This window comes from Monocercomonoides exilis (genome assembly GCF_001643675.1).
Source record: "Monocercomonoides exilis strain PA203 chromosome Unknown scaffold38-1042076, whole genome shotgun sequence".
Taxonomy (NCBI): domain Eukaryota; phylum Preaxostyla; order Oxymonadida; family Polymastigidae; genus Monocercomonoides; species Monocercomonoides exilis.
Window position 1 is genome coordinate 57,989 of NW_027150583.1, and position 117,327 is coordinate 175,315.

At 35.6% G+C, this 117,327-nt stretch overlaps 28 protein-coding genes across 28 annotated transcripts; 13 read left to right on the forward strand and 15 right to left on the reverse strand.

Annotated features, from left to right (window-relative positions):
• Positions 1-3,346: 3,346 nt before the first annotated feature.
• On the reverse strand, positions 3,347-4,936 carry MONOS_16270 (uncharacterized protein; the record flags this gene model as incomplete). The annotated part of the gene is made up of 4 exons (XM_067869183.1): positions 4,874-4,936; positions 4,728-4,826; positions 4,175-4,665; positions 3,347-4,111 (listed from the first exon to the last, which is right to left on the reverse strand). Exons 2-4 carry the CDS (start codon positions 4,795-4,797, stop codon positions 3,347-3,349), a joined length of 1,326 nt encoding a protein of 441 aa, XP_067723112.1. The 5' UTR covers positions 4,798-4,826; positions 4,874-4,936.
• A 2,763-nt stretch (positions 4,937-7,699) lies between these two features.
• Positions 7,700-9,234, forward strand: MONOS_2888 (uncharacterized protein). The gene has a single exon (XM_067872841.1). It carries the CDS (start codon positions 7,772-7,774, stop codon positions 8,318-8,320), a length of 549 nt encoding a protein of 182 aa, XP_067723113.1. The 5' UTR covers positions 7,700-7,771; the 3' UTR covers positions 8,321-9,234.
• Positions 9,235-13,364: 4,130 nt separating this feature from the next.
• Positions 13,365-14,236, reverse strand: MONOS_2887 (uncharacterized protein; the record flags this gene model as incomplete). Its single annotated transcript, XM_067872840.1, has 2 exons — positions 13,365-13,964; positions 14,018-14,236. 2 exons carry the CDS (start codon positions 14,234-14,236, stop codon positions 13,557-13,559), a joined length of 627 nt encoding a protein of 208 aa, XP_067723114.1. The 3' UTR covers positions 13,365-13,556.
• Positions 14,237-17,065: 2,829 nt separating this feature from the next.
• On the forward strand, positions 17,066-17,914 carry MONOS_2886 (uncharacterized protein; the record flags this gene model as incomplete). Its single annotated transcript, XM_067872839.1, has 2 exons — positions 17,066-17,293; positions 17,600-17,914. The coding sequence occupies 2 exons, from the start codon at positions 17,066-17,068 to the stop codon at positions 17,912-17,914; spliced, it is 543 nt and encodes a 180-aa protein (XP_067723115.1).
• Positions 17,915-20,165: 2,251 nt separating this feature from the next.
• Positions 20,166-21,183, forward strand: MONOS_2885 (uncharacterized protein; the record flags this gene model as incomplete). Its single annotated transcript, XM_067872838.1, has 1 exon — positions 20,166-21,183. One exon carries the CDS (start codon positions 20,166-20,168, stop codon positions 20,712-20,714), a length of 549 nt encoding a protein of 182 aa, XP_067723116.1. The 3' UTR covers positions 20,715-21,183.
• A 1,636-nt stretch (positions 21,184-22,819) lies between these two features.
• Positions 22,820-23,996, reverse strand: MONOS_2884 (uncharacterized protein; the record flags this gene model as incomplete). The annotated part of the gene is made up of 3 exons (XM_067872837.1): positions 22,820-22,835; positions 23,017-23,684; positions 23,745-23,996. The coding sequence occupies 3 exons, from the start codon at positions 23,994-23,996 to the stop codon at positions 22,820-22,822; spliced, it is 936 nt and encodes a 311-aa protein (XP_067723117.1).
• A 1,010-nt stretch (positions 23,997-25,006) lies between these two features.
• Positions 25,007-26,154, reverse strand: MONOS_2883 (uncharacterized protein; the record flags this gene model as incomplete). Its single annotated transcript, XM_067872836.1, has 2 exons — positions 25,007-25,890; positions 25,972-26,154. 2 exons carry the CDS (start codon positions 26,152-26,154, stop codon positions 25,414-25,416), a joined length of 660 nt encoding a protein of 219 aa, XP_067723118.1. The 3' UTR covers positions 25,007-25,413.
• A 1,591-nt stretch (positions 26,155-27,745) lies between these two features.
• MONOS_2882 (putative Peptidase family S41 member) lies at positions 27,746-30,625 on the forward strand. Its single transcript, XM_067872835.1, has 2 exons — positions 27,746-27,883; positions 27,955-30,625. Exons 1-2 carry the CDS (start codon positions 27,770-27,772, stop codon positions 30,355-30,357), a joined length of 2,517 nt encoding a protein of 838 aa, XP_067723119.1. The 5' UTR covers positions 27,746-27,769; the 3' UTR covers positions 30,358-30,625.
• A 3,029-nt stretch (positions 30,626-33,654) lies between these two features.
• On the reverse strand, positions 33,655-34,159 carry MONOS_2881 (uncharacterized protein; the record flags this gene model as incomplete). The annotated part of the gene is made up of 2 exons (XM_067872834.1): positions 33,655-33,938; positions 34,138-34,159. 2 exons carry the CDS (start codon positions 34,157-34,159, stop codon positions 33,655-33,657), a joined length of 306 nt encoding a protein of 101 aa, XP_067723120.1.
• Positions 34,160-34,183: 24 nt separating this feature from the next.
• MONOS_2880 (Vacuolar protein sorting 4D (Vps4D)) lies at positions 34,184-37,026 on the reverse strand. Its single transcript, XM_067872833.1, has 7 exons — positions 36,985-37,026; positions 36,768-36,876; positions 36,553-36,697; positions 36,281-36,488; positions 35,694-36,172; positions 35,339-35,558; positions 34,184-35,279 (listed from the first exon to the last, which is right to left on the reverse strand). Exons 1-7 carry the CDS (start codon positions 37,012-37,014, stop codon positions 35,178-35,180), a joined length of 1,293 nt encoding a protein of 430 aa, XP_067723121.1. The 5' UTR covers positions 37,015-37,026; the 3' UTR covers positions 34,184-35,177.
• A 3,196-nt stretch (positions 37,027-40,222) lies between these two features.
• On the reverse strand, positions 40,223-40,867 carry MONOS_2879 (putative Uncharacterized transposase-like protein; the record flags this gene model as incomplete). Its single annotated transcript, XM_067872831.1, has 1 exon — positions 40,223-40,867. The coding sequence occupies one exon, from the start codon at positions 40,865-40,867 to the stop codon at positions 40,223-40,225; it is 645 nt and encodes a 214-aa protein (XP_067723122.1).
• A 565-nt stretch (positions 40,868-41,432) lies between these two features.
• On the reverse strand, positions 41,433-42,543 carry MONOS_2878 (uncharacterized protein; the record flags this gene model as incomplete). Its single annotated transcript, XM_067872830.1, has 1 exon — positions 41,433-42,543. One exon carries the CDS (start codon positions 42,541-42,543, stop codon positions 41,788-41,790), a length of 756 nt encoding a protein of 251 aa, XP_067723123.1. The 3' UTR covers positions 41,433-41,787.
• Positions 42,544-42,722: 179 nt separating this feature from the next.
• MONOS_2877 (uncharacterized protein) lies at positions 42,723-43,298 on the forward strand (the record flags this gene model as incomplete). The annotated part of the gene is made up of 1 exon (XM_067872829.1): positions 42,723-43,298. One exon carries the CDS (start codon positions 42,723-42,725, stop codon positions 43,296-43,298), a length of 576 nt encoding a protein of 191 aa, XP_067723124.1.
• A 1,436-nt stretch (positions 43,299-44,734) lies between these two features.
• MONOS_2876 (uncharacterized protein) lies at positions 44,735-46,176 on the forward strand (the record flags this gene model as incomplete). Its single annotated transcript, XM_067872828.1, has 3 exons — positions 44,735-44,804; positions 44,868-45,361; positions 45,421-46,176. The coding sequence occupies 3 exons, from the start codon at positions 44,735-44,737 to the stop codon at positions 46,174-46,176; spliced, it is 1,320 nt and encodes a 439-aa protein (XP_067723125.1).
• A 5,015-nt stretch (positions 46,177-51,191) lies between these two features.
• On the forward strand, positions 51,192-54,763 carry MONOS_2875 (uncharacterized protein; the record flags this gene model as incomplete). The annotated part of the gene is made up of 2 exons (XM_067872827.1): positions 51,192-51,428; positions 51,537-54,763. The coding sequence occupies 2 exons, from the start codon at positions 51,192-51,194 to the stop codon at positions 54,579-54,581; spliced, it is 3,282 nt and encodes a 1,093-aa protein (XP_067723126.1). The 3' UTR covers positions 54,582-54,763.
• A 497-nt stretch (positions 54,764-55,260) lies between these two features.
• MONOS_2874 (uncharacterized protein) lies at positions 55,261-57,898 on the forward strand (the record flags this gene model as incomplete). The annotated part of the gene is made up of 5 exons (XM_067872826.1): positions 55,261-55,269; positions 55,335-55,416; positions 55,681-56,672; positions 56,817-57,527; positions 57,779-57,898. The coding sequence occupies 5 exons, from the start codon at positions 55,261-55,263 to the stop codon at positions 57,896-57,898; spliced, it is 1,914 nt and encodes a 637-aa protein (XP_067723127.1).
• Positions 57,899-59,623: 1,725 nt separating this feature from the next.
• Positions 59,624-60,609, reverse strand: MONOS_2873 (uncharacterized protein; the record flags this gene model as incomplete). Its single annotated transcript, XM_067872825.1, has 2 exons — positions 59,624-60,104; positions 60,254-60,609. 2 exons carry the CDS (start codon positions 60,607-60,609, stop codon positions 59,624-59,626), a joined length of 837 nt encoding a protein of 278 aa, XP_067723128.1.
• A 3,222-nt stretch (positions 60,610-63,831) lies between these two features.
• Positions 63,832-65,803, forward strand: MONOS_17939 (uncharacterized protein). Its single transcript, XM_067870909.1, has 4 exons — positions 63,832-63,943; positions 64,009-64,124; positions 64,179-64,672; positions 64,729-65,803. Exons 2-4 carry the CDS (start codon positions 64,046-64,048, stop codon positions 65,482-65,484), a joined length of 1,329 nt encoding a protein of 442 aa, XP_067723129.1. The 5' UTR covers positions 63,832-63,943; positions 64,009-64,045; the 3' UTR covers positions 65,485-65,803.
• Positions 65,804-71,352: 5,549 nt separating this feature from the next.
• MONOS_2872 (uncharacterized protein) lies at positions 71,353-75,632 on the forward strand (the record flags this gene model as incomplete). Its single annotated transcript, XM_067872824.1, has 1 exon — positions 71,353-75,632. The coding sequence occupies one exon, from the start codon at positions 71,353-71,355 to the stop codon at positions 75,355-75,357; it is 4,005 nt and encodes a 1,334-aa protein (XP_067723130.1). The 3' UTR covers positions 75,358-75,632.
• A 2,687-nt stretch (positions 75,633-78,319) lies between these two features.
• On the reverse strand, positions 78,320-86,910 carry MONOS_2871 (uncharacterized protein; the record flags this gene model as incomplete). The annotated part of the gene is made up of 1 exon (XM_067872823.1): positions 78,320-86,910. One exon carries the CDS (start codon positions 86,908-86,910, stop codon positions 78,733-78,735), a length of 8,178 nt encoding a protein of 2,725 aa, XP_067723131.1. The 3' UTR covers positions 78,320-78,732.
• A 271-nt stretch (positions 86,911-87,181) lies between these two features.
• Positions 87,182-89,202, reverse strand: MONOS_2870 (putative autotransporter beta-domain protein). Its single transcript, XM_067872822.1, has one exon. It carries the CDS (start codon positions 88,774-88,776, stop codon positions 87,808-87,810), a length of 969 nt encoding a protein of 322 aa, XP_067723132.1. The 5' UTR covers positions 88,777-89,202; the 3' UTR covers positions 87,182-87,807.
• Positions 89,203-93,068: 3,866 nt separating this feature from the next.
• Positions 93,069-94,113, reverse strand: MONOS_2868 (putative 40S ribosomal protein S15a). The gene is made up of 2 exons (XM_067872820.1): positions 93,897-94,113; positions 93,069-93,661 (listed from the first exon to the last, which is right to left on the reverse strand). Exons 1-2 carry the CDS (start codon positions 94,027-94,029, stop codon positions 93,402-93,404), a joined length of 393 nt encoding a protein of 130 aa, XP_067723133.1. The 5' UTR covers positions 94,030-94,113; the 3' UTR covers positions 93,069-93,401.
• Positions 94,114-94,159: 46 nt separating this feature from the next.
• Positions 94,160-95,375, forward strand: MONOS_17940 (uncharacterized protein). Its single transcript, XM_067870911.1, has 5 exons — positions 94,160-94,260; positions 94,341-94,550; positions 94,605-94,731; positions 94,787-94,879; positions 94,982-95,375. Exons 1-5 carry the CDS (start codon positions 94,183-94,185, stop codon positions 94,990-94,992), a joined length of 519 nt encoding a protein of 172 aa, XP_067723134.1. The 5' UTR covers positions 94,160-94,182; the 3' UTR covers positions 94,993-95,375.
• A 462-nt stretch (positions 95,376-95,837) lies between these two features.
• Positions 95,838-96,996, reverse strand: MONOS_2867 (putative proteasome activator subunit 3 (PA28 gamma); the record flags this gene model as incomplete). The annotated part of the gene is made up of 7 exons (XM_067872819.1): positions 95,838-96,049; positions 96,129-96,226; positions 96,305-96,369; positions 96,433-96,469; positions 96,521-96,655; positions 96,707-96,783; positions 96,840-96,996. 7 exons carry the CDS (start codon positions 96,994-96,996, stop codon positions 95,953-95,955), a joined length of 666 nt encoding a protein of 221 aa, XP_067723135.1. The 3' UTR covers positions 95,838-95,952.
• Positions 96,997-98,168: 1,172 nt separating this feature from the next.
• MONOS_2866 (uncharacterized protein) lies at positions 98,169-99,397 on the reverse strand (the record flags this gene model as incomplete). The annotated part of the gene is made up of 3 exons (XM_067872818.1): positions 98,169-99,151; positions 99,205-99,361; positions 99,392-99,397. The coding sequence occupies 3 exons, from the start codon at positions 99,395-99,397 to the stop codon at positions 98,169-98,171; spliced, it is 1,146 nt and encodes a 381-aa protein (XP_067723136.1).
• A 5,251-nt stretch (positions 99,398-104,648) lies between these two features.
• On the forward strand, positions 104,649-106,530 carry MONOS_2865 (putative RING finger protein; the record flags this gene model as incomplete). Its single annotated transcript, XM_067872817.1, has 1 exon — positions 104,649-106,530. One exon carries the CDS (start codon positions 104,649-104,651, stop codon positions 106,350-106,352), a length of 1,704 nt encoding a protein of 567 aa, XP_067723137.1. The 3' UTR covers positions 106,353-106,530.
• Positions 106,531-107,831: 1,301 nt separating this feature from the next.
• On the reverse strand, positions 107,832-114,837 carry MONOS_2864 (putative zinc finger domain containing protein; the record flags this gene model as incomplete). Its single annotated transcript, XM_067872816.1, has 7 exons — positions 107,832-108,374; positions 108,592-109,187; positions 109,436-109,765; positions 110,201-112,565; positions 112,707-114,211; positions 114,306-114,477; positions 114,568-114,837. 7 exons carry the CDS (start codon positions 114,835-114,837, stop codon positions 108,012-108,014), a joined length of 5,601 nt encoding a protein of 1,866 aa, XP_067723138.1. The 3' UTR covers positions 107,832-108,011.
• Positions 114,838-115,140: 303 nt separating this feature from the next.
• On the forward strand, positions 115,141-116,915 carry MONOS_2863 (uncharacterized protein). The gene is made up of 5 exons (XM_067872815.1): positions 115,141-115,284; positions 115,338-115,444; positions 115,502-115,540; positions 115,594-115,965; positions 116,063-116,915. The coding sequence occupies exons 1-5, from the start codon at positions 115,194-115,196 to the stop codon at positions 116,204-116,206; spliced, it is 753 nt and encodes a 250-aa protein (XP_067723139.1). The 5' UTR covers positions 115,141-115,193; the 3' UTR covers positions 116,207-116,915.
• Positions 116,916-117,327: the final 412 nt, after the last annotated feature.

The window sequence follows — 117,327 nt, forward strand, 5'->3', positions numbered from 1 at the left end:
TAAATTTTTTTGGATATCGAACCTGTAAATTTTTTTTGACAACGTTCTTTATCCTTTGATAGATCAATAATATAACTATCAATTTCATTTTCACAAATTTGAATATTATCAATTTTGGAAACAAATAATTATTTAAGTTTGTTTTTGTTTATAGATGAATACATATTATTTTTAGAAGTAAAATTGTGAAATGAAAAAAACCTTTCATTGTAGGAAACTAGTTCTTTATTGAAACTGTTTAATGAAGAAGAAGAAGAAGAAGAAGAAGAAGGAAGAAGGAAGATGGAAGATGGAAGATGGAAGAAGGAAGATGGAAGAATGAAGAATAAATAGAAGTTGTTTCAAATGAAGAAAAAGATTTAAGTAATTGATTTGAAGGAAGTTGAAGATGGTTATATTTTTTTGGATTTATTTGAAACAAAATATTTATTAATAGAATAGCCTTCAGAACTTAAAGTATTTTTCATTTTTCGGAGTTTGTGATTAATAATATCATTCTGGGCAACATTCACTTCATTTTTGGCAACATTCATTTCATTATATATGCTTGTGGTTCCAATTCCATCATTGATCATTAATGTTGTTTGCTCGCAAGGAAAAAACAGCAATGAAAAAGATGGTTAATTTCTATTAGTTCCTTCACTAGAATAAGCATGCGCCACTACAGAATACAGCTCTCCAACTTTTGATAACATTTTATTTTGTTTCAAATAAAAATCACCAAAAAAAATGCGATCTATTAATATAATGATGTAAAAAAATTTATTAGAAATTCGATTTTTTTATTTAAATTCAAAATAAATTCATATTTGAAACTTTCAACACAAAATATGAACAATATGATTATTATGATTTGAAAAATAAAAGGAAGAAATAACAAAATATAAAAACATTTCTTGCGAAGCATTTGGCAGAGAACACAAGTCGAATAGAAAATGAGCTAAGCGAATTTTCAACGAGACTTATGATCGCATTCCAAAAGTGAAAGATGATGTTGAATAGCTTGCAATCACACTGCTATTACATATTTTTCCCCAAAGAAAAAGTACAACTGACCCATCCAAATTTCTGATTTTAATGTATTATTCTCATTCTCCACTCAAAAAAATCATGTTTTTTCAAAAAAACGACCTTCTTTTTTCTTCATCATTTTTTTTCAACTTATTTTTGTTTTAAAGCTATTTCCACCCTCTATCCATCCCACCATGTCTCAACAGTCGCACACATCCCATTCTCAAGTTATGATTTTTTTTTTTTTTTTTGATTTCTCCTCTCTCTGGCACATTCAAAACTCCTCTTTTTTTTTGAACCTGAGTTTTTGTCTCAGGCAAAAACCGAGCGAATAAGTTGGAATTGACTAAATGACATTATTAAATATTTAGTCTGGAAAAATATTTTTCCAAAATATTTATCGATTATTATGTTATTGTGATTCATTTAAAGATCTGATTTTAAAAAAATGAACATTATTTTTCCATTTGCACTTTCCTGTAACGTCTCCACTATCCCTCCAGCCCCGCACATCAATCGCAGAATAAAAGCGAGTGGCGGGGTGGAAGGTATGATGGTGGAGTTAAACATAGTTAAAAAGAAAGGGGATCGTACCAGAGAACCCAGAGATTTTCTTTTTTTATTTTCATTTTTCTATGAAAAACATCTCATTTTTGACTTTTTTTCCAATAAACACGAAACACCAAGTTTTTGTTTTTTTTTCATTTTTTCTAAAAAATTTTGGTTAATGCGTGGTGGGGTGCTGGTCACATCCCCACCATTTGCTAAGATCACTTTTTCTTTATTCGCTCAAAAAAAAAATTAAAATATTTATCATATTCACATCACAATCAATAATGACTTACTCTCATGCTTGTCTTATTTGTTCATTAAAACGTAAAACAATTGAAATGTTGAATAACACACGTTTCAAAGATTCAGAAGGGAATAAATGTGTTCAAAAAATATCAAAATTGAAAAAAAGAAACGTTATGAATTTTTATCACCTAACATTTTTACAGAAAAAATTTTGAAGAAAATGAAACTCGTTTTCAAATAATAAATAAGATCTGTTGAATTTCCCTATTATTATAATTCCATAATCAGAATCTCAACATCGATAATTTTATAACTGACATATATTTTGTTGGAATTTCTAATCAATTTGATAACTGTTTTTATTTGAAGTCTTCTAAATAAAAAGTTTAGTGATAATTTCAAAAGAACATTATCTTTAAAGAGAACCAATTCATGTAATGTTTTTCTTTGAATAAAGAAATAAATGAAAAGAAACAAAAGTTGAATAATAACCACTAATTTTTGTCAATTTTGAAAGAATTCTGATTCATTTCAAAAAAACAATCACAAAATCTAGTGAAATTATTTGAAATTGAGTTATCTTATTCAAAAAATCATTCTTCATTTTATTATAATGAGTTTTTTTCTGTTAAATATATATCTTCATCAACAACCATTTTCTTGAAATAATAGAGCCCATTACCACTTTGAAAAAGTTTAAATTTTGATCAAGAAAAACCAAAATCATTTATGAATAATTAAAACTTTTTAAAAACTATTACCGGTTCTGATTTTTTTATAAAAAAAGTGGAAAATTGATGAATGAGCTTTCAACGATAAAGAAAATAAATTACAAAGATTGTAGACGAAAAAAGAAATTAAAAATAAAAGAAAAAGAAAAAGAAGAAAAAGATAAAGAAGAGGAAGAAGAAGAAGAAAAAGAGGAAGAGGTTGAAGAAGGAAAAGGAGGAAGAAGAAGAAGAAGAGGAAGAAAAAGAAGAAAAAGAAAAAGAAGAAAAAGAAAAAGAAGAAAAAGAAAAAGAAAAAGAGGAAGAGGAAGAGGAAGAGGAAGAGGAAGAGGAAGAGGAAGAGGAAGAGGAAGAGGAAGAGGAAAAGGAAGAAGAAGAAGAAGAGGAGGAGGAGGAAGAGGAAGAGGAAGAAGAAGAAGAAGAAGAAGAGGAAGAAGAGGAAGAAGAGGAAGAAGAGGAAGAAGAGGAAGAAGAGGAAGAAGAGGAAGAAGAGGAAGAAGAGGAAGAAGAGGAAGAAGAGGAAGAAGAGGAAGAAGAAGAAGAAGAGGAAGAAGAAGAAGAAGAGGAAGAAGAAGAAGAAGAGGAAGAGGAAGGTGAAGGAAAAAGAGTAATTGTTGTTGATGATGATGAAATTGTTGAAGGAGATAGATGAAGAATGAATTGTCATTGTCCGTACCTATAAAAAAGACTCTTTTCTGCTTGTTATCAAATTCCTCCTCTCTTCTTCTTCTTCTTTTTCTTCTTCCTTCTTTTTCTAACTCAACAAAAACAATATCCGAAAAGTCAGAAATATAAAAAGCTCTTTTGATTCAAACATTTACAAAATAATCTGAAATATTCAACGATAAATCATGATTATAATTATGCAGAAGAAAATCAGAATTTTCATGAAAGCTTATGATGATATCTTCGTATCCTTCTTCTTCCATCTTTTCAAACATTTTCCTTTTCATTGCCTTCCTTTCCTCTTCTTCCATTTCATTATCCGTTTTTTCTTTCAATCGATTTGAAACATTCACAAGGAATTGCAAGCCATTATTCATAATATCTTTATTCAACGTTGGCCGGTTCAACTCCTCCAAAACAGCATCAACTGCTCCTCCTTTCAACAAGTCTTCAACTTTCACAACTCTCCTTTCTGCTGCACTTCTCAAGGAATAAATGCAGAGATTGCTAATAACGCTGTAATAATCCTTCTCTGCTCGATGAACCTGAACAATGTTTTTGAGCAGCCCAACATTTTCTTCATTCTTCAATCGACAAATTTGAAAATAAATCGAGAATGTTTGCAGCCATCTCACCAATGCAAATTCTTCTTTCGCTTCCTTTCCTCCTTCCTCTCCTTTTTTCCTGTTCCAATCTACATTTCTTGTCAGCTCTTCCAATTCTCTTGCTGCTTCTCTTCCAAAATGCAGCTCATTCACAATCATATCTTCCAAATTTCTATCTTTGATAAATCTTTTAATTAAAAACTCCCAAGCAGACTGATAGGCAAGTTTTGTAAGATTTCTGTGGTTTTGCTGATGTTCGATGATTTCTGTAATTTTCTTCAAATATGCTTCTTTTTCAATTTCCTATTGAACGCATTTAAATGGGAAAGAAATCATTAAATAAACAAAAACGAAGCGGCTTCAAACAGTATAAAAGCTAATGTTGCTCAACGCCAGCAATGCCATTTCCACTTCTGTTTGATTCTCCTCGCTTTCCTCTTTGACAGATGCAACTTTCAGGAGGCAAGGCACGCATACGCAAAGCATTTTCGAATTTATGCAACCATTCAGAAAAACAAAACATTCGCAAAGGTCAGAAAAAAGCTTTTCATTCTTTTCTTCTTTTTTTTCTTCATCAATAATCATCTTTTTAAATCTTTCACCTAGCGAAGACGAATCAAAGCATAAATTCCAAACATTTTTCAGCACATTGCAATATCCAACATGCTTCAGCAGCAAAATTGCATTCTCCATTGACATTTTCTTTTCTTCAATCATTTTGTTCATTTTGTTGAATATTTCTTCGTTGATAATGGATTTTAATTCTTCTATATTCATTTCTTCAATTAATCTATTCATTCCCTCTATTTTCTGTTTCTGCTCTTCCTCATTGCAATCTTCAAGCTCAGAAAACAATTCTCAAAAATTAATTAATGAGGGAAAGCGCTGAACATTCAAAAAATAGAAAATATGAACAAACTTGAAAACTTATCTGCAAGAGACGGCTCTTGAGCATCATCATTGGATTTGTCTTCATTACACATTTCCATTCTGTCTATTATTAGCAAAGATCAATTTGCTGCAAAATTTCAAATGAAAAACAGAAAAACAAACAGAAAAACAAACATTGTTATTGATTGACACAACAAAGATAAAGTCCAAGCTCAATTCCTTTGGCTAGTTGAAAAAAAATTATGTAAAAAAAGAAATCGCAAAGAAGCTGCAATGTTTGTCGTATTTTGTCAAATACGAAAGAGTTTTATTTCGATCTGATCGAACCAACAATAATTTATGCCTAAGATCTGGATTGAATTTCGATGAAATTTTTGAACATATTGGGATATGTACCACATATAGTCGACATTAAATATCAAATTTTTTCTATTTTAATACTCTGAGTGGAACAAAGAAGGGGAAATTTGGTGCTTTTTTGAACTTTTCGAAGAAGAGACAAAAAAGCAACAATTTGCACATTAAACTGTGCATTTAAACGTTGTTGCAGATTAAAATTCAAACATAAATATTACACTTATTTCTCTCACATTTAGAGTTATCTGGAAGTTTTTGATCATCGAAATGATTTTTTCTGTTATTTCGGAGTGTTTACTAGTTTCTGTGCATATTTCAAATTTAATGTGCCTGAGTAAAGTTCTTGGATATCTGGATAATTTTGTTATTAGTATTTTCTTGGGTGGGTCACTTTGGCTAAAGGAAGATTGATGGAGGGAATCAAGCTTTCATCAATTAACATTTTGTTGATGTTTGGGCGAATGATTACTAAACGCCTTTGGGGCCTAATCAAGGCAACAATGGACGGCATTGTTAATTGTGCATTGAAAGTGGTTCTATTCCAAAATGCTTTGATGCAAATTGAAGATGAAATAACTCGAAAAGGCGAAGGAAGATTGATGCAATATTGGAATCAAATTTCAATGAAAGTTTTCAAGTTCATTTCAATACATCAATCGATGAATGGTGTTACCGCTGATGTGTATTTTTCCGAAAAGGCGCTTTCTGCGTTTTTTGGAAAATCATCATTTTGGGTTGTTTTGATGGCTGTTGTTGATTCACCGTTTTCGGCGTGGATTTCGAGGTAAAGGCGGTAACAATACGTGCGATACTGGAACGAATCTGACAAGACAGAACAGACTGCGATTGAGGTATTTGATGAAATTGAGGTGTGTTATCCAATTCATGAAACATTTACACAATTTTTATTAAAATAAGAAAGAAAGAAATCATGAAAAATTAAAATAATTCATACTTTCTCTGCAATTTTATTTCTAATTTTTTCCTTTCTCTTTTAGTGTTGCACGGATGTTCTTTTGACTTTTGCTAATAAAAAATAAATTGCTGGGAAGAAATGATAATAGACAAACTTCTTCAGTCAGAGAGGCGAGAAGACGAGTTTTCTTATGAATAGGTATTGTCTCATTTTTGAATTGCATTATATCGTTGGATTTCTTATTTTTCTTTTTCTTTTTCTTTTTTTAATTAACTGACTTTTGCAAATTTTTTTTAGTTTTTTCACTCAAAACTAATTCTTGAAACAAATCCTCATCAATTCCATTCACGAAAGCTTCCAGTTACTTGTGAAAGCACTCACACACAATTTATTTATTTCCCTGAACTTCTGGCAGCCTCTTCATTTGAAGGAATCTTTTCCTCCTTTCCTTCAACCAGCACAGTCTAGTCGCTTGAATAACGTTAAATAACATTCGATTGATGTTGAAAAGCTTTTGGATGAAGAAAAGTAACATTAAGCAGAATGGAATGACTGCTTCAGTGAGGAGAGCTTGCTGACAGATGCGAAGAGGAAAGAAGGAGAAGGAGAAGGAGAAGATGGGAAAGAAGGGAAGAAAGAGAAGAAAGGGAAGAGAAAGGGAAGAAAGAGAAAGAAGAAGAAGAAGGAGAAGGAGAAGGAGAAGGAGAAGAGGAAGAGAAAGAAGAAGAATAAGAAGAAGGTGAAGAAGAAGAAGAAGGAGGAGGAGGAGGAGGAGGAGGAGGAGGAGGAGAAGAAGAAGAAGAAGAAGAAGAAGAAGAAGAAGATAAAGCAGAACTATTTCTCCGATGCCGATGATGATGCTGAGGTTCATTCATTTGTCTTTCTCTTTTCTCCGAAGTTGAATGTTTTGACATGCCTTTTTTGAATACTATGAAATTTCTTCTTCTTTCTCTCCTCCTCCTCCTCCTCCTCTTTCATCTTCTTCTAACACTTCATCAATATTTCTTTCCTCTTCCTTCTTTTCTCTTTCTCTTTTTATTTCTCTTTCTCTTTCTCTTTCTTTTTCTCTTTCTCTTTCTCTTTCTCCCCTTTTTCTTTTTCTTCTTTCTCCTTCTCTTCCTTCTCTTTCTCTTTCTCTTTCTCTTTCTCTTTCTCTTTCTCTTTCTCTTTCTCTTTCTCTTTCTCCTTCTCCTTCTCCTTCTCCTTCTCCTTCTTCTTTCTCTTCTTTCTCTTTCTCTTTTACTCTCTCTTTCTCTCTTTCTCTCTTTCTCTTTCTCTACACATCTATTTGTGCGTGTGTATATATCTGTCGTCCGTCTGTGTCTGTGTGTGTTGATTAGATGTATTGTTCAAGCACATGGCATCTTCTGACTCTTTTGTGAAGTTCCTGCCTTTTTGGCGCACTGGAAGTGAATGGGTGAATCAGTCAGACAGACAACAGATGAAATTTAACAGAGAAAATTAATGTTGCGAATGTTAGAGGTAATGATGTTGCAGAGAGTAGCTAATACAAAACAAAATACACAACCGCACAAGAAGAAAATAAAACTTACGTAATTATTCACAATTTTGTTATTTTTCAAAATTACGCTTTTCATTTTGATTCATAAATTATTTTTGGAATGACTAACAAATGATATGATAAAAATATATTTTTTTTAAATTTTTCAGATAAAAAAAACCATCTTCAAAAAAATATTATTCTATTATGATCGAATACATAATATATTCTGAAAACATCATTTTCCAACAATTTTAATTTTCTCGGCTTCTGTTGCAGATAGAATTCATTAATTGAAATGTCTGGGGATAATAAACAACATATCCACTATAGTCTTAGTTTACAGCGATTTGCATTGAAAAAGGACGCGATCGGAAGAACGAAAGCAATGAGATGGATTTCTGAGAAGAAATCAGTTCCATCATGGGAAATAAGACATGAAGCTTCGATCTCGGATTATGACGGATGCACAATGGCGATGCTGTGGATTATAAATGTGAAGACAGAACCACCAAAGTGGATGAGGCACGATATGACACTGAAAGATAAGTACGGATGGACGATGGCTATGTTCTGGATTGCGCTTGTGAAGACAGAGCCACCAAGATGGATGAGGCACAGTAATATTCTTGCAGATATTCTTGGAAAAACAATGGCCATGTTGTGGATTGAGAAAGTGAAAACAGAACCACCAGAATGGATGAGACACGATATTACGATTAATGACAAGGAAGGGAGAACAATGGCCATGCTATGGATTGCGAATATGAAGACAGAACCACCAGAATGGATGAGGCATAGCAACGAATTTGGTAATAAGGAAGGGAAAACAACAGCGATTCTGTGAATAGATAATGTTCGAGCAAAACCTCCATTGTGGATGTTAGTGGATAACGCGGAAGGCAACAAGGATGGAGGACACTTGCGATGAAGTGGATTTCTGAGAAAAAGACAAAGCCGCCTGAGTGGATGAAGCATGAAATTACAATTACAGATAAAAACGGATGAACAATGGCTATGTATTGGATTTTCTTTATCAATACGAAACCACCTGAATGGATGAGGCACAACAATAAATTTAAAGATAAGGATGAGAAAACGATTGCAGATTATTGGAAAATATATGTTGGAAGTGAAGCACCAGAGTGGATGAAGTGTGACGAATCAGTTGCCTCAATAAAATTGATAATGAAGCCAATGATACAGCAGATGACGATGAAGAAATGATAGAGACAAAGAATTTGATCATTGAAATATTACAGAAGCATCAAAGCAGAACTGGAAAGAAAATACACTTAACGATGAGGATAGAATAGGGAGGGAATAATGAGAGTTATTGAATGAAATGAGATCAATTGCTATCACCAATGAAAAGATGCATTGCAGTTAAACATTGATGCGAAATGGTGAGCGTTGAAGTTGTTGCGCCAGAAATGGAAGAAGACTGATAATTCCGCAAGAGTGATTGAATCATTTGCATTGAAGATATTATTTGTGAAACATTAAACAAACGAACCAACAAATTTGCATGTGTGTAAATAAAGGCTGTTTAGCAACATTTCTTAATTCATGGCATATCTTTCTTTCCTTCTCTGAAGCTGGTTTTGCTCTATTGGCAGATGGTTGGACATGCTTCAAAGATATCTCATTTTGATCTCCTTTCGATTTGCTTTCGATTGTTTTTTCATTTCAGCAGAACAATTGAAGCTGTTCATTTCAAAGTTTTTATTTTTGCTTATTTTACAAAATAATTCACCAATTTTTGCTTGATTCTTTTTATCATCAAAGATAAACCCAATTAGCATTTCTTTTTTTCTTTTTTTTCTATTGCAAATGTGACTGAAAATGAAATGAGCATTTTTGTGATTCGGAGGAAAGAGAGCTGATGTTATTGATAATTGTGCTTTGAACACTGGCAGTTTCATTCTCATTTTCATCTTGCTGTTGTCTTTTGGTTGACAATTGATTCATGTTTATTTGTTTTGAAGCTTTGAAAAATTGTCTTTTCACAAAAAATATGGGTTAATTGTTTTCTATTTTGTGAAATGATGAAAAATGAAAATCCTAACTTTTGAGAAACAAAATACAATGAATTTTCTCAAACATCCACACGAAAATCAGAAATATTCAACAGCGCTTCGTCATTATATTTTTTGCACAGAAAATCAAATATTTCATGAAAGTTTGTGATGATATCTTCGTATCCTTCTTCTTCCATCTTTTCAAAAACCTTCCTTTTCGTTGCCTTCCTTTCCTCTTCTTCCTTTTCATCTACCTTCTTTTCTTTCAATTTCCTTGAAATATTCGTGAAGAATTGTAAGCATTCATTTGTCACTCCTTCATTAAATGTTTGTCTCTGCATCCCCTCCAAAAAAACATCAACTGCTCCTCCTTTTAACAAGTCCTCAACCCTCACATCTCTATTTTCTGCTGCAATTTCCAATATATGAATGCATCGACTGCTTATTTTTTCGTAATTGTCCCTTGATATTTGACATACCTGAACAATGCTGCTAAAAAGCTCAATATATTCTTCATTCCTTAATCCGCAGAAGCGAAAGAAAAACTCAAATATTTGCAGCCATCTTGTAATCGCAAGCTCTTCTTTAATAGCTTTTCTTTTTCTCTCTCCTTCTTTTTTCTTCCAATCCACACATCTTGTCAGCTCTTCTAATTCTCTTGCTGCTTCTCTCTTCAAATGCAGCTTATTCACAACAACACTTTCCAAACTCATATTATAGAACAATCTGTGAATCAAAAATTGCATTGCAGACTGATAAGCAAGTCGTGTCAAGTTGCGATGCTCCTGGTGATATTTGATGATCTCTCTGATTTCATTCAAATACAGTTTTTGTTCAACATACTAAAAATAAAAACGATAAAGAAATTAATAAATCCACTAAAATGATATAATTTCTTACTGCAAAATAGCTAATATTGCGCAAAGCCAATAATGTCATTTCCACTTCTTTCTGAGTCTCCTTGTTTTCCTCTTTCTTCAACGCAATTTTCAGGAGACAAGGCACACAAATCGAAAGTAATTCGGGTGGGAAACCAGATCTTAGAGAAATATAGCATTCACAAAGATCAGCAAGAAGCTTTTTGTTCTTTTCTTCTTTTTTCTTCTCATTTTCTTCAAATATCATCTCTTCAAATCTTTCGTTCAACGAAGATTCTTCAAAAGAGAGGTTCCATATATTTTTCAGTGCTCTGCAATATCCAATATGCTTCAGCAATAAGCATGAATTTTCCATTGATATTTTCTTTTCTTCAATCATTACATCGATTTTGTTGAAGGGTTCTTCTGTGAAAATTGATTCAAATTCTTTTTGGTGCATTTTATCAATTAATTCATTCATTTCTTCAATTTTCTGTTTCTGTTCTGCTTCAGTGAATTGTTCCAATTGTGAAAGTTTCTCTAAAAAAGGTTTAAAAATCAAAAGAGAAAAAAGAAGCATTTATTTTTAAAACCAACAATTTCTTATAACATTTTGCAAACTAAGAAATATTTGTCTTTTTGAAGGTGACTGTGGAATCGCAAAATGATTTCAAAACAAATTAATAAATTCGTTTTCGAAATATTCGTTGAATATTCGAATCAAAATAATTTGAAAAAACCAAATCAAATTTTTTAAAATAATATAGGATCGAAACCTCTTTTGCCATCAATGATTTTTGCCTCAAAGAAAGAAAATCAATTAAACAAAATAATCTTGTTTTTTAGCAAATAAATAAGGGTTCACAACCTATAATTTTATAAATGAAGTATTTTTATTGGTGATTGTCTGAAATAAGGGCATGTTTGAGATGCTTGTGCGCACGACCACAGATGCGCCCACGCGAGCTATAGCACTGCAGAAGAACAGGTTCTTTTCTTGCAGACGGAGGAGCGGGTGGCTGTTTGCGTCGATTGTTTGCGGAAAGTGAATTGGTGGAGAAAACCAGCATGAAATTTAAACTTGGTAATAAATTACAAAACATATAGCATAACGCTGGCTGTGATAATTTGAATGAAAAATAGCTTTAGGAAGATGCTTAAAAAAGTGAGGGAAATGTTAGAAAAGTTGAAATGAACAGCTTGTTCATTTCGAGGGAAGTGCAGCGTACTTGGCATATCATTTGAGCAGGATTTGTTCTACATGGTTTTTGGGGGGAAGATTTTATTTGTGGAAAAGGAAAGGGAATTGGGGATTGGACAATGAAGGAAGCGAGCAAAGCGAAACACTCAGCATGCCTTAACAACAAACGCATTTGCATTTTGCGCGAAGCAAGTTGAAAAGCTATCAACAAAGACATGGCGTTGAATTGGGTTTTGAAAAGGAGTTTATTTGGAGAATATGTGTTTTCATCAGATATCACAGTCAACTTCACAATGGATTCTAAGAACAAGAAAACCAGTTTGGCAGACAATTACCAATCCATTGGAGATGAGAAAATAATTCAAGACCAAAAAGATGGTTTGATTTTTTTTTATTGCATTCATGTTTCTTTTAAGGTGTTCTTTCAATGAATACAAATTGATCATGCACAGAAATACCACAACGAGAGAGAAGCCATTTTATCCTTTTTCAAAAGATTCAGAAGTTTTGAGATTAAAATTGTTTGCATTGCATTCAACGATGATATTCGTGACTTCTGCCATCTGTTTTGCATGCTGTATAACATAAAAATGCTTAACATGAGCTTGAAAGAGAAAAGCAGTTTCTTTGGCATATTTGTTGAGGGTATTTGGCAGAAACGACTCGTTTATCGAGGCAAATGATCTGGCAGGGCATTCGCGTATTGAACACATTCAGTTTTTTCTATTGAACAACCTGACTTTGAAAAGCTGATATTTTTTATTTTTCTTCATTTTCTTCGCCTTTCTTATCTTTCTCAACAGTCTCACTTCAATAAAAGATGTTCAACTACAGAATCGACACACCAATCACATTATCATAAAATTCTTCTTTCACTTTTCCTTGTCTTTGAAAATTTTTCAATTGACGTCAACTTCTTCAATCGTCGACGCCTTCTTCGATTTCGAATTCTTCTCTGCCAATATCCTCATCATACATGAAGTTCATTTGAATTATTATCTCCAACGGACAAACATAATTTTCTTTTTCTGAGGGAAAAGCAGTTCAACCACACAAAGGCAGTCAATTATTTGTGGACTTCCATGTTCATCTGTTTGAATCTCTCTCTCTTTCACATATTTTGTGATAAAGATTGTTTATTTCATCTGAAATCAACTCAGCGAATGAAATATTTTTGTCAATCGGATCACTCAAGTCATCATCATCACCTTCTTCTTCTTCTTCTTCTTCTTCTTCTTCTTCTTCTTCTTCTTCTTCTTCTTTGTTTATTTGACATGTTTCATGACATTATGATTTGACATGTCTGTTTTCAACCGAGTTGCGGAATTATCTTCAAAAAATATTGAACGGACATGAACGGGGGAATTTATTTTCGGTGATTTTTTATTTTTTTGAAATGTTTGAAGAAGAAGAAGAAGAAAAGTTTTGGTCTTTTGGTTCTTCGCGAAAGGAAGATGAGGAAGAAGATGAAAATGTGTTTGAAAGGAAAGGAAAAACTCAACATGCAGAAGAAGAGAAAGAAGAAAGAAGAAAGAAGAAAGAAGAAAGAAGAAAGAAGAAAGAAGAAAGAAGAAAGAAGAAAGAAGAAAGAAAAAGAAAAAGAATTGATTTTCTGTGTAACTTTATTCACAGCACTCCATTTTCTCAAATATTAACAGAATAATCCGAGATATTCAACGATAATTCGTCTCCATAAAAATATTTTCTTTTTAGTGTATTCAATCTTTCATGAAGGCTGATGATTATCTCTTCGTATCCTTCTTCTTCTATCTTTTCAAGCACCTTCCTTTTCAACTCTTTTCTTTTCGCTTCTTCCATTTCATTGTACGTTTTTTCTTTCAACCGCCTTGAAATATTCTCAAAAAATGTCAAGCTATGGTGTGTTATTTCGTCAATCAATGTTGGCTTCCGAATATCCTCCAAAACGCAACCGACAGCTCCACTTTTCAGCAAGTCATCAACTGGTACAAATCCGTTACCTGCGGCATTTCTCAAGGAAAAAACTCACCAGTATCTAATTTCTTCGTAATTATCCTTCGCTGTTCGATATATCTGAACAACGCTTCCTATCAGCTCAACATATTCTTCATTCCACAATTTGCATGAGTCAAAATAGAACTTTATTGTTCTCATCCATCCCGTGATTACAAGAACTTCTTTTGTTTCTTTTCCTCTTTCATCTTCTTTTCTCGTCCAGTCAACATTTTTTCTCAGTTCTTCTAGTTCTCTTGCAGCCTCTTTCCCAAAATGCAGCTCATTCACAATCACTTCTTCCAAACTTTCATCTCTGTGTAATCGGTTTATCAGAAACCTCCAAGCATATTGATAGGCCAGATGCGTAAGATTGTGATGCTCTTGATGATATTTGATGATCTCTCTGATTTCATTTAAATACATGTTTCTTTCTATATTCTATTTGAAAACAAAAGAAAAAAGTTTCAAAAATGAAACAGAAGCGCTCATACATAATATTTAACAATGCTTAATGCAAGTAAATCCACTTCAACTTCTTCTTGAGCTTCTTCGCTTTCCTCTTTTTTCAACGCCACTTTCAGAAGGCAAGGCACACAAATTGAAATCATTTCAGACGAGAGGAGATAATTAAGTGAAATATAGCATTCGCAAAGATCAGCAAGAAGCTTTTCATTTTTCCCTTCTTTTTTCTGTTCTTCTTCAGAAATCATCTTCTTTAATCTTTCATTCAGCGAACATCCTTCAAAGAATCGGATATATATATATTCGAGTGCTTTGTAATATCCAATATGCTTCAGCAATAAGCATGCATTTTCCATTGATATTTTCTTTTCTTCAATCATTTTGTTTATTTGATTGAAGAATTTAATGGAAAAAGCGGATCAAAATTGCCCTTCATTCATTTTATCAATAACTTCATTCATTTCAATGATTTTCTGTTTCTGCTCATCTTCGCTGCAATGCTCCAGTTTTGAATATAATTCTTCAAAGAAAGAAATTCAATAGATAAGAATTAAAATGCAAAAATGGATGCAGACTATAGAACTTTTTTGTGGCGCCAGTTGCCTGCATTTTTGAAAATATATTGCAGCCGGAAAACAGTAACATTTTTCACATTCAAATTGATAGTTCGTATATGTTTGGATTGAAGAAGTTAATGAAAAACAAATACTAAAAATATTTATAAAATATATTCTTCCACACTTTTTTGCGTTTTATTGACATTTTTAACAAAGGATAATGAGTGGAAACAATAAAAAATAATTAATCTTTATTTGTAATGGACTAAATGATCATTAGATTTGAAAAAACGGAATTATCCATTCACTGATTGAGAATTCCGTGAGTGAACAAAACATGTAGGACTTGGAATATTATTTCTTGAGGAGATAACAAGAAACGAGGCAATGCAATATTTTTGAAATTCTGCCTGATGATTTTTGTCAATTGGATGGCCAAAAGGGATACAACAATTTCATCAATTACACAAAAAGACGTAATGTATGTAATTTTTATTGTTCTATTGTTTGTGAAGATATTTCCGTCTGTATCCTCTCCAAAGTATAGGAATGTGAGTTATTGTTGAAATGGTCAATCTCTGCTTTGTGGAGCAATTCGATGAGAATGGAGCTGATTATTATATAGCCATTTGGAAATAAATGGAGTTACGCAATATACATGAATTTCATAATTTTTATTTGGTGCAAGAGATGAAAACAAATTCAACTGATGTTTTATTGAATGAAAACAAGAAGATGGAGTTCAATGAAAAAGATGGATTTTTAAAAGTTATATAGAATTTAGTAACACATGGCAATGGAACAGTTTGTGGTATTTTTGGGAATGGAAAGTGGCTAGAGATATCGAGAGAAGGACATTTATCACATAAAAGGAATGGAAATATTGCAATAAAAAAAAGGAGAACTCCGAAATATCTGTTTTATATATTAGGTTTTCCTGTTTCTCGGACTGCGCTAGGCAGACATGGAAAAAGACGAATTTCTATTTTTGATTCCGCTTTTGCTTCAAAAGAGTGGAGAAACGCCAACTACGAGACATCCAATTATCAAATATTTATTGGCAGTCGAACAACATTCTGCCCAACTGCAACTGGATTTTACTGCTGAAAGATCTTGTAATTTTTGCAAACAGCAAACTTTGCATTGACAATTTGGTGTTTCTGTTTGTGCAGTACGCATATGGTTGTCAAACACATCTTCTCTTTCAATTCCTCCTCCTCCTCTTCTTTTTGAATATCTGCATCTTCTCTGTTATATACTCATCTCTTCAATTGCAATCTTGAACTGAACAACTTGGCGAATTAGATACCTCCTTTCTTTTCATTTGCAACTGCTGCATGCGATCAGAGCACGTTCAGCATGTTTCTCTTCTGTCATCGCTCCTCATTCATCCTTCCTTCTCCCTTCCTTCTCCCTTCCTTCTCCCTTCCTTCTCCCTTCCTTCTCCCTTCCTTCTCCCTTCCTTCTCCCTTCCTTCTCTCATTTTTCCGCTCATTGATTGAATGTTCTTCCACTTTATATTCTAACAGCTTTCCTCGATGCAGCTGTTTCCTCTTCGTTTTGCAAGTGTTTTAACAGGCAAAGAATTGTCGGAGCTTATTGAGAAGAGTGAGAGGAGTGAGAAGGGTGAATGAGAGAGAGAGGGAGGGAGGGAGGGAAAAGAATGAAGGAAGGAAGTTGATCAGGGAGGTGGTCTTTGGATTTGATAATTAGGATGCTACCGTAGAAGAAGAGGAAGAGAAGAAAGAAAATTGAATCGATGATGATTAATTTGTTTCAATTCAAAACGTTGGCTCTGAAGCATTCAAAGGCATGAATTAATATATTTTCAATATTTTTTTTAGTATTTTCTTTTGATTTTTATGTGAAATTATGCATCTTCTTTTTTTTTTTAGTCTTAATCGAAGCCCGCTGAATAGAGATATTTGCGCACACTTCCGCCTTTTCTTTGACTTCTTCGTTTGTGTTCTCTACAGGGATAGTCATTGGGACAGACGACACGGTACTGTTAAAGGCACTACAGCAGGCAGACGTGCTGATTGAGGTTGGGCTGCAGACGTGTGGGATCGTGCCGCGGAGTCTGTGTGCGTACCTGGTTGTGAAGCATGTGTTCCAGCCCTGTCAATTCTGCTGGCTTTTCCTGCGGGTGTGGTGATGCCTTCGCTTGCTACATGTGCGCTGATGGAGCGCGTGTGTGGAGAGGCGCTGCACTCTGCAGCACCTGGAGTATGACATTGCGCCTGTATCTATGGAGCGTGTGTGGCAACAGAGTATCTGGCGGAGGAGGCATGTTCATTGTCCCCTGCGCTGGTGGTGGTTGAGGCGACGCAGATACCGAATGTTGTGCTGCCATGTGTTCTGTTGGCGCTGGCAGCGTATTTCATGGTGGGGTGGGGGGAATTTGCTTTGCGAGATGCTGATGAAGTTCAGGGGCATTCTGTCGATCAAGTTGCAACAGCAGAAAAGAGCATATTGTGGAGATGATGATAAAGAAGATGGAAGAGAGATGAAGAGGAGGCAATGGAAGGGCTGATTGTAATGAAGATTCCAGAGAAGAGCGAGAAGAAGGGATGTTGTGGCAGCAGCGCACGAAAGAGTGTAGGAGAGGGGAAAATTGAAGAAGAAGGGGAGGAAGAAAGTTGCCCACCAGAGATTGTTGAAAAAAAACAGGAGACAGCAAGGAAGATGGAGCGGGTGATCGCAGCAGCCGAAGGAGTGGAGTGCAAATGTGATCGTGTTGTATTGTCTGTTTGTGATCCATTTTTAAGAGGGGCCGCTGCAGTGGCATCGCTGAAGCATCAAGTGGAAAACAAAGAGCTAAGTGAAGAGTAAGTCATTTTGAGCCTGGAGAAGGAAGTGCTGGTGGAAGAGGGGTTTTGGAGGAGGCGTGCGTGCAGAGAGAAGGGAAGTGATGGAAATAAAGATGGAGATAAGTTGAAGAAGGGGGAGAGAAAGAGGAAGGAGAGAGAAAGTGAAAGAGAAGAAGAATTATTAATGTTATCTTCCACTTCCTCTGATACAACACATTTTCATTGTGCATCTCACAATAAACAGGTTGTATCTTCTTCTTCGTCGTTGTCTTGGGATTCTTCTTATTCTTCAGATGATGCAGCAGTTTTCACATCATTGAGCAGTGAAAGTGTAAGTGAATGGGGTAACCAGAAGCATTTGCCATCTGTTGTCATCTGGCCAACTGTTGCTGCGATTAGGAGAAAGATCAGAAAGGAGAAAGACATCCAAAATATATCTTCAAAGCAACAGACAGTTGTGCTGACTCCAGCAAAGACAGTTTTTGCGAGAGGAATGGAATGCATTCAGACAGCTGTGCAGGCAGAGAGAGAAGTCATACAAGAACACTACACAATTTGAAAGGAGAAGCACATCCATCCTTTCCTTCTGATGCATTTCCTGACCTCCTTCTCCTCCTCTTTCTTCTTCTTCTTCTCCTTCTCCTTCTCCTTCTCCTTCTCCTTCTCCTTCTCCTTCTCCTTCTCCTTCTCCTTCATCTGCAACTACTCCAACTTCGACTTCTTCTTCTTCCAGCGCCGTTCTTCCTTCTCTTTATGAAGCCGCAACAACACACAGCTGCCGAATAATGTCCTCGTTGGGTTCTCTTTGCCCAAACACGTTCCTTTCTCCCCTCTTCTCATGACATACAAAGCGATTTAATACCGAAAATAGCTCAAAGCCCAAAAATAAATACTTTTTCCAATTCTTTTTCTTCACCTTCACACCCTCATCACCTTCGCCTTCTTCATCTTCCTCGGCTTCTTCAGCAACTTCTTCGAATTCTTCTTCGAATTCTTTTTTGCCAATATCCTTGAAAGATATTCATTATGTTTGTAATATTAGCTCCAACAGAACGGTGTAATTATCTATTTCTTAAGCAAAGACGAGATATCAACTCAGAGACAGTCGCTGATGTTCCTATTTCAGTCTTTATCAATTAATTTCTGTCAGCCTGCCAGAAACGTTGTGCTCATTATTATTAAGTCTATCTTTAATCAACTTACAGAATATCAAATAATATCACATCGACATCACACAAGTCAAATTCAACTTCTTTGTTAATAACCTTGGATTCATTTCATAATTCATTGTAATCTCATCTTCTTCACTTTGTTCGCCTTCTTCTTTGCTGCTCATTTCACTTAAAGTTGGAACGGGGCATCAGAAGGCTGATGCATTAATACAGCTCAATCAGAAGTGCCACGATATTGAACCGAAAATTGTTTGTTTCGCTTTTTATAGTCTCAGCTTATCAATCAATAAATGAGACTTCTTTTCATTTTTCATTCACGATTCTCGTGATGGAAAAAAAAAAACGTCAAGATGAATTTATCTGATTTCATTTTCATAGTATTCTTCTTCAACGCCTTCTTTGATGATGGACAAAAATTGTGATAATTATTTTATTTCATTCCACTCCGCACGAATTCAACACCATGCCTCATCATCGATGTCAATTTGGAAACACAAAAAGAAACATTTATTTTTTCACAGAATATCAGCTGAAGTCATATGATAATAGAAGAGACACTCAATTTAACACGAAAAGCCAATCAGAAGGCGTGCAATCAAAAGGGGAGGACGACTTTGCCTTTTTTGCTTGGAAGCTGAAAGAGGCTCAGATGAAAAGTTCATATTATCGAAGCAATTCTGGAACGTAATAAATGATTGAAATGATATTCTTCAGATCACACAATTGGATGGATACAAGCCACTTAAAAAATAATTCGATTAAAGATCATTTCATCATCATCATTATCTTCTTCTTATTCTTCTACTTCTCCAACTTTTTTGATGATTCAACCCATTTCGAGTTGAATCAGAGCTTCGATCTTCATATCCATTGATGCGAATCGATCAGCGGAAACGCCGTATGAGCCAAAAATTGCTTCATTTGCATTTCTTCTTCTCGACAAATCATAGACTGAATGATTTGTTTTTCCATTCAAGTTATTTGTGGTGAAAAGTCTATTTGGGCCAATATCAGTTTTTTCATTCTTGTAATGCTATTCTTCAATGCCTTCTTCAATGAAAAACAAAAATGTTTTAATTTTCTTCTGATGCATCTCCCGTGGAATTCAAAGTTTAGCTTTGTCATCAATTTTCTATTCATAGTCGCAAAATGAAAATTCATTCTTGTATAGTATTACAGCCAGGCCGAACATAGCAACGAAATGATTCTTTATTTATCCAAGAAAAAGTCTATCAGTTGGCGTTCAATAAAAAAGGAGAACTATTTTGCCATATTGGATGTTCTTCTTCAGATTTTTTCAATGTTACGAGCCTTCAATAAGCAATCAAAGATGAGACGATGATGAAAAGCGATTTAGAGGAAAATTCATTTTTAAAAAGGAATTTCTATGAAACAGCCAAATATACAGCAGACATGTGTGATTAATCCATCAAAAGTGTTTTTGAGTCAATTTCTTATATTTTGTGTTTGTGCCTTCTCTTCAAATATCTTCTTATTTGCCTTCATTTGCATATATATTCACCGCAAGTCAGCTGATGAAATGATTTCTGCCTTATGATCTGCACCTTCTTCAGAAGCCCCGTCGCGTTGTGCGTACTCTTGTAGGGCATCTTTGATAGCCAACAATGCATTGCTCTGATGCCAAGTATGCTTTCAATGTATTCATCGTCAACTGTATGCCCGTTGAGAAATATAAATAAATCGACATCCCAATCGCCAAATGCTTCTGTTCTGTCATGTTCAACAGCCGAGTTGTCTTTTGAAGAGATGCTTCTCATGAAAGTGAACAAGGGCTCCTTCACAGAAGCGACAAATGATTCGCACACAAAATACATATCTCTTCCGACACTGGCCTTGTTGGCTGAAAACACGATATTGGTGATGGAAAAGGAAGATTCTGACACTTGTGAGCCTTCATTGAACTCGATCATGAGAGCACCGCCTCTTCCTCCAGAACTTGTATCCTCGCTCACTGAGCAGCTGGAGAAGGTGGAATCACTCACTGAAAACGAGTTGGCAGAAACGGATGAGGTGAATGAGATGCATCCGCCATCTGTGGCGGTCTGTTGGTTTTGTGGAGCTGAGTTGATGTTGGTGATGGTGCAGTTGGCGAGGGAGATGGAGAGGGCAGGGGAGGTGGCAATTAATGAAGAAATAAAAGAAGAAAGAAGAGAAAGCGCAGGATAAGTGGAATGAATTCATTTTGCATTAAAGGAGCGATAGAGGGCGTATGCAGAACGAGTATGTGAAAGAAACAATAATGGAAAATTTTGGACGAACAAATGATATAGAAAAGAAAGTTTGAACTCCAAATAATCAGGAGAATAGAGAGAAACGACGAATTTGAATCAGTTGTTATTCTTGGAAATATTTCCTTTTCCACAGTTCTATCTTTTGTTTTGCTGTTGAAGCTGAAACACTAAACTGGAATGATGATTTTGTGATGCAAAAGCCAAAGAAACTAAAGATGACAAACTATTGTCATTTTTAGAATGTCAAAAAAAATATTTTTTTTTTCAAATTTCAAACTTTTCAGATGTTTTTTGTTTTTATTTTCCAATTATCCGTATTGTTAAGTTAGTCTTGAAACTTCTATTTCTTTCTGAAGTTTTATTTATTTGTTTTTTGTTAATTTTAAAAAACTTGATCATAAAAATTCTTTTTCTCAAAATTTATAAATAAATGGGTAATTCTTTTTGAAAGTCACAAATGTTAAATTTTCAAATAAACCAAAATTTTCATATTTTACTCAAATTTCTGTAAACATTCACGTAACAACACTCGAACGCATGACATAGCATAATCCAATAATGGATTCCAAATTTGGTAAGTTTGGCGCATGTTAACAGAAATTTGAAAAAAATGTGAAATTTTTGATTTATTTGAAAATTAAACATTTGCGACTTTTCAAAAAGAATTACCCAAATGTGTGTTTTTTTCAATAGAAAAATAAAACAAATATAAAACACAGAAATAAAAGCTTAATACTTGTAAAATATTAATTAAAATCTTTGATCAATGATTAACACAATAGATTTTATTTTTTCGATAATTGACCTTTTATTGTGATATCAAAAAAAAAATCATATTTCAAACTTAATCAGATTTCAAAATAAACTGGATATTTTTATTGGAGAACAGGAATCATAGAATTAATGATGAAGTGCTTTTTAACATCATACGTATTCAAACAATGAACCCATTTTATTGGAGTTTTTCGAACTATAAAAGTCATATTAAAATGCATAATTTTTCAATAAAACTGCTAAAAGTGTGATATTTTGATAAATAAAACATTTTGCGTGGTGTTTTTTTCTTCTGAAACTTCCAGCAAGTGTTCTATCAAAAGCAATCGGACAAAATATTTCTCTTCAGGCATTTTCATTGATAAAATACTCTCTTTTCATTGACTGAAAGAGATCAAAAAACGCCATAAGAATGGGTCAATTTTTTGACATTTGAAAAAATGTTGGAAAACTTTTTGTTTTGATTTCTATGATGCCTGTTAACGGATGAAAAATTCAAATTTATTTTGAAATCCGAGAAAGCGATATAAAGTTGTGAGTGAAGAAATATTTCAAAACCTAGTGCAAAAAAAGAATGAAAGTCCGTATTTTCCCCCAAATATCCAAATGTTAATCTATCATCCGCTCCAATAACTCAATATTTAACACGATGGATTTTGCTTTAAAATGCAATAATGGGTTCATAATTGTCATTCTTGTGAAATTCTGATTTATTAACCGCAAATTTGTCAATATGGGTGATTTTTTATGAAATCATAACTTTTTTCGGTGTGTTAGAAATTCTAATATTTTGTTTCTTGGAAGAGGAATTGTTATTTTGAAGGAAAAAAAACATAATAATTGTTTGAAAAAACGATATTCGAGAACGTATTAAAAGAAAACTCTTTTAAGCAGCTATAACTTTGCAGTATCGATTAATCTCCATTTAAAGTGAAAACTCAGACCGAAATTTTTGATTGAAAAAATATGGATTCAAAAATAAATACCCATATATGAATTTTTAATTTTTTCATGTGAATTCAACAAATCAACTTGAAAATAAAAAGATAACGATTTTTATTATTTATTATTTATTATTTTATTTTATTTTATTTTGTTTTATTTTTTTGAACTTTTCAAAAAAAGGAATATAAAATAATATGCGAAAGAAAAAAAAATCGATAGAAAAAGAATCAATCTTGTTAAATTATTCTATTTACTTTGCGAAAAAAAAATACAACTTCAAAAAAACATTCTAATATTCTTAAAACTCATTAAATAAAAAATTTAAAGGCTTTCAAATCTGAAATTTCCAAAATAAAATAGCAGATGATAATGAAAAAGTGTCAGTTATTTCATGGTTCATCTGATTTTTGAGTTTTAAAGTGAAGTGAATCTCATTTCCTCAAGCATTCACAAAATAATCAGAAATGTCCAACGATATTTTACCATTATAATTTTTTTTTCCGTTAAGAAAATCAAACATTTCATGAATGCTTGTGATGGTGTCTTCGTATCCTTCTTCTTCCATCTTTTCAAACACTTTCTTTTTCATATCCTTTCTTTCCTCTTTTTTACATCGAATTGAAATTTCTTTAAAAAACATTGAAATATGATGAACCATTTCGTCGTCCATTGTTGGCCTCTGAATCTCCTCCAAAAAAGCTTCAACTGCTCCGCCTTTCAGCAAGCCATCAACCCCCGCAGTTCTGTATCCTACTGCCCTTCGCAATATGTTAACGCATTGGCTGCCAATTTCCCTGTGATTATCCTTTGCTGCTCGAAATATCTGAACTATGCTATTGATAAGCCCCACAAATTCTTCTTTCCTAATTGTGCAGAGGGAAAAATAAAATTCAAATATTCCCAACAAGCTCAATATAGTAAACGCTTCTTTCGTTTCTGTTACTCTTTTTTCTTCTTTTCCTCTTCCCCAATCAATGCATTTCATCAACTCTTCCAATTCCCTTCTTGCTTCTCTCGCTAAATGCAGCTCATTCACAATCACTTCTTCCAAGCTTTTGTCGTTGAAAAATCTGCAAATCAAAAACTGCCAAGTACATTGATACGCAAGTCGCGTGAGATTGCGATGCTCCTGATGATTTTTCATGATCTCTTTCAGTTCATTCATATAAGGTTCTTGCTCGATTTGCTGATAAAAAATGTGTTAAAAAAATCAATAAAATCATAAAGAAAATAGAAATGCTCATACCACATATATATCTATGCGATTCAAAGCCAATAATGCCATTTCCACATCTTTTTGAGTCTCCTCGTTTTCCTTCCTGTTCATCGCAACTTTCAGAAGACGAGGCACACAAATTGAAATCAATTCCGATGAAGCATTGTTTCTCAGCATAAGATAGCATTCGCAAAGGTCAACAAGAAGCTTTTCATTTTCCCCTTCTTTCTTCTTCTCTTCTTCAGCAATCATCTTTTCAATTCTTAAATGAAGCGAAGACATTTGGAAATCAAATTTAAAGGAATTGACGATGACATTGTGATATCCGATGTTCTTCGTCAACAAAATAGCATTTTCCAAAGACAATTTCTTTTCTTCAATCAATTTATTAATTTTGTTGTATGTTTGTCTCGTGAAAATAGATTCAAATTCTTTCTTATTCATTCCATTAATTATTTCATTCATTTCTTCAATTTTCTGCTTCTGCGCATTTTTGTTGCATCTTTCAAGCTCAGAAAATAATTCTTCAAAAGCAAAATTATCACTATAATCGATGATTTGAATGAATGTTTTCAAACCAAAATACTTCTCTGTTCTGGACATCTCCAGAATTGCCCCAGTGCACTCATCAGCATTATATGAGCTCATATTATTCATAGCAATAATTTCTCAAATTTTTAGATATTATTCGTCACTTAATGAAATAAAAGGTAAATAGAAACATTTTGATAGCTTTGTAAAATGAAAACATTACAAACACAAAATCAATTGCTTCGCTTTATAAAAATAAGTGTGAAAAAAAAAAATGTTCACCAAAGCCAATGATCTTTCCTGAAAAGGACAGAAAAGCAAACGTTTTTGTTTCTCTTTGATCAAACCAACAATAATTTTTAATTGAGATGTTTTAATCATAATGAAAACAGAAATTAATATTGTTTATCCCCATGTCTATTGATAATAGTAATAAATATTTTTTATAAATTCAAAAAGACAAGGATGCTTTATTATCAAAGAAGTAATTTATTTTGAAAATTATTCTGTGGTTTTTCCATATTTGAATTAAAAATTTTTCGATCTTGTAACATGCAAAAATTTATCAAAAATTCAAAAACAAAGTTGAATTGCAAGAAAAAGAATGCTTCTTTTTTCATTTTTGATTCTGATACATAAAAAAGGATTTTAAATTAAATGAAATAAGTCATATAAAGAGACTGTTTTATTTCATCTTAACTCTTACAACAATACCTAAACTTGACCAACAAAATTTAAAATAATAAAAAAAAAAATTATTCCAATTAACAAAAGTTTTTAAAAATCCAATTTATTTAAAAAAGTAAAGAAAAGAAATTCCACAAACTCATAAAAATCACTTTGAAAACTAACAAAATTCACAAACATTTGCTTCTGCCAAGTGAAGACAATACTTAAACGTCCAAATGAAAAGGTGAAAAAGCAATGAAAAAAAGAAGTATACAAAAGCATTTCCTTCTCTTTTTCAAAATTAATAAATATGTACACATATTTTTAAATGAATAAATATATAAACAAACAATAAAAATAAAAATAAAAATACAAAACTTAATTTATTTTTTATTTTTATTTTTATTTGTTATTTTTTTTTTTTTTTTTGAAAAAAGAAGAGGAAATTTGATTATTTCTCACAAAATCCAAGAAAAGATCCTCGTTGAAGAATCTGCTGTCAAATCTCGTGAATAGCAGAATTAACACTTGGCTCTTTAAATAAATCGTCGTCTGAGTTTCGATTTGCCCTTTCTTCTTCTTCTTTCCTCTTTTTTGCTTCTATTTCTTCTCTTTCCTCTCTCTCATAATGATCATTGATCTCATCCATTGCTGCACTAAGCTCTTCCGGTTTTAGTCCTTTCAATGCCATCTCAGCAAGCCTCTGATCTTTCTCTTCCTCTCTCGTTTTTCTCAATGCCTCTTTCTTTGCTTCTTTAACTTTCTTTTCCTCTTCCTTTTGCTTTTCCCGCATCTTCTCCATTCTCCTCCTCTTCCACTCTCTTGCCCTTCTCTCCTGCTCTTCTCTGCTCCTTTTCCGCGCTGCATCCTGCCACACAAACAGCCCTTTCCTCACCTCTACATTCCGCTCTATCCACTTCACATCTCCTGTCAGCAAATACAGCACTGCACAGAATGCAGCCAGCACAACCACAAACTACACCACCATTGGCACCAGCGACAGCGCCATGTTCCTCTCCATTTTGTGCGCCCGCTCTATCAGCTCGTCTGTCACCACCACCACAGCTGACATGAACCGCTCTGCCCCTTTCCACGCCTCTCCATTCGAAGCAGGAGGATCAAACACCCCAATTTCATCCAAACACAGAAGAGGGATCAGAACAATGGCAATTCCGGCAATGCGAATGCTTTTGCTGCACAATGCAGAATATTCATGGAGTGATGGACTTATATCAAACATGAACACATTAATTACAACAATTGTTGGGAAAATTGGAAGAAATGCAACAGTCCAGGAGTTTGTGATGTTGACTGGTTGTTGTGTGTTTGAATGTCAATAAAAATTTCCAAATGGCAAATTAAAAATTAAATGGATTACAAAGACAAAAATTAAAATGCAACAAGAAAAGTTAAAAATATAAATATAAATATAAACAGAATAAATAAAAGCATACAGCATATTTGGAGAAATAGCAACGAATAAGTCAACATTACACCACACATTGCCAGCCCTAAAAATATAAAATCGATGCGCACATTGCCAGGACACATAACCCAGTTTTCGACTGTGGATATGAAAAAAATTTCTCCAAGCAAAGCGAATGACAACACCATCACTCAAACAAACAATGTTGAGTTTAATCCACATTTCAGAACTGTATCTCTTTCATATTTCTCATTTATTTCCGATTGGCTGAAAACTCCTCTGCTTTCTTCTTCACATCTTTTGAAATCAACACTTGAATGTGACTTAGTTATCGATCCATCAACCAATCTGTTGCGAATATTGGATGTGTACTTCTCGTCATTCACAAAATCGTCCAATTCAGAAGACATCCAATAATTGAGAAAGGAAAATAATATCACTTGGAGACAAGAAAAAATTAACTTGCACCGAATTCTCTCTCGCTTCGTTAAATACAGAGACAAAATACCAAAAGACAATGGAAGCATTGTCATAGAAACTCTGAACAGTAATTTTGATTGAGATAAACTGAATGACAACACCGATCTTGTAACTTTGTTTGTAACCAAATTTGAAACATTCGGATCATCAGACAATTTGTCGAAAACAGGACCCCGAATAAAATTTGTTGAAAAAAAATATCGCAAAGAAGAAGAGGAACAAAAAAGATGTTAATAATACCAACGCAAGTGTGAATAAAAGAAGTCTTATTTTTGGATGTGTTATAGATTTTTGTAAATGATAAACATCACTCCAAATCCTTCGCCTGGTGTCAAAAAACACCTCCGAAAAAGTCCCGTACATTTTTATCGTATCTTTCCATCCTTTTGGACTCAGACCATATTTTGTTCTGTTTGCTTTATCCTATGACAAAAATTATTTGTATTTCTTCTCATCTCGACCTCTTCAAAATTGCTCAATATTCAAACCATTTCATTGCCTTGGTCAAGTGTTTCAATGTCTTGAAACTCGTTCTGATTCAGATAAATGTTGTTCTTCAATCGAGGAAGCTCTTCAACAACGATTTCGCGCCAGAACCTAACAATCATCAGATATCAATAAAAATGGAGAAGATGAAAATAAAAATTGATGAACAAACTCTTCCTTATTCTATATAAAACGAAAATGCTTCGATGTTTCCATTAGACTCATTCATGTTTTCTTTTCAAGTTATTTTTATTCAAAAATCAATAATAATAATAATAATAATAATAAAACATTTAATAAATGATGCACTTTATCTACAATATTTATTTTTGCATTTTTGAAAAGAATTTGTTAAAAAAAAAAGTCTTCACATTATTTTTATGAATGATCATTTTTCTTAACCTTATTAAGGTTGAAAATTGTGATCTTTTTTGTGAGATCGAGAAATTTTATATTTTTTGAAATGTCCTTAATTTGCTTGCTTTTCATTACACAGCTATTTGCTGAAGATTGTAGGTTTAGAGCACATTCTCTTGTTACAGTTGAAAGTGCGGTCAACTGCTTGCGTCATCTTCCGGTAAACTTTGAATTATTCGATTCATTTTAACTTTTATTGCATTGTTCATTAACTTTTATTCTTACAATTAGTACAAAAACTTTCCCAAAGAAGTGAATCAAACACTTGAAGCATTGGAATCATTTTTTGATCAGTATGCCTACAGAGATACAACAGCAGATATTCCTGATCCCTTCAAAAAAGACAAATTCGACATTGTCAAAGCTTTAAATGAAATTAAAGGAACAACGTTTAATGATGGATTCGAGTTTCACCAATCAATCGCAAATGCTGTAACAAAGTTGAATGATGCTCACACTGCGTATCATTATCCATGCTCTAATGCATTTGCATATGTTTTCCCATACAATTTCGAATTGCAAGCTCCAAATCCTTCAAATCCAAACAATGTCAATGTTGTTGTGAAGAAATCAGTTGTCGGAGGTGTTACAGAAGCTTTCATAAGTGGTGGTGGACCAGATATCGTTGGGAAAACAGTCACAACTTTAATTCTTCCTGATATTAGTGCAAACGCATCAGAAACGCCAGCTAATACAATTGCCAGATGGAGCCGCGAACATGTTTCACTTTCTAGAACTCCTGCAGCCAAGTTAAATTATGCATTGGACGGTCAATTTGCATTAAGAATGCCATCATTGAGCCCACCACCGGAACCAGTATCCATGCGAGTGATGAATGGATCGAAGCAACTAACTTTGAAAATACCATTTTTTGCCTTGCCTTTGGTTGATTCAACGAATGTGACGGATTTCTTTAACAAAGTCTGCCCTTCCAGATCTTCGAAAATTGAAGACGAAAAAGATTTATTTACGCTTGATGTTAAAGAGCCCGAAGAAGAATTCGATCAAATTATGAAGGAGCATTCCGAAGATGAAGCGTTTACAATGGTGTATGACAGGTTGAAGCACGATGATGAACTAAAACGAATGATTGAGGCACAAAGAAGGATGTCATTCGAACTCGAGAGAGATGTTCTTAAGCAAATTCATCATCTGAAAAAATTAGGAAAAATCAGAAGCGAAGCGGATGATACCAGGGATCTATTAGAAATTGCACGAAAGGCTACTGGTCAAAGCAGTGATGGAGACATGCTGCCAAGCATGGAAGTTCTTTCAACTGACGAAAATCTTTGTACTGGACTTATTCACGATTGGAAGTTAGGGGTTTGCCATATAAAATCGTTTTCTCCAGAATCAGATTATCTTCTGACCAATTGGGTTAAAGGCATTGTCAATGTTTTGGTGAAAGCGAAAAAAGCCGGTTACAAAATGATCTTTGATGTAAGAGGAAACGGAGGAGGAATTGTATTTCTTGGAGCGCAGTTGTATCATCTGTTGTTCCCGAACATGTTTCCAATTATTCCGAAGTATTCCTTTGTGGAAGGGCCAGCCAACAATATGCTATTTAGGTCAATGCATGGAGACGATTCATATACAGTGATAACAGAATACACCACATTGAAGCCAATTCCTGATTTGCTCAAACTTCCAGCGCGGAAAATTAGAAGAAATACATTAACTGGACAGCGTGAACAGAACTGGACTCAGCAGTACGCAATGAACTCAGACAGATACTTCGATATTCTCTTTTCGCCTTTTCTGCCAGCTGAATACAGAAACAAGCAAATGTTTGATGCAAATGACCTTTTGTTCATTACTGACGGTGAATGTGGATCAACATGCTCTCAATTCTTGAAACATGTTAAGGAAACACAGCAAGCTAAAGTGATTGGATTAGGAGGAGCATTGAATCAGCAGACAATGCCATATGATATTGCCTCTTTTGCAGCAGGAAATGTGATCAGCTCAAGTACATTTGATGGTTATAACATTCAAGGCGTCAAAAAGTTCCCTCGCTATGGCACTTCTCTCTCTTATGTTATGAACACTGGATATTCATTTGATTGGAAAACACCTGATGAAGAGCTTGAATACAAGATTATTCAGCCTGATGAAGTTTATCCGTTGTATCCAAAAGTTGAGACGCAATTCACAGAAGAGGGATATGTGTCTGTGGCACAAGCTGTGAAGTATATGTTTGAAAAGTGCTTCTCATTCCAGGTTGCAGAAAACGATAACTGCACTGCTCCATCTGGCCAGCACAAGATATATGGAAGTCCTTGTGTTAATGGAGCTTTCGATTACAGCAAATGTGTGTTCCGAAGATGTGAAGATGGATACTATCTTGATGCAAATAATGCTTGTGTCAAAACACCAAAGATATCTCCGAAAAGCTCATTTTCAGATGAATCATTGGATGGCGCCCAGAATACAAAGGAGAAAAGCGAGCAAAAACAAAATCAAAAGCAAAGCGAAGGAAAGGAATTGCATTTTGGTGTAATTGGAGCAATTTCAGTTGGATGTGTTTGTGGAACGCTTGCCATCATTGGAGCTGCTGTTGTTGTGGCTGTGATGGTTAAGAAGAGAAGGACTCAAAAGAAAGTCCTTCCAGAAGAGCAGCCATTGAATCCTTAAAAATTATATTCATTCGTTTTTCGTTTTTATTTGAAGAATAAGTTTTTGTTTTTTTTCTTATATTTGGAGCAAAGTTTTGGTTCTTTTTAATTTAAATTTTGAACCTTTAAAAGCTTCAGATGAGTGAACTCTTATAACTTTTATTTTATTTTTCGTTACAAATATTTTGTGATAATTTTTTATGTGAATAAATTATTTGATAATCATAATTTTTCATAATTCTTTTTTTGATAGCCATTTGCGAAAAACAAATGCGATACCCTTAACCATTTATTTTGGCTCTAAAAAACTATGATAATCAAAAATGAGTTGAACAAAAATGAGTGAAAAGAAAATCGATAACATAAAAGAAAGAAGAAAAATTCGAAGACAAAGTTTTATGCAAACTTTATAGAATATTGTTTTACTCAAAAAAATCAATAGGGTCATAATTTTATTAGTACCCCGTTTTTTATTAGATCCTAAAATTTTTTTTCTCATATTGCTTTATATAGAAGCTTATACGCAATGAGAATAATTTTAAAACAAATAATATATTATTATAAGGTTGTATACCAAATATTTTTGAAAATCATTTCTTTTAAAAAAAGATCTGAATTTTTTTAGTTTTATTTTTTGATCAATGTTTTGCTCGTGTTTCCACGAGTTTTTGAAACCAAGCATTTTCCTTGTTAGCATTGTTTTTAAACTTTTCTTTTTAACATTTTTGGTTATTTTATAACTATAGAAACTCTTTTTTTTCACTAGTTTTCACACCTCACCTTTTTTTCGTAAAACTGAAATATAAACAAAGAGAATATTATTTACACCTTTTTCTTATGTTCAAATAATGTATTATTGTTTGTTACAAATATGTGATATGGAAAAAATATTTTACAAAAAACATTTGGCACACAAAATGAAAAAGACGATATTTTGTTTTTCGTGTTAAACTCGCCATTCTCAAATATTTATATATTATAGCTTAATTTTATGATATTATACTAAATAGTGCATAATACGAACATAAGAAAAAGGTGTAAATAATATTCTCTTTGTTTATATTTCAGTTTTACGAAAAAAAGGTGAGGTGTGAAAACTAGTGAAAAAAAAGAGTTTCTATAGTTATAAAATAACCAAAAATGTTAAAAAGAAAAGTTTAAAAACAATGCTAACAAGGAAAATGCTTGGTTTCAAAAACTCGTGGAAACACGAGCAAAACATTGATCAAAAAATAAAACTAAAAAAATTCAGATCTTTTTTTAAAAGAAATGATTTTCAAAAATATTTGGTATACAACCTTATAATAATATATTATTTGTTTTAAAATTATTCTCATTGCGTATAAGCTTCTATATGAAGCAATATGAGAAAAAAAATTTTAGGATCTAATAAAAAACGGGGTACTAATAAAATTATGACCCTAATTATAGCAAAATAACTTTGATTTGGGATGAGATATGGGATAGAATTTTTAGCAACATGAGATATAATGCAGATTGAATCAAGTTAATCAGATTAAAAAAATAATTAAAAATTGTGGGGGTTATTTAAAAAAACACCTGATTATTTGCATTGACTTGTTTATTTTCCAAAAAACACATCAGATTTTGCATTGAATGTTCAAAACTTGAAAAAGAATAATATCAAATGATAAATAGAAAAGATTTATATAAAATACTGAAGTTATTTTTGATTTTCTTTTTTGCGAAAAATTTGATCTTTAAATAATCTTCTTCGAAAAAATGGAATAATTCGATAATTCGTTAAAAACGTTATTCAAACTAATGCAATCGAATATATGAGCTTCATAACGAGAGTTTGAATGATTGTTGTAATTAGAAATTCATTTTTCCCAATATACAAATCATAAAAGCTTCTGAAAACTTTTAGTTTATTTCTTCGCAATTGAGGGCTGTTACTGAAAACTGTTTGACCAATTGCAACTTCAATGCGATGCCTATCTATTCCCTTTTGATCACTTTGCTTTTTAAGTTTTGTGCAAAGGAAATTTTCAAATGATATTGTTTTTCATTTTTCGCTTTGTTGTTAAACAATATTATGAAATATAAACAAGAAATATATAAAACACTGAACGTTAAAATGTATATGTGGTTATTTTTCGAGATTTCGTTTTGAGTATTAAACATTTCTATTTTTAATAAATTTTACTTTTTCGATATTTATCTTCTTATTTAACCGATTATACGATTTTCTAACATGTTCCAAATTCTATAAACATTTTGTCTATTAATGCTCCATATTTTTAACTCTCTTCATCCCCAGGGTTACTCGCAAACAGATATTTTATTTCTATGATCACATCTATTTATTCTCTCGCATCCCCGTCAACAGCTTTTTTTTTTTCAGCACACTCAAAACTCTATCAACAGATCTATCATATCTTCCGTCAACTACTCAGATAATTCACTCTCTGCCTTCAACGCTTCCTTTTTCCATCAAACTCGATCTTCATCAAATGCTGCTGTGGTGCATGTTGGAAATGAATCTCAAAGAAAAACACCTGGAAGATTGGATTCGTTTGATGTTAACAGCCATAAATTTGAATGGTGCGAAGGAATTATTCAAATGGGGGAACTGGCCATGGGGGTGCGCTTTATGTTTCTTGTACAAACGCAAATCTCACGATCACTTCTTGTTTATTTACAAAATGCGCAAGCAATGACCACGGTGGAGCGTTATATTGCGATAGATTGTTGAAAATTGACATCACCAAATCCAATTTCACAAGCTGTTCAGCTGCTCATGGAGGAGCAGTTCACGCAAGGAATCCACAATCAAATTCTGTTTGGGCATTATCAGAAAACAAAGTTGAAAGTTGTTCAATAACGGGCAATTATGGAACTGTTGTGAAATCGTGCTCGACAACATTCCATCAAATCCAAAATTCTTGTTCAAAAATTGTGTCTGTATCGCAAATACTGGTGGAAATGCGACTGGCGCAGTCACGTTTCATTACCTCCACCAGTAATACCTCTTCAATATTTGCTCCAAGAATGCCAGTTCATCAACAATAAAGTCGAAAATCCAACTTCCTATGGTAGTGCTGGTATTCATTGCACCAGAACAATTGATTGGATGAGCGGAATAAAATTCATCACATTTTGCTTCTTCGATGGAAATACTGCAACTAATAGCAGGGGGAATGATGTGTTCTTTTACGGAAGTGATATCACCCAATCCCCATTCCAGCAATGTGGATCAACAATCCCAGCTAAAAGAGTCTGGAATGCTAAAACTCCTGCAAAGGAGACTGTCACACTTTGCTCCCTTTCATCACTTCTCCCCTTTATTCCTTCAATGAAATTCCACCTGCAATTTTCCTTCTCCTTCTTCTTCTTCTTCTTCCTCCTCTTCCTCTTCCTCTTCCTCTACCTCTTCCTCTTCTTCTTCTTCTTCCTCTTCCTCTTCCTCTACCTCTTCCTCTTCCTCTTCCTCTTCCTCTTCCTCTTCCTCTTCCTCTTCCTCTTCCTCTTCCTCTTCCTCTTCCTCTTCCTCTTCCTCTTCCTCTTCCTCTTCCTCTTCCTCTTCCTCTTCCTCTTCCTCTTCCTCTTCCTCTTCCTCTTCCTCTTCCTCTTCCTCTTCCTCTTCCTCTTCCTCTTCCTCTTCCTCTTCCTCTTCCTCTTCCTCTTCCTCTTCCTCTTCCTCTTCCTCTTCCTCTTTTTCTTTTTCTTTTTCTTCTTTTTCTTTTTCTTCTTTTTCTTCCTCTTCTTCTTCTTCTTATTTTTCTTCATCCCGTTCTTCCTCTCCATCTGCCAACTGCATCAAAGACAACGATACTTCCCCAGTCACTTCGACACATCCATTTCTTCTGAAGAGCATGACAAAAACTTTCCTTCTGATGACTCTTCTTTTTCATCCTCACCTGAACTCAACCCAGCCCAATCTGTATCTCAATCTGCCACTCCTTCTCCCTCTGCATCTTCCCTCTCTTCGCTCACTGATCGGACCCCGTCTGAGAAGCTTGCATTTAATCCATATAAAGTCTCTTTCTCTGCGATGGCTGTTGGCAGGGAGCAAGTGGAAGGACAGAGTTTGCTGCTCAGAAGCCGAAATCGAAGCTCAGCCAGAAGAAGCGGCAATCAAAGCGGCAACATGAAAACCTGTTGAATGGGCAGTGGTGATTGAGAAGTTTTAGAAGCTTCAATAACAGGCTAACTCCGATTCACCACAAAAGCTAAGGAACAAGAAAGGGAAGAAGAATTTGGAAATAAAAAAGCAAAAATGAGAAATTTTAAGGAGAAATGAAATTGTAAGAAATGTTCGGTATTTGTTAATTGTTGTAATCTTCAAGTCACTTCACCCAGTCCATAAGGATTGGCTGGTTTTTCTTTTTATAGCTTTTGTGAAAAAATTCTGTCCGTTTAAATATTTTCTGCTAAAATGGTCATAAAACACTTACATCTTCTTTTGTAACAAAAATCAATAAAAAAGTCAAAGAGAAAAATGTTAAAAATCGAAAACACATCAAACGTGCTTGAACTGAAATGAGAAAAGTTTCAAAATGACTTCAAAATGATTCCAAAATGGATGAAAATAACTTAAAAATAACCTAAAAATTAATATAAAATGGCTTAAAATCGCTTAATAATGAATTCAAAATGTCTTCAAAATGAATAACAGAAAAAAAAAAAAAAATGGAAAAGTGATGATTTCAAAAATTTTTCTCGTTATCTTTTCTGCAGCTTTCATTCAAACAGAAAAAAAAACCGAACAAGCAAAAGAAAGATGTTATTAATAAATTATTATTTTTTTTAAAACTTGAACAGTTCAATACACTTGTCAACTCAAAGTGATAACTCTGTTGTGAGTAAATGGCTCTACCTTAACATTCCGAACTTTTTCGCCCATCTCTCGCAGCGCTCAGCATCAATAGGCTTAACGGAAGGTCCGGTGTGCATAAGAGATGAAAGCATGTCCTCCTAATAAAGAATTACACAACGCAAAAAGAAAATAAATAAATAAATAAATAAATAAAAACCAGTGTGACAGGAGGAGCGCATAGCTCTTTCGACGGTATGCTCATGAAATTCATTGCCACTGCGCCTGGCTCAGATGGCGACACACCCACCCATTTCTCTTTCATAGTGCCATCAGCGTCTCTGACACGGTACTTTTTGAAGTGTGTGATTGACTCAAGCCGCCGAATTGGCTGCATCAGCGCATCACGCACAACAATATAAATGTCATGCCCAGAATATCTGAAAAGGAAAACAATTCATTTTTTATTTTTTCAAATAAAAGGAATTATTGCAATAATATTTACAGAAAGAGAAAAAAAACAGCAAATGAAATTAATACGATATTCTCCATTTAATAAAAATTACATAGCAAACCCTTCGGTCTTTTCTCCTAAAAGCCTAAAGTCTTCTGATGTTAAAGTGTTTCGTGTGTTTCCCAAATGAATGCGGAACATTTTTTCTCTTGCGCTTGACTCCGGAAGAGGTATCAAAATTTTCTTTTCAAACCCACTGATAACTGCCGAATCCAAACTCCATGGCTTGTTGGTTGCACCCAATAACAGGATCCCGTCGTTCTGAATGTCGAAGCCTTGCATCTGCACCAGTAGTTCCCTCATGACTTTTCTTGCCGTTTCTGACTCTGCGTCTCCTCCCTTTCCGGAAATTGAATCGATTTCATCGATAAACACAATTGACGGCTTGCTCTCTCGTGCCAATTCAAGTAGAGAGTTTGCAAACCGTTCGCTCTGCCCAACCCATTTCGACATCAGATCTGAAGAAGAAACAGAAAAGAATGTAGCATCAGCTTCTGTCGCAACAGCTTTGGCCAAATATGATTTTCCTGTACCGGTTGGCTTTTAAAAATACAGAATCAAATAAATTTCATTAAAGATATTTATTTTAAAAAAGATACATAAATTTTTTTGTTTTATCGTTTGAAAAAAATTTTTTTCTCCTCAAACCCCATAGAGCAAAATTCCTTTCCATGGCCTTCGCTTTTCATCAAATAAGTCTGGAAACTTTATTGGGAGAACGACTGCTTCTTTCAAAAATTGCTTTGCTTGTTCTAATCCAGCCACGTCACTCCATTTAACATTCGGCTTTTCTCTAACAATTGCACCTTCCAGAGCATCTTTCAAACCCTTGTCATCATCGTCTCCAGAACCTTTTCTATAATAAATGTGTGAAGTGGATCAGTAATATGTGAACAAAAAAGATCAATTTATTGATATACGGTTTAGATTTTTGCCCATCTGTTGTTGGAGGTTCTTCTTTGGCTTTCTCGAGTTGAGAAAGTGCTTTTTGAATATCTTCAGCTCTTTTTAACATATCTATCAGAATCTCTTTTATTTTTTCCTTGAATTCATGATTGTTTTCATCTTTAGGAAATAAGTAATTTTTTATAAAAAGATTGTGTGTACTTTTCTTCATAAAAGAGCAAGAACAAACACTTAATTGCAAAAGACAATGCTTGGCTTCCTCTTTTATAATGTTCCAATGCTGATCGATAATCTTTGGCATTTTCAGCTGAAACAGCTAACTTATTACACTCCTGTGCCTGGAAATTATAAAAAAATGCAGAATCAATATTATTTTAAATCAATTCATAAAATAGATATATATTTCATGTGTTAATCAATTTTTTCGTGCATCCTACAATTCAAACCTGCTTGAAAAAGTTGTTTGGAATTGACATTTTTGATCGTTTAACCATAATCATATGCGTTTTCAATTTGCATTCAAATATCGCATTATTCTTGCAAATATGAAAAAAACTGGGATTTGTCCCAAACTTTTTCTACAATCATATTGTTAAAAATCAACAGTTTCAATGCAAATAAAAACAAAAAAAATACAAAAATGAGAAAAAGACTTGAAAAAACTGAGTGGAACAAAATACACAAAGCAAAACATTACGTCCAAAATTTTGACACATAATGAAAATGAAACAAACTTCTTCAAATATCAGAGATGAGATATTTTCCTGATGTTTAAAAGGAATTTGAACGAAGAAAAAAATGAATCAGTCGAATTCAATTCTTATAGAGAAAGGAATTGAAAAAAAAAATTATAATATAAAGCAAAAATCGAAAAACAGAAGATGAAAAAGCAAAATGACTTTTCAACGAAACGTATAAATAATGAAAATTCTTGATGGTTTATCTTCAACATCAAGGATGTCAGGACATACGAATGATGAAGACATTTTTCTTCAGTTTTCATCAAATGCTTTGAGAAATCAGAAATCCATATGACTTGGATTGAATGACGATCAGATGAGAAATGTCGCGAATGCAGCTGTTCCATGAGAAGCATCCAGGAAGCACAACAATTCAACAACACCTTCAATTGTTCATCAAAAACAAAATAGAAAGGAATCAGAGAATTCTGTTGCTCAGCCTTAAGAATGATAAGAGCGGAAGGAAATTCGTATTCATTGTCAGAATGCTTCCTTTTGCACACATTTTTCTCTTTTTTTAGAGCAAACCAGATTCTCTTCGTTGGGATTCAATGGCTGCCACATCATATACAAATGGCTAATGAGAATGAATGGCTATTTCTTTTTGAATCTCTCTTCAACCCTGCCTTTTTCTTTTTCCTCAGCAAACAGCATACTCAGCAAAAGAAGAAGCACCTGTCTTTTCACTCATTTCTCATCTGGCACTCTCAGGATGTTTCATCTTCTTTATTGGTTTCTCCGCAAAGAACATCTCTCGTCAAATTATCATCCTCTTTTGTGGTTGCTGAACATGCTGAAATGACACGATAAACAACAACAGCTTCTTCAATGGTGATTGAAAGCAAGTTAAACATGCTTTGGGTGATGCAAAAGAAAAAAGTCTTATTTAATGTGTTTCTTGAATTATGTTTGAATTGATGGTGATTGTCTGAAGGATTTCTCCTCATCATCAACTTCCTTCTTTTCTTCCTCTGCTTTCCAGACAATCTTCCTCATCTCTTTCTCTTTCTTCACTTGCATTTCGTGAAACATATTTGCTGATTTGTTTTTTGGATTCTGTTGCCTTCCTCGTTTGATCCTTCAAATAAGTTGGAGAAGAAGAAGAAAAAGAAGGAGAAGAACCTTTCAAAGAAATCGTTGTTGATGAAGAAGGAGAAAAGAAATATGAATTTCATCTGTTTTCAATGATCGGCTTGAATGAAAAAGAAGAAACAGAAGAGGCTTTTTTTTCCTTTTCACTTTATTCTTCATTGCTTCCTTTCAAACAGAAGGATATAATTCCTTTTGAAGATTTTGGAAAGAATAACATTGCTCCCCCAAATTTCAGAGGAAGAAGATGTTTTGATTGAAATCTTTGAACTTTGTTTGATGAAGACAGTTACGAAAAAGAAGAGGAAGAAGTTAATGTTGATGCTGAAGCATATGCCTGTCTGTCTGAATGATGTGCAAAGATGACATTATTTTCGAATCAATTCCTTCACTCAAAATAATCTTAATTATTTTCTCCCTCTCTCCCAGTTCGATTTTGCCTTTATCTCATGTTTTCCCTTTCTCTTTGATTCATTCATAACAACCATCTCCATTCATTCAACATCCAATTTTCCCTTTTCTTCAATTCAATCCATAACATCTCCCATTTTTTCATCTCATCATCAAATTTGTCTTTCCTCTTTAAAATGAGCAATCGCACATTCAACGTCCGACATCACATCCATTTTGTGTGCTCTTGAGGCAGTGTTCTGTACCATTTTGTTTGAAATATGGCTATCATCTGTTGACTGATTATGACTCACCCATGGTTTGGTTCTGTTGATTTTGCACTTTCTTTCTTTGAGTATGCTCAGATGAAATGATTGAAGCCATTTCTTCGAAGAAGCAAGAAACATCATTGAAGATGGTTGTGTGTTGTATGATCATGGGCAAATTGTTTTGCTTGATGAAGTGTATCAATGTACCAAAATGAACAGAAATGTGAAAGAAGAAGATGCTTGAAGCAAATGAAATGAAATGAGCCAGATGAACTCTTCAGAGGAAGATGAATGGCAAAGGAGAGGAAGAGGTTTTATTGTGAACAAATGGTCTTTCATTTGACAACGTTGCTTATCGAAATAGCAACGAGTGAAAGAACTAAAGATGATGAAGAAGAAGAAATTGGCTTTCTTTCCAGAAGGTGAGTCAAAAGAGGGAGAGTTGGATTTCTGCGCGATTGAAAATAAGAAGCACTTCTTCATTTCAAAAAAATGCACAATCCAATCAATCGAATTGAACAAAAAAGGGAAATGAGAAACTTTTCTTAACAATAAACACGTCATTTGAACCCCAATTAACAACAAAAAACTTGTCAAACTCACTCCATGTTGAACATACAAAAATATGATGGCGATTTCATTCGGACTTTTTGTTTAACAATTCCCTTTCACGAAGCAATTGTTCTTCCCTTCTGCCAAACAAAAAATATCGTCAATGAAGAGATCGAAGGAGAAGAGGAAGAAAATTTATTGTTCAAGCAAATTCAACTTGAAATGGAGGCATTAAGGAACAATATGGTCATGTGAGTTTTTGATATTTTTTGTGGAATAGATGCATTGGAAATATCAAACAAAGCATGAGTATGTTGTTTGTTCTGAACAGAAACTTGTTTATGAACAAAAAAACAAAAAATAATTTTTCGAAAATTTTTATTCACCATGAAATCTTTGATATGAAAAAAATATTTTCGAAAATTTAATGGGAAAATAAATGGATTTTTCTTTATGCAGAATATTCGGAAGCAATATCTCCATCGCCAGCACCATCTGAATAATCTTCTTCCGTTTTTTATCAGTCTCATTTTCATCATTTCACAGTATATCTTCAATAAAAGAACATCTTCATCAATTTCATCATCATCATCTTCTTCTTCTTCATTATGTTCCTTTTTCTCTGTTTCTTTTTCTGGTTTATATTATGAAAAACGCTGCATGAGATTAAAAACGCCCAATTTAATTGAGGATTTCACCAAATACATTGCTATATGATCAGAAATATACTTTTTTCTGGTTGCAAAACGTGGAAAAGATGCTCTTAAATGTGACCATAGGCCATCAATCGTGTTTGTGCATGCATGAGTCTCTTTGTTCACATATTCTTTCCTATGACAGACGGTTTGATACCCGTATCCAATCGTTTCCAAACACGAGTACGCTCTCCATTTGTCTGAAATGATCATTGTTTTCGGCAGAATGTATTTTTGGATTATAGGGATAAATGTATTTCTTTTTCTATTCGGCACAATGGTCATAAAGCGAGATCCTGCCCCTCCGCCTTCGAGCCTTTCAACGCCACCAAAAATCCATATCTGATCCTTCTTTCTCCCTCTTCCATATTTTCGCTTTCTCCATATCGCCTCGTCGATTTCAACTATCTTTCCTTCTCCGCCAACAACTTGCTGTGTAGAATTCCATAATTTTGAACAGCACACACGAATGACGCTCCCCCAAAATCCCACTGTCTTTTTACCAACGCCAAGGATAGTTGAAATCGTTGTAATTGGTATTTTTTGCCAGAAGCACAAACAAATTAAGAATGTTGTTCCTAATGGAGTCTTCATATTTTCAAAAAAAGTATTGTTGTTGACTGATGTTTTTTCTGTGCATTTCGGGCACTTCCAAAATCTGTAGTTAGATACTGTCTTATTTCAATTCTTTTGGATTCGATGTTTTGGGCATATTGGGACTTTATTTTCCCGAATATGAGTGAGAAACCAAGTCCACGTTGAATACTCATTATAGAATACCTTATTTTGATCAGATATGCTTTCGGTTCCAAAATTAATAGGAACAAGTTCCATTTTTTTGTTTCGATTAAGCCCATAAATATTTGAAAAAGAGAGATTTTTCAAAAAACTATATTATTGTTGTAAACAATTTCCGTTGAAAAAAAAACATCGTGCAACAACAGTATAATTAATGAGAATTGTCTTTATGATGAAAAAATGAAAAATCTCATATGACCATGTTGTACCCTTATTCCATTTCTTGCTCAACGGAATGTCAACACCAGGTCAATTCCTGTTTTCGAAATGCAAGTGCATCTCAAACTCTAGTTGTGATTCCGCTGGTTCTCTCACATTTTGTAATCCTCCACAAAATAAACCAATTCAGTTTTTGGTTGATGATTGCCAATTTGTAAATAATGAATTGACATCAAATTCAACTTCCTATGGTGGTGCTGCGCTGTGCTGCACAAAAACATATGATTGGATGAGCGGGTTCAAATTCATCACATTCTGTTTCTTCGATGGCAATACTACAACAAATGGCAGGGGGAATGATGTGTTCTTCAATGGCATCAGCATCACTCAATCTCCATTCCAGCAATGTGGATCAACAACTCCAACTAAAAGAGTGTGGAATCAAGGAACTGCTAATAACGCTGAATACGACAGTTCGCTTTCAATCATCTTATCTCCTTTTTTTCAGATGAAAATTCATAAGAAATTTCATTTATTCATTTTCTTCATTCTCTTCCTCACCCTCTCTTCCTATTCCTTCCGCTTCGACTATGTTTGTGAAAATATGCCTTTTTTATGTGAAGCAGAAGCAATAGCTTCTGTGTCCACTTCTCCAAAACCTCATGTATTATTTCATCTTTCTGCTTTTGTTCTTTATATTTCTTTAAAATAAGCTTCATGTCTCCATCAACTTTCTCTTCTTCCTCCTCTTCATCTTCCTTCTCCAAATCAATGGAACCACACTCTCTCCCTGACTCCTCATTCATCCCTAATTCATTCATTGACATTTTCACCTGTTCCTCATCTTTTCCCACTCCATCTGAACTTCCATATGAAGTTATACCCAAAGATCCATCTGCTGAGTCTTCTTCTGCTCTTGAAATCTCCTGTTGAATGTCATCTCTTTGCGAAGTTCTGCAAACTTCTGGTTTTAAAGAATGCTGCTTGTCTGAATCCGCCTCAGCCTCTGCCTTCACAAACCTCAGCCGACACAGCCCAAGCGCCTCCACAACCAACAGTACCATTGCACTTTCCAACTTCCCCTGCTTCTCTTTGATTCTCTCCACAAAGTATCTGTGCGCTGTCGAATACCCGTTTTTCTCCTCGTTCCCATCACCTCCCTCTATCCCTCTATCTTTGCCTCCATCTTCTTCTCCCATTTCTTCTCCCTCTTTGTCTCCCTCTTTGCATCCCCTTTCTCCTTCCTCTTCCTCTTCTCGCTCCTCCACTTCCGCTGGCGCAATTGCTGCTGGAGACAGAACCACATCCTCCATCCTCAGCCCCACCACGTACAGCTACTTCTCCACAATCTTCCCCACTTCACACGCTGCAACCCCTTGCCCCATCACTTAGTCGTCCTGCTTCACCATCACACGCCTCGACTGCGGCGATCGCAACACCAGCCGCGCTATCGCCGACGGCAGCAGCGACGGGTCAAACAGGTCGTATATCGATGGGAATGCATTCGCATCTGCCGCTGCAAAGATCCGCTTGCTCTTCTTTTTCTTTCTCCACCAATTCAGCAAGCAACGGAAGCTGCACCACCAGCGGAAGCGAAAGCATCGCCGAAAGCGCCACATCGTATGCACACGTAACACACCCATATAACACAGCCAGCCGCACCACAACATATCCACACAGCGTCTGCAACGCACGTGGCATGTGCAGTGCATGCACCGCAGCCGCCTCTCGATGTAGTCCATCGCTGCTACAGATGTGTATGAAGCAGCCACCGCAGAAGCATCCGAAAGGTCAATCGCAGGAGCTAATGATGAAGATGAAGATGAAGATGGCTGATCATCCCCCACCGCCTTCTTCTCTTTGCTTCTCCGCCTCCGGAATGGGAAAGTTGATAAAGAATACCAAAGACGCTGAGCAAAGAGACAACTGCCAAGCTGCCCCTGCCACAAGAAGCTTTTTCAGATACTCCACAGCTTCTGCCGATAACTCTGCACGTGACAAAGCACAACAACATACTGATCACGAAAGCAAATCAACCGCGAAAGATCGCCACCATCAAGCGATATAAGGCAATAGGTTATTATCATTTTATTTGTTGATCATGCATTGAAGGTCAGAGTGGAAGAAGAAGAAGAAAAATAAGATGATGATGATGATGATGATGAAATTGAATGCAAATCCTTCAAATGATTATCATCGATGCATACAGAATTAGCAACAGCTGCGACTGCAAGTTGTTTCTTTTCAGCAGATTTAACAGCTTCAAAAGTTGAATGATATGAGGGGCAGATAATGGATCGAATATAAAGATACCACTAATGAAACACATTGACAGAATCAAATGAATTTTGAGTGAAATGGAGGGCGTTTTCTCTGATGATTGTGAGGCTTTTACGGGGAAAATGGAGGATTGAAAAGTCCATTGATTTGAATTTGAATTCACATTTATTATCCATTGTGACAAGATATGGCAACAAAGCCCTGCGAAGAGATTCTGATTGACTGAATGAAGATTGCGTTTGTGCAAAAGGATTTCTCGGACAATGAATCAAAACTCCCTTCAGGTCTCTTTATTCTTTGAAAACAGTAGCTGAATTCACTGATTCATAATTTCTTGTATTTTTGCTAATTGAAAATAATGTTATTTACTCGCTTTCATCCAGATTCAGGTCATGAGCACAGCTGACTTTGATGCCTTTTCAATCCAATCATCACGCAATTGAATCCAAACTGCTATTATGCGTTCAAAGTGCTTAATAAACAATTGAGAAAAAAGATCATAGAAGTTATTGTTGTTATTCGTCAAGCTGTTGAACCATGTATTTTTTGATGTTGGTGATGGACTTAACAAATTTTCCTTGTTGACTCATTTTGCAATGAAACATGTTTTCCATGTCCTCCTGCCGTTTGTGTGCATTTTGCTTTGAATCATCAATTCTTTTTGATTTTTTGCTTTTTCAGTTCTTTCTTCTTCAACAATCCTGAAAGTCGCCTCAAATGAAAACAGAAAATAGAAAAATAAGACAAATAACAGAATCATTCATGCATACGCACATTAACATTCTCTGCCTTTTTTAATTTAATTCACTTTGTTATAAAAAAATAAAAATTCTTCTCTCATCAAGAAGATTATTTGCCTGTTTTGCTTTTTCTCATCACCAAAACTCCTTTTTAGTATTTGATGTTTCCTAGATAACAAAATTGGAAAAAATCCAATTCATGGAATAAAATGTCTCAAAATCCGAAATCCATTGAAGAATCATTATTTTCGATGGTTTGATCAAACAGAAACAAAACAATTTGTATTTCTGACCTTTTCCATCCGAGATCATTTGCATCGGTGAATATTCCTTTTTCCACACTTATTTTTTTAAAGTCAGGCAATTGTTTTTGTGGTTGCAACCTTTTCGTTTTGCAAGATAATAAAACATGTTTAACATTATCGATTGTTCATTTTGTACAAATGTTTGCTCATAAATATTACGTTTTTTTGCTATTAACAGAATGACGTTGTGCATTGATGATAAGCATATCGACGAGATTCGAAATATTCCCACAAGAGAAAAGTTTTTAAGTTTGTTCAATTTTTCAATTTTTTTTTAAATATTCAACACTTAGCTTTCTCTTCATTCTGAAGAGTTGCTTGACGATCTCGAAAATTGCAATGAAGATGCGCAGAAGCAGAAAATAGTTGAAATGAATGAAATAATTGATGAAATGAATGAAGAATTATTTAAATCCGTTTTCTCAAAAGAGATGTTTGATAAAATAGACGAAATGATTGAAGAAAAGAAATTGACTTTAGAAAATGCTGTTTTGTTGCTGAAACACATTGGATATTTAAAAGGACTGATTAAGATGTGGAGTAACAATTTTGAAGATTCAAAACTTATCAAAAGAATTGAAAAGATGATTGCTGAAGAAGAGAAGAAGAAAGAATTGAAAAATGAAAAGCTTCTTGTTGACATTTGCGAATGCTATATTTCTCTAAGATCTGGTTTCCCACCCGAATTACTATCAATTTGTGTGCCTTGTCTTCTGAAAGTTGCGTTGAAGAAAGAGGAAAGCGAGGAGACTCAAAAAGAAACGGAAATGGCTTTGTTGGCTTTGAATCGCATTAGTGCGTATCGCGTATGAGTGTTTATGTTTTTCTTTTTATCTTATTAATTTTTATCATTTTTTATCAATAGGATGTTGAACAAGAACTGTATTTGAATGAAATCAGAGAGATCTTCAAATATCATCAAGAGCATCATAATCTGACACGACTTTCCTATCAGTCTGTTTGGGAGTTTTTATTTTGCAGATTGTTCTATGATGGAGACTTGGAAGATATTATTTTGAATGAACTTCATTTAGTGAGGGAAGCAACAAGAGAGTTAGAAGAATTGTCTAAATGTATCGACTGGAAGAAAAATGAAGATAAAATGAAGGAAATGAAAGACGAAAGTGTTTTAGGGAGATGGATCTCAACACTGAATATTTATTTTAGAGAGTGCCAAATACGAAAAAAAGAACATGTTGTTCTCATTGGGTGCATTGTTCAGATGCTTCGAGCAGCAAAGGATAATCACAGAGAAATTTGTGAAAAATGCATTGAATTACTTATAACTGTATCGTATAACACTACTGTGGAGATTGAGGATTTGTTGAAAAGTGGAGCTGTCGATGCTTTTTTGGGAGAAATCATCCGATTTGATTTGATAAAATCACCAGTTGATGATTATTTGCAATTTTTCGAAAATGTTTGTGAGAGGTTGAAGAATGTGAATAAAAAAGAAAACGAAGAAACAAAAAGAAAAGAAACAAAAAGAAAGGTGTTTGACAGATTGGAAGAAGAAGGATATGAAGATTGCATCATCTTATTCATCTGTTGCATTGTTGAAGAAGAATATAGAAACATTTTTTTTGTTCAAAGAATTGAAGATTATTTTGTTCATTGCTGATTCACTTTTATTTTTTATTCACCACATTTATCTTTTGGTGTTTCGTTTTCTCTCTTTTTTTCTTATGAATGAACATGCTGCATTCTTATCGATGAAGAAATTTTGCTCTATTTTTGAATATATTTTATGTGTGCATTTAATGCAAAATGTGGGATTTGGCTGAAGATTTCTAGCTTATTTCATCTTTTTTCATCTGTTTTGAATGATCTGCACCAAAAATATAAAAGCCAATTCGAAAGAGTCTCTTTCCTATCCTTTGATTTTGATGCCGACTTGTTCATTGAAAAATAGATGGGCGACGGCTGAAATTTATTGAAGTTTATCACTTCAAGCATATCTCTCCATCAGAAGCAGCTCCTTCTCAGACTCTGCGAAGTTTCAGTTCTTTGATATTATGAGAATTCTTTAAGAACAGAGAGCGAAAAAGAAGAGTCATCAGGCATGTTTGATGAAAAAGCGAAACAGGCCACGGAAATAATGAAACAAAATGAAAATTCCCTTTTTGTGAAAAAAATTGTTGTGAAAGCGATGAAACAAGCAATTTTATTGAGAAAATAATGGACAGTTTTGATGCATTATTATTAAAATAATTGTTGGAGTGTTTCGTAAAAATAAATATTCAAAACGTATATGATTTTAATTATGAAATGATTCAAAAAATAAATCGATTAAAAAATCTTGAGTTACAAGCAGAAATACATCACATTTCTTCAAACATTTACAAAATATTCAGAAATATCCAATGATATTTCATAAAAATCAAGTTTTTTGTTCAGAAAATCAAGAATTTCATGAAAGCTTGTGATGATATCTTCGTATCCTTCTTCCTCCATTTTTTCAAACATCTTCATTTTCATCATCGATCTTTTCGCTTCTTCTATTTCATCCTTCTCTTCATCCTTCTCTTCATCCTTCTCTTCATCCTTCTCTTCATCGTCATTTCTTTCAACCTTTTCTTCTGATTCTTCCCTATCATCATCATCATCATCATCATCATCATCATCATCATCTTCTTCTTCTTCTTCTTCTTCTTCTTCTTCTTCTTCTTCTTCTTCTTTTTCTGTTTTATCCTCGCCTTATTATCTCTTCTTTCCTTTCATTTCTCCTCAACCTTCACACAACAGAAATCGATCTCCTGTCATCATTTCTCAACACTCCCAAATGCATCCAAATATCCAATAATGCATCGAAGAGAATCATCCACTTTCAGTTTTATCAATCACTACCCGTTGTTATCTTCTTCATTTACATTTTCAATTTACACCCTTTCTGATTTTCTTTCAGAAAGTTCGCATGAACAAAGAGCAGATACAAATCCCTTCTGAAAGGAATAATCCAACAAGTGCAATGAAAATTCACCCACATTCAAGAAAAAATGAATTCAATTCTTATTTGATGAAATTCTTAACTTCTTCAAATATCATCAACTCAAAAGTCCCGTTGGCTTTTCTGCTCAATCTCCTCGAAGTTGCCAGAAGAGACGAATCTTGTCCAAAAAGCATCTTTCGCTCCGATTTGGAAATTACACCACCTTCGTGAAAAGTATTCAATAATCCATCCACTTTTCCTTCACAGAGCAATCCATGAGAACGATCATTTATCTTCAACTTTTTCTAAGTGAAGAAACCTTTGATCTTTTTTCACCACCACTTCCACTATTTTTTTGTGAGTCCTTTACTGAAAATCCTGTTCAATATCATCGACTTTCAAAGGATGTGTGAATTGACCAACAAAAATGAAACTTCTCTTAAACTTACAGAAAAGAGGAAAGAAGATGATGAATTCAAGGCGCAATAACCAATTTAACAGTGGATGAACAACAGAGTGAGAATGATCAACATCTGTGAATGTTACTAACTGAAAACAGAATCAAAAGAATTTCCTTAGAAATGAAAACAAGAAATATCTGCTCAAGACGTCGCCCTGCCTCCATTTCCATTTTTCACTTCTTCCACCAACACTTCAATGTGGCCAAACGAAACAACTCAAATAACACGAATCAATTCCGAAGTGAAAGTTATTGAAATCCTGAGATTGTTGAATACGAAGAGAGAAATCGTAATTATTCCTTATTTTTTGATGTTTTGCATTGCGCAGATAAAAACAAACTTCGAACGATAATCACCTTTTTTTGTCAAATCAACAGACACTTCAAAGAAGAAAATACAACGTTTTTTGACACTTGTATTGTTTGATTTTCATTTGTCATATGATGAAAAAAAGAACATTCAGTTAGTTTTTTTCCATTATTTTAATCAGTCAAATTCCTGTGCTTTCACAAAGTTAAAGAAGAAAATATTTTTGTTTAAAAATAAGAGAAATTCATATTCTTTTCCTCAATAGTTTTTTTGTCACTCAAAAGATTGATAGTCTTCAGATGATTTAACAGAAAATATAATATAACAAAAATTCTAAGTTCAATTCGTTGTTGTCATTTCGGAGCTCCACGACAAGAAAATGACACTTTCCATTTTGCATATCACATTCATTTTTCTTTCATCTATTTCATGTCAGAAAATACACTTATCTCAAATAATTAACTGATCAGAACTTCCATAACAACAAAGGTTCAGTATTTAAAGCGTTATTTTTCTTCGTAATATCCAACCAAATAATGTCAATAAAAGATAGAACGGTGTGAATACATTTTATCTATAGCTATTTTAAATATTCATTAGTCTCAAACTTCTTTACTCCAAAGGTTTGCGAATTAGATAAAATGAAAAATATTGCTGTTTTCTGAATGCTATGTTTTCAAAAATGTAGGCAGCTGGCACCACAAAAAAGTTCAATAGCTTGCATTCATTTTTGTATTTTTATTCTTGTTGATTGTTATTTTTTCATTTTTTCTTTTTTGAAGAATTATTTTCTGAGTTTGAACGCTACACCGAAATTGAACAGAAGCAGAAAATCCAAGAAATGAATGAAACACTTGATGCAATGAGCGATAAAGAATTTGAATCAGTTTTCATAGAAGAACTTTTCAACAAAATACACAAAATGATTGAAGAAAAGAAATTGTCTTCTGGAAATATAACCGTGTTGCCGAAGCATATGGGATATTGGAAAACTATTAAAAACGAGAATGTTGATGAATTTAATCGTTCATTGCTTTTCGAAAGATTTGAGGAGATGATTGCTGAAGAAGAGAAGAAAAATGAAGAAAAGAATGAAAAGCTCTTGATTGATCTTTGTGAATGTTATTTGCTGCTCTCTAATGGTCATATTTTAACAAATATTGTTTCAATAATTGTGCCTTGCCTTTTGAAAGCTGCATTGAACAGGGAGGAAAATGAGGAGAAACAAAAGGAAGTGGAAATGACTTTGATGGCTTTGAGTTGCATACGAGCAGAATGTGTATGATCATTTCTGTTTCATTTTTGATATCATTGTTTTATTTTATGTTTTTTTATAAGTTTGTAGAACAGAAATTGTATCTGAATGGGATGCGGGAGATAATCCAATATCATCAGGAGCATCACTATTTGACACGGCTTGCCTATTATTCTGTTTGGGAATTTCTACTTCACAAATTAAGCTTTGAAAGAAGCTTGAAAGATATTGTTGCAAATGAGCTGCATTTTGCGAGAGAAGCAAAAAGAGAACTGGAAGAGCTGACGAGATATGTTGATTGGAAGAAAAATGGAGAGGAAAAGAAGAAAAGAAAAGGAAGAAGTTATCTTTTTAAAGAAATGGATCAAAGTGTTGAATCCTTATTTATTGACATGCAAAATATGGAATGAAGAATTAGTTGGACTTATGAGCTGTATTGTGAACGTATTTGGAGCAGCGAAAGAGAATTACAGAGAAATAAGCGAAAAATGCATTGAATCAATAAAAAATTTAGCGTTTAACAAGACAGTGAAAGTTGAGGATTTGTTGAAGAGCAGAGCCGTTGATTTGGCCTTGAAGATAATAGTCCAATTTGGCACAGTTGAAAAAATTATTAAGTGCTCTGTGGTTTTTTTCTGGCATATTTGCGTAAAATTGAAGGGCATGAACATGAAGGAAAACGATGAAGCCAAACGAAAAGAGATGAAAAGAATGATGTTTGAAAAAACGGAAGAAGAAGGATATGAGGACTGTATTGTTGTGCTGAGTCAGTGCATGGCGAATGTTACGTTACAGAGTCAGTATTATTTTATTTAAAATTTCGAACAGTATTTTGTGTTTTGTTGATTCATGTGAATTTTTATTGTTCTTTTCCTTTTTTTTTTAAAAAAAAAAATAAAAGTGATAGAAGACGAAAAAAATAGTAAGTTGTGTCACACAAGTCTTCCCGAAAAAATGAAAAATGTGATTATGAATATTTGGACATTTGCATATTTCCAAAACGTCCAGATTCTTTTTCTTGGTTTTTCATTTATTTTTCTTCTCAAAGAAGCAAAAGAACTACATCATAATAAACTGTGTGAAAATCAGCTGTCAGATCAACATCATCTTTTTTTGATAATAAATGAATAAATCTCTTTTCGAAGAAAATTGAAATATAAAAAATTTTATGTATGAAATGAATCACTCTTTTTTTCAATCCAAAGTTTCTAACCTCCTTTTTCATTCAGATATTAATCTCATGTTTGAAAAAAGAATGACACCATTTATTTTTTCATTTTATAATCTCAGTCACATTGTTGCTCTGATTTTTGACAATCAACAAAAAACCAGAAAAACGGAAAATTGTTTTTGAAAAGATTTTGTTTTTGAACCGAAAAAATAATGTTGAAGAAAAATGATTGGTACCTCTGTTACAAAATTCTTTAAAATTTAAAAAAAGAAAAACATCTCATGTCTATTACACATTTTTGTTTGCAAATTTTTTTTATTTTATCAAGCCATAACAAATATTTTAATGAAATGTTTTCAACTTAAAAATGCATTTTTTACAAAATGTGAAAGAAATGCATGACAGATATTTGGGAACTGGATAGAAACCGCATTTTATTCATTGCTCATCAGGTTTTGTAACTTGATAATTCTCGACATGATTGGTGTTTGCAATCAAGTCAATTGAATCAATGAGAGATGTTTTTCATCGCAGATTTCTGTTTTTAATAGCATGCATTGCACTCACATGTGCAGAGCAAGAGCATGTGTTTGGAATTGATTTTGGAACAGAAAGTGTGGTTGTTGCGGAGAAAGATGATAAATTACCTCCAATGATTGTTGAAGACGAATTCGGTCAAAGGCAGCGACCGTGCATTATTTACCTTGATGAAAACTTGCAATCTCCCGAAAAGAAACGGAAAAAAATGGTGTTTTATTTTTTGAAAGATGATTATTTTTCTTTTCATTGTTTATTCATTTTGATTTGTTTTGTTGCTTTATTTTGCGTATCTGCACATGCAATGATATTTTTATAGAAAGAACTTTCGAGAATACCGAAGTTGGTTACAGAGCGGAAATGTTGCAAAAGAGAAGTGCTTTCAGTTGTTGAAGGGATGGCAAATTTGCTTTCCAATCAATTGGACGTGCACAGCCCCACATTTCACGCAAAATGGTCAGGAGGCGCAATCGCAGTTCCAGATTATTTTACACAGAGCGATCTGATGGTCGTTGACGATGTGTTTTCTGTTTTGGGATTGGGCAATCAGACGCAATTTGTCAGAACGAATGAAGCAGCTTCTGCTTGGTATGCGTCGGAGTCTCATCGGACAATGCGCCAGATGCGCCCGTCGCAGCGAGGCAGCAGCACGAAGAGGGTGCTGTTTGTGGATGTGGGCGACTCGCACACGACGTTTTCTCTTGTGGCGTTTTCGATGGGCTGCGGGCAGCCTTCGGCGGGAGTGCAGGCGGAGGGGAGGGAGGGGAGGGAGGGGAGGGTGTGTGCGCGGGTGCTGCTGAGCAGGGCGACAGGCATTCTCAGCGGAAGCTCGCACACACACACCATTTGGGGGCAGCTGCTGTCGCAGTACCACTCGCTGGCTGCCGCGGCGCGAGGGCTGAAGAAGACAGAACAGCAAAGAAATTGTGGAGATTGTGTGGCCGACGCCGACTTCTCTTTCTCTCCGGCTGAGCAACAAAAAGAATGTTTATCGCATCCACACAGCTGCTTCAGTGCTGATTTGGATGCACTTTGCAGAAGAAAAGAGGGAAAAGGAAAGGGAAAGAGATGGAAGGAAGAGGAGGAAGTGAATAAAGGGTCTTATTGGTCTGTGTGTGAAGAGCTGCTGCAGTCGAAAGGGCTGCTTGCTGCTCTTCGCGAGGCAGCGGTGTGGCACAAGAAGACGCTGGCGATGCTTCCAGACGCGGCGGCGGCAGCTGTTTTTGAGTCGCCTTTGGGAGAGCTGCCGGATGGGGTGCTGGTCACATCGATGGGCACTTTGAAGGAAGAGGAGAGGGAAAGGAAGAGGAAGGAGAGGTTTGTGGAGTGGGGGGAGGGGGTGGTGGAGGAGATGAAGAGGATATTGGCGGAGGAGAAGGAGAAAGAGGAAATAAAAGAGGAAGAGGAAGAGGAAGAAGAAGTTGATGTGGAAGTGATTGGAGGTGGGATTCGTTTTCCTCTGGTGAAGGAGCTTGTGAATGAGGTGTTTGCGAATGAAAGACACAAAATGAGACATTCATCATCATCATCTTCTTCTTCTTCTTCTTCTTCTTCTTCTCCATTCAGCACACATCTTTCTTATCATCTCAATGCAGACGAGTCAGTTGCCCTGGGCGCGGCAGTGATAGCAGCCGGAAAGCAGATGAAAACAAAGGCAGAATCGGAATTTTTCGGCGGCGCCGGAAAAACTCGTGCGGATTGTGGGGCGTTTCACCCTTTTGAAATTGCTGGCGCCGGCAGCAGCGGCGGAATTATCCGAATGTGCCCAACTGTGGGCGAGACAATCAGGGCGACTATTTTGGTGTGTACGGGCACGCAGGACGATCCGAAGGTTGTGTGCTCGTTTGAAGAGGCAGTTGCAGAGGAGACACAGCCGCTCAGCCAAATTGTGCAGCTGAATGTGCCTCTCACTTCTTTCTGTGCAGGCAGAGCCCCTCCGTTTGCCGGCTCTTCGCATCCCTTAAGAACATTTGCTGCTCCTCACAGAACTCGCCCTTCTTCCTCCCATCCTTCTCTTCCCCTATCTTATTCGCTCTCTCCTTCGCCTCTGCCCGGCAGAAGGCAGAGAGAAGCAGCCGGCGAAGAGGACGAGGGCGCCCTCAGAGTGACACTCGCTCTCCACTCGGCTGGCTGGATAAGCAAAGTGTATGCCATCCCTCTTTCAGCTGCCGTTTTGCCGGCAGAAAATGGAAAGGGTGTGTTTCTGACTGCCAAATTAGGATTCAACAGCCACAGAATTATGGAGCTGTTTGAGGCAGCTGTTTCGGTTGGTGTTTCGAAGAGCCAAAAAGAGAAACAAGAAAAGTATTTGAAAAGAGGAGGAAAGAAGAACGTGAATGAAGAAGAAGGTGTTTCTGTTGGATTTGGCGAAGGAAATGAAAAAGAAGAAGAAGAAGAAGGGTGTTTGCGTGGAAAGAAGGTGAGGATGATAAATGTGAATGTTGATAATAATAATAAAATGAATAAAATAAATAAAATAAATAAAATGAATAATAATAATAATGTTATTTATGATGTTGTTGATGATGATGATGATGATGATGATAGAGATGAAGAAGATGACATGAATGAAGAGGCAGAAAGAGAGAGAGAGAAAATTAAAAGACGAATTTCAGAAGTTTTTCCGCAGAACAAACAGAAAAGCAGAAGAAGAAGACATTTTGAGAGAGAAAAGGAGAAGATGAAGATGAAAAATCAATTCAATCAGAAGAAAGAGAAGGAGAAAGAGAAGAAAGAGAAAGAGAAGAAAGATAACAAAAATGAAGAAGATTTGTTTGTTTTGTTTGAGCGAGTGAAATTTGAGCATTTGGAGAGGCCATCAAAAGAAGTGCTGAAAATGCTGAATGCGACGCTGGTTGAGAGAAGGAAGGGAGAAGAAGAAGAAGAAGAAGAAGAAGACATAAATGAAAGAGAAGAAGAAAGAAGAGAAGAAGAAAGAAGATTATATTACAGTGTTCCGCTGAGCGTGAGTGAAGTTGAAGAGGTTCGAGTGAAGATGAGGCAGAAGATGCGAAAGAAAGCAGAAAAAGCGAAAAAAGCAGAACTTTTGCATTTTGTTGAGAGAGAAGCGATCGAATGCGAAAAGATGATGGCGCCGGCAGGATTCGACGGAGAAGACACAAAAAAGAGGGAAAAAGAAGGGAAAGAAGGGAAAGAAAGGGAAAAGAAGAAATTGGAAGGAAAGAGAAAGTGGGACGAGGAGGACGAGGTGTTTGTGAGAGATTCGATGGAGTTTGTGATGAGTTGCACAGAAGAAATGAAGAAAGAGGAGAAGACGAAGAAATGCTCAGAGGGAAAGCTGGTGGAAGTGCTGAATTATCTGCGCGAGCTGAGAATTGAGTTGGAAGCAAAGCAAAGGAATTAATTTGCGAAGGGAAGAAAGAAAGGCATTTGAGGGAATTTATTGTTCTTTTTATTTTTACAAATCATTTCATTTCTTTATTTATTATTCACTCTCTCACTATTTATTTTTTTTCCTTCTGAAACTTACAAGATATGAATTAAATTATTGCGTACAATTTAAATATGTTTAAATATTCTGGCTGGTTCCCATGTAATTCATTCGTTGTTTCATCGGAAATAATTCTTGTGTTTTTTCAAAACCCGATTTTTTCTAAAAAAAATACCACTCGCTTTATTCAGTTCAGTGTTTCAGTTTGATATGGGGAATCTTATTTGATAAGAAATATATTTTTTTCTTCAAATATTATTTCTTTTTCTCTAAGATGAATGCTTTGAATTTCGAATTTCATTCAATAAAAAAGAATGGGCTGATAAAGATTTAAGCCTTTTCAATCTCGATAAGGAGGAGTTCCGCCAGCAAAATGGACCAATTAGCGGGCTGTAAATTCCTGGGCAAATATTGTCATTTGCTGGAAACAAGCCCAAATGATTTGCAACGGTTCTACACGGAAGATGCAGAGAAAATTGTGTTTTTGGATGGAAAAACAAGCATCTGCAAAAGCCCTCAGCAAATTCTGCAAGCAAATGAATCATATACGAAATCTCAATTTCGGATAATTTCTTCGTCCTCAACAGCATTCATGAACTTTGTTTTTCTTCAATGTTCTGGATTTTGCATCGACCCAAATGCAATTTCGAGGTATTTCGCTCACAGCTTTGTCCTGCGACAGATAAGCCAAAAAAAGCAGAATTACCGCTTGTTCAGAGAGATTCTTCACTTGGTACCGATGAATCTGGTGAATGATGAAAAAGAATGTTTGCTTTTCTCGTGTTTTTCTTGAATTTATGCTTATGATTACCTTAAAAGTAATCAATATTTCTTTTGTTAGTCGCACTACAGCCGCATGATAATGCAATTGCTGCTGAAGAGAATAAAGAAAATTGTCATTTTCTTTCTCCTTCTGATGACAAATCAGAATTGGTATTAACACCTCCGTCTCCGAGCAGCTCGAGCCCCATTTCAACTACACCTCTGGATTCATGAGACAACTCACAAGAAGTTTCACCTGTTTTGAGCGATGATCTCGATCCTAATCCCTCAGCTGAATTATCTTCAACGTCACTTTTTCTTCTCAAAGACACGCCAAACCTCCCTGTATATTCTTGCGCTCTTTCATCTTCTCTTCCTTCTTCACATGAAGGCTATGCACTCCCGCCTGATTTGGCAGATGAGCCCGATTATTTCGGTAATCCTCGTCTTCATCACCCAGCCAACCACTCAGCTTCTCCTCTGTTGGACAGAATTTCAGAAGAATCACCTTCTTCCTCTTCGTCTACCTCTTCCATCTCTTCTTCTTCTTTTCCCATTTCTTCTCACTCTGTACTGTCAACATTATCTGCATTATCATCCATTTCGCTTCGTTCTGATTTGACTTCTCTTCATTCATCATCAGACTGTTCAACAACTTCTTCTTCGAATTCTGTTGATTCTGGTTATTCTTCATTCTCTTCTGGCCCATCTCTTCTCCCTTTCCTGTCTGCATTTGATGAAAACTCCCAAACTATTCCTGTTCCATCCATTCCTTCATCCTCTTTATCCTCTTCTTCTCCTCAAAGCAATGCGTCCTCATCTCGCTCTGCTGCTTCCTCTCCTTCGCTTCATTCCATCTTTCCTCTTTCTTCGTCTCCTTCTCCTTCTCCCCAGACTTCTCTTTCTCTTTCTCCTTCTTTGATTTTGCCTCCTCCACCTCCTCCTATTCATCTTCTGGAAAAAATACAGATGACATGCAGCCAAAATATGCCAACGCTGCATCCTTTTCAAGAAACAACTACTTCAAATTCAAGAATTTCTTCTTCCACTTCATCTTCATCTCCTTCGTCAACCTCCTGCTCCATTTCTTTTAATGCACAGCAAACTGTTCCATCTTCAACGACAACATTCTCATTATCCTTATCTCCAACTATGTCAATACACTCACATCCTTCATCATTTGCTTCACAGACTTCTTTCAACTCATTCTCCAGCCAACAACCAAGACTTCATTCTGCAACTGTTTTTCAGCCAAATTTTGGAATGTCTTCTTGCACTGTCATCAATTCTTCTTCATCTTCTTCATTTCCTTCTCTTCTCTCACATCCACAAGCAATTTAGCCAAACTCTTCAACATCTTCCTAATCCTCAACAACGGGTGATGAGCTGAGCCGCAAGATCTTCTTCAGGGCACCTGTTGGCTCGCGAAGGGCGAAGACAGAAGTGATGCGAGCAGCACTTGATGATTTTCTGAGGAAGCTCTATCCAGCAGTGTACGAGGCGTTTGACGCAGAGGTTGAGAGGATGCTGTATGAGACGCAGAAGACGAGGATGTTTCTGGAGAGAATTGGAAGAGAAGGAGCGGAGAGATGTGAGGGAGAGATGAAGGAGATTGGAGAAGTCAATGAAGGAATTAGAATCAGAGATAAAGATGGAGATGGAAGAAGAGGAAGTGAGAAAGAAGAAAGGGAAAAAGAGGAGAGAGAAGAAAAAGAAGAAGAAAATGGAAAGTGGAATAATGAGGGGGAAATTTTTTGTGGAGCAGAGGTAGTTTCATATGTTGATGGTGGAAGAAATGTTGATGCAAATTCAAAAAGTGCAGAAAGAAGGGAAGAAGACAAAGAAGAAGATTATGCGAATGATGATAAGTTGAAGAGTAATGAAATCTTCCTCGAAAATGCAGTGAAAACAGAAAAAGAAAAAGAAGATTATGAAGAATCATTTGTTAATCCAGATAATCCTCAATCCTTTTGCTTTGTACCATGCCTTTCATCTACAACATCTTTTTCTGTCTCTTCATCATCTCAATCAGCATCTTGTGAGACAGATGCTGTTTTATCTTCCTCAGCAATCACTCCAGTCGACTCTGAAGTTACTGTTTGCAGGCAGAGGAAAAAGCGCCAAATGGGAATAATTCGCTTCCATCTCATTCTTCTGCATCTGCTCTCCCCATTTCAGCATGCTCTTTCCCACCTAAACTTTCTCCAATGCTTTTTGCTCCTTCATTGAATTTGTCACCATCATCAACTCCTTCTTCTTCTTCTTCTTCGACTTCCTGTTCCATCCGCTCCCCGCTGATTGAGCGTGTGTTTGTTGCATGCCAATCTGATTGTCACGATGCGACACAGCTCAACTGCACAATGGCTTTTCGACAAGGTGAAGCAGGTGTGTTTGAACGGAATTCTATTCCATCTGGAGCACATGATGACGACAAAGCAGGGATCGAAGGAATACAAGAACAAGAATAAAAAGAAGAAGAAGAAGAATATGTTGGAAGAAAACAGAGGCCTGCTGCAAAAAATGGGGAAGGAGGAGATGATTGTGAAGAGCATGTGTGGAACGGAGGAAGCAGAAAGGATGACAGATGCAATGGATCAGATAAGTTCGGTGAATTTGCAGCGCAACAGCACTTTTCCTTCGGAACCAATCACATTATCGAAATCACATGTAAATGCATGTTCAAATGAACATGACATCACTCACAATTCCATTTCAAATTCCGCTTCTTCTTCTTTTCTTCAAATTAATCTCCCTCCTTCCATTTCCAGCAGCTACCAAAACGGTCTTTTGCAAAACTCAACAATCAGTTCATTTGCACTTCCCGGTACATGTATGTGTATTCTCCCTTCTACCGCACATTCACAGCAATCCTTGTCCATTGGTTTGACAAACAATTCTCTTTTGTTTTCTTCTCATTCACAGACATTATTGTCACCATCATCTAATTCTTCATTAATCGCTCAATCTCCTTTGCTTCCGCAAAGTTCTACTGTTTTTCAGCCTTTTCCTTTTCATCGATCTCAGCAGAATGTTCATTTGTTGTGAATGGAGATTTGTCCTCTCTCACATTATATATGTCTTGCTTTTCAGTTGTTTTTTCGATCTATTTTCGTGAAATTCTGGTTCTTTCATGAAAATTTATTGATTTTTTTATCTTTGCAATATGTATTCTTTTTGATAAAAAAATAATCTATTTTTTGAAATGAAACAACAAAGTCAATTTATTCAGTGTGCATTTTTCTTTTCTGTTGTTTTGAAAATTGCGATTAAAAAGACTTCGAATGTTCATGATAAACTATTATTCTTTTGTTTTTGTTTAATACTGTTTTTGCAGAAGGCGTCTGTTTTATGAAAACAAACTTTTGAATTGCAACTTTTCGTTTGTTGTAATCTTTGTTTTTTCTGTTTTCTATTCATTTGCCATTTTGGCTTATAAGCACATGAAATAGTTTTTTCGTATGCTATTTTTATCTTTTAGCATCCCAGTTTTTATTTGTGCAGTCAATTAAAAATGCATTTTACAAATAGTTGTCTGATTTCTTTTTTTATTTTCACTTCTGAGCGTTTATTTGCTTTCTTTGCTATCAATATTTCGTTTCAGTTCAATACTTTTTCAATGCACTGTTTTCTTTTACATTTTTGTTATTGTTTTTGTTAATTTCTGTTCTGCTTATTGTCTTATGCAGCATCGTTTTTTAACAAATGTGGTAAGTGTTTGTTTTGTTTAATTCAAAGACAATTTGTTCATCTGGCGAATGAAATGACCTTGTGGAAAAGTGGTTTATGTGGATATGTTTGTGTATTCATTGCTTCATACAGATCATTATTTTCAACATCTTCATTGTATTGTTTGCATGTTCTTTTCTTTTTATCTAATAATAATCTCAACAAGATGAGCCAGGCAGTTTTTGATTTTTCTGTTTAAAACTCTATCTTTTATTTGGAATTAAAAAAAAAACTAAACTGACTTTTGTTGTGTTTGATCATCATCAAATTTTCTGTTTGCTCAAAGACGTGTCGCTATTTGAGGAAAGTGACAAAGGCGATTTTCGCGTTCCAACAATTTGTTCAAGCATTTGTGCTCCTTTCATGTTTTCTTTGCCAACAGCAGGGAATTGACCATCCGATCCAGAGGCAGAAGACGTCGAAGCGGTTCGTTCTCCCATCATTGACTTCGGTGAATACAATGAAAATTATTTGTCCATTTTCGAATCAGTTGAAGATCCTCCTCCAGAAAGCATTGGAGAGCTCAACACTTCTGTTTTCGATTGCAGTTCTGGTGCGCTTATTGTCAGAGGAGTCTTCTTTTTCTGCTGGGACTCCATTGATGCTCGCCTCGTCAACAACGAATTCAAGTTGATTTCTGAAAGATTATTGCTCCTTGGATTTGAAGTGTGAAGAGAATTCCACTTGTCGCTCTTCGAATTATTGCTTTGAATGCTTTCTCCATTCTCTTCATGAGCAGATGCCAAGCCAGCATCTTCCCAGTGATCGATTTTGTTGCTGTAGAGGCTGTCAAAAGACATCATTTCATGATGATCTTTTAACTCGATATTTTTTGTGAACTCATCCTCTTCATCTTCTTCTCTCAGAAGCCTGCGAATAACACTTTGCATCTTATTCTTCGGCACATCAAGCATCGTTTGATATGCCCTCATCCAGTTCTTAACCGCTCTTTAGGTGAAATAGATAAAAACTGAAACCTGCAAAACAGTTAGAGGTTTGAGCAACAATGAAATAATGCACACAACAGCTGCAATTTTTTCATCGCACTGCTTGTTCAAAATTTCAAGAAATAAATGATTGCTCTCTTTGCGCCATACAATATTGGCGCTGGGCAGTTGAACGTCAAATACTGAATGTTTGACATGTAATCAGGATCTTGTGGTCGGGAAGATATGTTCGAAAGATAAAGATGGCGCGTCATCAGTGAAATAGTCGCAAGAACCTCCAACATCGATGTCGAGTGCAGTATTTGGTCTTTGGTGTCCAACACTTCGCCCACACTTCCATCTGGCTGAGTTTCGTTCTTTGTCGTAATTATGAAAAAATCCGTGCTGATGTCAGCTGTCTCCCAGATCTCCATGCTTGACGTCGACTGGTGAATATCGCCGAGTATTGTGGCCAAATTGTCTGACGTCTCCTCAAGCATCTTCAGCAGATCCTTCTTCTGAATCATTTCTGACGGCCAACTGTCGAAAACAGGCGGATCGGTGAAGTTGTATCTCTGATCATACACACAAATAAGTTGTATCCGATCGTCGCTGAGCGGGCTGTGTGGGACGACAAGTCACACTCGTTCCTCAGAATATCCAGATTGTTCTGATACGAATTCGTCATTTTTAATTCCTCCTTCTCAAACGATCATAAATGAAGAATGCGTTTTCCCAGCGATCAATTGCCATAATTTTATATCTGATAATTTGAAAAAAATGGCGATTGTTGATGAAAGCAATTAATATGTCGAGCCGCAATTAGCGCCCATATCCAACGTGTCATTGGTGAAGTGAATATTAATAAACAATTAAAATTTGCCTTTTTTTGTCAGTTAGTGGACAGTGGTGAATTGATCAACTGAAGAGTGAACCACAATTATTTTTCAATCAGAAAAAATTCTCCGGAATCAATGTTGGAAATCCAGCGATAACTTTGATGGGAATATAGTCACCTGTTAATCAATGAAGAAGTTGTGAACTTTCTTTCCTTTGTGTTTGTGTTTTGAAAGGGATTAATTTTGTGAATGATTTTTCAAGTTTCGTGTGTGGAAAAGGATTTCCTTGAGATTTACTTCGATTTTCTGCCTTTGCTGGACATAAATGTGTCGTGAAAACGCAAGGTGATAAAACAATTGAAGTTCACTTTTTGAATTGTATTATATATGATATATCGGGCAAATATCGTTATCCTTTAATTTGCAAGAATGAATGATGACAGCAGAATAATAAGAAGCCACAAAGAGCCATCTGAGTATCAAGTTCCGCTGCCACTTCTGAAAAAGTGCGTCATGAAGCGTTCACGGAAACACAGAAAAATGGGGTAATTTTGTCACTCATTCGCGCGAAAGCTCTTCTTCAAAGAAGCAGTTTGCTTTATTCCTCAAAGTCTTTTTGCTCATGAACAATTTTGAACCATTTTGAACAGAGATGCAAGGATTTGAAGAATTCCAGTGGAGGGAAAAGAGAATCCAAATGCAGTAAAAAGATGAGATTTGCAAAAAAAACAGCCAATTCCAACAAATCATTTTCCTGAAGAAGATCAGGAGAATGAAAACGCATATTTTCTGAGGAAAACGACTGAAATCAAGACTTTAATCAGAAAAAGATAACATAAGCCCATGTACAAATTAAATCAACTCTCTCATTTTCATTCGAGAGAATGAAGAATAACACTGCAAAGCTATGGAATGCTGGAAATGCGGTCAACAAACCAAACTTGAATAGGACACATGCAGAAGCGGTTGAATAATGCAAAGGCATTCACATTTGCTGGCTTCATCCAATGTTTCCGAATCGAAAACGGAGTTCCAAGGAAGAAAAAGCTATTTAGGAAGATTCACTTCAATTTCTATGCAACAAGTTCTCGGTGAAGCAGACTTGGGCACAAAATGTGTCAAAAAAAGGTGGTGAATGCTGAGTAGAGCAGAGATAAGCGAAAAAGATGAGGTACAGAATGAGCCAAGTTGATGTGGTGTGTGAGGAGCAATTTTTCAGCGAAGTTTCAATAAGAGCAACTGAACGCGGCTGTCAACGAACAATAGAATTTCATTTTCACTTTTGAAAAAGCCAATGTTTGTGACTGAAAAAGAGCGAAGGCTGCAGAGAGTGGTGGAGAAAGAGAGGAGAAGCAGAGTTTGAGCTTTCTTGATTGAAGCAGAATTGAAAGGAACGGTCTGAACGAATAAAAACCGGTGAAATTGTTATAATTATTAACATTCACCAAAAGATTCAAAAGTTTACACTTTCAAATCTGATGCATCTATTTCATATGAAACAGCCAAGATATCTCGTATATTTGATATTATTGATATGATTAAAATGATTGAAATGATGAATGGATCGTTTGAATGAGCTCTCTCATTGTGCAGTGAGAGATGCACAGAATAATCCATCCAAATGAGCTGACTGTGAAGCAGATGGAATGAAAGTGGAGGCAAGAGAAAAATAGAACAGTCACAGAGGCAGAAGAAAATTTATATATGAGAAAAAATGAAGAGGAAGAAGAGAAGTTGCACATGAATCCATCATTCAATCATCGTAAATGTCTGAAGAATTCACGGAGAGACTTTTAATTTCTTTGTATTGGTGTTTCCAACAGAAGAATTTAAATTGGCCTCGATGACGTTGGTCCTAATGACAATAATTGCAAATGACGATAAGATTATTGTGACTTCATCATAAAAATCGCAGAATAATGAGAAACAGAAAATGTGCTCATCGAAGATAATGACGCTGTCTTTGAGGCATTCTGAGAGAGTCATGTGAGAAATGATTTGAAAAGGCAGAGTTTTCTTCTGATGATTGCTCCGTTTAAAAAACAGAAGGATTGAGGAGAAAATTCGAAAGGACATTCATTTTTTAAATGTTCTTGTTTCAAGATGTGGTCAGTGAGTTAAAAGAAGAACTTTCGAGTTTGGTCAAAGAAGATTGGATTCGTGCAAAAGGAAGTCTTGGACAAAGAATCAGAATGTCTTTCGCTTTCTTCATTCTTTTTGTTCGGCATTAGAATTGTCAGATTTATTTCTTCCGGATTCTTTGGAAAATTGAAGAAAAGTGTAATTGGTTTGCTTACTCTTGAATGCCGCTCATTGCAATTGTTCTTTTTGAATTTCTCATCGAATCACCATTCAAATGAAATAAAAAGGATTTTTCAAGTGAAAAGCATTTGATCAGTCTCAAACGAAAATGCTTGTTTCAGTTATTGTTGATGCTCCACCAATCATGAAACGCGCATCTTTGGTGGTTGAGATAGCCTTTAAGCATTTGTGTAATTTGCTTATTTCGAGATGAAACAAGTTTGTTGTATCGTTCTGTATTTTGCTCTATTTTTGCTTTGAATCGCCAGTTCTTTCTGATTATTGATTTATCAATTCCTTCATTTTCAATAATCTCATGAGTCATCTTGGAAATAAAGGTCAGACAAGAAAATGACTAATATAAAATGCATGGCGAACAAATAATCTGTGTTCTTTTCTTTGAACTTTATTCGCTTTGATAAAAGAATGAATAATTCTTTTCGTTTTTTGTAATTAGGTTGTTCGAAAGTTATCATTCTCTCTTCAGTCAATTTCAATTTTTTGTGAAATTTATTTGCTCAACTCCAAACCAAGTTTGAATGCGAATCATGCAACAAAAAGAAAAAAAAAATGTTTAATTTTTCTTCTTGATTTCCTGTTGGTTTGATCAAAGAGAAACAAAAACATTTGCTTTTCTGTCCTTTTCCATCCAAGATCACTGGCTTTGGCGAACATTCTTTTTTTCACACTAATTATTATAAAGCGAAGCAATTGGTTTTGAGTTTGTTATTTTTTCATTTTACAGAGCTATCAACGAAGTTTCAATTTGTCTTTTATTTCGTTAAGCGACGAAAAATATAGAACAATTTGAGAAATTATTGCTATGAATAATATGAGCTCATATAATGCTGATGAGTACACTGGGGCAATTCTGGAGTTGTCCAGAAAAGAAAAGTTTTCTAGTTTGAAAACATTCATTTGAATTTTCTGATTATAATGATAATTTTGCTTTGAAGAATTATTTTCTGAACTTGAAAGATGCAACGAAGATGCTCAGGAGCAGAAAATAGTTGAATTGAATGAAATAATTGATGAAATGAATGAAGAATTATTTAAATCCGTTTTTGCGAAAGATCTTTTGTACAAAATACTCCAAATGATTGATGAAAATAAGCTGCCTTTGGTAAATGCTATTTTGTTGATGAAGAACATCGGGTATAACAATGTCACAAGAAATTTTAGGAGATTGAGGTTTTATTTATCTTCGCAGAGTTTCATAATTGATAAGATGATTTCTGAAGAAGAGAAAAAAAAAGAAGGGAAAAATGAAAAGCTTCTTGTAGACCTTTGCGAATGCTATTTTTTTCTCAGTTACGACTTCACTTCGGAAATGCTTTCTATTTGTGTGCCTCGTCTTCTGAAAGCTGCAATGAACAAGGAGGAAAGCAAAGGATCACAAAAAGAAGTGGAAATTGCATTATTGGCTTTGAGCTGCATAAGTGAAAATCGTGTATGAGTGTTTATGTTTTTCTTTTGATGTTATTATAATATTTTTTATGTTTTCAGAAAGTGCCTGAAGAACTGTGTTTGAATGAAATCAGAGAGATCATCAAATATCATCAGAAGCATCACAACCTAACATCACTTGCTTATCAGTCTGCTTGGCAGTTTTTGATTTGCAGATTGTTCTATGATAGAAGCTTGGAAGATGTTATTTTGAATAAACTGCAGTTTGAGAGAGAAGCAATTTCAGAACTGGAAGAGCTGACGAAATGCATTGATTGGAAGAAAAATGAAGATAAATTGAAGGAAATGGAAGAAGAAAATCTTTTGGAGAAATGGATCACAACTCTGAATATTTATTTTAAAGAGTGCCAAATACAAAAAAAAGAGCATGTCGTTCTCATTGAGTGCATTATTCAGATACTTCAAGCAGCAAAGGATAATCACAGAGAAATTGAGGAGAGATGCACTAAATTACTGAGATCTGTATCTTATAACGCTACTGTGGAGATTGAGGATTTGTTGAAAAGTGGAGCTGTATATATGGCTTTGGTAGAAATTGTCCGATTTGATTTTATGAAAACATCAGTTGAGGATTATTTGCAATTTTTCGAAAATATTTGTGAAAGGTTGAAGAAGGTGAATAAAAAAGAAAACGAAGAAACAAAACGAAAAGAAACGAAAAGAAAGGTGTTTGACAGGTTGGAAGAAGAAGGATATGAAGATGGCATTATCAGTTTGCGTTATTGTTTTTTTAAAGGGATATTTGGTGGTTATGTTTCGATTCAATATATTGAAGATTATTTTGTTCATTGCTGATTCAATGGCTTAAAAATTCATTTCATTTGTTTGTGATATCGCAACACCTCACCATGAACATATGAATTGCGAAACATAATCTTCTCCTTTTGAATGAACTGTTGCAATTTGAATGAAATCAAGATTTTTGAAATGAACAACCGTGTTTCATGAACTTTTTTCTTTGAAGAAGAACAAACTTCCTCTTCAAAAGATATATTTCCAATTCAAAATGAGAAAAGATAATTATAGTTAATAATTTCTTGTAATCGTTGTATTTTTTCGAGTATTTTTTCATTCATGATGGAACAATTTTTGTCACTTCCATCAGTCACCAAACTTTTCAAGTCAAAAGTCAGTTCCTAACATAGATACACGTTGCAACTCATTTTTTTCTAGAACCTCATTGAGATAAAATATTCAATTTAATCTCGAACGGAATAATGATTTCGAAAAGGATCAATCGTTTTGAAGACTCTGTTGGCATTTATCAAAAGCATTAAGAAAAAAAATCCACAAATAAAATTTTTTTTCACCTGTTCAAAATTTTTTTCGAAAAAATTCTTGACATAAGCAATGGCTGAACTATATCTCTTCATTTGTCAAAAAGCAGGAGTGAATTAAAAAATGTGATTTATTGATTTGGGACAAAATATCACTTCAGGCATTTTCATAGAAATATTTTGCACTGTGAATAAACCTTGAGTGATCAAAAATTCAAAAAAAATGGGTTCATTTTTTGAAACACGTGTGAGATTCCTAAACACTTTGTGAAATATTTCTGTGATTCATGTCTACAGATTATGAAAGTCTGATTTATTTTAAAATCTGAAAAAGTTTTCAAAGTTATGAGCTGTTCAAAAATTTGCACAAAGTGCAATAAAAGATTGAAAGTCCGTATTTTCTTCTATTTGAGAATTCTTGTTGTTGTATGTCGGGAATTTCAATGTTAGTGAGGGAAAAAATTATCGATGAATTTCCAACAATTCACTATTTGATAAACATTTTTATTATTCAAATTATTTTCATTCGCATCGTTTGATTCTTTTTTTCATAAGTTGAAAACCATTATCGAATACTTATTCATTAACACAGATTTCAACAAAAAAGATAATATTTTCACATTCATTATTTAAGTGTTTCTTTTTGATGTCATGTGAACTCTTTCTCAATCGTTCAATTGGTGAAATTGAAAGATAATACAGCATATGAAACTCGAATGTGGCAACGCATCAATAACTCTTATTCATTTCTTCAACTTGAAAGAACACAAAAATTGCATAAGAATTCACAACTCGATAATCCATTTGATGTCAAGGAAAATTCTTTTTGATAATGTCACAAGGACTTCGACCTTTTTTCCGAAAATCATTTGATATCAAATTAATAACCTATTTGTTGCTTGAGTCCAACAATAATTTGTATTCTTTTATTCATTTTCCAAATATAAAAGGATTTTTAGGAGATAATAAATATATTTTTTAAACATCTTTTTTCCAAACTATTTTTTTTATGTGGTTTTGTTCAAATACAAAGTTGCACTTCTTTGTTGTTAAAGATCTTTAATTTTTCGCATCATCAATCTTTCAAAATGAATAAAATAGGTAATTGCACAATATACAACAGGCTTGGATATTTCATGAAAAGGTTTATTGAGAAATTATATAAACACACACACGATTATTAACGAATAATTTTATGCGGAAACTCATTTAAAAATAAAAATGAAATCAGCACTTGCAAATTTATATCATGGGAATAATCATATTTTTTGATCAACACATTTTCAAAATAACAATTGTTTTCAATGGAAATGGAAGATCATGAAATGAAAATACACATACTTAACAAGATGTTCCATATTGCTAACGAAACATGGGATTGGTTTCAAAGGGACGTTTTGGATGTATGATTCAAAGAGTGCAGAAAATGCAAAAGAGAAATGTCTTTGTACAAGAGAAATCTTAACACAAGACAATGGAGATGTTTCCGATGAAACAAAACAATAAGTTAACTATCAGGCTTATCCATTGAAAAACAAAAAGTGGGATTAAACAAAATCATGCATATCTTGTTATTCAAATGAATAAAATTATCAATAACACAAACTTCTCTTCTTCTTGGAATTCATAGAAATACTGCACGTTTTTTTTTCTTTGGCTACAGCTTCCATGTCCAAAATGGAAGCAAATTCATTCGAATGCCTTGGCGTCTGTATTCAATCGCAGAAATAGACGATGCGATTTTGCTCAAAAGGAAATTTCACAAAGGTCGTTTGAAAAAGCAAATTTGGTTAATTGGAGCAGTTCAGAGAAATGCTGAAGGAAAACAATGGAAAAACTTTATCGTTTGTGAACGAAATAGGAAAAAAACACTCTATAACATATCATCAAAGCCAATATTTTGCCTGGAACAGCAATACATAGCGAAGAATGGAAAGTATATGCCTCTCTGGAAGAGATATGGTGTGTGCATAAAACTGTTTGCTGCAAGAATCACTTTCTTGATCCAGAAAGCGAGATTTGAACGAAAATGATTGAAAACATTTTGAGTAAGTTTCGTAGTGAAATGCCAAAAAATGATATTGGAGAAAAATTTATTGACGATTATACATTCTCATTTGGGGGGAAATACTGATTTTCAAGCTTTTTTTGCTCTTAGCACTAAAAAATTGCTTCACTTATGACTTTGTTTCACTCACTCAGATTTAAAAATAAATTTGATTTTCATATCTGAAAGCAGGCACCATTGAAATCAAATCATAAAGTTTTGTCACATTTCACGTATGTCAAAAAATGGATAGATTTTTATTGTATTTATTGATTAAAAAAAGTCAATGAAAAGTGCATAATTTTTCAATTAAAATGCCTGAAGTTAAAAATTCTTCCCCATTTGTTTTTGGCAAGACAAGATAGCTATCATTTGTTGAAACAGTCAAAGCTATTTGCAGATACAAACAAAAAGAATTTATTGAAGAAGAGGAGGAGGACAATGAAGAAGAAGATGATGATGATGAAGACGTTCCTGTTTTGTCAACTGAAGACGAGGCAACTTCTGATGATTCTTTGGAGTAAGTGATAGGGCTGAGCATTCTGAATATGAGCCAGAATAAACGAAAAACAATTTCTTTCACTCATCATTATTTATTCGCATCATTCGTTTCACAATGAATACAAAAAACCTATATTTTTTTCTTTTTCTTTAGGAAAATTGGATTTTGATCATATTTTTGAAATGAAAAAATAACACGTTTCCGCAAGAAATCTGAAAAAAACATTGCACGAGAATGAAATAATATATGGGTGATTCTTTTTGAAAAGTCGCAAATATTTAATTTTCTACAGATCAAAATTTTCATATTTTGCTCAAAGTCCTTTAAACATTCATCAAACTTCACCAAAATGGAATCTATTACTTGATAATGCTATTTCAAGCATTCTTGAGAAGTTTTGTGAGCTGAAACAGAAATTTGAGCAAAATATGAAAATTTTGATCTGTAGAAAATTAAACATTTGCGACTTTTCAAAAAGAATCACCCATATCTTGTATTTATATATTTATCAGAATTTCAAACGGTCGTATATTGTGCAATAACCATCAAATATTTTTTATTGTTTAAATATTCATTCTCAAGCTAATAAAACAAAATTCAAATGCCTGATTTTCCATATTTTTTCTGAGTTCCTATCTTTTGGAAATGAATTTTGTTCGTGAAATCCAAGAAATAATTTGTAAGAAAATTATGATAAATTTTCTGAAGATAAATTGTGAGCTTTGATCGAATAACTTGAAATTACAAAATCCAACAAACTTTATAACAGCATAAAGAATTTATTTAGAAGAAAAAGAAAAAGAAAAAAAAAAATTGTTTTGAAGCAAACAAAATTGAAACAAAAATTGCGAAAAACACTTTCTCTCAATTATTAAACAGAGATGAAGTTTGGATGCAAAACTTTAAGTTGCTTTCTCTTCTCCTTTTCTCAGACCAATTCTTTCTGATTGTTTTGCCAGGCACTCCAAAAGTTTGAAGATCTTCCATTTTCTGCTTCTTGTCGAAAGTGATTGAAATGATTGCAAATGACAGCAGCAAAGCTTTCAACACAGCTCGAGTCATCTTCTGTTGCATTTGCCATCAGCAGATGAAGGAGACAATGAAAGAGATGATGAATGAAGAGGAAGAGGAAGAGGAGGAGGAGGAGGAAGAAGAAGAAGAAATAGACTGAACAGAAGATAAGTTCATTGTGTAATGCGTGCTGATTGTCATTTTCTGTGGTTATTTTGCTTGAGATGAGATTGCAATGACAGAAGATGAAAAGCTGTTGAATGGAAAAGAAGATGCAGTCGATGAATTTGTTGGATAAAAAAAAGACACGAAAAAAGAATATGTTTCTTTTCTTTTCTTTTCTTTTTTTCCATCTCAGAAAATGGAATGAATATTAATGCTGATGCAAAGAAGAGAGAAGCATCATCACCCATTTTGTGAAAGAATCATTCCAAGTCAGAGCACAGGAATCGACTTGATACGCACAGCGAAGAGTGCCAATCAGCATTCACTCATTGCTTTCTGGCGGATAACAAACAAACAGAAAGGCAATAAAATAAAACTAAACAAAACAAAACAAAAATAAAATGATAGAAAATAAAGTTTGCATTTGAAAGAGCTATTCAATGAAAGAACGGCAGCTTTGCAGCAAAGTGTCGCTGTTGTCTATCTGCTGTGCTAGCAAGCTGATATAAACAGCAAAAACAGTCATTTTCTTTTTTCCGTTGAAATGCTCATCTTCATTTGTCATTTGAGCAACTGAAATGCAAATTGCATCTCTGATAGATCACTTGGCACATCTGTTATCCTGTTTCATTGAAATGTTTGCTGCATTTGTCCTTTCCCTCCGAATGACAGCACAGAAAATTCAACTGCTTTCTTCTTTGCTCAGCAACTTGAATATCACTCGTTTCAGACTTCACAGACGCACATTTGAATTTATCAAAATTGAAACTGAGGATAAAAAGGTCATAATTACCAAGCACTTCAATATCCAACAGAACAGTTATCGTGTTCACCGCATTGCGAATGCGTTGTAATAGCAAATATTTCACAGCTGTAAATTCGATGTTGGAGCTGCGTCGATTGAAATGATTTGCAATGCGACAATTATTGAATAGAAAACAGGTTATTTTCAATCAAGTTGAATTCGTTTCCCATCTGCTCTGGAAAATAACTCCAAAAAAGAGCAGTAAAACATTTAAATATGAAATTTCCGTTTGCGAACTTGTATCAGAAGAATAAACCAACTTTTTTGCAACTCCTTGAACACATTTGGCGAAAGAATGCGCCCATAAGCAGCCGTAGTGCAGCTGAATTGCAAAATTCCTTGAATAAAGCAAATTATTTCTGAAGAAAAAATGCTTCGAGGAGAAGCAAAATCAACGCTTCAAGAAAAATGATTATATCAAAAAATATGACTTTTCAGATGTCCGAGGAAAATTGATAACAACCGAAGGAAGATGGGGAAAATGACGATTTTCACATGTTTTCTTCATTAACATTTTGTTTGATTTTGAATGAAAAATGAATCAGAGCAACAAAAATGAAATAAAAAGGTTCAAACTTTCAAAATACCCGAGGTGGTTTTCTCGAAATCTTTATGGAAAATAAATACTAAGAAAAGTTTATCAAAAAAAGTCCTCAAATTAACTGAAATCATTGTTGAAATCGAGTCATTTTATTTTTCTAACAATGAATATAAAAATATGGTAAACAGAATCAGAAAACACAAAAAACATCGAACCCATCATATAATAAGACATGTTGTAGGTAAATGAGTTCTTTTGTTGTTTTGATCAATCAGTGAATAATTGAAATATTTGAATTGTTAGAAAAATCAAATCATGCTTGTGCAGTGTGTATCTGTGATATTTGTTGCATTTTCTGTTTTGTCGCAAACAACAGATCCAGCGAATACGGCGACAACTGTGTTTGTCAAAAGCGGGGCAACAGGGGGAAATGGAAAGACATTTGATTCACCTGTTGGAAGTTTGAAAGGAGCGTATGACTTGCTTGCAGAAACAAGCAATCAAATGTTTACCATTAAAGTTATCAAAGGCGATGCCCTTAAAGCTGAAGCAATAACATTCGATAAGTCAACAGGAATCACGATTGAAGGAATAACTAATGCAGATGGAACAAACGAAAAAGTTGAGATAGATTGCGATGCAAAATCATATTGTAATCTGTTTGAGTGCAAACAAATTGTGATGTTCAAATATTTAATATTCGACTTCCCAACAACGCTGGTACCGTATGGCTGTGGATTGAGAACAAATGCCGGCCCATTCGCGCTTATTCATGCTGTGGCAGGAACAGAAAATGAAGCAGGATCAGCTTTTCTACGGATTGAAAACTGTGACTTTGTTCGACCAACAACAGGAGAAGTTGAAATTCATCTTGTGAAAGTGAGTGCAGGATCATTTGCTATGGATACTGTTGAGTGCACTGATGAAACGAATACTGCAACATTTACAGAAACACCATTTTTGGTGGATGGAGCAGCAAGAGTTTCATTGGCATCATTGAATTTAAGAAAGATTACATCAAGTTCAAATTCTGTGGTGAAAATCTCAAGTACAAATAAAATTGAGATTTCATTGGACTATTGCACTTTCACAGGATGCGTTTCAAGCGGTACAACAACAGCAACAAGTGGAGCATTATATGTTGAAAGCGTCTCAGCAGACAGCATATTTTGGATAAGAAATACAGGCCCAACAACATTCACCACATGCACCTGCGAAAATGGAAAATCAGGAGGAATCTATTTGAAGATGACGGGAATTTGGGAAGCGAGCAGATTGAGTTGGCCAGCAACAAAAGAGAATTTGGTATTCACTGGTTGTGCTGTAGGAGAATGGGATTCAATCAAGAACACAGGATTGTATTTGGATGTGCCAGTGAGCCTTCATGAGGAGATAGCAGCAGCTATGAAGCGAAGTTTTGCAGCCGATTACATATGTGCATTTCATTTGTGGTTTGTTGCAGCAAAAGGAGCAGATGGAAATGATGTCGATTTCACATCAACATATTTTGATCCTCAGCTGTCACCTCCAAACATAACCTGTGTATATGCGAAGAATGGGGGACGTGGCAATGGTCTGACAAAGGAAGAGCCGATAGGCAGTTTGAAAGATGCATATGAGAAATTAGCGGAAGGAAAAACCGAACTTAATATTTCCGTGTTGAAGGGTTCAGGTGCTTTGAAAGCAGAAGTTGTGACATTTAGCAAAGCCAGAAATATGAGCATTAGAGGATTTTCAGCAAACGGGGGATATAATGAAACAGTTGCAATAGATTGCAATATTCAGTCAGAGCACGATCTGTTCACATGTGAGCATTTTGTTCATTTTGAAAGATTGGCTTTCCAGTTTCCAGCAACTTTGGACAGGAATCAGGCTGGCAGCACAACGACAGATGATGCAGGATTTGCGTTGATTGCAACTGGTTATAATTCTGAATGCATTCACTTGGAACGTGTTAGCTTTGTCCGTCCACTATTTGGAGATATTCCCGTGAAGATACATCTTGTGAAGGCGACACATGGTGATATTCATATGTTTAATGTTGAATGTTTGGATGACAGCAATTGCGTCACATTTGCTGTGTCACCATTTTTATTTGCTGGTGCAGGTCCCTTATTAATGTCAAGCATTACCATATTATTTCTCGATATAAGTAATTTCTTTGTAAACAATTTTGCCTCATTGATCCGAGCTAACTATGTGGATTTTGATATTCACTATTCAAATATTCTCTCTGCGCAAATTCGTGAAAGTGGAGGAACTTTGCTGAATATTGAGAACAGCAATATTTCGCTGAGTTCAATAAATATGATTGGCTCAAGCAATTTAGCAGCAGGAACGAAAGCGGCTGAGAATGAGAATTATGAAGAAAACGGGAAAGAAGAAGAAGAACATTTGAGCTGCCAATTTGAGAGAGCAGCTTTTTCCTTTAAGAATTGCACAACAAATATCTCTTATGTCATATTTACAAATTCGTCTTTTGGAGCTTTGAAAGTGGTTGAAGGGAAAACAGTTCTTGATGACGTTTCGTTTGTGGGCAACGCAACAGACTCAGCAAATTATATTTCAGTGCAGCGGAACGTTTTGTGTGAGAGGGGCGAGCTTGAAATCCGTTCATATATCGATGAGACTGGCAGAAGAGATCCAGATCGTCTGGGCGAAGGGGAGTATCTGGAAATGTGGATGCAGAGCAATCAATGCACTGTCAGAGGGATTTTCGACTCGACAAGAGACGAAGGCTGCCATCTTGCTGAAGAAGAGCTGAGGGAATTTCCTCAAAAAGTGTATCTGTTCTGCCGGCCACATATTTCGGGGAATGTTCGGAGCGAAGACGAAGAAGACATTTCTGTTCATTTCACTGGAAGGAATCTTCTTCCGTGTCTCGTGTCGTTCGAGTGCTGGGGGATGGATGCGTCGAATGCAACAGCCGAAAAGCAGGTGACCCGGATGCCGTTTTGGAGGAGCACTTTTGAGCAGGCGGAGGAAGTTGTGGTGGAAGTGCGGAAGAGTCAGCTGCTGTCTCTGTTTGGCGGAACAGAAATGCAGATTTATGTTCGGGCAGTGCTGAAGCTGAGAGAAGACACGATTTCTGGGGAGGATGGGAGTGGAGGCTGTGTTGTGAAGACAGAATGCGTTCTTGTGCAGAACATGTCAGGCTCAGCGAGGGGAAGCGGCGAGGGCAGCGCAGAACAGCCGAAGCAGTTTGCTTGGTGGATTGTTGTTGTGGCTGTTGGTGGTGTGGCGATTGCTGTTGTGGCAGTGTATGCGATTCTGGTTGTGGTTCAGAAGAAGCAGAGGAAGAAGAAGAGGGGATCAAAGGAGTGGATCGATATTGGAGAGGAAGATGAGACGGATGAGAAAGAAGAGGCAGATGAAAAGAGAGAGAAACAGGAGGTGCTTAAAGAAGAAGGCAGAATGATGAGAAATCCAGTGATGGAGGCACATTCAGAGCGAAATGTGCAGCCTGTTCCAATTTATGATCTTGGAGCAACAACTCAATCAGTTTTCGTGCTGAAGTCAGAGGCAGAAGAGAATGAAGGCAACTTCTTGAAAAATAAGCAAATGAATAACACAGAAAATGAAAAGCATTTGAAAGAGTCGATGAAACAACAGAGTGGCAGAGCTTGTGATGATGAGCATTGCAGAAGCCAAACATCAAAAGCAACCAAGGCAGTTGAATTTTTGAAGCCGAATTGGGAAAACGGAGCAAATTCATTCAGAAGCAATTTGTCGAGTGCTGCTCTTCTTTCGAATGAAAATGCATCAATCACACAACACTTGAACAGCATGCCAGGCAGATTGAATGAATCAGCAGTTCATTTTGAGCAAAGAGCAGAAAATGAAATGTTGGGAGATTCATTTGTTGAAGACATTGTGAGGCAGATTTTGCCTTCGTCGACTGCTTCGTGTGAGTGGAATGAAGGCGGATGGCAAGCAAATGGATTGGCAGTGCATTCAGCAGGAGTTGTTGCAGAAGGAAACATTTTGCATCAGCTGTCATACAGTGAAATGGATGAAAGGGGAATGGTCTATGAGAATGTCAATGAAACAGCAACAAGGCAGAAAGAGAAAAATAAGGGGAAGAAGGGGAAAAGAAGGAAAGGGAAAAAACAAAAACATTTGAAAGCAAATGATGAACATGAAAATGAAGAAGAAGAAGAAGAAAATGATGAGATGGAAGAAGAAGAAGAACAGACAACGAAAAAGAGAAAGAAGAAGAAGAAGAAGAAAGCAAAGAAATGTGAAAGAACTGAAGAGGAAGAGGAAAATGAAGAAGAAGAAGAAGGAAATGAAGAAAACGAAATGTTGGATGATTTGTAACAGCAGAAATGTTGTGAATTGGGAATGAAAGGGAATGGTGTTTTTGAGCAACGCGTGTTGAATTTTGTCTGTCTTTTCCATCTTCTCCTGCTGTTTGTTGTGTTTCATCGAAAAGTGAGCAATTACCCAAAAAGCTGGCTTTGTTGAATGAAGAAGAACAGAATCTTTTGAAAAAGGAAGGAAAAGTGTTATTAAATTTTTTGCTTGACAAAAACATTCTGTGAATTGGAGAAAAAGAAGAGCTTTGAAGCAATTCAGAAGAATATTACGAAAAAGGAGAGAAATTCGAGGAAAGAGAGAATAAATTTAACAACAAAAGATTCAAAGCCAAAGGGATCATTCGAGAAGAATGAGAATTCTATCGGGTAGAACGAAAAGTTTCAATTGGCCAATCATTTGATCTGTTTGAGCTGTTGTTTTTGTGGAATTCAGAAAATTTATTGAACTTTCATTCAAAAAAAGTGAGTTTTATTCGATTTCCTCCAACAAATCATATCTTCTTCCATAAATTTTAACAGCTTTCATTTTCTTTTCTTTTTTGAAGTATTTTCGTGTTTCTTTTGAAGAAACCAACTTTTATATGTTGAGCAGCTGAAGTTGAGCATTTTCTATGTTTTTTCTGATATGTATTACAATACTGTTTTCTTTTGTGAAATATGATATTCTTAACAGAATTGATTTATATGAAATATGTGTGATTTTTCGTTTGTGCTTTTTTCGTTGTTGGACATATTTTGAAATTCTTCTGTTTTATTCATCTTCAATTTTGTGCGCTTTTTCATTTTCATTCGTTTTTTAAAAGTTAAATGAGCATTTTATCGGAATTGAAGATTTTTATTTTTGTAGTTGGAACAAATGAGCCAGGTTGTGATTTCATTTGAAATTGTCTTGTTTCATGCTTTCTATCAAGATTCTTGTGCTGTGTTTTATTTGTCTGATTAAACATTTCTTTTATTTGTATGTTTTCAACTCCAATTTTTTGTCAATAATTATTTCTATATGTTTATGAAGATTGAGCATTAATGAAGTTAAATGTTTCTCTGCTTCCACTTCAACTTCAAAGTAATTTTCTTTTTTCTTTTTTCTTTTTTTGACAATTTTTATTGATGTTTTATTGCAAGCATTATTGTTGTTCACTATTGAAAAAGTCAATTCACATTTGGTTAGTTTTCTTTCGTGTTGAATTTGCATTTCTTGCTCTTTTCGATTTCAATTTACAATTAATTTACAAAAAAAATTATTTTCAAGATTACCAAATATTTTTAAATATGTTTGAAAGCAAATGATTTGAGAGATTTCCCTTCAAGTCCCACACTTGTTAACAACTTATTTCAAAATCAAATAAAACAAGTCAATGAAAAGAAACGTTTTTGAATAACAAGGAAAAATAAAATCAAAAATTGTCAATATTTCATCGTCAGTTGAAGGAAAACTCAAAGAAAAACTCATATGCAAGAACAAAAAACTATTTTCTTGAAGAAAAAGAAAATTATTTCTTCATCCTCTTCCTCTTCTTGTTTTTCCGCAATTTATCTTCAATCTTTTTTTTTTCATCTTTCATTGTCTTGAACAATTGTTGATAAGGACAAACAAACAGAAAGCTTCTCAGTACCTCTCACAAAATGAGAGGTCATATCTTATTTCAGAAACAATTTCATTTGTTCCTCCAAAACTTTTTTCAATCACCCAGCTTTTCAAAAGAAATTCCTCCGTTTTTGACACACTCGTTCAAATCGCTCTCAAAAGGAAGCAAACATTTTTCAAAGGAATATTTCACCACCACACTTCCTCGTTGTTCTGCAAAGCTTCACCACGCTTGAAAGTGGCTTTGTGATTTCTTTGCTCTTCATCTGGAAAAGCCTATGAAATGTCTCAAGTCTTGTGTTCCACATCTTTTTTGTCTTCATTTTTTCTTTTCCTTCTTCATTATTCAGTTTATCTCTTTTCTTTGAACACGACTCCTTTTAAGCTCTTCCAGTTCTCCTGCTGATTCCTTTAAGAAATGGAGCACGTTCACGCCTGTGCTTTCCCATTTCCATTTCCTTTGACATTCTTCAAGTGAAAGCTAACAAATATGTTAATATTCAAGACGAATCAGTAACTTGTGTTCCTGATGATTCTTGAAAGCTTCGCTTGTCTCATTCTTGAACAGCTCTTTTGACACATCAAACTTCAAGTTTTTTTTTTTTTTTTTCATGCAAAATTTTTCTCTTTTTTGAAAAAAAATACTATCTTTCTCACACTTTATCAGTGGCAATGCTAATCAAAACAAATTTACCATTTCAATAACTTTGATGTTCTTTATTCCATCATTCTTTTTTATACATATTTCAACAGGCGAGCGATGTGCTTGAAGAGAACTTTCATTGAAAAGAAACATCTCTAAAATAATAGAAATAGAGAGCACCCATAAGGGCAAATAACCATTTTTTCATTCCTCTCTATTGTTCCACCTTCTTCTTCTATTATCATTCTTTTGTTAAATTAACTCACTGGAATTAGTTGAATAATTCTGTCAATGTTTCAAAATGGTATTTGTTATGACAAATGTGACCAAAAAGGAGAACAGGATATTCGACTGAAATTTTCCTTTCTCTCATTGTTTTTAAAGTTCATTGAAAACATCTTCGCAGGGGATGATATAATTTTCTTTCTCTATCATCTTGAATAGCATCCCTTCGCACTTCTTCAATAATCATCTCTTGCTTGGTTCCATTGAAACTGCTTGTCTGAAAAAGAGTTTTCAGAAAACAATCACTTTGTGCTATCAAACAAAAAGGAAAATATATCTGAAACAATATCATTTATTTATAAGAAAACATCTGAATCTATTCCGATTGAATGAGTCCATCATTTGCAACATTTTCTTCAATTTGCTTCTCCCCAAAAAGAACACTTTGAACAATGTTTGTATGATATTCAGAAGCCAACAAACAAACATAATAAATTATCAAATGGAATGTTTTTGTGAAATAATAAAGTGCTGGTGTTGTATTTTTTGAAATGAAAACCATTCACAAATGCAAACATAAAAACAGATAAAGTATCAAAAATACATACATATGCAACAAAAAACACTCAGCTGCAAAAACACAAGCAAATAAAAATATTTTATCACACAAATATTGATAAATATTTGACTATATACAAATGAAAAAAAAAATATTTTCTTGCACAAAACAAGACAGAGGTGCTGACACGCTAAATGGATTGGAATTACATCAAGAAGGAAAGAAACTGAGAATTATTCAAAACAAACAAAAACAAAAAACAAACACAAACACAAAATTGACTTAAAAATTCTAATGAATACTCAATTCAAAACAATGCAAAAACAAAACTTTTTCTCCTCTCAAAATTATTCAATCAACCAATTCATAGGCTCTTTCCATTTTCTCCTGTGTTTGGAGTTAACTTTGACTCTGGTGTTGCTGATGAAGTTGTGGTGACTGTATTTGTTGTTGTTGTTGTTTGTTGGATGATTGTCCCTTCCTTTTCATCATTTGTCTCACTTTCTGAGCTCTCAGCATATGCAATTGCATCTGAGGCTGTCATCACAATTGCATTCGCTGGAAAGTGCGAAAACAGCTCCTTCTTCACCTCAAGCAGCCCCATCCTCTTGCTCGCCTCCTCTTCCCAGCAGCTTCCAACAACCTCATCCATTCCCCTTCCTGCAATCATCTTTCGCGATGGCCTTTCTCCAAATGTTATCTTCTGTCCAGCTGTCTCGGCATCATATTCTCCAAACGGGATATCCAGAGTCAGGCACTCCCACAGCATCATCCCGATCGAAAACACAACTGACTCCTTTGTTGCTCCCATCTTCTTGTTCATCAGTAATTCAGGCGCCTTCCACCTCAAGCACTCTTTTTTGAAATCATCATCCTCCTCAAACGCTGATGAAGGAGGTGGCGAGTCGGTGAATCTCTCGCTCATCAGTGAAATATTGGAAGAAGAAGAAACAATGGTTAATGAAGAGATGGATGATGAATCTGAATCATCTGATGAGCAGTCTGAGTGGAGAGCAATGCAAATGACCATGTGCTCCGAGAAGAGAACAATATGAGGATTCAGATTTTCGAAAGATGAAAGAGGATTTTCTATTTCATCAAACGAGTGGAGAGCTCCATTCGCAACCCAGAACAGGATTTGGGCAGCTGTCTGCTCCCTCTCCTGCAGTGTTCCAATGGCCATCTCCTTTGTCTTATTCCGTCCATGCAGCAACATGAACAAAGAATCCCTCAGATCCACAATCAGCTTCTCATGAGGAGAAGAGCAGGCCATTGCATCCACCAAGTTTGACATCGATGAGGTGGTTGGGCACAGATCTTCCCCTCGAACAAAAGTTGAATCTGAATCAGTTGTTGAAGTGGATGATACGGATGGAGAAGGTGTTCTCTTTATTATCTCTTCTTCCTCCTCCTTTTCTAATGCCCAATCAGGGATCTTATCTGAGTCCCTTCCAAGGATGTATTCAGTCGATCCACTCTCAGACAGAAGATGCTCCGACGACTCCGAATGTCCAAAACTTTTCTCATACACCCTCTTCTTGAACTTCTCTTCGTTCTTCTTCTCTTCCTCCCTCTCTGCTCTTCTCCACTGCTCTTCAGGTGACATCTCCATCGTCACCATCTCGAACGCCTTCGGATCCTTTCTGATGTTATCATTAACAATCTCTCTCAAATCTTTCGCTTCATTCTTCGCCTTCCTCCATCGGACAGCCAAAACAACAGATACAATAAGAACAATCAAAAACATAATAACAAGAACAATCACAATCAATAACCAATAAGATTTCCCTTCTTTCCCTCCTTTAACAACTTTTTCATCTCCAGTCTTTGGTTCTGTTTTGTTCTTCAATATCTGTGGAGAAGTCTCTGCCAATGGCTTCCCAAACAAAATCATCACTGACACCTCTGCTTCATCTGAAGCCAATGAAATATTTTCTGATGGGATTCTTTCAATCACTTCTGCTTCTGAAACAAAACTGTCTTCCTCAAATTGATATGTCTCAACCAACTCCACATCCCCTGTTTCATACACAACTCTGAATGACAAGTCACATGGCACAAAAAGAGATCCCTTGAATTTCACAACAACATTACCACCATTTTCATTCACCGAAACCTCTTCGAGCTTTGGAATGAAAAAAGAAGATGACCTTTCTCCAGCAATTCCTCCAAGGGTGCATCCATCATTCAAAATCCAAAGAGAAGAATTGGGCATCAATCCATCTCCTCCTTTCAAACTGGAGATGGTCAATGAAGCAGAATCAGAGCAAAGGATGTTTCTTCTCACTGATGGATATTTTTCAATGAAGGGATTGTTGTTCTCAAACTCTCCTTTCTCAATCGTCACACTCCTCCCACTCACAGACAATCCCCCTTTTCCACTCTCCCGAATCCTCGTATCCTTCATCACAACCCTGCTCTTCTCAATCCCAACAATCGATCCATTCCACTTGCATATCCTTTCTCTTCCCTCCTTCTCATTCATCTCCATTAATTTTCTTTCTTCATCTGCCTTGTCCACTCCTCCACACACATCACACATCTCAATCCTCACATCCTCACAACTGCTCAACAGAACAATCCCTCCCTTCTCTCTTCCACTCTCACATCCACTGAATGTGCAGTTTGACAGATTCCCATCTCCACACCCTCTCGTCACCATCACACTCCACTCCCCAATTATTGTTATGTTCTCCATCCCCACTTCTTTCACACTCACTCTCGCCTCCCCTTCCACAACAACCACATCTCCCTCTGATTCCACATCCCAAATCCTTGTCTCATCCATCACAACAAGCGATTCTCCACAGAACACAACCAATCTGCCGCAATGACGAATGTGCCTGATTGTGCATCTTGCCATCTCCATCTCTCCTCCCTCCACTCCAACCAGCGTGCTCTTCAGCCTCTTTCCCATCCCACTGGACGAACCCTCAAATGAGCATTCATTCATCACCATCCGCCCCTCCTTCACTTTCACAACATATTTCTGTGTGCTCTCAAACATCTCTCCAAACACAAACAAACACCTCTCCACCACACTCTCATTCACAAACACCATCATGCTCCTCTCCTCTCCTCTTTCCTCCATCTTCCCCTCAAAATGCACTGTCGCCTTCTCCCTCCCCATCGACACCATCCTCACATCCCCAATCACACATTCCTCTCCCATCATCCCTTCTCCATCAATAAGAATCACATTTACAACACTTCGTTGAATGTGCTGCACAGCATTTCCAATGCTCTCACACGGATTGTTCTGTGCTCCACACTGCCTGCTGTCACTCCCATTCACACACACAAACACCTGTGAAGAATAATAGAATGTGATCAGTGGGATCAGATCAACATCAACTTTCCCTTCTCCATCACTCCCACACATCGAGTCCTTCCCCTTCAGCGCCTCCTGGCTGAAGTCCAGTCCAAACAGTCTTTCATTCAGCTGCAAGTCAATCGAGTCACATCGGATGAACACATCCTTCCCCACAAACGCATCATTCATCATGAATCGGATGTTCTCCAATCTCAGCCCAAGTGGTGGCATTTCGGTGTTTACGTGCTCCACATTCGGATCAAGTGCATCAATCATCATCCCTCCTCCCCTTCCATTCCCTGTCGAGCACACACACATCCCAAACGAACACCCACTCACTTTCACCTCTGACTCGCCTCTCTTCATCAGCATCTTCATCCCTCCTCCTTCCAAGCTTCTCTCGCTCATGCACTTCGTCAGCACACACCCTTCAATTTCACATTCCATTCCATTCAAGAACGATCCCACACTCGTCACACATGCCCTGTTCTCCACACATGTGATGTTCACAAATGAGGAGCTGTTCACCCTCACAATTTGTTTTGTGTTCTCTCTTGCTTTGTTGATCAACACATTTGTTGGGGATGGCTGACTCAGCGATATCAGACTGCTTCCTGAGATTGTTGTGTTCGAAACTGACACATTCATCGCATCAATACTCTTCACATCTGCTGTGAATTCGACAAACCCTTTTGCCAGATTGAACTGAGAAAGAGCAAAATCCTCAATCGCCACACTCCCTCCATCTGCTTTTATCAGACAATATTTCGTTTCCTTTGCTGAATCCTCACAAACAAATGAGCACCTCTTGATTGAAAGTGATGTTGCTGATGATGAAGTCGAGTGAATGAGCGATGAACGAGAAACAAGTTCATTTGGCAGAGAAAATGACAAATTCGTGAATGAAGCAACAACATTCGATGTTATCATTCCCCCTCCTTCACTCACTTTCAAAACTGTTCCTTCAATATCTCCTTCAATTGACACAACTGGAGTTATTGATAATGACGATGATGATGATAAAAATGATATTGATTTCTGGAGCAATCCTGATCCAACAATCTTGATATGTGACTCGCCTTCTCCAAGTGACTCATATCTCAGCGATATCAAGTGATCAACTGATGAGCATGGTGCTTCTGAAAACCCACACCCACTGAAGTCTCCTCCTTTCTCTCTCGAAACAAACCCATTTCCGCTCCAATTACTCCACAAATACACAACAAGTGGAATCACATATCCCTCCTCTCCTGTTGTCTTCCTCTCCCATCCACACAGCTCATCCAACGATCCCAATTCCTCTAAACTCATCTCCCATTTCAGGTGCTCCTTTTTCACAATCTCTCTCAGATCCCATCCTGAAACAAACACATTCTTCCCCTTCCAGGCATTGCATCCCTCAAATGTCATTCCTTCTAAAACAAATGATCCCATTTCATCTGGCAGCTTCAAAAACATCCCTCCTCCCATTCCTCTTCCTCCATTCTCAACATCCTCTGTTGGCACTTCACATCTTGATAAGTTCACATTTTTCATCTCCAAACTCCCTCCCTTCCCCACTGAAATCATCATCCCTCCTCCTTTCATCCCACTTCCATCTGAACACACTGATGATATATTGCATTCTTCAATTTTTGAACTTCCTCCTTCCTTCATCCCAACATTCAAACATCCTCCTCCAATTCCGCCTGTCACTTCCACTCCACTCACCCTGCTGTTCAAAATCTCCAATTGAACTCCACTTGTCATTGATATTGGCGATTTCCCATTCATTATCACTCCACTTTCCATCACAAACCCATCAACAATCAGATCACCTCCTGTCATATCAATAATGTTGTATCCTATCTTTCCACTTGAAAATGCCCCACTTTCAAATGAGACTGAACAGTTCGTCACGCTGAGTGTTGATATTGAGTGAATGAATGCACTTCTCCTTGAATTCAACTGACCTTTCACAACAAATGAAAGTCTGCTCATTGTCAGTGAACTCGAACATCCAACAAGACAATCTTGTGTATCTGATCCTCCATCACTCACATACACCTCCATCCTCTCTTCCTCCTCTTCCGATGATATTATTCTGCCTGAAATTATTACATCAAATGAAGAAAATTCAATTTCATCCTTTATTGACGAAGATGAGACAATCTCTATTTCTTTCACATTTTCACTCAATCTTGAGTTTGCACAATAATCAACTGTCAAGCAGCCAAACTCTTCGAATCCACATCGATTGTGATCCATTCCATTTCCTCCGCTCCCATCAACAATTATTTTCGTTCCTAATGAATGAAAATACACAAACAGTGGAATCACTCCACTTTCATCCCAATTTTCACTCCCACTCAGTTTTAACACATCTGACGGAATTTCGCTTGTGTCAAAAAATGCAAATGTGTTTGTATTCACTTTTGACTCCAAAAACACACCACTCCCACAATGAACAAACATATCCTTCCCATATTCTGCAACATTCACATTCACTTTCGAAAACTCAACATTCTCTCCAATTGTCAACCCAGATCCCCCACTCTCCATCACCACATATAATCCTCCTCCTCTCCCTCCATTTCCTTCAATACCCATTGCGACACATCCATCAATCAAACTTGTTCCATTCACAACCGCTTTCCCATTTCCTTGCAAACAAACATATATTCCTCCTCCATTCCCATTCTCGCACACACATTGCTCGATTGTTGTGTTGCTCACCGCAAATGTCTCATCTCCATTCACACTCTTTGCCACAACCACTCCATCTCCTTCAGTCAGATTCACATTCCGAATTGTCACATTTGACAAAAAACTCTCATCTGATTCAGCTTCTCCTGATGATGGTTCTGAGAACAGAGGTTGATTCACTTTCATATCTTTGACCTCCACATCAATCATCCTCAGCTGTGAAAGCGCAACCACAAATACAGATGACGATATAACATTCGTTCCAGCAACATTTGACGAGATCAACACATCTTCTAATGAGAGTGACCCGCTCCCATCAGAAACAGCAAACACATTCGGTGAAGAATCTCGTTCAGAGTTGTGGTCGATCCCAACATGAAGAATCTCCAGCTGCCCACCCCCCACGCTGAACAGCGTTGTTGAAGGATAAGAAAGCGAATGTGTTCCAATAATGCTTGTTTCTCTTCCTTTCCCTTCAACTCTCATCTTATTCAAATTTGATTCAACTGTTGTCTCTTCCTTTTTGTGATTCCCTTCCATCAGGGTGACAATCAAGCTCGTTTGTGTGACGCTTCGATTGACAGCAATACCTATGGTTTTGCATGCACTTGACTCATCAGTTCCACACAACTCATCTTCTATGCCTCCATCAGCTGCCACAAGTCGAAAAAGAACTCCATTCTTCAGCCATTCCTTCTTTTCTGTGAGCTGAAATATCCAACTCCCAGAGTTCGATAAATCATATCCGTAGCACATTCTCTGGTCATCTGTGTTTGTTGTGTAGCATTCATAGAATGGATTATTTTCTGATAAATAGAGATTATTTTCATCATAATACATCACATCATGACCACATTGAGCGGATGCATCACTGCACTTGCATTCATGAAAGAACAAAAAATAATAATAAATAATATCATTTTGTTCTGTTGCTTGATTTGGATAAATACACAATCCTCCTCCCTCTTGTCGTGTGGAGCAGAAGATAAACTGAATGCTCTTCATTCTGAATGAACCAGGAGCGCTTTGGCAAAACATGCCTCCACCACCAGTATTCGTGATCGAACATGTTGTGAAACTGCAGTCAAACACGCATGCACTCTCCACTCCTTCATTCTTATTTCCAATGCATCCTTCTGATACATTAAAATATTCCAATTTTAATCCCCCTCCAAATCCAATCGCTTGACAGTTTTTGAACTTGCATTCACTTATCTGGGTGCACAAAAAAATGCCATATAAATACACACCTCCTCCATATCGATTTGTGGAGACACAGCAATTGAAAGTGCTGCTTTCAATAGTCGCTGCTTTGATTGTGTGGCACATTATCCCTCCACCACAACAATGAGAAGAACACTCGTTGAATGCGCAGTGAGAAACGGAAAGTGAACCAGATGTTAATGTGTGCATGAATATTGCCCCGCCATTTGAAGTTCCATCAGTGTAATTACTACTTGATCCGGTTGTCCTCGATCTGTTCCATTCGCACCAAATAAATGTGTTTTGCCCATTTTCTGTTTCATTCTGTCTCCCTGGCTTCAATGGGCTTTCTTTGCTTCCAATGAATTCAACATTTCCTGTGCGTGTGCATCCAGCAAAAGAGGTATTTGAGGCTGTCAAAGAGGCCAAAGGATTGCTCAGAGAAGGAACTATTCCTCCATCATACACATCACAGACTGATGAAAATGAGCAGCCATTCATCAGAGTGGAACATCCACATCCCAAATCAAAAAGAATCCCTTTGTGTGTTGGAACTGTTGAAATGTTGGTGAAAATCAAATTTGTGAGTGAAACACTCTCAATAAAGGAAGATAATAGAAATGGAGGAGAAGACATCTGGAATGAAGAAAAGCCTGACGAGCAAACAGAAACACAACTGATTGGCTGACTTTTCGATCCACTCATTTGCGTGGAGAAAAGAGGAGGCATCTGAGTTTGTTGTGCATTCCAAAATCGAAGTGTCAAGTTATTCAGAGATATTCGACTCCCATACAAATCAAATGGACTTATCCCGCTTCTGACCTCAAGATGACACTCAGAAATCATCGCTACACTTTCAGTTCTTAAGGTTAAATAACTTGTATTTTCATTTGCCTTCATCCCCAAATTCATGCACAACAGAGATGAATTGCCCAGAATAATGTGACAATTCATCTCGCTTTCTTCAATTCCTTCTTCAATCTTCTTTTCATTGTGGATGCTAATATATGATGTGTCTCCTTCAATTTTGACGATATTCCTGTTTGTGTTTGTGTTTGAACATTCAATTCTGTTGTTTTGATTCTTTCTCCATTTTCCTTTCCATCCCTCAGATTCATCATGTTCAGAACTCTTCTGTTCATGCTGTGCTTGTATATAAGTTTCATTTAAATTGTAACTATTTTCAGCTTCAGTTGAAGTTGTCCAATCACTTGCAGGAATAATTTGCAAAACATTTAATTCTGGAATTGTTCCAACTTTGTCATTTGTGGCATCGTTGCATAAGCAATGCAAATTAATAATGTTCATCAACATTGCAGCAATAATCATCATTAGATTCATTTTGATGAGATAAATCGACTTTTTTTTTTCTTCTTTGATTTATTATTATTAAGGGTCATTAATGATCGAAGAAAAAACGAATTTGTTTTAAGAACATTAATATTTTATTTTGAGCCTATAATATGCAATAATAGAAAACAAATAGTTTTTGTTTTTTACAACAATTGTTCGTTCAGATTTCGGAAATTTTGAAAATTACACGCTTTATTGTTTCTCAATTGAAATCCTTCATCTTTGCCCAATCGACTTGTTTGAAAAACAATGTGTGGATAATAATTTTCATTTTTATTAATGAAATTGACTTTCAATCAAAAAAGAAAAATAAAAAAAAGATAAAAAAAGAAATATCCCATTCCACAAATTGGATTTTCAATCATAAAGCTGTTGTAAGAATCATAATTGTTTAACAAAAAAAAGTTTGCTTTTCTTCTATCATCATCTGCATAATTCCAGATTATGTTTCAATTCTTCAATTATTGTCAGTTGAATTTATCCAATGAAAAAAACGTTGGCAAATTTAAAAAATAGAAATATGATTTATACAGAATCCTCAAACAAGTAATAACCATCAAGAATATGAGTTACGCTCATATTATTAAAGCGTTGAAAACAACTCTTCCTGGTTGAAGTATTAAAGAAAAAGAGTCCTCAATAATTCTCTAAGTGTTCGCATTATTGACACAAACTCTGTGTCTGGCAACTGACGTCGATAAAAATTGCAGAAAATAAAAATTCAAAACAAATTTCAATATCTCTCAAAAAACATATTTAACTACAAAGGATTTCTTGAAAATATAATTGAGAACAATATCATCGATCTAATTGCTATTAAATTATATTTTTCAAAAAAATTAAAAAAAATAAAAAATAAAAAATGTACAATAAAAAAAATTCTCTTTACTCTGCTGGTTCAGGATCGACAATGTCATCCTTGTTCCTCACGATTGAGTAGCTAGCAGCGTCAGTCACATCGCCTCTCCCAGTGAAGCCATACACTGTGCGCTTCACTGTCTTCGTGGCTGGGTATTGCTCCACCACCACCATTCCTTCCTCAGTCATCCGGTCAAAGAAGCAGGTGTGTGCAGTGGTTGGAGTGCGCTTCACAGTCTTCTTCACCACCTTCGTCTCCTTCGTGACAGGATCCACTTCTTCCTCCTCAACCTCCACGTCGATGCGCTCAGGGAATGTCCCGTTCACAAACGTCGCAATCACAGCGCCTGAGTCAATCGGGAACGACGTGTTTGTAATCGCCTCTCCTGCCACCCACTCGCTCGTCGCACCCACATCAGAGAAGAGCTGCACCAGCGACACGCAATCGCCATCGTCATACGACTCCACATCCACAATCGCCTCCACTCCTTCTTCCAGCTCAATGTAATGTCCTCCTTCAATCGGCGGGTTCGGCGCTGGATAGGGCTTTGGGTGTGGGGGCTCTGGACGTGGCTTCGGTGGCTCTGGCACTGGCTCTGGTTCTGGTTCGGGTTCTGGTTCTGGTTCTGGCTCTGGCTCTGGTTCGGGTTCGGGTTCTGGCTCTGGTTCAGGGTAGTCAGGTTCGTCGGGCTCATCGGGATAGTCTGGTTCGTCAGGGTAATCTGGCTCATCGGGCTCATCGGGCTCATCGGGCTCATCTGGATAGTCTGGTTCATCGGGATAGTCTGGCTCAGGCTCGGGGACTGGCTCTGGTTGAGGCTTTGGTTGTGGCTGGGGCTTCGGAGGTTGGGGTTTCGGGGGTTGAGGCTTTGGTGGCTGAGGCTTTGGTGGTTGAGGTTTCTTCGATGGAATTTTGATTTTCTGGCCAACATATATCTTGTTAGGATTGGCAATATGATTGTATTTTGCCAATTCTGCAACTGTTGTGTGATACATTGCAGCTATCTTTGACAATGTGTCTCCTTTCTTCACAATGTAAACATCCTTTGATGGCTGAGGCTGTGGCTTTGGTTGTGGCTTTGGCTGTGGTTTCGGTGTCGGTTTTGGAGTTGGCTTGGGTGTCGGTTTTGGAGTTGGCTTGGGTGTCGGTTTTGGAGTTGGCTTGGGTGTCGGTTTTGGAGTTGGCTTGGGTGTCGGTTTTGGAGTTGGCTTGGGTGTCGGTTTTGGAGTTGGCTTGGGTGTCGGTTTTGGAGTTGGCTTGGGTGTCGGTTTTGGAGTTGGCTTGGGTGTCGGTTTTGGAGTTGGCTTGGGTGTCGGTTTTGGAGTTGGCTTGGGAGTTGGCTTTGGAGTTGGCTTGGGTGTCGGTTTTGGAGTTGGCTTGGGTGTCGGTTTTGGAGTTGGCTTTGGAGTCGGTTTTGGAGTCGGCTTTGGAGTCGGTTTTGGAGTCGGCTTGGGAGTTGGCTTTGGTTGTGGCTTTGGAGTTGGCTTTGGAGTTGGCTTTGGAGTTGGTTTGGGGGTTGGTTTGGGGGTTGGTTTTGGGGTTGGTTTTGGGGTTGGTTTTGGGGTTGGTTTTGGGGTTGGTTTTGGGGTTGGTTTTGGTGCTGGCTTGGGAGTAGGTTTTGGAGTGGGTTTCGGTGTTGGTTTTGGTGTTGGCTTTGGAGTCGGCTTTGGTTGTGGCTTTGGCTGTGGTTTAGGTGTTGGTTTAGGTGTCGGTTTTGGAGTCGGCTTTGGAGTCGGCTTTGGGGTTGGCTTTGGGGTCGGCTTTGGGGTCGGCTTTGGGGTCGGCTTTGGGGTCGGCTTTGGGGTCGGCTTTGGGGTCGGCTTTGGGGTCGGCTTTGGGGTTGGCTTTGGGGTCGGCTTTGGGGTTGGCTTTGGGGTCGGCTTTGGGGTTGGCTTTGGAGTCGGCTTTGGGGTCGGCTTTGGGGTCGGCTTTGGGGTCGGCTTTGGGGTCGGCTTTGGGGTCGGCTTTGGGGTCGGCTTTGGGGTTGGCTTTGGGGTCGGCTTTGGGGTTGGCTTTGGGGTCGGCTTTGGGGTTGGCTTTGGGGTCGGCTTTGGTTTGGGAGTTGGTTTGGGAGTTGGTTTCGGTTTTGGTGCTGGCTTTGGTGCTGGCTTTGGTGCTGGCTTCGGCTTCGGTGCTGGCTTCGGCTTCGGTGCTGGCTTCGGCTTAGGTTTAGCTGCCTTTGCACCGTCCAATTCTTCTCCAGAATATTCATCGTCCAATTCAAATATTTCATATTCGAACTCCAATTCGCTTTCTTCTTCTTCTCCCTCATCATTGAAGACCTCTTCCAAATCAATATACTCTTCATCTTGATCCTCAAAAAGTTGAATGATCTCGTCTTCATCTTTCTCCGGAATTGCTTCTATCTCTTCCGTTTCATCCTCCTCATCATAAACATCCGTTAACTTGTATTCTACGTTCTGGTATTCATTCCAGATCTTTCCTTTTTCATAGACAGCGCTTGCGTTGAATTCACTTCTTTCTGGCTCAAGCTCCAGAAATGAATTTGCGAAAGCAGCTGATATCAAAAGCAACAGTTTCAGCATTTTTCCAAAATTCGAAATGATGAAAAAACGATAAAAGGCTTTATAATTACCATTATTTACAAAATCCTTTTTACCCATTACTGATCGATCAAAATATGCCATTCATAAATCTGTTTTTTATTCAAAGAATATAAAATTTTTATTAGTGAGAAATCAACATAATTTATTGAACAAGCCCAAATGCAAAATTTGAAATAGATTTTTAACGAAAAACTATTTCCATAAAAAACGCCATTCAAGATAACATAAAAGTTTTCAACCATTTTATTTTTGCTGTTTTCAATGAGATGTGTGTGACTGTTTTTGAATCTGTATTTTCTTTTTCTGAATTTTCTGTTTGTGAATAAACTTTGAATATTGATAAATGAAAACTAAATAGTGATGACTTCTTTGATGAATTATTTTTCCATGGATATCAACTTAAACGTCAACTTTTGAAATCAATTATCATTCATTTTTATTTAAAATGATAAATAACTAATCAAAGAAAGAAAACCTTAAAAAAATCAATTTGTGTTAATGTGAATCCAGAAAAAAAAAAAAAAAAAAAAAAAAAAAAAAAAAAAAAAAAAACAGATTTTTTGTGATATGAATTGAAATGTTTGACTTTATTAAAATAATAAACTTTTTTCAAAAGCGGATATAATCACATTGAACTGAATCTTCATCGATTTGAATCTCATTTTCGAGTGCAATAACATTTTTAACCTATTTTTTCTTCTTTTTCAATCGCATGTGATCGCAGGGCAGAAAATATGTGTGATTATTTTGGAAACAAAATTTTTTCATTCAATATTTTCGGTTTGAAAATTTCCTTTAAACAAAAATAAATTCATGCACTAAAATGAAAATGCTTTTTCAGATATCTTCTTTTTTTTCAGCTTTAACATTTGCTTTTAAAACAGTTGTGATAAATACACAAATTGAAGATAAAATCACTTCCCTGTGACAAACAACCTTTGAAAAATGGACACTCTAAAAAATGTTATGATTTCGAAAATAATCACCAATGCATAATCACATTTTATTTCATTATGAATATTTTTTCATTGATAAATCAATTTATTTATTATTATTTTTAAAATCATGTTTTATAAGTTGAAATAATGTGTTTTAATGAAAAAAGTTATTTTTTCAATTGATAATAGTGTAGCGGGAAGCATTTTCAAAAATTGAAAAACTAACCAAAACAATTAAATAAATTAATTAATTTTTAATTATTTTCTCTGAAAAGAAACATCGTGTGTAATCACGATCGAATGTAATTACAAAGAGTGGTGCAATCTTTTATGTGATTGCATCCGATTTTTCCCGTATTTTGCTCCATTTGACTTTTGAAATCATCACACATGTTGATTGTGTAAAAATATCGGACAAGACCGATTTTTCAATTACTTCAGAAGAAGAAATTCCAATAATTTTTCTCCAAACACATATCATCAAAGCAAGCTCATTTGATATATGTCAAAAAATATTTTAAAAATTCCTTTTGTTTGATTTTTTTAAAAAAAACAAAAACAAAAATTATTATTATAATCTAATTTCTGTTCTCATTCACATAATTTAACTGTCATGTCAACAAAACCTTGAAAGTGTTATTATTTCCATTTTTGTGAATTTTCATGATTGGGAACAGTTATTTTTTCGAAATATGGAATTATTTAAAAGAATAAAAATTTCAAATTTCGATCATATTTCCGTTCCAACGAACGAAATTTTTTTTTAATAGAAATAATTTAAGTGTCAAAGTCATATTTTCATGACAGAGAAATTTCGTGAGAAGGAACAGAAATTTGATCGAAATATGAAAATTTTCTTTTATTTGAAAATAAAACAAAAGGAATTTTTCAAAAAATTCAGACATATGGGGAAAAATATTTCTCTTCAGGCATTTTCATTAAACAATTATCCATTTTTCATTGATTTTTTTTATCAAAAAACACGTTGATAATATATTAATTTTTTGACATTCATAAAATGCTTCAATTCCTCATGTTTTGATTTCAACGATGCATGTTTACGGATATGAAAATCAAATGAATTTAAAATCTGAGAAAACAAAACAAAGTTATGAGTGAAGCAATTTTTAAGTGCCTTGTGCAAAAAAAGCTTGAAAGACCGTATTATCCCCCATATAAGGAAATATTTCCGCTTTATTTGTTCAAGGAAATAAAAAATTAATGATATCTCAAAAAAAAAAAGGATTTTGAGCTTCTTTGAGATATCAGTTGTTAATATTTGAACACTTTATGGAAACGGAAATGAAAGTTAGCGATTCTAAATTTGTTGGCAATAATAAGGTCATCTTGAATGGAAATAATAAGTTTTTCTTATCTTACAGTTATTGAGAAATTGATCTTGTCCGGTTTTTTGTGTGCAATCAATAATGATGCGAAATGATAATCTGTTAATAAAACAATCATTGTTCAACGTTCATTTTTGTTGTTACAAATTATCATTCCGATATTTTTGATAGATAAAAAGCAATTCGAAAAAATATAAAAAAAAATTTTTTTTGAAAATGGAACATTTTCAGAATTATCAATACATAAACAAATAAATATCGAAAAAAAGTTAGAGAAAGAGAAAGAAAAATATTTATTAGTGAATAAATATGCAAATAAGAAAATATTTTTCATTTTTTTTTTCCATTTATTTAATTTTGTTAAATTTTATTTTATTAATTTGTTTTTTGATTCCTTTAATATCGCGTAAAATAGACAAAACGAAAAAAATTTTCATTGTGTATAAATTCATTTTTGATATCGAATTTGAATATAATTTGTATTTTAATATAAGATTTCTATTATTCGACATTAACTTTATGTTGAAAATTTGTTATGATATAATTACACTTTAATTGGATGTATCTTATTAAAATGAAAACTCCTTTTGGCGTAACATTTTATTTCCAATCCAATTAAAAAACAAAAATTGTTTACAAAATCTGTAAAACTGCATGTTGTCACACAAACATTCCCCAACTTCATACTAGTATGTGAGATGAATTATAACTTCAGCAGTAGCTTATTCATAAATTGAAAAAAGCTGTAAAAGGAAGAATAAAAATGAATTTAGTAGAAATAGCCAAGAATTTTTCCTCCTGTTCCACGTTTTCTAGCTTCTTCATGAGACATAATTCCATATGAAGTTGTTAAAACAATAAATCCGAATTGACGGGCCGGAAGAAGATTTGTTACCCAGCGTTCCATTTGGTCAAGTCCAACATCAAAACGTGGTGAAATTACACCACATTTGTTTAGGCGACCATTAAGTTCAACAACAACTTTTCCAGCTCGATGATCGTCCACAACCTCAAATTCTCCAATGTATCCTTCAAAATGTTAATTATAAAATAACATTAATGAATCAAATAATTTCAAAAATACATGAAAAAAAATTGGAAATTTTCAACAATTGAATCATTTATATTGAAAATATTATTTATAAAATTTCAATGAAATAATCAGAAGTGGTTGATTTTTTACACACAAACAAGACATATCAAAAAAATTAGAAAAAATTTAAATTTATGAAAAGGTCTGAAATTAAGAATAAAATTAGCATACCATGCTTTTGCATCACACGAAGGAATTTAAGAACGACTTTGCTGCAAGGACGAATAAGAACTTGACGCTTCCCAGATCTTTCGGCAACAACAATTGTGTTTAAACATTCACTCAACACATTCATACGGACCATTTCTAACTAAAATGCTGTGCGACGAATCTTGATAATAACATCAATTTTGTTAAATGTGAACGAATTACAAAATAAAAAAAATAAACAAACCAATAATGATCAAATTTCCGCATTTGCCTTTTATGCCCATAACCGATCACATAATCAACAAAAATGATTCGCCCAGAAACTCTAAAAGCTTTTATAAATCAAGTACAAAAAAATTCTATAGAAAAGCCTACGAGAATACAAGTATGCTTCGGAAATTAAGAAAAAAATTAATTTATTGTGATTTGAAAACAATTTCTTAATTCATCCAATTTTGTCATAAGTACAAAATTGATTCGTTTGTAAAATATACGCGCAATGCTTATTTTAAAATAGGCTCAGATGTTATTCCAGAAGCTGAAAAATATATTATTGCAACGATTGCTGAACTCACAAAACTTGTTTCAGATTCATCTAAAGAATACGAGGCATTGGCTATTCAGGAAAACTTACAACTAACATCTACTTCAGATCAATTATTTTTCCTGACAAATGTGTGCAATTGTCTTCTTACTGATTGAATGTTTTTTTATTTGATTCAAAAATAGCAATTGGAAAGGAAAAAACAATGTCTTGCGAATCAATTCATGCAAATAGCATCTATTGACTTGCCCCCACTTATAAATGAAAGTTATCCAACAAATTCCGATCATCAAAAACGCTGTTATGGCAAACGTTTGCCAATTGTTTTAATAATTGCTGTGTTGCTCATTTTTATCCTTTCTTGTAGAAAATATAATTAACAAAGACATGTCGCATAATCCTTCATCTAAACTTCCACAGCTTGATTTTGATTGCTTCGCACCATTAACACTAAAATCATGTTTGCCTTTAAAAATTCACTTGTCTTTCAATAACTGTTAATTTATAAATTATTTTACTGTAATTTTTTTAAATTTTTTAAAAATTTTTATTGAAATTAAAGTGAAAATTTAATATAATTCGAAGAAAGTCAAAGACAATCGTTGTTATATGTTATTTTCTCATATTTTTCCATCTTTCTCTCTCTTTTTCTTTGTATTTGTGAAGTATTTTCTTCTTTAGCAATTATTTGTTCATAAACACATCATCCCTCTTATAAGCGAGAAAATTGTTTCATGTATTTTATTTCATGTGTTTTCATTGTTTTCACTTATTGACAAATTTTTGAATAATATTTTTATTATCTTGAATGTTGAAGATTTTAGATATTTTTTTTTTCGTTTTTTAAATGACATTTCATTTTACACATCATTTGAATGTACTGCCATTTATTCTATCCGAAGCGATGACAAAAGAATTAGACATTGCTTTGAAATTTGTGTTCAACAAGCATTTACAGAAATATTTATGAATTATCAAATTTCATTGTGTTGTTTCAAACTCAATAATAAGTTCGTCTTTTTCGACTTGAATGAGATATTTTTCATTTATAAGCACAGAAGCAAATGAAAGGAATATTTTATAACATAAACTTCCATTAATTCAGAAACATAGTTTTTTCACAAACATTTTCTTCCATTGTGTGATAAAAATCGAAATGTGAAAACTTTCTTTTTCAAAGGAAAAAAAAAGACAAGAAAAGAAAAGAAATAAAAGATTCTTGTTTTATTTAATTTCCTGAAATTCTAATTTCTTCATCACTTGAGTTAATGTCAACTTGTTTTTCTTATAAAATGAAATGAAGACATTCATCAGTTTCAATGCGATGCATCCATTCATGCCCTCTTTAAAGTTAAGAAAATACAAGTGAAAAAATTTTAATTGTATTGCTTTAACTTCAACTCTAATAAATAATTCATCATTTAATCACCTTTATTTTTCGCTTTCCGCTTTAGGAAAATAAAAATTATCGTGAATGAAAAGAAGAAAATTTGAAATGTAACATTAAATGAAATGAATAATGATAATCTCTAATTACACTGAATTTGGTGCGAATGTTCTACCCATATGAGGTGCTTTCAATTTATCAAAGTTCTTAACAACAATGTCGTGAATGAACAAATAGAAGTTCCTTATTTAAATACAAAAATTATGTTCAGAAATTTTCAAATCAAGAAAAGTTATAAAAATGAAAAAAAAATAAATTAAACCGTAGATCTGTAAGAGTTTGCACGCAGAAAAAGATTTGACGCTCTTCCATTTCCATGATGCACTTTCCCACATCGTCCAAAAATGGGAAACGATAAAACTGATGGCAAAAAGGTAAAATAATGAAAATTCACATTTTTCACTTTAATAGAACACAAAAAAAGAGGGAAGCACAAACTTTTACGAAAAGCTTTGCGCGAGAATCGGAATATTGAGAAAATTTTGATAGCCCTTCAACCCCCACTATTAAAATGTTGAAAATTGTGGAAAAATTTCTTAAAGAAAAAGAAAAATTGAAAGACATACTGCTCTCCAAACTTTGTGCAGTTGAAACAATAAGATCCTTTTTTATATGAAAAAGTAAGTTTTAAAAAAATCATGAAAAATCACAGACCATGACTTCTGCTCCAAAAATGGTGCTATCAGTTATTGCTGGTTTTTGAAGCGAAAACCAAAGTCGAAAAGTCGACAGATTTCGAACAAAGTCAGAAAGATAGTCTAACACCATTTGGTTCAGGTTTTCTATTGCCTTAACATCAAATACATTTCATTTTTCAAAAAAAATAACATCATTGTAAACATCATTAACAGGAGCATTAATTTCTGTTGGCTTATCAATAATTTGTTGTGTTAGAAGCATAGCAGATTTATATCGTTCTATAACAATTGCAAAAGATTAATATCAATGAAAGTTGAGAGTAAATAAATCAAACCACTTGAATGATCGAGATAGTCTGTATTCTGCATTGCAACGCGATCCAATTCAAGCGCCTTTTCGGAAAAGGTCTTTATCATAGCCATTGATTTTTCTTTTAAATGTGGATCAATCAAATTTTCTAAAGAAACATCAGATTTAATTTCAGAAGCCATTTTGCTATAATAATGGGTCAAAAATGGTTCAAGATTTTCTTTATTGATTTAACTTGATTTTTTTGTATTTATGAATTAAAAATATTTTCAAAGAATAATTCAAACAACTATCATCATTAACATTTTATTGATTGCAAAATATTTTATAATTGCTATTTGTCTCGTCACAACCAGAAACAATTAGAGAAATGATAAAAAAAAAAGCGAAATGTTACAATCCAAAGAGCTACTTAAGCTTTGATTGATTGATTCAGAAAGAAAAAACTTGATATTCAAGAATAATGAGAATTCACAATACAAACAGTTCAAGAAATATTTTTGAAATAAAGGGAAAATTCGATATTGCTAAGAAATGGCTGGTGAATCTGGAAGATCAGAAAAAATATAAAAATAAAATACAAAAATCACACACACACACACACACACACACACGCACAAAAAAAAAAAAAAAAAGGAGAGATTTTGATAAACAGGAAGACAAACATGAAAATAAGAAGGACACAAAACAGATAGCATCAATCTCAGGTAGTTCAATATGTGATATTCAAATCAATTTATTTTTTCTCTCTTTCTCTCTTTCTCTCTTTCTCTCTCTCTCTCTCTCACTCACTCACTCACTCACTCACTCACTCACTCACTCACTCACTCACTTACACATAGATATAGACATTAATTGTTCAGTGATAATAACAAATAAAAATAAATCATAGAATAAACAAACAAACAAACAAACAAACAAATTAATTATTTAACAATAAAATTTATTTCCTCTCAGAAAAAGAAAAAAATAAACTCAAAAAAAGAAAGAAGAAAGAAGAAAGAAGAAAGAAGAAAGAAGAAAGAAGAAAGAAGAAAGAAGAAAGAAGAAAGAAGAAAGAAGAAAGAAGAAAGAAGAAAGAAGAAAGAAGAAAGAAGAAAGAAAGAAAGAAAGAAAGAAAGAAAGAAAGAATAATAATGATAAAAAAACTGATCAATATTTATTTATTTTCCCCTTCTCTTCTCCTCTTCTCCACTTCTCCACTTCTCCCTTCCTCTTCTCCCTCTCCCTCTCTCTCTCCCCCCTCATTCTCCCTCTCTCTCTCTCTCCTCCTTCCCTCCTTTCCTCCCTCCTTTCCTCCCTCCTTTCCTCCCTCCTTTCCTCCCTCCTTTCCTCCCTCCTTTCCTCCCTTCCTTCACTCATAGAATGTCATCGACTCCTCATTGTGCTGTGACAGCGACAGCCTGTTCGAATACTCGTCCACTTTCTTCCACCTCTCCTTCGCCCTCCTGTTCTTCCTCCCCCTCCGCACCAGCAGGCAGCACATCACAAAGAATATCACCACCACCACCAGCACCGACATCGATATCCCCAGCACAAGCGACAGAATCTTCGAGTTCCCTTCTGTCTTCACCCCATCCACCGTTATCGTGATGGGCGTATCGGCCCAGCTCCTCCCGCCATCACACGACACACGACAGCTCAAATTCAAAGGAATCGCTTTGCCTTCATTGATCTCCCCAATATCCACATCCCCATCTGTTCTAAGTGACAGCTCGCTGGATGTGCTGATGTATTTGAAGGGAGTTAGCCCCACCGTCACACAGGGACTGCTCACATCTGCCTCGTCTCCTCTCCTGATCTCGAGGATGGGGTTGTATGGGGAAATCCCCCTGCCGCTGAAGATCAGCTGGTTCACCACAGGAAACGACTGCGCCTTTGTGGAGGTGACTTCGGCGTGCACGCCTGTTGGGGGTGGGTAGGAGCAAGGGGTGGTGTCGTTGTCCAGAGGGAGGAGGAGTGAGACGCAGTCGGAGTCACAGAAGAGACGGGGCTCAATAGCATTGGAGAGGAAGAGAGAGGGAGAAGAAGAAGAAGAAAGAGAAGAGGAAGAAGAAAGAGAAGAAGAAAGAGAAGAAGAAGAAGTCAGATGAGATTGGTAAGGAAAGCGATGTAATGATTGAGAAGACGTATCATTCAAATAGAACTGAAATTCTTCTCCTTCTCTTTCTCCCTCTCTTTCTCCCTCTCTTTCTCTTTCTCTTCCTCCTTCTCTTTCTCCTTCTCCTCCTCCTCCTCTCCTCCCCGCCCCATTCCACATCGCGCTAAACCCGTTCGTCTTCTTGTCGATCTTCAGATACGAATTGTCACACGATGCCTCCAAATTGACTGAGGCGTCTAGCAATTTGTGTGTGTTGCCAAAGAAAAAGGAGTTTTTGACCACGACATACGCCCCGACTTCAACCAGCATGGCTCCGTTGTTGTTGGAGGAGAAGGAGGAATCGTTGATGAACGTCTTCCACGGGTAGCTGGGGAGGTCATTGGAAAGAGAGGAAGAAGAAGAGGAGGGAGAGGAAGAAAATGAAGAAGAAGAGAAAGATGATGAATCTTTATTAATATAAACATTTGCATTTACACCATCATCATCTTCTTCTTCTTTATCTCCTTCTTTTCCCTTCCTTTCTATTATTCTTCCTTCTCTTCCATTTCTTCTTCTTCCTCTCTCATTCATTCTGTCTGTCTCATTTGCTCTCAGCTCAGCTGGCCCTGTGATGGCAATGGCTCCTCCACAGACAGCTGTGACGATATCTGGTGATGAGAGAGAGTGGGAAGAAGAAGAAGAAGAGGAAGAAAGAGAAGAAGAAGGAGGAGAAGGAGGAGAAGGAGAGGAAGATAATGAATGAGAAGATGTTGATGAAGAAGAAGAAGATAACATAAATTCTTCATCACTATATTGATGATGACAACGAGAATGTTTTGGATATTCCATAATCCATTCATATGCCGCTGTTATGTTCTTCCTGGTTAGTTCTGCTAATTCTGCTCTTTCTCTCTCTCGGATGATGCTCCTATGAGATGAAATGGAAGAAGAAGAAGAAGAAGAAGAGGAAGAGGAGGAAGAAGAAGAAGAAGAAGAAGAAGAAGAAAGAGAAGAAGAAGAAGAAGCAGAAAAAGCTCCTTCCATTTGCCCACATTTGTTTCCAGAGAACATTGTGCTCTGAAACACCACATTGTACTCAACCAAGCCATTTTTAATGAATTTTTCATAATTTCTGTAATTTTCATTGAAATTGCTGTGAGTTCCAATGATTTCTTCATTTATCATCACTTTTCTGTCTAATTTAACATTATTTTGCATGTTTTCATCTTCTTTTTCATTCAAAATGTGTTCTCTTTTGTTCATTTCTTTCTTCTTTTTTTGGTATTTTTCTTCGCCAAACTTCGAAATAAGTGCTTTTTCTACTGCATTTTTGAACGTATTTGGCTTTTGTCTGTTTTCAATGGAATTTTCATGCTTCAATGAAGAAGAAGAAGAAGAAGAAGTTGATGATGATGATGAAAGAATTTCATTTCCTTTTCTTTCCTCTTCTTCCTTCTCCTTCTCCTCTTCTTCCTCTTTCTCCTTCACCCTTCCATTTACCTCTTCCTCTTCCTTCTCCTTCTCCTTCTCCTCCTTCTTCCTCTTAATAATCCTCACCCCTGCCCCTTTTCCCGTGGCTGTATTCGTCACATACCCTCCCGTTATATTCAGTCTAAAATCAGTTCTTTCATCCCCCATGTCCACATACACCCCTCCTCCTTCTTCGGCACTGCACCTCTGCGACACATGGGAGAGGACAAAGGAGACAAACGAGGCTGAGAAGTAAAGATGACATTGATACATTTATGTATAAGGGAGAAATAAATATGAATATATGTATAAGAGAGAGAGAAAGAGAAAGAGAGAAAGAGAGAAAGAGAGAAAGAGAGAAAGAGAGAAAGAGAGAAAGAGAGAAAGAGAAAGAAATAAAAGAATAGAATAGAATGAATAATATGGAAAGAATAATGATGATAAATAAAATAAAATAAAAATATTTAAAAATTAAATAAAATAAAATAATAGAAAATTCAATCAAATAAACATTTTCTTCACATCCTCCTCCCCCTCCTCTCCCCCCTCAACACACCCGAATCCCCTTCCTCCTCCTCCTTCGCATCCCCATCGCTTGTCAATATGCACAACCCTCCTCCTTTCTTCTTCGCAGTGCAATCTTCGAATGTAGTCCCTGTTGTGATGACACACTCCAATCCATCCAAACTCTCTCTGCCAGCCACATTCGGGGCAACAATACAGACACCCCCGCCATCTCCTGCCTGCGCCTCACACATCTTGAACTTCACTTCACATATCCGGATGGAAAAACTGTTGGAATTGGAAAGTGAATGAGAGGAAGAATGAAATGGAGAAGAGGAAGAGGAATATGAACGTGAATTTAGAGAAGGCATAGAAATAATGGACCCTTCTTTTAATTCAGAATTCATCTTCCTCCTCCTCCTCTCTTCTTCTTCCTCTTCCATCACCATCTTCTTCTGTGCCTGTGTCTTCCCCACACACTCCACGTGTATTGCTCCTCCGCTCCCTGCCTTGCACATCATAAACGACGACCCATTCACCTTCACTGCATCCACATTTCTGATTCTGAATATCCCTCCTTTGCTGTCTGAATACGACAGGTAGTAGCTCGAGAACGTGGTGGATGATCCTTCAGTGAGCGCATCCACCACAGCCTCAGCACAGTTCTCTACACACACAGCACAGCAGCCATCCATCAATGCGCTGTCATTCGCTGCATTCACCATCATCATGATGCCATTCATCTGGAAACACACATCCTGTTCTCCCTTGTTGTCTGCTGAGCATGTGAAGTACACCCCCATCCCTTCTCCATCCCCCTGGCACTGCTGATACGTCCCCCCATTCAGCACCAGCGGACGCAGGGCACAAACACACCCTCCCCTCTCAGCACAGAAGATGCTGCTGAACGTCGCATACGCCAACGTCACCACTTTCAGCTCAGTCGAAAGAGGCTCCTGTTTCTTGTCGCTGAGTCTGTAGTTGGGAAAGAAGAGACACCCGCCTTCTTTCTTCGCTTTGCAGCCAGAAAAAGTGAGTGATTCATTCACTGTGACTGCGCCAATCGTCACATCCAGCACAATCAACGACCCATTCATCGCATGGCAGTGGTCAAAAGACGCAAAACAAAGAGTTAATTGCTCCACCTCCTCCAGCCACAACACAGCTGAGCGACTGCTGCTGCTCCATTGCTGGAAGACAGCCCCGTCTGACAGATATTCCACCTCGTCCTCATCGTCCTCTGGCTCATAGTCAACAATGCTCACCTCACTGACCCCTTTCACACACACCACAGAGGAGAGGCAGGAGGAGGTTGGGTCGTCGGTTGCAAACTCCCTCAAGGAATACTCACGAGACGGTTGGAAACCAGTCAGCGTCGTCTTCTTGAGGTTAAGCGCCGTGGCCGCATTCAGAACATTTGGTTTGCTAAAGGAATTATTTTTGACATGCATGTCAAATTTTTTGTTATCGCTTTCAATGAATTTTTCTCTTTTCTCTTTCTCTTCTCCTTCTCCTTCTCCTTCTCCCTCATTCATTCTGCCAGCCACCACACTCCCTGCATTCCAATACACCGCCCTTCCTTCCTCTTTCGCATGCACCTGACTGATCAAACAATCATCTATCTCTACCATCGCTGCATATTCTCCCACATACAAAAATCCCCCTTGTGCCTCTGTCTGCGTGTTGGTGACTTCGGAGTGCTTAAATAGGAATTGCGAAACATTCTCGAGAAATATTCCTGCGCCTTTGGACTTTGTGTGGTGGTTGGAGAGGATTGTGGGCTTGCGGGGGTCATCTGATTGATTGGGAAGAGGAGAGGAGGAGGAAGACAATGAAGAAGAAGAAGAGAAGGAAGAAGAAGTAGAAGAAGAAGATGAAGAAGATGATGATGAATGTTTCGAAGAACTCGAAAGATGTGACAAATTATCTGATGACATGTGTGAAGTGGATTTTGGATGAGAAGAGGAGGAGGAGGAAGAAGAAGAAGAAATTGAATTTTGATGAAGGTGGAGAGAGGAAAGAGAATTGAGAGTGGAAGTGTCCCACCAGGTGAATGTGCAGGTGGGTGTGTTGGAAAGCGAAATGAGAGAAGAATTGCTGAGAGGAAGAGAATTAGAATAGGAATGAGAGGAAGAGGAAGAGGAAGAAGATTGAGATGATGATGATGATGATGATGATGATGATGATGATGATGATGATGATGATGATGATGATGATGATGATGATGATGATGATGATGATGATGATGAAGATGTTGATGGAGTTGTGCTGTCGTGACCACCACTGAATGTGCTGGCAGAGACGAGCAACGACTCACATTTGAAGACAGTCAGACAGACACCAAATGTCGATGGGGTATCTGCTTCATTCAATTTAATAGATGATGATGAGGATGAAGAAGAAGAAGAAGAAGATGATGATGAGGAGGAGGATGATATTTCATTTTTGTTTGGAAGAGATAATTTATTTACAGAAGATGAAGACGATGACAATGAAGAAGAAGAAGATAAAGATGACGATGAAATAGGTGTGTATTTGAATGCCGACTCACTCACAGTTATCACCGTCCCCTTCACTCCCCCAGCCACATAGCAGCACCCAACACAGTCCACACAGCCAGACACCGAAAACGTCGAAAACTCGACTTTCAGCTCTTCTGCGCCGACAGCAGTGAATGTGGAGTGCTCATTCATCTGCTTCCCTGTTTGACCAGAGTATGTCCCTGTCTGGCGGAGCTTGCTGTTCTTCACTGTGACTGCCTTGCACCCACGCACTTTCACTGCGAAGCCGCACTGGCTGGTCACAGAAAGCCCATCAAAGCCGACGGCTGGGCAGTCTTCGAAGTAGCCGAAGGAGATCTTGGATGTCTGATCGACTGAGGAGATTTTTGTGAAGTTGCTTCTCGAAGCATACACATGGCAGTTATTGTCGCTAAGGGTTTGAACAGATGGCTTAAAGTCTTTGTCTATCTTAATCCTTAGAGTCGAAATAGAACTTTCAGTGAAACGAAAAGGAGATGAAAATGCTGAAATTAATCAATTCAAAAATGTGTGCGAATATTTTCATTAATATTGAATCAAATGTTGAAGTAGACCAAACCCGATGCGTCCAATTCCTGAGTTGTGACGTTTACAATCGACACATTTTTGCTATTGGAAACACTAAGAACACCATTGGCTGCAGCTTTTATAATTATATTAGAAATTGTCAATCTAAAATTGCCAATAAGGCAAACAAACATAAATATCAAAAAACAACGAAATAAACAATGAAACATACGTATCATCGTTGTTGCATGAAAAAAGAGTTTCTCTGTTATTTGAATCAGAAATTAAGGTAACATTTGCATTTGAACCTTTTATAGTAAGATTTGTTTTTGAATCGATAGCAATACAATTAAAATTTCTGTAAGTAATATTTGCAGCAAAAATTATTTCTGTATTTGCTACAGCGTTATTTACTGCATAATGAAGAGTTTTACATGGAAATTGTATTCCTTTTTGAAGGCAATCAGTGTTATTGTTCCCTGTATCTGGTTGAACATAAATTGATGCATATAAATACTGTAATAATGAGAGAACAAAAAGAACAGAGGTCATGAGACTGCACTTCCCACGGAAAAAAGTGCAGATCACTAAAAGAAAAATAAATAAATGAATGCAATTTTTCTTTTTCAGATTGCTTGCTGTGCTCTTTTGTTGCATTTTTTGCGCTGTCCGTATTGTCTTTGATGTAATAATTTATTGATCGAAAACATAACAAATAAATATTGATTAAAAAATGACCACAAACGAAGGAAATGATGCAAAAGATAATGATCCCGATCTTTTAAACCAAGCTTTGCTTTTATCTTTAGGAATTAATGAGAAGCCAAAAATCAGTGACGTTCAATTGAAGAAAGATATAAAAGAAATACGTGAACTATTCAACAACATTTCAACTGATTTTGTTAAAGAACTCATAATTAACAACTGTGGTAGCCCAAATTATGTTAACATAATTATTGAGCATTTGCTTAGTTTGGATGGGAAATATCCTGCAAAAGAAGAAGATGAATCTGAAGAGGAGGAAGAACTTCTTCAAGATTCACAATCTTCAATAAATCAAGAACAAAAAAATGAAAAGCCTGAAGCAAAGATCCAAATTGTGGATGAGACAGATCCAAAGAAAGAATCAGAGAAATACATTCAAGCAGCTTTCTGTTTTATGAAAAATGAATTTCCTCAGTTTCATCGTCTGCTTCCAATGGTGATACTCACGAGGAACGAATTTAATTTAAAAACTGCTTGGAAATTTTTGTGGAAATTGCAAAAACAAATGGAAATCGATGATTATAATGAAGAATTTGGAGATCAACCATCATCTTCAACGAAGCCTTCAAAACCAAGTGGTTCAACGGACGGTTTCAAAGAAGTACCTGAAGACATAACCCCGGAATTTTTGCGCAAATGCCGTGTGAAAATTCCATTTCCTCAAACACCACTGCCTGCGACTGTTAAGAGATTCGCAGATGATGTGAAAGCGCTTCGGAAGATGATCGATCGCAAAAGAGAGAACCGAGCCCGCAGAATCGAAGGCCTCGAGGCGAAAAAAGCGCTGCTGGCGAAGCGGCCGCCACCGAATCCCAAGGCAGCGGAGCTGTGGTACCTTGTGGAGTGCCCATCGTGCTTCGACGAGGTGGCTGCGGTGGGATGTGTGGAGTGCCCAAAAGGGCATGCCATCTGCCTCTCGTGCTTCAAGCAGGAGGTGAGGCACCATGTGGGGATCTGCAAGGCAACATTGCGCTGCTTTGCAGACGGAGGCTGCAACGAGACATACACTTTCTCCACTGTCCGGCGCGCGCTGAATGAGGGAGAGCTGTTTCAGCAGTGGGCGCAGCTGGCGAGTCTGCAGGAGGTGAGGAAGAGCGGAATGAACTGCATATTCTGCCCCTTTTGCCAATATCCCGAGGAGAAGCCAGCAAATGTCCCTCTGCCTCCAATCTTCCGCTGCCGGAACCAGCGGTGCGGCAAGCTTATTTGCACTATCTGCAACAAGGAAGCACACAAAGAAGGGGAGAAGTGTCCGAAGATGGTCGAAGAAGAGAACGAGGCATCGCTTATCAGATATGTGCAGATGGCGATTGACGAGCGGTGGATTCGCTACTGCCCCAGCTGCCATGTGGCGATTGTGAAGAAGAAAGGGTGCAATCACATTCGGTGCAGTTGCGAGTACAACTTCTGCTGTGTGTGCAGAAAGGGCATTGATCAGGACAACCCTTCGACTCATTTCGGGCAGCCACCGACGTTCTGCAAGCAGTTTACTGATCAAGATGAGGATGATGAGAGAGAACTGACAGAGGCAGCGAGAGAAGCAGAGAAAGAGTGGCGGGCGAAGCATCCGGAGTATAAAGGGGAGCCGATTCAGGTGAAGGAGCTGACGCAGATGAGCATTGAGAGGAGAAGGGCGGAGAATAAGGATGATGAAGAGGAGAGGGGACACTGAGAAAGAGAGAGGAAGAGAGAGAGAGAGAGAGAGAGAGAGGAAGAGAAAGGAAGAAGGAAGGAGAAGAAGAAAGAGAAGGAAGGAATTAGAAAGAGAGGAAGAGATGGATGAGGATGGTGCGTTTAAGAGAAGAGGAAGAAGAAGGAGAAGAATTTCGAGAGGAAGAGGAAGAAGAAGAAGAAGAAGAAGAAAAAGAAGAGGAAGGTCTCTTTTTTTTCCTTTCTTTTCTTTTTTTAATTTTGAAATAAAGTTGAATGAAATCAGAAGTGATGAATTGCAGAATTGTTAGTAATATTGTGCAATTGCAATAGATTCAACTTTGATGATGATGATGATAATGATTGATGCCTCAATTATTATTATTATTGTGATTATCATTTTGATAAAGGTATGAAGAAATAATGAAGAAGGAATGAATTCTATGTGAATGTTTGATGTTTTGACATGTTATTCTTGTTTTTTTTTTTTTTTTTTTTTTTTTTTTTTTTTTTTTTTTTTTTTTTTTTTTTTTTTTTTTTGCATTATTTTATTTGACATAATATTCGTTAAAGAATTATGTGATAGGCAATATTTCTTTGATTCTTATGGGATTTTTCTTTGTATATACAAATTTATTTATTTGTTTGTTTGTTCATTCTTCTTCAGCTAATAAACTTCAAATTCTTCGAAATGATATAAATAAAATTAATAGACATTTCACTTTCTTTCCTTTATTCTATCTCTTCTTAATAGCATTTTATTCTCTTCTTCTTCTTCTTCTTCTTCTTTATTGGTAGGTTTTGTATTCATCTTATATCATCATCATCATCTTCTTCTTCTTCTACTCCTCCTTCTTCCTCTTCCTCTTCTTCTTCCTCCTCCTCATTTTCTAATTTCTTTTCTTCGTCTTCTTTTTCGTCTTCTTCTTCAAATGCACTTTGAAAAATTGATGAGGCTAAATAAAAGAGAAAATGATGGAATTTGGTGTGGAAAAGAGCATTTCAGTAAAAACTTTCTTTTCTTTTTTCTTTTCTTTATTTCTTCATTCTTTTCTTCTTTCTCTTCTTCTCCCTTCTCCCTTCTTTTTTCTTTCTTTCTTCTTTTCCTCCTCCTTTCATCATTTATCTTCCCTTTTTTCCTCTTAATGGTCTTAAAAATGAAATGAAAATGTTATTTTTTCCCCCCTTCATTCAACAAAAGACATTCTTTGAGATATTTTTGATTTTTCTGATGAAAAAAATAAGACCGAAAGATAATTTTTGTTTATAACTTTTTCTTTTTCTTGATTTTTTGGCACTTGAATCAGTTGTTTTCATTACTGTTTATCAAATGTTTGCTTTTTTTCTTTTTTTTTTCTTCATTTTATATGGCAATTCAATTAAGCTTTTTGTGTTTTTATTTAAGTGTTGTTTGTGTAACACTGTATTTTTGCTTTCCTTTAACCTCATCTTTATCTTCTAACTTGATGTGAAAAAATAATAAAAGAAAAATAATAATTATTTTTTTATTTTTTATTTTTATTTAAGATTTATTTTTATAATAATTCTCATGAATATGTTATTAAAAATAAAATTCATAAGCAACACAAAAACATAATCATTTTCACTTCCCATACCAATTTTTCAGAATCTCCATTATTCTTTTCTTCTTTCACAAACTTTTTGATTTATTTAATAAAATTTAATGGGTTAATGGAGAAGGCGAAGTGGAAGGAGACAGGACGATCAGCGGGTCGATGGGCGACTTTTGGATTTTCATTGGCTGAGTAAGTGAGCGAGAGGAGATACGAGAAGAGCGGGAAGAGCGAGTTGAACGGGAGGTACACGAAGAATGGGAAGAAGAAGAAGATGATGATGATGAAGGAGATGAAGGAGTAAAATCAGGATTGGCTGAAGAAACAGCAGAAGGGGAGGGAGATAAGGGAGAGGAAGGAGAGGAAGGAGAAGAGGCTGTTGAAGGATGAGGAGGACGAGGAGAAGAAATATTTTTTGGTTTTTTGGTTTTTGGCTGAGCAGACATTGCATGACGTGAGGGTGGAGTTGACTGAAAGGAGATAAAATGAATAAGGGAGATAATAAAAAATGAATAATTTTAGAGAGAAATAAAAATATTTGAAAATATAGATAAGCATTAATTCATTGAAAAATGAGTATGTAAATATGAGGATAAAACAATGAAAACATAATTAATACAAAAATTATAAATTTTTTTTGAAATGGTTCAAAAATAGACAAAAAAAAAAAAAAAGAAAGAAAGAAACCTGAGCAGGGGATCTGTTTGGGACGAAAGGCAAGTCAGCCAAAAGACTTGTCTTTGAGATGCAAATGGAAGCAGAATGAGGAGTAGGAGAAGGAGAAGAAGATGAGGAGGAGGATATTGTTGCAGAAGGAATAAGAAGAGAAGAAGAAGTAGATGAGGATGAAGTAGAAGATGTGGATGTAGAGGAAGAAGAAGAAATAGGAGAAGAAGAAGTGGAAGAGGAAGAAATGGAATTAGAAGGAGAAGCAACAGTAGAAGAAGAGATCGAGGCATTTAAAGAGGAAGAAGAAGGAGAAAGGCAAGAAGAGAATGAGAACATGGAAGGAGATTCAGATAAAGTTGGAGAGAGAAGAGAAGAAACCTGATTGTTATGTTGAAGCTGAAGCTGAAGTTGATGTTGATTGCGAAGGAGAAGAGAAGAAGAAGGAGAAGAAATGGAAGAAATGGAAGAGACAGAAGAAGGAGATAATGGAGAAGAAATAGAAGAGGAGGAAGAGGAGGAAGAGGAGGAAGAGGAAGAGGAGGAAGAAGATAATGTTGATAATGCTAATTGTGGTTGCGAGAGTTCGTTCGTTTCGCAGATGGGAAGAGGATCAACTGAAGTTTGGTGGGGGAAAAAAGCATAATCATTCAGAAAAAACAGAACAAACATATGTTAATTAATTGATTAAAGAATTTTTGAAAAATGAGAAATATACAGAAATTTTCAAAAAGATAAGCAAAAATCAAAAATGAAAGAAATAAAATAAAAATATTTTTAACACACAACATTTGAAATATTAATAAAAAATAATAAAATAAATAAGAATGTTGATTGATTTATATTTTTCTTTCTTTGAGCATACTATTTTTCTCTTGCACAGAAGGAGACAAAGCAGTTGCATTGAATGCAACAGGTTTGGTAATCAAAGAAGAAGAGGAAGAGGAAGAGGAAGAGGAAGAGGATGATGATGATGGAAATGAGGAAGGAAAAGAAGAAGAAGAAGAAGAAAGAATAGCAGTGTGCTTTGTGGAGGTGAGAGGGCAGAAAAGAGGCAGTTTTCGTTGAGGGCTGAAGGAAGGGGCATCGACACGAAGAGGAAGAAGAGGAAGTTGAGAAAGAAGAGAAGAAGAAGAAGGGAAAGAAGAAGAATTTGATAGAGAAGAAGAAGAATTTGATGATGAAGATGATGAATCTAATAGAAGAGGAGTAATAACAGAAGAAGAAACAGAAGAAGGAGCAGAAGAAATGGAACGAGAAGAAGGAGAAGGAGAGGAAGAAGAAGAAGACAACAAATTATTATTATTATTATTATTATTATTATTATTATTATTATTATTATTATTATTGAGAATTGAAGACTTTGAAAAAAGAGAAGAAAAAGAATGAGGAGAAGAAGAAGCAGAAGAAGGGTAAGAAAGATGAGAAGGAGAAGAAGAGGAGGAAGAAGAGGAAGAGGAAGAAGAGGAAGAAGAGGAAGAAGAGGAAGAAGAAGAAGAAGATGATGATGATGATGAAAGAGAGAAAGAAGAGAGAGAAAGAGAAGAGGAAGAAGGAGAAGGAGGAGAAGGAGGAAGAGGAGAAGGAGGAAGAGGAGAAAGAGAATTTAGAGAATTAACAGAAGAAGGACGAAAAGGAGTGGCAGAAGCAGAAAGAAGAGCAAAAGAAGAAGAAGAAGAAGAAGAGGAGGAGGAGGAAGAAGAAGAAGAAGAAAGAGAAGGAAGAGGAGTCTGAAGAGGAGAAATCGAAGGAGAGGAAGAGAGAGAAGAAGGAGACAAAGCAAGAGGAAGAGGATGTTGAAGAGAAAACGAGTCATTTATTGTCTTCTGATGGGAAATGTGAGGGGCAGGAGGAAGAGGAAGAGGAGAAGAAGGAGAAGGAGAAGAAGAAGATGATGATGATGAAGGAGAAGGAGAAGGAGAAGGAGAAGGAGAAGAAGAAGATGATGAACAAGAAAGAGGAGGAGGAATATTATGATGAGGAGGAGATGGAATTAATGTGAATGAATCAGAAGAAGAAGAAGAAGAGGAGGAGGAGGAGGAAGAAGAGGAAGAAGAAGAAGAAGAAGAAGAAGACAAAAATTTATCTTTTTCTTTTTCAGCAGAAGCAGAAGAGGAAATACAAATAGAATTTTCTGTTTGAAGAGAAGAAGGAGAAGTTGGAAGCTCCGAATAAACAGAAGAAGAAGAAGAAGAAGAAATGGAAAAAGAAGAAGAAGGAGAGGAAGAAGAAGAAGAAGAAGGAAGAGAAGAAGGGGAAGAAGAAGAATTCTCAATGAAGAATGAATGAGAATTACTTATTTCTGAGTTTATTGCTTTTTTCACATTTAAAATCGGTGCTTTAATTATATTTTGCGAAGAAGAAGAAGAATCTGAAGAATTTGAAGAAGAAAGAGGAGAAAGAGAAGAAGGAGAAAGAGAAGAAGAAAGTGAAATGTTCTCTTCTGTTTTCAGATAACTTAAAGAAACGTCAACTCCTTGTTTCTTGTAATAAATAACTTCTTCTTCCTCTTCCTCCTCCTCCTCATCTTTTTCATCTTTCTCTTCTTCTTCTACTTCTTCTTCTTCCTCCTCTTCCAATAACTTATTTACATTAATTTTCTTATTTCTTTCATCATCATCATCATCATTATCTTCTTCTTCTTCTTTCTCTTCTTTTTCCCCTTCAACAGAATCTAATGAATGTTGGGTCAATATAACACCTTTTTTCTTTCTCGTTTGACGAGGCGAAGATAATTCCATTGAAATAGATGGCTTATTATCTGAAGAAGAAGAAGAAGAAGAAGAAGAAGAAGAAGAAGAAGAAGAAATTGAGTCAAAGGAAGGCAAAGGAGAAGAAGCAATATTTGATTGGCAGATAATGTCATCTGATGGAAGAAGAGAAGAAGAGGAAATTATTTCATTTGCAACAACTTTATCAATAGAATTAATTCCGCAATCGCTTAATTTGGAAGAGTGAAACATGACAGCCTGCTTCTGTTGGAATTTTGGTGCAAGAGGATTAAGTTCAGGAGTTTCTAATGAAGAAGAAGAAGAAGAAGAAATAGAAGAAGAGGGAGAAGAAGAAGATGATGATGACACAGAAGATTCATATATACCATTATTATTATCTTTTTTATTACTATCAATTATTTGATGTGATAATTCATCAATTAAAATATCTTCATTTTGCATCATTTCATCTTTCTCTTCTTTTTTCTCGATTTCCATTTTCTCTTCTTTTTCTTCTTCTTTTTCTTTTTCTTCCTCTTTCTCTTCTTTTAATTGTTCCTTTTCAATATGTTGTTCTTTTATCTCTTCTTTTCCTCCTCCTTTCTCTTCTTTATCTCTTTCTCTTTCTCCTTCTCCTTCTCCTTCTCTTTCTCTTTCTTCTTTATTTTCTTCTCTCACTTCGTCTTCTTCTTTATTTTCTTCTCTCACTTCGTCTTCTTCTTTAACTTGTTGTATTTGACAGCTATTTTCATTCAAATTCAGTTGAGCATTTAATACAGAAGGAGATGAAGAAGAGGAAGAGGAAGATGTTGATGATGACGATGAAGGAGAAGAAAAAATAGAAGGTATAAATGGAACAGAAGAAGAAAAAATAGAAGAAGAAGGCAATGCAGAAGACGAAGAATTTGAAGAAGAAATCGAAGAAATCGAAGAATTCAAAGAAAAAGCAGAAAATGAAACATTTGAGTCAATTTTGGGTGTTTGTGGGGTGTTTGGCGAGGCAGAAGAGAGAAAAGGGTCGGAAAGGGGAATTTGGAGAAGGCGGTTTGCAAAAAGAGGAGAAGCGAAGGAATAAAAGGGATAAATAGATGAAGAAGAAGAAGAAGAAGATGATGATGATGATTGAGATGATGGTATATTTATTGAATTTGCTGAAGAAATTGAAGAAGATAATGAATTTGAAGAAGAAGAAGAAGAAGACATATTCGAATATGAAAAAGAAGGAGAAGCCAATTGTTGGGACGAGTCAAAGGCAGAAAAGGATACGAAAGGGGGAATTTGCTGCTGAAGAAATTGAGTTTGGAGAGAAGGTGAAAGATTTGATTGAGGACGGAACAATTGAGAAGAAGAAGAAAGAGAAGAAGAAGAAGAAGAGGAGGAGGAGGAGGAAGAGGAGGAGGAGGAAGAAGATAAAGGAGGAAAAACATAAGAAGAAGAAGGCAAAGATGAAGAAGAAGGAGGAGTTATTGTGGTTGTATAAGAAGAAGGCGAAGGAGAAAAAGCGAGGGTCAAATGAGAAGGAGGAGGAGAAACAAGAGAAAGTTGCATATCAGAAATAGAATTAAGGGAAGGATAAACAGAAGAAGAAGAAGAAGAAGAAGAAGAAGAGGAAGAGGAGGAAGAGGAAGAAGATAAAGATAATGATGATGAAGAGGGGGGAGGAGGAGGAGGAAGGAGAGATTCATAAGCAGAAGTAATGGGAGAAGGGAATGAAGAAGAAGAAGAAGAAGATGATGATGATGATGATGATGGAGTTGAAGATGATGAGCCAGAAGAAGTCAATGAAAACAAAACAGAAGAAGATTGTGAAGGAGAAGGAGAAGAAAGAGAAGAAGAAGAAGAATTAAAACAAGAAGGCGGCGGAGGAGGAGGAAGAAGCTGACTCATATTCATTGATTGTTGTTGCATTTGTGATTGCATTTGCTGTTGTTGCTGAGCACAAAGCGAATAAACCGCTGCCAATTGCATTTCTTGCGGGAAGGCGAATGAGTCAGAGAGGAGGGAATAAATCGACTGAGGAGTTGAATGGGGTGTTAAGGCAAGTGTTTGAGAAGGATCGGGAAAGAGAAGATGAGATTGAGGCAATTGTTGAGGCAATTGTTGAGGTAATTGTGGTTGAAATTGATCAGAAGGAAGGAAAGAAGAAATAGAAGAGGAGGAAGAAGAAGAAGAGGAGGAGGAAGGAGGAATAGAAGATGGAGTTAGCAGAGGAAGAGAAGCAGTCGAAGATGAGATAGGAGCTAAGGCAGTGACAGAAGCAGAAGCATAAGAAGGAGAAAGAGAAAGAGAAAGAGAAGAAGCAGAAGCAGAAGTCGAAGAAGGGGAAGGAGAAGGAGAAGGGAAATTCGATGAAGGCAAAGGAGATGATGAAGAAGATGGCATTGGAGAAGCAATAGAAGCAGGGGGCATAGCTATTTGTGTTGGAGAAGGGGCGGATGCAAGTGCAACATTGGGATTGATAGCAACAGGAGAAGAAGAAGATGATGATGATGAAGAAGCAAATAAAAGTGAAGACGTTGAAGACGAAGAATGAAGCATTTGTTTGTGCTCTGCAATGTCTGAAGGAGATAAAATCAAAGGTGTCGTATGCAACTTCTGCACAATCTGCACAGGCCGAGCTGTGGGAGACAGACGAACAGCGGATTTTTCTTCGAGTTGACTTGGTGATTGGCTTTGGGTTAGATCAGCATCCAGCAATGCATCGCTTTCTGGGTATGTGTCTGCCTCTTGTTCTTGCTCTTCCTCTTGTTCCTGCTCATCTTCATCTTCATGACCATTCGTGAGCTTATGTTCTTTTCCTTGTTCTTTCTTCACTTTTGCAACTATCTCTGCTTCTGCTTCTGTCTCTGCTTCTGCGTTGTTTGAAAGAGGGATTTGCTTTGACACGCGAATCGGAGATTCCATCGTGTGAATAAACCGACATCTGTTTCCTGAACAATTGAATGAATGTGTGAGTGAAAGAGTAGGTGAAGGAAAAAATGTTACGGAATAGCAAATTACAAGAAAAAAGTGAAAGGGACAAACCATATGGGCATGTTCCTGTTGTGAAAAATGCCTGGCATATCTGGGTTTTGTATTTCGGGTGTCTGAGAACAGGGCGCAGCTCATCAACGCCATGCGCAAACCGACATTTTTTCCCATATCTGCAAAAACCAGTTTGAGTATATGACCTGCACAATTCAGTTTTATACAAATCCTTTATATGGCATCATTCAGGAAATGATTTGTAAATTTTTAAGATGTTATCAAAATCCAAATATGATAAAAATTTTTGAAATGCTCAAACTTGGTTTGCCAGTTGTTCTTCAACTGTCAGATGACTAACTATTTTTTGCTCACTTGCAGTGAGCTGCACTCCTTCTGGAATTTGTTCAGAATTGGAACATTTCCAAAGTTGAAAAAAATGAACAGTCTTTGGCTTTGAAGGCGTAGCTAAAGACGTCTTTGTTTGTGATATCTTTGATGAAGATTGTTCATGTGTATTAGCTGGAGTCACATTGGAGATGTTTTCGCGTTTTGAAGAATTTTGTGGTTGATATACAAAAGGATCGTTCATAAAAACAACAGGTCAATAATCAAATAACAACTAAAGGAAGAATGAAAAATGTTCGTGTTGTAGAAGAACAGCTTCGTAATTCCGTTTCTTCCTTCGTAAAAAAATTTATTGTCCCAGACTTTTTGATTTGAAACGATTTATCATGTCAATATTAAAGTTTTTCACTTCGAGCTAATACCTCTACGCAACACGTATTTAATAAATGTGAATCGATTCGCATCACAATTTTGTGGTTCCGCTTGCTCATTAGTTCGCAAAAGCATTAAATTCACGATTGATGAACAAATATTTTTGAATGTGGTTAGATCAAAATTGTGGAAAAAAAACACTTTTTGAAAAGATTTGATAATCAAAAAATGAGCTTTGAAGAAAAGACGCAAGTCACTGTTGAAATGAACTCGCAAAGCCAAAACTATATCAGGCCAACAAAAGTCCTTAAAGTCGAAGGTTGAAAATATCTTTTACTAATTAGTAATTATTGTTTTTTTTTTATGCTTTAGTTCCACCTGATTGGTGTTTGTTTGGATCTCTGTTGACTTTTATTGGAGCTATTATAGTGGCTATTATTATTATAATGATTGTGAGCATTGGATGGATTGGAGCAGTTGTTAGTATTTTTTTTCTTTATTGAATTTCCGAAGATAATTTTCGAATTTTCTTGAAGATTTCAATAGCACCTCTTATATTCTTCATGATCTATTTAGTATGTGCAATATTGAACTGTTAAAGCATAATTCATTCCTTTTTGGATATTAGTTATCTTGCGGAGCTGGAATGATAAGAACTAAAATAACGCTTGATCCAATTGAGGACAGAATTTGCATTAATCACATTCCGTCGTGCATTGCCAAGGTTGCTTGTCAGCATGAAAAGAAAATTGAAAGATCATTGCGTGAGATCGTTGGAGTTGAGGAGAAAACATTAATAAATTATCGAAGATACCAAACCAAAGGAGCAAAGCAATTCAATTATAATAGATCTTTTATTTGCTTTTTGGAAGATGGAACTGTAATTGACAGTGATTGCAGCTTGCAAGATGATGACAAAAAAGAATGCATTAACTTCATTACTAATTATGTTGGAGCAACTCGAGGTACAGTCCTAAGTCCATCATCTGCACCAGTTATGGTTTGACCGCTTTATAATACATTTATTTTAACATTATGAATTCTTCATCATTTACTCTATATTCTATTGTGTATGAATTACTTCCATTCTTTTTTAGTCGCTTGCTGCTCTGCAACAGAACAGTGCAATGTCTGTGATGTGTGCTACTTCTTATCCAGCAGAACCTCCAAATCCAGAAATCAGCATTGCTGCACCTCCAAATGCTGATTTTGCACTTCCATCTTCTGATGTGAAAGAATAGAATCTTTCGTTATAATTTTTTTTTTGAATTTAAACTTTTGTTTGCAATCATTTTTTTTTTCATTTGTTTAAATTTTCAACTTATATTTTCTGTTCTTAGACACCTTATGTTTCTTCTTTCGTGTTCATGCTAGACTTCTTAGATTTATTTCTTGTTTTATTGTTTTTTTTGTGTTGTGCGACTCATTTCACAGAAAATTTATATTTCTTGTTTTTTGGTTTTTCATTTAAGGTCTTATGCTTGTATGAAAGTTTTTTTTTCAAAACTTTTCGTTGAAGTTTAATTTTTTTTTATATATAATTTTGGTTTTCAAATTCGTTTTCGAATAGTTTTTTACCAATTATTTTTCGTTTTAAACATCATGCATATCCTTTTTTAAAGAAAATGAAAAGTATTTATGTTGTTTAATAAGAAATGTGAATCTCAATTTTCAACGTGCATATGTTTTTTTATATTTCAAATTCATAATTCTTTTTTTTTTAAATTTTCAAGCTATAAATAATCAAAATTCTAATTCTATTGTAGAAAAAAAGTCAATAATTTACTTTTATCAGCATAGTTTTTTGTATAATATGATTGAAACATTTGGGGCGAGATTTTTTCTTTTATGAAAAAAACCGAGTTTTGTTCCAAACTTTTTCTCCATCATCTCATTACAAGTCAAACATACCAGTTCATAATAATGAAAAAAAATATTTAAAAAAATAAAGTGGAAAAAAATTCAAAACGTATAAAATTTTATCCCATATTCGCTCACCGTCTCTCATTTCAACAAGGAATATTTTTGTTCCTTCAAATCTGATGATCTGAATGTCCATTACTGCAAACAAGAAAAAAGATTTATAGCTTTTTCTTTCTTTCTTTGCAACACCTTGTCAAATAATACTAACAACGCAGAATGGTATAACAACTTATGCTTTCATGGTTGCTTTAAGTTAATATTTTGCACCGATTTCTTCTTTCCAATGATATCTGAATTCAAATCAAATGACGAATTTTCGTTGTTTTCTGTCTGCAATGTACTTTCAAAAATGCAGTCAACGAGTAGAATCAAAAGGTTTAATGGTTTGTGCTCATTATTGGATTTGAATTCATGATTATTGCGATTTGATTTATTCATT

What these genes read in the sequence shown, in the direction of transcription:
- MONOS_2870 (XM_067872822.1), bottom strand. Translation starts at nt 88,776, where the DNA reads ATGTATCACACAACAGTTGCAGAATTGGCAAAATACAATCATATTGCC.
- MONOS_2880 (XM_067872833.1), bottom strand. Translation starts at nt 37,014, where the DNA reads ATGTCAATTCCAAACAACTTTTTCAAGCAG. An exon ending in CAAACAACTTTTTCAAGCAG is followed by an intron (nt 36,877 to 36,984) that starts GTTTGAATTGTA and finishes TATAATTTCCAG; the next exon opens with GCACAGGAGTGTAATAAGTT. An exon ending in AAGGAATTTTGCTCTATGGG is followed by an intron (nt 36,173 to 36,280) that starts GTTTGAGGAGAA and finishes TATTTTTAAAAG; the next exon opens with CCAACCGGTACAGGAAAATC.
- MONOS_2868 (XM_067872820.1), bottom strand. Translation starts at nt 94,029, where the DNA reads ATGGTCCGTATGAATGTGTTGAGTGAATGTTTAAACACAATTGTTGTT. An exon ending in TCGTGTGATGCAAAAGCATG is followed by an intron (nt 93,662 to 93,896) that starts GTATGCTAATTT and finishes AACATTTTGAAG; the next exon opens with GATACATTGGAGAATTTGAG.
- MONOS_2882 (XM_067872835.1), top strand. Translation starts at nt 27,770, where the DNA reads ATGTCCTTAATTTGCTTGCTTTTCATTACACAGCTATTTGCTGAAGAT. An exon ending in ACTGCTTGCGTCATCTTCCG is followed by an intron (nt 27,884 to 27,954) that starts GTAAACTTTGAA and finishes TCTTACAATTAG; the next exon opens with TACAAAAACTTTCCCAAAGA.
- MONOS_17940 (XM_067870911.1), top strand. Translation starts at nt 94,183, where the DNA reads ATGATTCGCCCAGAAACTCTAAAAGCTTTTATAAATCAAGTACAAAAA. An exon ending in AATTATTTTTCCTGACAAAT is followed by an intron (nt 94,551 to 94,604) that starts GTGTGCAATTGT and finishes ATTCAAAAATAG; the next exon opens with CAATTGGAAAGGAAAAAACA. An exon ending in AAAACGCTGTTATGGCAAAC is followed by an intron (nt 94,732 to 94,786) that starts GTTTGCCAATTG and finishes CCTTTCTTGTAG; the next exon opens with AAAATATAATTAACAAAGAC.
- MONOS_2863 (XM_067872815.1), top strand. Translation starts at nt 115,194, where the DNA reads ATGAGCTTTGAAGAAAAGACGCAAGTCACTGTTGAAATGAACTCGCAA. An exon ending in TATTCTTCATGATCTATTTA is followed by an intron (nt 115,541 to 115,593) that starts GTATGTGCAATA and finishes TTTGGATATTAG; the next exon opens with TTATCTTGCGGAGCTGGAAT. An exon ending in CATCATCTGCACCAGTTATG is followed by an intron (nt 115,966 to 116,062) that starts GTTTGACCGCTT and finishes ATTCTTTTTTAG; the next exon opens with TCGCTTGCTGCTCTGCAACA.
- MONOS_2888 (XM_067872841.1), top strand. Translation starts at nt 7,772, where the DNA reads ATGTCTGGGGATAATAAACAACATATCCACTATAGTCTTAGTTTACAG.
- MONOS_17939 (XM_067870909.1), top strand. Translation starts at nt 64,046, where the DNA reads ATGAATAATATGAGCTCATATAATGCTGATGAGTACACTGGGGCAATT. An exon ending in CAGAAAAGAAAAGTTTTCTA is followed by an intron (nt 64,125 to 64,178) that starts GTTTGAAAACAT and finishes TTTGCTTTGAAG; the next exon opens with AATTATTTTCTGAACTTGAA. An exon ending in GCTGCATAAGTGAAAATCGT is followed by an intron (nt 64,673 to 64,728) that starts GTATGAGTGTTT and finishes TTATGTTTTCAG; the next exon opens with AAAGTGCCTGAAGAACTGTG.